The following is a 144,179-nucleotide window of genomic DNA, read 5'->3' on the forward strand; positions in this document are numbered from 1 at the left end:
GAAATAAGGGGTGAACACTGAGGCTTGGAGGGAGCATGTACTCGCAGTTACACCCAGTGAGTCCTGGTTCATAAAACAGAAAAATAAGCAATCTTAGAGATTTGAAAACAGTATTACCCAGGACAGAGACAGTAGATAGATTTGAGTGGTTTAAGCCTGGTTACTCACGGCAAGGTTGGCGTGTGGGTTTCCACTCAGCTCAATGAGGAACTGGTCTAATTATATGCTTGTGCCATGGTTGCTGTGGTGATTAGTATATTCGGCATGATGGAGAGTGATAGAGACAGATGTCCCCATGATCTCAGTAGGCACGCTCTACTTAGTATGTGCTATTTAAATATATTTTTATTTTGTTATTATTTTTAGTTTTATTTTGTATTTTTTCTTATGCTTTCATTGTAAAAGCAAAATTCCAAACTGTCTTGAGTAGGAGGCATTATCATTTCCTTTTCTTTTTGTTAGAGATAGGATCTCACTGTGTTCTCCAGGCTGGTCTAAAACATCCTAGAATGACACAATTGCCCTGTTCTAGTCTTCCAGGTAGCTGATGAGACAGGGGTGTGCAGTCATACAGAGGACCAGCACTGTGTTTATGTTTCGTTTTATATTAAATGTTTATAATATCTGCATATAGCTGACACTCTGGAGAACAGTCAACCAAGAGTGAATGAGCTCCTACTCTTACTTAGGAAACCACAGGAGTTGAGGATATCCAAATGAACAAAATGATGCCCTTAAAATCTGCAACTTGATTATCTTAAATTGGGCAAATCAAGTGAAACACACACTCATTCAATTCAGCACAATTTGAAATAAGTTAACTTGATAATGGAGGCATATAAAATCCACACTCTTTTGGAGAAGAGACACTTGGGTTAATTTTTATTTCCATTTGGTGAAAGTACCCAGGATTCTGTTGCAGCTAAAGTGAACACAAACAGAGCTGACGGATGTGAAAAAGACATCTAGCTTCACAGGAATAATAGAGAAAAGCAGAGAGGTAGAGAGCAGGGCAATGTCTGGAAACAGCAAGGTGTATAACATGACAGGACAGAGGGAAAGGAAGACCCTGGAAACGAAAATCCCAGCCTGTGGCAGTTCTGACAACAGTTGGAGTCTTCTGGGGCTGCAACACTTGCAGGTTTCCGTGAATAGATATTTGTGAATATGAGGGGGCTCTTCTGGGTCAAACAATTCTGTCTAGCTGCCTTTGGAGCTTTTGAATCTTTACAAAGAGTTTTTTTTAAATGAAAATCTATAACTTAAGGGCCTTGTGTTGTAATTTATTTTAAAACGCTGTGAAGAGAAGTCACGCCGTGCAACAGGGCTCACATGGGAGGTTTATTGCAAGAGGAGAGAGAAGGGGCAAGGAAGAGGCAGAGAGGGAAGCAGAGGCCAGTCCCTGGGGACAAGAGTGATAAGAGGGGGAAGAGGGAGAGGGACACAAGAGGTGAGCAAGGCCCGTCTTTTAAAGGGGAACATAGCAAATGTGCACAGGGCGTGCTCTTAGGGCTGCAGCTAAGGGCATATCCTGTCAGGTCACGCCAGTACAGATGCCTGAAGGCTAACTTTCCTCCCTTTGGTTTATTATAACAAGGTGAGGAGTTAGAGATGGGTAGCAGGTGAGGCAGGGATAAGGATGCCGTGTTCTCAAGACGGCTTCCTGCTGACCTGGGTGGCACTGATCATCGTTGGGGGACCTGAGAAAGTTGGGATGCTGGCCATGTCCTGAGGTAGCTGGCTGTTTCACTTCATTGTGCAGGCTCTGTGGAACCATCCGGTGCCTCTTGGGCCTGGCAAATGCTGTTTGAAGAGGATCCAAGTTGGCTCCCTGGAGCTCATAAGAACTTTAAGTTTACAAAAAGAAATAAGTTTTAGACACATTAGAAAGCAACTAAAGAAAATTTCAAAATCCTGCTCTAGTGGCTGTGATGCTATAGTGGTAGAGTATGGCGTTTAGTGCTCTGCCAGAGCTAGGCTAATAGCTTCATTATTTATTTAAATTCCCTAGAAGCTTGGTGTTGAACCCTTGGCAAAGACATAAGTGCTTAGGTGTTCTAAACCAAAGTTACCAATCCAAAATATTTGTGACTTGGTGCTTTCTAAGTCTGAAAGGAGATAAAATGAACAGAGATTTAATTAGGACTAAGAAGTGTACTCTTTAACCTTGGTAAAAGATGGCTGCCAACCACGTGGCTGCTTATGTCATGACGAGGTCACCAGCCAAGATGGAGAAGAGCCACATGATTGCTGTTTAAACAAAAAGAAACAGAGAACGGGTGTGTGCTGAGCAAGAGAAATCTGGCTTCTCCATCTAACCTGCACGGTACAGCAAACAGACAGGACATTTAGAGAGGGCGAGCAGACAAACAGAAGCAGGTTTTAGAGCAAAGAAAAAGAAAACCAGTGGAGAATTCTTTCTTGGTTTCCCAACTGTCTGGTTCAAGAAGTACTGAGGCCAAATTTGATTTAAAAAGAGTGGTCAGTGGATCTCCCAAAGACATCCCAATGGGAGCGAGGAGGTGTGGGACACAGCTCCCAAGGATGAGGCAGAGAAAGAATGAGTGGGCTCAACAAGTGGGTAGAGAAAAAAATCCAGAGGCCTGAATAGCCTGGCATCCTAGGGGATCCAGGGAGGATCAGATTGAATAGGCACAAGCTGTTCAGTACATTGTCACACAAGTACAGGGGGCAAGGTCTCCGAGTCCTAGAGATACATAGTCATCTAGTACCAGGTCTTCGAGGAAAGCCAGAAGGCAAGGAGAGGACTATGCTTGAGAAAGGAAGCCTCACATCCAGGGGAATGGGCAGAGGCAGGTAAGCCCTCCAGAGACCCAGTTCCCAATGTTGAGTGGAAAGCAAAGCCGCCAGAGTAGGAGAAAGCAGATTTGTTGCAGGTGGAGGATAGTGGATCAGAAAACAAATTTGGAGCAGGTGGGAGAGAGCAGATCAGAAGGCAATGGCTAAGGAGAATTGAGGCCAGATCTGACTGCAAAGGCAGATGAGTTTAGAAGCCCTTAAATCAAGCACTGAGTGCGAGAGTTGGAGGTATAGACGATGCCAATGTTCCCATAAGTGAAGCAAATAAATGAGACCCAAGGGTCTGTAATTCCTAATATCCCAAGAATTCAGAGAGGGTCCATTTCGAGAAGTCACAGGCTGCTCAGTGATTCATTAAACACAGAGCAAGGGCCAAGGGCTCCAAGCCCAAAAGAGCCTTGGTTGTCTCATACCAGGGCTTAATGAGGTCAAAAGGCAAGAAACCACGCTCAAGAGATGAGTCCTCACTCATGGGAAATGGCCAGAAGTGGAGAAGGGGGGTGCACCAATCATGCCAGTGTTGAATGGAGGGGCCCAATGACCCATGAGTTACAGAAGCGAGGCTGTCCTGTGTGTACTGGGTTCCAGGGTACTGGCATGCCTTAGACTGTGGGTGGGCAGGAGAAAGTGTCAGGATAGGCTTCCTAGTTAGGGAACCAATGCTCTAATTTCATTAAAAACACCACAAAGAAAAGTCACACCATGCAACAGGGCTCATGTAGGAGGATTATTGGGAGAGGAGAAAGAAGGGGTAAAGAAGGGGGCAGAGGCGGGCAGATGCCAGTCTCTGGGGACAAGAGTGATGGGAGAGATAGATAGGAAAAAGAGAGAGAGGGAGAGAGAGAGGAGGTACACAAGATTTGCCTTTTAAAAGGGAACAACATAGCGAATGTACACAGGGGTTGCTCTAAGTGGTTGCAGCTGAGGATGCGTCCTGCCACGACACCAAGCGTAGGTCAGTACAGATGCCTGAATATTAATACCTTGCTCTTTAGTGACTTTCAGTCAGCGCTCTTGAAGGTTGTTCCAAATAACCAAAAGATTGTGTAGGTTGGAAAACTCACTTTTCCAGGTTGAATTTTGAAATCCTGTCAAGTTTTGTTTTCATAGTGTAAGATGCCAGGAACTTAATCGTGGGAAGTTTTCACTGGTATGGAACCCACACTGATCAGAATTTGCCATGTTTTTGTACCAGAAGGACTATAACTGAACTTGGTCATAATGTATTCTGCCCTTCAGTTTGGGAGAATGAGAATGGTCAAAGTACACAGAAGACCCCTGTGTAAATTTCATATTTCCATATTTCATTTTTGTACTTGTCTTTATCACCATTTTACATTTTTATGGTTTTAACAAATGTTTTAGGACCATAAGTTTGTACTTTTTAATGCTTAGCATACAGTAAAAATTCAATGATAGTTACTTTACCTTTTGACTGTTATTTTCCACATGAACTAATTAATATAATATTGATGAAAATGACAAATTTGTCAGTAACGCAGAGAATAGGAACTCTCCCAAATGTCCACGCTCTGAGCATGTTCATATAGAAACCGGAAGAAATGATGAGTTTATCATTGAAAGGCTTGCTCACACTGCTTTCAAGGTTAATGATTACCCCAGCTAGTTGGAAGCCAGGTCTCCCAACCCCAGGAATGATCACTTTTCCAGAGATAATCTATAGCAGGTACCATGTCCTTTTTTTGTGGAGAAAAGGAAAATGGAAAGTAAACAAAGATTTTATTTCTGCCAGGGAACAATTTCTAAGTAAGAATATGACTATATGTTTAACAGCAGCTTAATTTCAGAAATATATATGGGATCAAAATTATACTTCAATTTTCATTTAGATTTACAACTTTGATTTCTCAGCCATGAAATTAGAATTCCTGATATCTATTTCTTAGGGTTGCTTTAAAGATGAAAGAATGAACAGGTTGGTAGCACCTTCTGATATACCTATCAGGCAATCCGTACACCTGTATGTCTACGCCAGTACCAATCACATCATGCCTCCTGGTTTCCAGAGGGTCCCCTTGTCTGAGAAATGAATCCCTAAACTTGCCTACATGAAGCCTTCTCAAACAACCCACTGGATAATGTAAGATTGCTGATGTTGAGTATTACATCAGGGCTTTGTAAGAAGAAGCCCTATTTTCTGTGACTCTATATTTGAAATAACCTTCCTGATTCCATCACATATGAAAGGGTTGTCTATATATCAGATCCAGGCACATACATTCAGGTTTTACATGACTCACCTGAAGAGAAGGGTTAAGAGATAGATATGTAACTTACTATTGCACCCAGAAAACTATTGCCTACCTTTCACCAAAAATGTTAGGCAAGCCAGTGATGTTATCTTTTTCTATTGGGATCGATAACATGACAGAATATATATCAGGAATCCCATTGATTATCTTGTCTACCATGTAGAAAAGGCCAATGAGATGGGGGAGTAGGAGACAGTAGAAGGAGGAAAGATAGATGAGCGGGAAGGAGCAAAAGGGAAAGAGAGAGAGAGAGAGAGAGAGAGAGAGAGAGAGAGAGAGAGAGAGAGAGAGATACAGAGACAGAATAACAGAGACAGAGAGAGAATCACATAGTATCAGTTCAAAGCAAATATTGAATGCAAATAATCCTCCGTATCACTTTTGTCTCTAAACTTCTTCACATAACTCTTCATTAGTCTTGAGATGCTGCGTTTTATTTGTAAAGAAAGGTGTTGTGCAAATGCATAATTTACTTCCTCAGAAAAGTTACTTTGGCTAAAAAATTTACCCTTTTTAAAGAGGTATTTAAATTTTAAAAATAGCTATGAATTTGTTCTTTTATAGATTCATAATTTCTCAAAACAACAGCACACTGGAAAGAGTTTATTAAAATAATATGTTGTTTTTATTTTTTGAAGTCTGTACTATTAATAGCTAGACTGGGGTTTACAAAGTGGGATGTGTCTTTCTTGTGTGAGGTGGAACATTAATATTGGAATGAGTGGCTAATTTTTGTGTTCAGGTCACCTCTGGAACAAGAGAGGCCACTTGGCTTAAGAATCACCCAGAAGTCAACACCACTACGAAAGTCATAACATAGAAATAGTGAGAATATTCCAAGGTGTTAATCAAGGCAAGTGCCTGACTAAGCTGCTGGATTACAAGCCTGACAGCCCCTCTACAGTCCCTCAAGTATTTGCAGTGTGGCTCTCTACACCTCACCACCTCCTGGTGACAAGGGCTTTGGGACAATTATGGTGAAGATATCAAAAGAAGTAAATATCTTTTTTAAAGAGGCATGGGAAGGGATTGGTTAGAATGATACAGGATATTAAACACCCATTTCTACAAATGCCTAAAACCCAGGATCTCTGTCTTATTGAAAGCTTCTAAGGGATGTGACCTCACCTAAGAGCAGGCTGGCAATCATGATTTTCAGCACTCCTTTGGGTGTTTACTGTGTTTTCATTCAGTGTTCGTGACTCATCTGAACAGGGGACCTAGAAACAGAAAGCAATCCTTGCCCCTATGGAATCTGTGTTCCAGAGAAGGCAACTGAGAACTGGAAATAAAGGAATCTATAATATGTTCAATAATCGGTGTGCTATGGGGGCAACCACACTGCACAGAAGAGACATTTTAGTGAACAGAGGTAGGGGAAGGACTCACAAAGAAAGGAAGGGGTTTGAAGGAGGGTTTGAAAAAGGTGTGGAGGAGCATGACTGGTCCCATGACTAGCAAGCAGCAAAAGAGTTAGCATGGTTGGCAAAGAATGAAGATAGGAAAGGTAACAGGAAATGGTGTCAGGAAAGTGGCAGGGCCCAGATCATGAATATTGGAGCAGATGCCCAAGTGGATAGGGGAAAGACTATGAGACCTCAACCCTGCACGAACTACAGGCAACTATAGAATTCTGAGAGCAGGAGAAATAGTGTGCCCTGGAGTAGAACACAGAAGTAGCTATCCAATACCAAGTGACCAGCCCGGAAAGCACACATACAAGCAACATTAAACAGTATGAGCAGATTTATTTAGGAATATATATGTTTATAGGTATATGCATGTAGCATCAATTAAAGAAGAAAGAGGCCATGAATTTGAAAAAGAGCAAAGAGAGGGTGGATATATGAAAGAATTTGGAGGGAGGAAAGAGAAGGGAGAAAGGATATAATTATATCATAATTGTAAATATAAAACAAAATAATTAAAAAAGAGAATGGGCTTTTATTTTGAGCATCAGGGAGCCTTTGAGGGAAGTCTGACAGCTCCTCACCTACTCAATAATATGCTTACCTAATTCATGTTTGGAACCTTGATGGAATATATATGTGTGTGTGTGTGTGTGTGTGTGTGTGTGTGTGTGTATGATACACACACACACACACACATAAACCCCACAAAATATGCGAATGGTCCCTCCACACAGGTTAGAAACTGAAACCACTATCGGCAAATGAGGCAACAAGATGGGTGGATGAACATCACATACGTTGCTTCCATCTGTGCTAGGTCCATTAACCCACTGGGATTCAACGAGAGCACCCTCCACAGATGAAGAGTTTCAGGATAAAAAGAGTTGAGCATTAGAGAGAATGCAAGTTGACCATGCAGGTGGCATGTGCGTAAACATATCCACATCTTCATCCCCCATTTTGTCACACAGTCTCATCCTTTCCGTTAGAGTTCAAGAAACCTATTGGTTACATCTTGGATTCTCATGGGGCCGAGGGCAGAGATGCAAGTCTTCAAGCCATGAGCTAAGCCTCCGGCTTTGCTGCAATATCATTAGCAAGGAGAGTTTGAACTTATTTAAGGAGCTCTACTGTAGGACAATATGACTCCAACAGCAATGTAGTCCTGCCTACTTGACCCTCGCTGAGATGGAAGCCCCTCATGTAATTTGAGGTTATGTCCATTAGTCCGAATGTGGGAAGGAAATCACAAAATTCACATTTCCTGAATCTTTTCCTCCACTCTTCTCTTCTTTTTACTTTCTCTTTCTCTCACCTGTGAGGTTGTCCTGGGAGACTCAACTCTTTTCAAACTTTCTAAATCATATAGTTCTGTTCTGGTTTGATATCTTACTCCACATCACCCAACCAGATCTTCAGCACCTAACAAAATGTGCCTTCAGGACCAAGTCGCTGTTGGTTATACCTGTGGAAGGACAGTTCCCCACGAGAAACAGAAATAGACATTTTTAACTTAGTTATCTTCACCTTATTTTCTCCAAACTTTTTACATAGCTGCAATGTTTAACTATTTTTAAATATATGACTTAAAAATCAGTGTGCACATTTAATTTAACAGTGTTTCGGGGCATTTAAAAAATAAGTAATTAAAAGAAAACACATGACACCCAGTTTCTGATCCCATATGCTCATGATCCAGCAAATCACTCAGAAATACAAGTTTTTCCACCACTTCTGTCTTTTTTATTTACACGGTGAATACCCCGAAGGCATAGATTCTGATCTATTCAGATGTAAACCAAGAGTCATACATGAAGAGCTTATGCAGGGTCCCCAATAGAAAGCACTGAGAACTTAAATCCTAAAAGAACAAAGGGCTGTTTCTTATTTCTGGGGCTATAATTTTAGTTATGCTTTCAAAAATATACTTTAATATTTATTGGGCATTGTTTATACAGTGTTCTACTTTTAGGTTGATTTATGTAATAAAACACATCTAGAGGTCTATAAAGTTTAGGAATACTCATGCAGTCCTAGGCATTTTATGTTTTGTTTTTACAGTTACTTTTAGTCCTTAAAAATCTCTGAACGTATTTTCCCCCAATACTAACATTAGCTAAGGGGCTGAAAGATGCCCAGCAAACTGTTCTCACAACACTACTCTTTTGGTCTTCCTTCTGGGCACTGCTTAGTCAAAGGATGCCTCTATTAGCAAGTCTAATTTCTTTCAACACCCGTGGGCACTGCCAAAGAACCCAAACAAAGTAGAAAGTAGAATTAGATGAGTAAATCATATAATTGTACTGGCACCCAGTCCATTTAATTTATCAAATATGGAATCCTTGGGTTGCAAGCACACACACACACAATAGATCTTTCTTTATGTATGGATCTCTTTCATACCAGCTCTAACCAATTCACTAAAATTTTACCTTTGAATTCCAGCCTCTGATCCCAGATTCTAAAGTGTGTGCCATGGAACGGGAACAAATGTGAGCCTGCATTATAAACACAAAACACCTATAGGATGGCAGTCTTCACTAATCATGAGGTTTGTGACTTTTGATTTCAAAAGATCCCAGCTTGCAGACTATATTGCCTTTTCAATGATCTTTTCTTTCAAAAGTTTGGAGAACTTTGCAGTTTGTAATTTATCTGTCTTCAAAATGGAGAATGTCATAACCGTGAATGTAACCATGCATTTATTTTGTTTATACGTGTGAAAGCTACCTCAAGAGGAAGTGTGCCATGTGAAAATCCCCACTGACTTGCTGTCTATTAAGACCATAAGAGCTGAGTACCAGTTACTTTTTTTTTATGCTTTTGCTGATCTCAAACACACACAGCATCTTCAGGAAACTTATTATTATTTGAAATTGAAAAATAGTTAAACAAGCAATCCTATAGTTATCAAAATGCGAAGGCATAGATATGTGCACTAGATACGCACATTTAATTTAGGGTGACCAGGATCAGCCTAGATGGTAAATAATGAGGTCTGAAGAGGTAGAAATTGCCATGGTTAAAAGAATAGAAGAACAGAAAGCAGTGTGTTTGATGGTCCTATGAGCAGAAATACCATGGTAAATTGGAGATAGAAACCAACAAGGGCAGCAAAACAAATGCAGTGTGATGCAAAGAGGGGCAGCATATGAGGTCGTCCTGGGTCTGATGATAGGGGAACGACCTCACACATTCCATAAACAATTTGCCACTCAGTGCAAGTAATATGGAAGATTCTGAAAGTTCGCTTGAGTTGATGACAGAGAGCAGTGTGAACTGCACTGTATGTGTGCAAGAAATGCTTGTTTGAGTCAGCTCTTGCTGGCGTAGGCAACCAATTCTTACACACTTGGGGACATGGAGAACTTAGAGGGAAATTATTGGAGGCTCAAATTTGGACTCAATGTATTTGCATGTGGGACATTGGCAACCGTCTCAATGAGCGTTTTGCTGTTTGAGTTCTGATGTTGCTGGGAAGACATTTTATCATCCCGTCACAGGAACAGATGGAAGTAACACAAAGACAAGCAGAAACATGTCGGACTGATCATCCTGGGGAATGAAATGGGCGCTGATGTTTGAAAAGTATTTACGGGTGGCTCCTCTACGTGAAGCAGATATGGAGCAGGACAGAAAGCTGGTGCAGTGTGCCCCAGGCTCACGTGCAGCCCATCGTCTCTCTTGACAGCTTCCAAGTAGCCCTAGCTTGAAAACAAATGTCCAACCCTTCAAACATCCCATTGCCCATTCACTCAGACAACCTACTGCTCAAGAAAATGGGTCTTATAAATCTTCCCATAGACTCTGGTGAACAAGTGAAGAACACATTCTTCAATTTTGATAACACTATCAGCATCATAAAGCGAACGTCACTTTATGTTCAGAGGCTGTGCTGTCCTCATGTGGTATTTATTTCCGATGTCCTCCAAGCCTCTCAAAGGCAATATGAATACCAAATGGAGAAGGCAAGCTGAAAATTAAACTCTATGTCCTCACGCATTTTTTTTTCTCCATGGTAACACTGAAGCAGACACAATGATTCTGTGAAAGTTTTATTTGTCATTTTATGAGATTAGAAAAAATTTCCATATGGAATGTTCTCTTTGGTTTTCAGTAAGAATTATATATAGTGCAGAAAGGTAAGAAACAGAAGGGGAAAGACTGTTTATTTTGGCTAATTCTGTTGCTAAGCAGACATATTATTTGTAGTCTGGTTCCAAATGGCTCATTTTGAATATAGAACAGATTTTTTTTCCTTGTTGTGTCAGATGACAAAGGTTGAGACACTTAGCCAATGGTTAGCCTCTCTGTGATGGCAAAGCCATATCATGTCATTTTTACACCCCAAAGATGATTCTGTTTAGATAGGGTGAAGTGTCAGGAACGAAGCCCTTCTGACAGCAGGGCGAAACTCTCACCTTTAAAGAATTCTCACCAGAGGTGTTCGTAATCTCCCACTATTTTCCCTTCTTCAGAAAACCTGTTTGAAGATAAAGCAGAGTGTAACCTGTGCCCTGTCAGCTTCCTGCCGAGTGTTAGCTAAAAAATCCCCATCAGTCACAGAGGACACCATTTAACAAGTTCCTGGTGGCCAGGAATGAGTTCCAGATCACTTTCCACACTATCTGGCGGTCTTCTGCCACAGCCTCCCCTAGTGATTCATTCAGTCCGCAGAAGGCAGAATCTCGCTTCATGTTTAATGTTTTCCCTGACAAGGTCCAGTATTATTGTGTACCTGAAACTTAGAAATAAGGCAAATGGCTTACCAGATTTTGATAACTTCAATAAAATACCATGAAATCACCCTTAATCTACCATCTGTAGCACACACAGGTTGTTAGAAGTGCTAAATTTACCTTTGGTATAGAATAAATAAAATTTTCTGAGTACTAGGTTATTTTACTTTGAACAAATTAAAAATTCTTCCCATTGTACATTATGCCCTATTGGAGTTCCCGTGCTTATCTGGGAGGTCTTTCCTCTCAGGGAGCTTGCATTCTTAGAATGAATGATTAGATGAGTTATCTCCTGGAATGTGTGATGTTGATCAGTTTTGTTTCTTACCTAACATTCCTTCCAACTTTCTAAAAAAAAACTTATTGAAATAAACCTAGCTTCAAGAAGGGCCACAAAGACGGTACAGAGGTCTTTCTGGTCTGCCTAAACTGACATCTTGCATCTTGCACAGTCAAATGACCATCGCGATGTGTAAGACTGGGATAACAATCGCAGATTTATGGGTGTTACAGTGCTCCCTCATATTTTTTGGTGTTGTATTGCCCTAGTGTGGATATCACACTGCAGGCAGTTGTCATATTTGCTTGCACTTCCTCAATATGAGACAATTTCTGTCTTTATTTGTAAGGAGTGACACTGACTTTGATCACATGTTTAGGATTAAACCGCTGGCTTCGGCCTCTGAAATCACTGTTCCTCCATTTCTATTATGCTACAGAACTCAAAACTGAATCAAAGGATATAGACTGCACTCAAGGGGAAGAGTATTGAGCTTCCCTTCCTAGAAGGGGGAGGAGGAAGGAACTGGATACAAAATATGTTGAGATGTTAAAAGCAGTATTTAATACAGACCTTTTCTGAGCCCATGTCTGTCTTCCGTGTCTCTTTAATATGAGTTCCTACAGTGAATATCACAATAGTTACTGCTCTGGAGTTGAACAGGTATTTGTGTGGATATGATGCTGTGTGTATGTTATTCTTTGACTTTTGGTACATTATTATTATGTATTTTAATGTTGAAATTCCTCCAACTGTGACCACTTCATGCTTTGCTAGATACTTTGCTATTGGTGGCTAAAAGTGCAGCCCTGTCATTGGCTGCTGCCTGGCAGGGAGATTTCCTTTCGGGCAGCTTTATATGAAGGTCTGTGATTAGCAAGCTTGGGAAAGAAAGCTGGGGGAAAGGCTTTGTTCTCGCTTTGGGAATTACTCGCACGTGTTTTGAAAGCATCAGTAGCATTTTGCTGAGCACAAGTGATAGCCGTGGCAGAGAATGCAGGCAGCGCTCATGTCCTTGACTTTGGTTATTCCTGAGTAATGACCATGCATTTCCTTTAGTGAGATACCACACACTCATCGGTTACTTCATCCCTCCCAACTCTATCTGAGCCCAGTAAAATGTCCTATAAACAAGCCTGATTAACAATTACATGTTGGGCTTCAGCTGTATACTCTGCTGCGTTCAGTTTGTCACGGGAAGAAATGAAGGATACGTCTCTACTATATGAATGAAAATAAATTCCTTTGCCTTTAAGAATTCCAAGTTTGGGCCGATGATACCCATGCATGTAGTTCGAGAATCTCTGGGAAATGAATTAGAGATAAAGACAAATAAACAAACAAACAACAACCTCAATCTACTATTTACAGTAGCAAAGGAAAGTAATACAGGAAACTCTCCTGAGCAGAGCAGAAAGAAATCAAGTCCAATTTCTTCTGGGGACAATTCCTCCCCACTGTGAAGCAGTTTCCTCTCAGTGACAGGAGCCCAGCTGTAGAAGGCTAGGGACATGGCTCAAGACAGAGAGGGACTTAAAAATGTGCTCTGTACCTCAGCAGTGGACATTTTTTAAAAATACATTTGAATTTTTGAGGTTATAATTACAATGCTTTCAGTTTTCTCACTCCAGACTGTTCCATGTATCCTGTCCCTGCACATATATAATGTGATATGTGTTTTATATGTGTTATATATATATATGTGTGTGTGTGTGTGTGTGTGTAAATGTGTGTGCAATTCTAAGTATACAATTTGTTCAGTCTATAAAGTATTATTTGTATATACACATTTTCAGGGTTGACCCTTACGTGTTGAATAAGCAACTAGTGGGCTCTCATCTCGGGTCGACTATGTCTTCTGCTCTCAGCATTCCTTAGCTGCCTACATTTCTTTGTCCAGGGTCGAGGCCCAGAGAGTATTCCCTTATCCACAGTAGCTTGTCACTGGTGTCATCCTTCTTCAGGTCATGTCGAGGCAGCCATGTTGGTGCCACTTCATGGGTGTAGCTTCTGAAATTTCTAGGAGATGCAATCTCACAGTAGACTCTCTGCTCCTCTGGCCCTTACAATCATTCCACTCTATCATCTGCAGTGATGACTGAGGCTTAGGGACAGAAATTATATCATAGATATACCAGCCAGGCCTGGGCTCCGCAACTCTGCATTCTGATCAGTTGTAGTTGTCTATAATGGTCTCCATCTACTACACAGAGAAGTTTCCTTGTTAAAGGACGAGGACTATACATACCTATAGGTTTAAGTACAAACACTTAGAATGTAGCTAGCGATTAAGCTTGTTTAGTAGTGGTAATTCTAAGTTCTCCTCTGAGATCCATGACTTCCTTAGCCCTGAGTGGTTGCTTAGGTCTCCAGTATCAGGCAGGGTTTCCCTCTTGCTGAGGAGATCTTAAGTCCAATCAGAGGGTTGTTGGTTATTACCAAGCTATGTGCCCAAACTGTACCCTTAGGGTTTACATGCCAGGCTGGTCATTGTTATGGTTCAAAGACATCATAGTTGGGTAGGACTCTCGGCTGATTCTCTCATTTGGCAGTCGGCATCGTACCTGTTGGCATCATGAAAGTTAGTCATCAAGGAGGAGGATTTCAGGTCTGATCAAGTGCAGGATGCCCCTGGACTGTGTGTCTAAAGTGCATGGTGTCTTCAGCCATAGAAAATTACTTTCCACTTCTCAGGGGCAACCAAGGGCATTACCAGTAGTCTGCATTCTTTGAGAGTCTCTTAATAGACTTGATCAACAGCTCAAAACAGGCCTTCTCATGCCTAGTGTTGGAGTTTTTGTTAGATTGTCTGTTGCTCTTGGAGACAGTATTGTCAGTTCAGAGAGGAAATTTTCATTTAAACTCTGTAAGTATATTTATATACCCAATTTATGTGTATTATATGTATTTTAGGTAGACACTTAATAATATCATTAGTTATACATTTTTCAGACCTGGGCACATTTGGTTATTTTCTTGTGCTGATGTGTTCTTATCTGTCAGTACATGTAGAATGAATTTCTGTCAACATACAGATGCTTCAGCAGTGTCTGGATTCAATATCTGGCTTCAATATGCAAACACAAAGCTTCTTGGATATTTGTGTTCTTAAAGATGATGTTAGGATTTATAACTCTCAGGGGGCATTCAAGTTACAAATTATTCAGGCACCAAGTATCTGCAGGCTCACTCAGAAGCATTAAAATTTACAATTTAAATTGAAAATATATATGCCATTTTTTTAGAGGAAGAATAAGGCAAAGACTTGGGAAGATCTTCTCTGCATTATTGTATGCATCTGGTAGAATCAACCTAGTGGAGAAGATCGGAGAGTGTACAGGAGTGTCCTTGCCAGAGAATTTGAGAACATATCTCTTCTATGTCTAATGACATATATTAAGTGTAATATAATATGGTGTAATGAATTTCATTTATCCACTGTAATGACTGGGTCAGAAAAGACCATATTTTATGACAGAGCTCCATAAAGATAAGTATCTGAGATAGGTGATTAAAAGGTATGATATCACAGAAAACTGCCTTCTGAACGTCATTGTTGGAAAAGAGGAGAAGAAACCACTCACATAAAAATCAAGCACTTTTCAAAAATTAAGTGTTTTTTCTTGGCTTTATGCACAGGCTTAATCTCTCTCATACCCCCTGTTCCACATGCAACACTCCCAGTATTGCTGCGATCAGGCTGTTCCACCTCATTGTTTGCTCATCTTCCTCTAACACTAACCTTGTCTCAAGTAATTTTGCCTGCCTATCTATCTATCTATCTATCTATCTATCTATCTATCTATCTATCTATCTATCTATCTATCATCTATTCACCATCTATCTAATATACCACCTATCTGTCTGTCTATCTATCTGTCTATCTATTATCTGTCTATCTATCTATCTATCTATCTATCTATCTATCTATCTATTATCTGTCTGTCTATCTATCTATCCATCCATCCATCCATCCATTATGTATCTACCTCCCTATCCATCAACCTGTCCTCTATAGACTAGTAGTTCTCTATACTTATCACCTAATAAACTATGTTCCTCATCACTGTTTTATTACTATTCATTCTTATTCAAAATGACAGCGAGTATAAATGTAATCTTTTACAATTATTATTACATTGCAATTTGCAGGTTTATATTCTTAGATTATGGAAATTTTGCCTTTGTTTTGAGATAGGGTCACATATAGTCTAGGATGACATCAAATGTGTTTTGAAGCTGAGGAAGACTCAAACTTCTGATGCCCCTGCCTCTGTCTGCCGGGCTCGGATCACAGGTGCTCACCATCTCACTGGCTTTGTGGGGTGCTGGGTACGGAACTCGGGGTTTCACTCATGCCATTAGAGCAGGTTGTCAGTAGCGCTGTAGCCCCAGCCCAGATTATGTCTCTTTTGTACATGAAAACCTAGATAATCTTCTTTTCTCATGATGTGGAATCCCTCTCTCTCCATTTTAGAACTAGAAATACCTTCTTGTCCCACTCCTTCTTTTTAAATTTCCCCCAATCAGGAAAAATAAAAGAAGCAAAACAAAAACAGGCCAATCTATAAACAAGAATGAGAGCCTCCTCTTTAAATTACAGTTGCTGGATTGGATTGGGAGGTCTGCCTTGAAAGGAGTCTACTTATCTAATGAAGTAGCATTCATAAATTATGGCTTAACATTACGCAGGAATCTGGCTAACTTTCATACTGACACACATCTTATTTCTCTTAACTGGAATTTCAAGGAAGCAGACATTTGCCTGGTTTTGATCACATAGCCTCAATTTCAAACAGTCCCATTTAGATTAGGGAGGTTTAAATTACAAATTTTATTTAATGTATGAGTGTCACAGTGATAAGAAGTCCATAAATATAAGAACTAAACACATTAGAATAAGATTATGCACATACACGGAAACCCCAGCAACAGCAACTCTTTACATTCAGATCTGCATGGGGGAGTTTCTCTGATAATGGGAATCATCACTCCATTCAAAACTAATATTTTTTTGACATAGCAAAAGAAACGTTAACCTCCAACTTACACTGTAAGTCAAATAACTCCTTTATTATTCTATCAAAAAAAATCTCAGTGCAATGTTGTTTGGTTAATAGTATGGCAATCCTAAAATAGGATTCTTTTTTTAAAAGAGAGTGAAAGAAATAAGATGTTTGTGACAGTTAAAAAGGAGAACAATTTTTGTTTTAAGATTTTACTCTTAAATTCTGAGAATATGGACACCTTTTGATAAACATTAAAAATGGTCTCGGACTCCAAATGATGACTTAGAAATTACCCTTATAAGTACAATTTAAACTCTTTAGGAATTAAAAATATAATAAAATCATAAAGGTTGGTTCTTTTTGGGAATCATCTCAATGTTCATAATATATTCTTTATTCAATGTGTGTTCATAAACTATAAGATAGTGCATGACAGTCAACTGCGGATGAAACACAAGCTCATAAAAGTGCCAACTTTATGCCCTTTAAAGTGCATCATCTATTGCCATCGAAGTGAGAGCACGTACTTCGGCAGCACAGTGTCCCCAAGAATGTTCCCCCTTTCCTGCGAACATTATACTGTGCAGACCTCATAATTCAAGCCTCTCATGGTTCTACCTGCTCTTTGCTTCTGACTTTTCTCCCCATCCATTCAGTATCGACACTTACTCCACACTAATGGCAATCTGCTCCATCATGTCCTCAGTCTGCAATGAGTTCCCAGTCACCAACAGGAATAGCAATAACTCCGTACAAGGTGGTGGAAAACGACCTTCAGAATTGTCTGCCCCTATTCTCCCCACATTCGCTCTCACCATTCACTACCAGTAAGGAGCACTTACTGTTTTGAGATCATGTTTTTTACTTAGTACTTTATTGCAATTTTTCTTTTCCTCGCATGTTGTGTTATCTTTAATCCCAGTCATTTCCCCATTTATCTTCATTTCCAGAGAATACTGTCATGTCACCTCATGTTTTTTCAGTGTTGAGTGTGGAAACCCAGACATAGGTATGCTAAGTATCACTCCATGCAATGCTGAGACAGTCCCCATCTTCCATTTCCTTCCAGATACTTTCAAAATTTCATTAAACCATTTTTGTTGTTGTTGTTGCAGTTTTCAACACTTCATTTTCATCTTTTGAAAGTAATCTAATGAGTTTTGGCTATCCTTTTTGTTCATTTGACATAATTTAATTCTTGAACTATCATTTACATACATAATAAACTTCAAATTTCAGGGTGAGTCTTCTTCAAAGATTCTTTGGAAAGAAAGGATTTCTGTCATTTCCGTTTCGTAGTTCATCATTTGTGCACTCAGGGAAGGAAGCGAGAATCTGGAGGAAGGAACTAATGTAGTAGCCATGGATTTATTTTCCATGCTACTTAACTGACTTGTTCCTCATGGCTCGCTTGCTTCTTCTGCTTCCTTATAATACCCAGGACCACCAACCCGGGGCTGTGCATCATGCACAGTGCACCAGACCTTCCCAAATCATCCATCAGTCATGAAAATTCCCCCACAGGCTTGCCCACAGGTCAATCTGATGGGGCACTTTGCCAGTTGAGGTTACCATTTGTATAAAAATAACATAAAACTGTCTGGTACAATTGACTCCTTGCCATCTTGACACACAAACGTATCACTAGTCAACTAGAACTTTTCCTTCCTGTTGATTCCCAATATTTTATATTAATATTAACATGATAATATAAAACATTTCAATCTTTGAATGTCTTAAAGTCTTTAAATTCATTTACTGTTTTAAGTGGAAATAAAATTACATGACTTCCCTCCTTACTTCCTTCAGCTTCTTTCCTTCTCCCAGTTATCCTCCCTTAAGTCTCTACCATAACTCTATCAAGTTGATAGCCTCCTTTTAATATATGTATATATGTGTGTGCCTATATATATAAATTAATAAATATATATGTCTATATAACTTAATAAACACACACACACACACATATATATATATATATTAGTAGATCTTGCTGAGTCAATTTTTGTTGCTTGTGTATATTATATGTAGCTCCATTCCACAGCATTCAATTCCCTCCTTTGGCCTCCAGAGATTGACCATTCATCACAGGACAACCAATAAGGGGAATTCACTCCTGAGAGAGGCTAATTGTCTTTCTCCCAGCAGTTAATAGTTGCCTATGTTTCTTTATCCGGATGTGGGAGTCCATGGGAGGGACAACCCCTTCCATGTCAGTGTGTTCATTACTATTCTATCTACACGATGCCATCTGTCGTTGATTTGTTGATGGTAAAGTCATGCGGGGTGGGCAGTTCTGAGAATGGAGGCTCCATTGTCCACTTGGCGTTATGACATTCATGGTATAATTTTGGCTAGTGGCTTTAGGTTCTTAAAAGAGAGGAAAGAGAAAGAAGAGGAAGGGAGGGGAGGCAGGAAGAAATACTAGCAAAATCAGCTGGAACTCATCTCCTCTAATATATTTGTTGATTAAATCTTTCTAATGATAAGCTAGATTAAAATTAAATTCCTTTGTATTTTAGTATTTAGTGAAACAGTGCAAAGTAAGTTCACTAAAATTAAAATGTACTAACTAAAACTTAAAAAAGCCTCTTTCTTATTTTGGATGCTATATTGTGCTCTCAAAATTAGAACAAAAAAGTCTTTTTACAGGCTTACACTTTCACATCAAAGTGTTATAGATATTGCAAATATTAACCGGAAAAGATTAAAGTGGGTGTAAACTTGAATAGACTTGATTTTATAATTTTTTTAAAAGAAATCTTTGTGGAGATGACAAAAATAAGACATTCAGGACAATGTAGAAACTTTACAAAAAAGTGTTGAATTTTAGATTTAGATTTGATAAATTTCTCCTCAAATTGTTTCTATGTGAAGAGGCTTCAGGCAAATCAGATTGAAGTAAACAGAAACAGATGTACTGCATCCAGGAATACTGGCATGTCCCACCCCAGGAGAAAGACTTTCCAGGCTTGTGACAGCTGCTCCAAATCTGGTTCTTGAGATGCTCGAACTGTGGACGTGGCCTGAAGAAGGCGGACTTGATTTTCTTTGTAGAGCACACAGGACCTTATTTGGGATCAGCCCTGAACAAGTAGTTAGCACTTGAGTCTTGGATGAGAAGCTTCTATTTGCAATTGGTATCTGCTAGGAAAAAAAACCAAAAAAACAAAAAACAAAACGGTTTTCTCTGGCGGGGTGTCACCGAGTATATTAACCACATTCCGGGACACACACTAAATCCAGCAGTAGCTGTAATGATATTTCATTTGTATCTTGAAAATAAAGCTTGCCTGAAGATCGAAGAGTAAAACAGCCCCCCGGGTCAGTGGTGACACACACCTTTAATTCCAGTAGCCACACTAGTTTGCCATAGAATCCTGGTGGGAGAAGTGCATTCCTTTAATCCCAGCACTAGACAGGATTATCAGACAGGAGGAGACAGCTCTCAGACACAGTCTCATTCTGAGATTCCTGGAGGCAGGATCGCCATTTTGGACTGAGGTATAGGTAAGAGCCAGTGGCTGGCTGTGGCTGTTTTGCTTTTTTGACCTTCAGGTTGAAGCCCAGTTTCTGTCTGTAGATTTTTATCCATAGTGCTACAAGTAGCTGGCCAACACAGAACAGACTCTGTCTTTTAAGTTGTTGTTGTTATTTTGTTTGTTTGTGTGTGTGTGTTCTTTTTTCTTTCTTTTGGTATTTTGTTGTTCTACATTTTTGTGTTTGTTTTTAGTTTGCTTTGATTTTCATTTTTTGTTTTTACTATTTTTTTAAGGAGAGAGAGAGAGAGAGAGAAAGTAGCAATGAAGATAATTTTATGGTTGGGGGTCACTACATGAGGAAATGTATTAAATAGTTGCAGCATTAGGAAGGTTGAGAACCACTAATGTATAGCCAACAGCACCTAGATCTATAAACTGTTTAGACAAAATCTCAGAAGCTGAGATTTTTGTAGATACTGTATCTATCACTCAATACAGGTAAACCAACATTAACACTGAATTTGAGCAAAGTCTACTGGGAGATGTATCTCCAAATTATGATACTTGGTTAGTTACTGACTAACAATTGTGGTGTGAAGTTCATCGTGATACTTTGGTTATGGAATGGCCTCAAAGGTTCAGGTATTACATATTTGGTTCCCCAAAGTGGTGATATTCGGAAGTAAATGAACCTTTGGTAGGACCTATCAGAAAGTATTAGGTCACTGGAGACATGCTCACAAAGGGCCTCTGGTCTTTATTGGTCCTTCACCTTGAGATGGACATCTCTGATGTACCATATGTTCCCTACTCATGAAATGCTGCCTAGTTAGAGGGCCTAACAGCCAAAAACAATTGATCATGAACTGGAGTCTCTGAAAACACAAGCCATTATAAATTTATATAAAAGTATTATCTTTATAAGTGGGGGAGTATTCAGGTGCTTACTATGGAATCAGAAAGCTGAAATAATAGGCAGCAGTTCACATCCAAATTGGAAAGATCTCCTTGTACACAGATAACAGGCAGGGCAAGGGTGTAGAAGGGAAATGCAATTACTGTTGACTAGATTTAATTGCTTCCAAAGAAGTCTGTCAGCAGGCATAAAATGCAGAGGCAGGCTTTACTTTGTTCATCATTATATGAAATGCTACTTCCAGTACCAAAATAGTTTTATTGTTTTGTGTTTTCTGTTCGAGGCCAGGAAACACTTCTGTCACAAATGTGCATTTGCTTCAGGGGTACATTGACGGAATCATTACTCAAACTCAGGACAGGTTTAACAATGCCAGTGGCTCTATTTACGTGAACATTGGAGAAATGTGCATAAATAAGGATTTTTCCTCAGTAAAAACATGTGTCACCTTTATCCAGCTGTGGGAACTCCTTTAGTCAATTACCTTGAAGATATCGGCCCATTTTGGGAGTGGTCTCATGTACTATAAATGTAGATGAAAAGTGTGCGTGGGCCTCTTGACTGTTGGATTTGATTTTAGTTTCCAGCGCACACAGAGGACTGTGGATCGCTATTCTCTCTGTGAATTTATCCCTAGGTAAATAAACGTTTGTTATACTCCATTTTGGGATATTTTGGAACTCTTTTGTACATTACCAAATTGGTGCTCATATGTTTGGGGCTAACCCACGTGGCCACTCACACACTTTGGATTCAGATCTGGGTACTTGGCTGCCTGCTAGATTAGATGAAGATCAGATGTTAAACAGTGACATCAATGTGAACCAGACGATGTTGGCACATGCCTTTAATTCCAGCACTTGGGAGGCAGAGGCAGGCGGATATCTCTGAGTTCGAGGTCATATCAATGTGATAAACAATACCAGTGGGGTCATACATTTGTTCCGGACACACAGCATGTTCTCAGGAAGTTATTTTAGTTGGATTGGTAGGACATCAAAATTCTAATTCTGTACATCTGTCATACTGAAGAGCATATTTGATCCTCCCTTCACTGTATTGCCAGTTGATACAGGGTTGGTAAAAGTTTGGGATGATGGTGTTAAAGCTGAGTTCAAGCTTGAATAAATTTTTTAGTATTGGTAGGATGTGCATAAACCAGTAAAAGACATGATGCAAAATAAAATTGCTTTTCTTGTTGCACATGGTTTCAATATTTCAACATGCTCAGCATATGACAGACAGTCAATAAATATGCAGAAAATGAAATACAAGATGCTATCATACAAATCCCCCCTTTAAAAAAGTTATCCATGTTCTGCTACAGCTGTACAGAACATCTGTGACAGGAAACACAGCTCCAGAAGGACATACGGAGCCAATTTCACTGGTAGTTGTTAAATCTTCTTGCTTAGATTATGATGATCTGAAGTCTGTCTTTCTGCACTTTCTGTCTTTCCTTTCCTTTCTGAATTAAGAGTCTCTTTCCTTTCTTGGTATTCTAACACTCTTCTTTAGATACTTATTTTGTTCCAGGCAAAGCATCTCATTAATTCCAACACTCATAATATGACTTGCTAGTTGGAAGAAAAGTATATTACAAATAATCTCAGGATAAAGCATGAACTTGCTTTGTGTTGGAATTAATAGTTAAGTCATCGTATTTGCTTTTTCTATTCTGGACAGTGCATTAACGTCTTGATTCATGAGCTGTAGTTATTACTGATAATAAATTTTCATACCCTGTTCTGTTTGCTGTTATCTTTTCTTTGTCTCATTTATCACTTTTTAATCTGCTTTGTGAACAGTCATATCTGCCACTAAAATTTCAAGAAACTATTAAACAGGACTGTTTTCTAAGAAAATACACCATGTCCTTCACTGGAAGAGCCACTTAAGTTTATAAAAACGGCTTACCATATTCCTTTTCTACCTCCCTTGTCCCTAATCCATCATTTCTTAGATTGTTAATCTAAACTTCTGTGCATAAACTGTGTCTTTTAATCAATCATTATTTGAAAGAATATTTTATAAATGTGCTATATATATATGCAAACATGACATATGAGATGTCGTGCTTTCAACAGGCAAATACATTTTCATTGCCAATTTTAAGTATGGGTAACTTCTAGCAATTTTCGTCAAAACACATCAAATTTTCATGGGATGAGATGTAATTAAAGAATAGTTTCACCTAGCTAGACAATCATAGAAAGGCTCATTAGTTTGTTAAGTATCTTAAAGGTGAAAGACACATTTTATTTTCCTCACAAACATGTAGATTGATACATCTCTTAAACGACTCCTGCACCTAGGGTTCAAGAGACATCATGGTAGATGGAACCATAAGTTTATAAGAGACAAAGGAAAGCTGCTGTAAGATGGTGTCTCTTAGATATGACAGGGAAAAGCTTCAGCCATGTTCTGTCCAACATGGCTGCCTAAAGAAGAGCTGAAGAAATACATAATCAAAATACATGATAACATGAAAGGAAAAAAAAAATCTCACAAGGCCTCACCCTGGACAAAGAACTTAGAAAACGCTGAGAGCCACAGAAATAATCTTCCACAGGCATGGGCCCCCAATTTGTTATCCAATTCCAAGTGGTCATCCCTGAAATCATATGTATTGTGTGTATAGACGTAAGCAGGTTATATTTATATTTTTAGGCTTGCACATATACACTGTGTGAATATATGTATGTGTATATGTGTGTATTTAAATTCTTAAACATTTTAAATGCCATTTATGTAGTCTTTGAAAGGTTTGAAGACTGCCTATTGATCTGAAATACATCTCTGTACATCTAGAAAACCTAACTAACATGACTAAAAGCTTGACTATTATAGATGAGTATCTATTAACCTATATTTCTTAATTATACATTACATTTTTAAATTATCTGCACAAACATTATACCTTAATCAAGAACAGAAATGAATATATAACAAAGTTGATCTTAAATTTGTGTCAATAAACCAAGATCCATATCAATGCAAAGTATTCATCTCTATAGCATATCCCCCTTTAAATGTAAACAAACATGTATAAATAATATTTGGGAATTTGGGCATAGTTCTTTCTAAACTGCTTTCTGCTGTTTATTGAGCAAAGTAATTTTTTGAGGGGTGTTCAAGGCAATCTTTTTGGGGGTCTTAATCCATCAAACCACAATAGTCTGGAAGTTTCCACAGGTTCTCATCCTCTGTGGAAACAAAAGAAGAACCTCTTTTCCAAAGCAATATCCTTAGACTCAAATTTTGAAGACACGGTAACTTTAAAGTATATATGTTGGTTACTTAGCTCCTTCACAGTCAAAGGATTTAAAGGAAAAACAATAATATACATAACCAAGACTCTCTGTATATATTTAATCTTTACATGGCTTATTTGTTTTTACTCTATTGCTTTTTAATATTTATTTTATTATCTTTAGTGTTTTAATCTATGACTGTATGTACTCTGTCTCTTTAAAAACTATTTTTCAAAATAAACCGTTTACTTCTTTTTATAACTCCCTACACCTTATTTTTTTTTTCTCCCAAGCTTACATAAATTTTTAAACACACTGTGTCTCATTTAGAGTTCTCTTATGTCTGAATCTGTATAGGAGTTAGCTCGATTTGGGGAATAACCAGGCTAGCTAAAAGATAAGACAATTATATTGCTATTTATTATAAGGGGAAAACTCACGAAACAGAAATGAGAAGTCCATGCTCAGCTGTGTGATGAGGGAACTACAGAGAGAGCACCTGGGCCATGTACCTGTTTTTCTCTAGGTACCAGAAAGTTACACCCTAACTTGGTCCCACCTCTTGAAGATAATTGGCTAACAAAGCTTCCCCATCAAATCTGTCCTATTGTGTTTCTATAATTTATTTTTTCTGTCCAGGGGTATTTCTTAAAATGCTGAAGTGCTTCTAAGGCTGCTTTGCCTTTTGGCTCTGCCCAGTCCAACATGGCAGAGCAGAGGTCTGTTTAGCACAAGCTGTGCTCACAGCCCTATTTTCAGGCACACAGCAGGTTTATGTTGACATTAAGCTAAAAACAGATCTGTCACATGAAACAATAACACCACCCTTCAGCATATACTCTAAGAACTCCATACCCTGCAAGATATACACCTGTGTTTCCATGCACGTTGGAGCTCTTTTCATAAAAGAAACGAAATGGAGCCAGTGTGTGTATCCACCAACTGGAGAATTTTGGACTCAGAAAGACAGTTGCCACAAATTCCCCCTTATATCTTGACCCTAGCAATAAAGGGGGTGTTTTGGTAGAGAAAAGAAGCCAGGAGGAGGGATGGGCAACTAAAACTGAGGACATATGAAAAAGTCACATGGAAAACCTAGTATTTCATAAATTTAATAAGTTATAATATTAAAACATCAGATTGGATAGATGTGCCCTTAGTGGATGAATAATGGTTCTCTATAAAGACATGGATTGCAGGCTACCTTCTTTGCAGAGGTCTTCTAAACAAGAAAAGCCATTCCCATTGGTCTTCATTGCCTACCAGTGCCTGATGATAAGATTGTACTGCCTGTACTGTTAAACATGCTGAACATTTTTTTTTTTTTTGGCATAAGACAGAGAAATCAAGCTAGAACTGAACCGCAAGCTTCCTCCTCTTTGCTAACCTTCATAGTACCAGAAGGTAAACTACTGGTAGAAAAAAAAAATCATTAACCATCTTATGTAAATCCTGCAAACTATGAGATTGGCTAGTCAAGCAGAAGTGACTTCCAGTGCAATAGTGGCTTGGTGTGTTGTGGGGTCAACCAGCTGCTTTCTGGCTGGTTTTGAGGTTCTCTCTAAGGTAGGACTTCTTGCTAGTTTTCCTGAGCTGTCCATTTGTCTTCGTACCTTGTGAGCAAGTGCTATGGAACAGTAGCACCGGATCCATTTTCTAGTTGGCCTCCAGTTTCTAGACATAGAACAAGATAATAAGTTCCTCTTTACTTGGAATTCTCAGTGATGAAGGTACAACAAATACAGAAAAATGATTATAATATCGTGTGATTAGTAGGAGATTTTGCATTCGTATTCTACAGTGCCAGTTCAGTTGGAATAATTATTCTTGAAGTAATATTTTGGGTTTCAAAAATAGATGAGGCTTGATTTGGGCCTTGAAGATTGAATAGGAGGTTTTTTACAAATAACAAGTACTTGCAACTTACATGTCAATGTAGTTCAGTCATGTTTAGTCTTCATAGGTCAATACAAAGGTTGAATTAAATCCATTCAAATGAACCATCAGAAAATGTCATTTTGAATTTCATGTATATCAAGATAGCTCCTGGTGAACAAAATAACTTTTTATAATTACTTTGAATCAGTAATAATATTTAGATTATTAAATTGAATGAAATTTTAGAGCTCAGTTTTCATTTCACATTTCAGTTTAACATTAGTTCTTGATATATATTCTATCATTATATTTAACAACTCTTTGTAATTGCTTAGGTTCTACATATTCAGCTCATTAATTTGAACAAAGCTTGAGACCAGTTTAATTGCAGCCTTTCAATTAAGCATGTGGTTGTTGGGCTCTTGGTATATCCTATCATTTGATCTACTAACAGTCTTTATAAACATCAACAAAAAATTAATGGAATTTAAGATGCTGGTAGCTAAAATCCTATGAATAGTTGCATATTCACTAAATTTGTTTCCATAAACAGTTCAGATGTATGAGATTTGAAACTAGACATTCAATGTATCAAAATTTGCTGTACTTAAACATTTAATATCTTACCATATCAAATGTATCAATATAAAAAACCAAGTTTTGCATCATTTCAATAATGCAAATCATAATATAGTTACTTCAGAGGGATTAAAATTTAGAACCTAGAACAAGAACAGAATTCTACATCTTTGGATTGACTCTCTTTACTGTACAATTGAATTCTGAATTCCTTTCTTTATCTTCCATTCTTTATTCTTACCTTTCTTTTTTCTTTTTTCTTCCTTCTCTTTCTCTGTGTCTATCTTTTTTTGTTCACCATTGAATTTCCTGGTAAATAATTGGTAGGGCTATGAATCAAGGCCAGTTCTTCTAAGTCCCATCCCCTGATATTTGTTTATCTGTTCATTATTAATCTACTGTGTTTGTTGAAATTATACTTCCCTCTTCTCAGTCAGGATCTTCATATTTCATTTTGAAATTGCATTCCTTCAATTTCTTTGGCTTGTCTGTGACTTCACAAATATTCACAGTTTCTATCATCTCATTCATTCATTTTCAAATATTCACCAAAAAATGAGCTTATTAATTTACATTCAGATGTTTTTGTTTGTTTAAAGTGACCACTGATTCCTGTATTTGTCAAGGACCCACCTCAAATTTATAAGTAGTTGATTGGTGTTACTTAAATCTTGACAAGTTAGGGACCCGAGCCTTCAACTGTGGCTGAACCAGAGGCCCTAATGAGACATCATAATGTTTGGTCCTGTTCATCTTACGGTCTGTTGCCATGTTCTATTGCCTCTTCCTCCACATTTCAAATTGAGTTTGAGCTGGGTGATGGTGGCGCATGCTTTTAATCTCAGTACTTGGGAGGCATAGGCAGGCAGATCTCTGTGAGTTGGAGGCCAGCCTGGTCTACAAGAGCTAGTTCCAGGACAGGTTACAAAGCTACAGAGAAACCCTGTCTCGAAAACAAAACAAACAAACAAATAAAAAACCAAATCAAATTGAGTTTTAGTCTGTTTCTTTTCTCCCCACAATGAATGACTTCTTCCATATGACCAATGAAAATGATTGTAACTCCTCCACTTTCATATCTTTTCATGTTGTGATTATGGGTGGAACAAGAGCATTTCTTATGATTTCTTACATGTCTTGAAGAAACAATCTGAGGCTAGCCATTAAGTGGCCTAGTTTGAGCTACTTGAGTGCCTCTGAATATATTATAGGGCTACATATGGATATGAGGGTAGAACTGTGTCATATTTGTGTTCTGGTCTGGAATCAGCTATACTTAGTATTTATCGTATTGATTGTATTGATTCTAACAAGGAACACAGACTCAAGTGGCTAGTGATTATTTCAACGTCGATGAACATTAAAAGGGAAAGTATAGGATTTTAACATGCTTTAGTATGAACATAGACTGTAAGTCAGGACAGACATCCCTCTGGGAAATATTGCTGAGAAAATCATTGGGGTCTTTAAACTGACTAGAAAATAGAAGAAGGAAGGAGAACACAAGAGTAAGAGAGGAGGGCTTCTGTATGAAGTCTCTGGAGGGAGGGACTTGGGACAGTAACTGAAGCAGAAGAAGGAGAGAAGGCATTGGCTGTACAGAGGGTGGGAGTAAACAAGAGATGGAGCCTGGGGGATGGGGAGAGATAAGGGCAAGACCATGTCAGGTCTCAAGCAACTATGATTCATGGCTTTTAGGGTTGTGAAATCCAAAGGAATGAAGATGATGATAGGAATTTGGGGATAGCACAAATTTGGGACGAGAAGATACAGAGGTGTCATAATATTTGAAGACATCTGTACCTTAAAATTTTCCTGTGTCCTTCCAATTCACTGGAGTTGGATCTTGTCTAGGGGTGGGATTACTCTAGAATCTGAGGTATTGTTTAGAGATTCTTCCCTCAGTATTTTTTTCCTATCTGATGATATATGTGGTGTATGTTACATGGGTGAGTGACTCCAGACAGTCGTTTTACATGCCACACTCTGCTGAAACATAATCTTCCCTGCTTTCAAGTCTTGAAGAGTACTAAAACTTTTATAACCATCTTCATGCATCCTTTTCTCTTTACTCTGCTGTGAAGGTAACGTCTTTCCCTCTTCAGATTGGAAAACGAGAACCAGCAGCTTGGGAAACCTCTGCTACTCCGAACAAGTCAAGTTCAACCCACAGCGCAACTGTGAGTGTGCTCCTCTCATCGGTACTCATGTAATTACTCTTTCTACATTTCTGTGATGATTTACAATCACAACTAGCCACACTGGATTATAAATCCTGAGTAGGTGATGGATGCAGCCTCCAGTGCGCATCCAATAGCATGAATGAGGGAGTAATCTCACCTTCCGGTTTGCTTTTAGTTTTCACGTTATTAAATGTGACAATAGTCTAAGTTTGGACTAGCGTCTCCTTGACAAGTTGTTCATGATTACCGTGCAAAAGCATTTGCGGAAATGAATTAAACTGAGAAAAATAAATCAAGACTGTTTTTAGAATGCCTGAAACTATGTAACTTTTATATATAATTTGATTAAGAGATCAAAAGAACAGAAAAACTATTTGAGTCATCTCCTTTTAAATTCCGCTCTTTGTAGACACACACACTGGTGACCTTTGTCCTTCTCTCAGAATCTCTCCCTCCAAAAGATGCCTGCTGTTGCAACCCTGGAGGGGACAAGACAGGAGGAAATGAGAGAAGGAGTTTCTGGGCCAAATAATAACCTCATCTCATCTGGTCGGGACCAAGTGTTCTATGCCACAGGTCTTAATTCTCAGAATCATATGCACTTCCCTTTGTTAGCATTTGGTGTGCTGTTTAAGTGCTGCGAAGCCGAGCAGTTTTACTCTCTCACACACATGTACTTCTCATTTCTGAAGCTCCCATGTTGAGATCCTGGGCCTAACGCTGATACTCACAATTTTGTGTTATCTTTACCCTTCAGTTTGCACTTGAATAAACAGCACATGCAGGCCCCCAGCAGTAGCTGTTTGGAACTGCTCTGCGGCTAGGAGGAGAGGAGATCTCAGGGATACGAAAGTATTCCTGGCATTTGGATTCAGTGGCTGCTATGCTCTTCTAGAAGGGACGTTTTAAAGATGAGTTGACATTGCTCCATCAGTAAACAGACCGCCGGATGTTTTCTTAAGCCTTCTGAGCAAAGTTCAACTGCCCTCTGGGAGATGACACATAGTTTTTTCGCATTTATAATTGTTGGAATGATACCAATCAAAAATATTTAGAGTTCAATAGACAAAAAAAAAAAAAGACCAAATATAACAATACCTTACTTGCCCTTCATTCGCTAGAAGCGTCTAGTTCTTTCTAAGTCCCTCAGCAATCATTCGCTACCATCTCTTAAGGGAAGCAGGAAGCCCCAGTGTCCTCCCTGTAGAATAAACAGAAAGGCTTTACCACCCTGCGGTTAAGCGACTTCCTGGAAGAGGGCTAGCTTCGTGGAGGATGTGTTAATGGTTTTGGAGTCTACCCACTGCTAATTTTATCTCTGCGAAAGGACATCGGCAACGCAAGGGAGCCTTCACAGATTTATATATCCTTTCAAATGCAGATTGTCTTACAGGGTTTGCTTTGAAATGGTGAAAGACACACAGTGTGACAAAACTTGGGGTAGTTAACATCCAATGTGAGAAAATTTATCTTAATTTTAATTACATGTGTCAATTTTTCTTATTTTTCTGTAGGCCAGGAAAGGCTGGAGTGGGCCACAGAACAAAAACAAGCAATGATTCCCAGCTAGGGCCCATGGCCAACTACCAGAGAGAGATAGCGCAGGAGCCTGACAGCTCCAGGTCCCTCCGTCCTGTTCACCTGTGCTGCTGCCACTGTTGTCACCGCTCCAGGTCGCCTCCAGCTTCCCTGCTTCAGCCCACCACCCTAGAAAGAGTGTGGCACACCTCAGGCCGCTCCTAAAAAGTAACAAAATGTACCATACAGAAACTTCCAGAAAGAAGAACATATATTGCACACGTAAAATGAATGTGGTGTGTCTGTATGTGTAAGCAAGACTAAGAAAGTGAGCATCCTGAGCCCTCCAGCCAGAATAAGAAACAGAATCGGACCACAGAGTCTGGCTCTGTGCCTTTCTCCCACCATAGGTGATAATCTCCAGTCTGAAGTCACCACGGCACTGACCATTACCGTGGTCTTCCTGATATTTCCTCTGATAACACATACGTCAAAAAAGAATATGATAATTGCTTATCATGTTTTTAAATTTTCTAAACATAGACTTAAAATGCGTTTTTTACGACATGCTTATTTTTCTAAGTCTGTATTTTTGAGACTCATTCACATTAGAGTTTACAGACAAGATTAGGACATTGCATGTTTATGATGGTCTATTTTAAAAATTTAGGCTGTATTTTGCTTATTTGTAGACAGTTTTATAAATGTATACCATGTATCTTGATCATATCACTCCATCTCTTTTCTCCGACTTTCTCCATAAGTCTTACAATTTTTTTATTGTGTTAATTATCATTTTAAAAGTCATCGCTCCTCTTGATGGCACCTGAGTTAGCATTTCTCCCAGTTTTAGCATTCTTTTCATAAAATCATATAGCTTTTTAAAGTATCTCATCAATCATTTGCTAATATTTACTAACATGAATAATGATGTTCTGAAAATCTATATTCTGTGTCATTCTGCATAAATATGTGCTAGGAGTAAAAGAAGTGATGTGGAGTTCGTAATTGTCTTCAGACCTTCCTAGGTGTGACTCACTGTTTTCCAAAATGACAGTATTTATACACTCACCAATTGCAAGTTCCTTAGTGAACTATGAATTCTCAATTAGAAATCTTTTTGAATTACAGTACTATCAGTGTTTTGTCTAATATCTAAAATTTTTGCAGCACTACTTAGTGTGAAATATCATTTCGCTGCAGTAAAGTTTAGGTTTAGTGTTTGTGTGTGTGTATGTGCGTGTGTTAATATGTTAAAACTCTGAACATTTTCATCCCAACCAAAGTTTCCCCTCCCTCCTGTCCTCCCATTTTCCCCACTCTACGTTTCCTCCTCTGTTTCTCATCAGAAAAGCCCCCCGTCCCTTCCTGAGCCAACCATGGTATATCAAGTTGCAGTGAGATGCTCCTCTCTCTCCTCTGCTATGAAGGCTGGATGAGACAATCCAGTAGAAGGAATAGATTCCAAAAGCAGGCAGCAGAGTTAGAGACAGCTCCTGTTCTCACTGCTAGGAGTTCCACAAAGAGACCAAGTTACACAATTATAACATATATACAGAGGGCCTAGGTCAGCCCATACAAGCTCCTTGGTTGTTGGTTCAGTCTTTGGGCCATCCCAAGAGCCCAGGTTAGCTGACTGATAGAATCATTTCCCCCTCTTTTCGGCAGGATTCCTAGAGCTCCTCCTGTTTGGTTGTGAGTCTCTGCATTTGTTTTCATGCTTTGGGAAGGCTCTCTGGTGATGATTAGATTATGCGAGGCTCTTGTCTATGTCTTTGAGTATTGTAGATTTTCAGTAGGAGTCATTTCGTTGCCTTTTTTTTTTTTTTGCTAGTCATGATTGATTCTACCCTAGGTGTCTGGGGTATTCCACCTCTGGATCCAGGCCCTTGAGAGTGAGCTCCCTCTCATGGTGTTGGTATTGAGCTAAGTCAGTCATTAGTTGGTTAGTCCTACAATTTCTGTGGCATCTTTACTCTAGCACACCTTGTAGACAGAACAAACTGTAGGTTTAAAGGTTTCTGGCTGGGTTAATATCCCAGTCCCTCTCCTGAACGTTTTGCCTGGTTACAGGAGATGGCTGGTCCAGGCTCCATATCCCATGTTCCTAGGAGTTTTAGCCAGGTTCACCTTCATAGATTCCTGGGGGTTTCCATTGCACTAGGTTTCTAACTCTTCCCAGAGATGCCCCCAGATTCCAGTTGTCTCTCCCAATACTCTCTCTCTCTCTCTCTCTCTTTCTTCTCCCTTGACCTGATCCCTTCTGTTCCCATCCCCACACCCTGTTCAGATCATCTTTCTCACTTTTCTCATATCGGTTTATATGAGCTGCACATCCCTGTCCAGGTCCACGTGGCTTCCAGATAAAGACTCTGTTATCTCTGTTACTCTGACATCATTGTCTAAGGCAGGATCTGTCCTTGAACAGGAAGTGCATCATTTCAGAGAGAACGAACAACCAATAAGTGTCAAGAATCTGCTGGGTCCACACCCTGACACTGGGGTGATGGACATAAACAGAAGTACCTGGCTTTGTTGCTGGGTACTGTTTAACTCAGTGTCTCATGCTTGCAGAGTAAGACCCCTTACTTCTCATTCATTCCTTAAAACCCCAAGTTTAGTTTCTGTTATATTTATATTGGTCACTTACATTTCCTTTCTAGAAAGTGTCTATAGCACCTTTTCTCTTTTCTTATTTTTCATTTTGAACTTGCAGAAATATTTTCAGTTTTCATGTTAGTCATAATTCTTCCTAAAACTATTGCTCTATATAGTTCCTAAAATTTTAAGGTTTAATTTATTTTATTTTTAATTTGTTTGCATTTGTTTCGTGCATTTAGAAAGCTCCATCTTCCTCTATGGATCACTTGATGAATACCTGACCTTTGGTTTTCATTTCTCTACAATGTACCTCTGCATCCTATCTTTTTCCTGAAATGTATGTGTGTGTATGTATGTACACATGTATGTTTATACATGTGCATGTGTGGGTGCATGTGCATGTTTTCCTAACTGTAGATAGCACTACTGCTTTTAACTTTAAAAATGACTTTCTGTGTGAATACAGCTCAACTAACCTTGTTTTGATTTCTTTTACACAGCATGTGTTTATGGATTTAAATATTTTATACTTTATTTGTGTGGTGGTTTGAATAAGGAACTTCCCAATCGGCTCATGTATGTGAACTCTTGGTCCAAGTTGGCGGTGCTCTTTGCGGGGAGTGGGTTAGAAGCTGCGGCCTTGCTGGAAGACATGAGTCCCAGGGCTCTGGGAGTTTGAAGAGTCTGGCAACTTCCGGTTGCTCTTCCTGCTTCACACTTGCATTTCACTGTGACTAATTCAGCGGCCTAGAAACTTCAGAAATTATCCCCTCTCTCTGTGTCTCCCCAGCACTGGGATTATATGTGCAAGCGAGCCATCATGCCCAGCTTTCCACGGTACTCAGAGTCAGACTCAGGCCTTTATGCCTGCGCAGAAAACACTTTACTGCCTAGGCCATCTCCTCAGCCCCAGACGTATATTTTTATAAACATATTCTTCTCAATTTCCGTAGTTTGCTGTTGTTTGAATATTGATAACATCCCTCAACTTGTATGCCAAGTATTTGGCTTCCAGGGTGTTGAGAGCTGCTGTGGACTCAGGAAAAGCAGAGCCTAATGTTAAACCTCAGGTCAGTGGAAATGTGTACTTGAGGGAGTGATTGGACCTCAGCATCTTTCTGCTAGCTCACGTTGTGTGCATCTTGCTCGGAGAGGTGCTCTCACCAATGTCTTTGGCCAACCTTGCCAGAGATCCACAGCACGGGGACAGTCAGATCGTAGAGTGAAGATTTTAGAACTGTAACCTGAATACATTGCTCATTTATTCTTTTATATATCAGTTTTCTCTGGTAATTTTTTTAATGAGACACAGCTGGGAATGCATTGGTCTTCCTACACCTGAGAACTGGGTCTTAGACGTCTTCTGGGAGACAGTAATTTTGTATGTTCTCCATGCCACTCCTTTCCATGTAGCTCATTCTATCTAACCATTGTCTTCTATGCCATTAACTCGGCATTAAATGTCTTCTTCTTCAACTTCCCATCACCAGTGTGTCCCTGAATCAAACTCGGGCTGATTTCTTCAGATTTATTTCCCATTTGACATTCAGCTCTCTCTTGAAATGACTGTCTAAGCATTTGGTGAAGCTATTTGTGGATTTTTTTTTTTTTTTAGATTTCCATTATTTATAAGAAATGCTTGATTGGCTATTTTGAAACTGTGTTCAATCTGTTATCTATTTTATCTGATTTTTAAGCCTGATAACAGCTCTGTTGGTGTTCCCGGATGACCTCATTGTGCTTTGACTCCGCAGTCATGCTCTTGCTGACTGGGTCTACTTGTGGCTTTTTACATGTTTTGTTATTCTTTATTTTTTTTTTAAAAAAAGTTAAATTTAAATGTTTGCACAATTGCATATGTAGAGCTTCTGGGAAATCAAGCATCAAGCACATTCCTTCAGAGAGTGTCAGTGTTGGCTTTCTGAGGCTTGTTGGTTGTCCCCTCCCCACCTGGAGAGTGTGAATTCCCGCATTAAAACCATGTGAGTATGGGCTGTGGTTGGAGTTTGCCAAGGGATACTTGTTTCACACTGATTTGTCTCTACCTAGAACTAGCGTGAAATCAGACGTGATTTTCTACTGTCTTTTCCTGTTATCTTTGAAATCATTCATTTGCCGAAGAAGGCGCCCCTTGTTTATGTCAGCATCTCCAGCTTGCTCTGCTTGGAATTTTTTTTTTTTGTACCAAAACAAAGCCTCAAAACATTGTGCTTTCAACTTCCTCTCATAATCTAGTTCAGTAGTTTACCTCCTGTGTCCTTTCCAAGAGTGAGCAGGGTAGCGGCTTTACTCAGAGGAAAAGTTCACGAGATCCTCCTTCGGTTCAGCTTCTGCCTTCTCACACCTACATACAGGAACCCTTGCCATTTTGCTATGCATTTAGGCTCTAGTTACGCAATAATTAACTTTTATCCCGACCTGGATTTGTCAGAAGCCTGTGCCTCACTCTTTCCAGCTGAGGCGAGAATCTATGAGCTGCTCTTCTGGCTTTGTTCCCTGTTGCTGAGATGAAACTCTTACACATAAGAAATTTAGAGTACAAAAGGTATATTTTTAGCTCACAAAGCCTTTAACTACAGTCTCCTATTGTGGGGAAGCCAAGATGGCCGGAGTCTGAAGCAGGTGGTCACATCCACAGTCGAAAACGGAGAGAATAAATGTGTATAGGCTTGTGCTCACCCATTTTCTGCAAACTGGAAATCCCCTAATGCAAACCAGGGAGCAGAGGAGTCTTTCCACCTTAATTCATTTAGTTAGGAAATTTCCTTCAGGCTTGCCCATGTGTTAACCTGACCTAGGCAATTTCTTATTCCAATTGTCTTTCCAGGTGACTCCTGACAGGGCCAAGTCAACAGTGAAAACATCACAACTGCATGCTTGAAATTTCTCTCTGGAGTTTCTATCGCATGACAAAATAAAAGCATGGAAAACACAGTCCCTAAATGATGTATTTTCACCACAGACTGACCTGACCACTGCATGTGCTTCTGATCTCAGGGTTTGTGAGTGAGTCTTTCTCTGTTCCTTTCCATCAGTCACTTTGGCTTCATGCTCATATTGGAACATGCTCGACTCCCTCCTGACTCAGCACCTTTGTGATGTCCGTCACCTCTGCCTGGGAGTTTTCCTTCACACCCTCTCAGTACTCAATGTCCCCAGGCTTTCTCTGCTGTCCTTACATCACTTCCTCAGAGATGCCCTTCTGACTCTCAAATTATTTAAATTAACAACCTTCCATCCCCTCATATCTTATCTTGCCTTTTAAAACACAATATTATGTCTATGTCTTTGTGTTTTGGGCTGAATCCCACACTAGAACATAAGGGCCAAGAGGGCAAATATTTTATTTGTACTTTTTTTTTTAAATCACTAACTCTATAGCTTTAAAGTGAAATCCAACAAAAATTAGACACCCAATTGTTATGTGTTGATATAATTAGTAACATAATATCCACGAAATTTTGATAAAACTTCTCCGTTTTCAGAATAGTGAGTTGCTAATTAGCGCAGTATATTTAGATGAGTTGCAGGGCTTTTCACATGAGTAGTTAATCAAGAAACTATGTGATTCGCAGAATTCTCTCTAATCTGGATTATGTCTTGCCAAGTAAGACACTCTAATGCCAATATGGTAGACACACTATTTCAATGATCGTTGGCCATGTGCTTAATAATATACTTACCAAATGAAGACACTGAGGTTTAAAAGCATCTAAACTCGATAGTTAAAGGGTGATGAGTGCCCAACTCCTACTAGAGAAAGACATCTTACTCGCTAGCCACCATAACTCCTGCTCCAGTGGGCTCAGTTATATGTGTGATGGACCTTCAGAAGGTGTTTGAGGACAGGTAGGTGGGGAAACTGTGATCGAAAGTCTGGGAATTGGATTAGAGTTATTCGCATGCTATTGTAAGGATCTCTTGAGTCCTAGGTCTTGATGACAGACAGTCAACCTTATCCCATTTCCAGGCTTTCAACTCAGCACAGACTCGCACTTCTAGGTGGTGCATTTGTTAGACAGCCATTGAGTTTGTGTACAATTACAAAATTGTGTAAGCATTTGGTGTCTTCCTGTTTATGAAGCATCCTAGCCTTGATTTGTAGATCCTTCTGGTCTCCAAGGGAGTTACTGCAATGAGTAGGGTAGACATATTTTCCCCCGCCTTGTCCTTCTACCAAGAAATCCTGCTTTTCCTGCTTTTCCTTGCGTTTCTGTCTGAGGATTCACCTTCTGTGCTCACTTCTGCTGTCTCATGGTAGGTATTTTCTTTCCCAGATACTTGCTTCTCTAGGCCTCTCAAATAACTGTAAATCTAAGGAGAGCAGTGCGTTCCATCTCTATGGATGTGTGACCACCGAGGGTACAGATGGCGTCGGCTCACTTAGGAGCACCTGTTACCAGGCCCTTGAGGGGCTCTTCTTATGCTCAGGGTAGGCTGTGCTCTTGAGGTTCCGTGGTGATGAATTGTCTATGTAGACAGAAACAGCTACTTTTGTGTATCAGTGGAGTATAGGAATCTTACATGGATGAGGGGACTTAAACGTCCAATGAGGTTTAATTATTTAATTGTATGTTCCTTTGTTTTTTGACTATTGATAGGATCAATGGATCAGAGATGATACGTGTGGCAAGGATGAGAAGGGCAGAGGCAGGGTGGTGACTAGTAACTCAGTCTCAGCTATGGGCATATTTACAGGGGTGTGGACTGTATGGCAGACTTAAAGTGAATCGTACCCTACTACCTTCAAGAGGCCCACCCCTCCAGGGACTGATGTTGTTAGGTAGTCTCAAGGACCCATTCTTTGATGTTTTAAAATAATGTCATTGCCAGGTAGCTCCTTTTCTCACTGGGTGAACAGGCTCCTTCTGGGCCGTTGTACAAGCTCTGATTTCATTAATTAGACAGATCCCTGGGTAGAGCTATGGTTATTAATTTTAGGTGGAGCCTCCTGAACAACAAAGACTGGGCACTTTGAATTTATAGCTTTCAAAATTCTTGACGCAGTATCTGATTTTCGTCCATGTCTTCTTCATTAATTTGCTTCCCATTTAAGCACAGAAACTCCGGGGGTTTCTCTCCTGAAGTGCACACCCTTGCTCAGGTGCCCTAAGCGCCCACTCTGCCTTCGAATCAGCAGCCTTCTCTTTCTTCCATTCACTGTAGCATTCTTCTCATATAATTTCTTTTATTCTCTTGTTTTCTTCATTTCCTGATTTGCACTTATATATTTTCTAGCTGCTTGTGACTTCAGGATTTGACAGTTTCTCAATCTCCATTTTCCTTCCTTCCCCCTTTCCTTTAGCGGAGAGATGGGTGTACTCACTCACACGCCTTTCTCTTTGCAAAAATATTGTTAAGACCTCCTTTGGTGATTTTGCTTACCAACCTTTTCATATATTTTTAGATTAGCTGAAAAAAGAATTTAAAATTAATTTCTGAAATTAGATAAACTTTTATTTCAACTTTTAGTTCAGAATAATGCAAAACTTTATAAATCCTAATTAATCCACTCTGTGTCATAAATTGAAAGTAAGGACCTGTGGTGATGGTGTCACAGCTGAACATTGGTAAATGCTGTTCAACCTGCGGTTTAAACAATACTGGCCTCCACCCAGCAAGGTTCCCGTTGACTCTGGAGAAAAGAAGAGAAACCCTTTTTAATCCCAGGCTTGGCTTGAACTTGAAATATAAATACGCTGCTCCTTATTCTTATTTTTGTATCACACAGTGCAACAGTAAAGCTTCAAGTTTTGAATTACTGTCTACTATAGGAACCAAGTAGCATCTGAAAGAAGAGAGGGAAATTAGCCAGTTTTGTTGGCAGCATTTTTAAGGCAATTGTGGAAGTGTGTGTGTGTTTGTGTGTGCTTGACATTTAAGCTACATTTTAATTTTTTAATTTACATTTATGTATCTGAATAAAGGCGTGTATGTGTGTAAAACTATATGCCACAGTGAATGTGTGGTTGAAACCTGTAGGAATCAGTTTTCTCCATTCAGCGTGTGGGTTCTAGGGAAAGGACTCGACTCTTCGGTCTTGGCAGGAAGTGCCTTTACCCACTGAATGATCTTGTTGAGTTACTGTCAGATTTTCTTTTCATCATGTATTGAACTTCTGTGTGCCTGATTTTTTTTTATATATACTTTGGGATCTGTATGTTTGGTGTTGTATAAAGTGAGTTAGAATTTTGTTCCAAATTGGTGTTTATTCTGTCTATGGCAGGATATATTTATTCTTCTAGGCTTTCCTATGTGTTTTTCTACTGTAATGACTGTGACAGTTTTGTGTGGCTTAATAGGTTTCACATGACACATACGTACAGGCATGTATCATGACTTGCTAGCATCCGTGTCCTTAACATTCTCCTTGCCCTTGCCCACCCCCAGTTCTTTTTTCTCTTCCTTCCTTCCTTCCTTCCTTCCTTCCTTCCTTCCTTCCTTCCTTCCTTCCTTCCTTCCTTCCTTTCTTTCTTTCTTTCTCTCTCTCTCTCTTTCTCTCTCTCTCTCTTTCTCTCTTCTTTCCTTTCTTCCTTTATCTTTTCTTTCATTTTGTTTGTTTTGTTTTTCAAGACAAAGTTTCTCTAGCCTTGGCTATTCTGGGACTCTCTCTGTAGACCAGGCTGTCTTCGAACTCAGAGATCCACCTCCCTCTGCCTTTCAAGTGCTAGAGCTAAAGGCATGTGCCACCAGCTTCTGATTACAAATTTCAGATTATTTTTATTTCTTCTTATCTTTATTTTTTTCCACATACGAGGAAAAAAAACATTCAATGCTCATCTGCCTGTGCCTGGCTTGCTTTACTTCAAATGGTAATCTTCAGTTGCACCCCCTTTTCTTCAAGTGACATGAGTTCATTCTTCTGAGCACTGTGCCATTCATGTGCCCACAGGTCAAGTCCTGTTTTTAATCTTTGTTAGAAATGACCCCAATTTTGTATTTGAAAGGCTGAAATAGGATAATCCCTTCCTGATAACACGTCATCCATACAAACGCACAGAGTTCTCTTTTCTTCAGGGCAGGATGCTCACAGACTCGTTTTTACCTTGGCCAGTCCCTTCTGCCACCAATGTCCTCTACTCCTACTTCACAGAAGACTGTCACTTTGGGGTTTCTTCTCCCTCTCACTGCCACCCCACTTTTGGACTTCTACGCCTGTAATTTCACATACAGCAAAGTCTTCTTCCAACCCTTCTGACCTTTCCCCTGTGTTTGGGGATTTTTATTATGTTTTTCATCTTATAGATAAAAGCAGAGCTCCTTCATATCCAAGGGTGGTTGGAGTATATTGAAGGAAGTAATTAGGAAAATTGTGTGGTGATGCTGGAGCAGTGGTTCAGCAGGCAAGAATCCTCACTGCTCTTGTAGGAGACTTGGGTTTGATTCCCAGCACACAGACAAACGGCTCACACCTGGCTGTAACTCCAGTTTCAGTGGATCTAATGTCCTTTTCTGACCTCTGAAGGCGTCAAGCAACCACATAGTGTGCACACATACACACAAGCAATTATACTTACATACATAAAAATATTAAGGAATCTTAAAAAAAATCCCTTATTGTTAATTTTGGTTAGGATGAAGGTGTGTGCCTTGTGATACACTTGGGCATCATCTTGCCTTGGAGACCCTGTCATGTGTCTTGTGATACACTTGGGCACCATCTTACCTCAGAGACCACCCTCCCCGGTCTCTATTCTTGCTCTCAGTTGCAGTGCAGGGTAATCTTTGCTGTTCAGCCTCTAAGGTGAAGTTTCAGAAGGGTAATAATGCAATGTGTGTTCCAGTAGGGTGGCATGATGAAAATCCACCCTTCACAGTTGTTGAAAATACATCTAAACACATCAAAGAAACCATCATAGACAGCACTGGGCAGGTCACAGATGAAAAAGTAGCCATAACACCTCTTGCTGAGTTTTCATTAGAAATTCATTGGCTCTGAATGAAGCTGGGAAACAGATCGAAATAGGTGGAAGGGGACTGGAGTGTCAAGTTAAGCCATTGATATTTTCCCCACTCTTTGTTAGTAACTTATCCCTGTGTGTGATTACAGAGGGACTTGTGGCTTTTGGAAGAATTCTACATTTGGAGCAATCTTCCAGACATTTGAGGAAATAATAGCTCGCCTTACACCTGCCCAGTCGCAGAGTTGCGTTCAGCACATTCTGCATGCCATTCTGCTCTCGAGCTGGAAATCATGGTTTTAAGATTTGATCCTTGATGTATGTGGGCATTTGAAATATTTCTGGACACATCTCACTGGTTTCTGGCAGATCTCGTTTAGAATGTTAAGCCCAAAATTCTGAAGGGAAAGTAATGACGGGAAAGTAATGCAAATGCCAAGTTTTAAGTCCTTCAGAGAGTCTTTCAAAATGACGTCCCATTATATGGAATTCGGTGTAGTTATTAAAACATACATTCAAGTATAAAAGGAGACACGACTAAAATAATCACCATTTAATAGGCTCTTTACACATTTTTATGTGAGCTTCAGAACTGGCCCTGGGGTATTATTTCATTCTTATAATAATGTTCTTGATTTTCATTATCTAATTGAAGGATACATATGAATTTAAAGCCAGAACTCTTAGTTCATGAACAAATGATTAAGTAATTTCTTTATTGAAATGAGCTGGTACAGGTTTGTTAGTTCAGTATCTTACAACTATCCCTCTTCATGGTCTTTACGATACATTTTTTAACTCCTCCTCATACCAAACAGATGAAGGAACAAATGAGCGTGTTGTGCAATGCCTTAGGAAAGGATTGGGGTTAATAGGCTCAAATACTGCTGTTCCCTTAACTCATTTGAGCCTCATTCAATGCCTAGACTTTTCCAGTGCTCAGAAATCTCCAAGCTCCAGTTTTCAGAGTTTGGTCATTAAACTACAAATCACCTCAACAAAGTAGGACCGTGCTTTTGGACACTGAAGCCCTGTAGCACGCAGTAATATTACCAGCTGTGAAACACTCAAAGTTATTCTTTTTTTAAAAAGAGAAACCTTGGTTTTAACAAATTTCAGCAGGGTTCCTCCTCTCTATGCTCAGATGCATCAGAGTCACAGACAGCCCTCCAGCAGTAAATATTTATCTAGTCCCTACTGTGCGCCAGGAACATGCTTTCCTCAAAGGAACATCAACACAGCCTACAAGGGTTCTGTTTTCATAGAAGTTCTAAAGTAACTGAAAGACAGGGATTAAAAGAAATAAAGATAAATATTTAGACAACAAATTATGGTCTTCTGAAGAAAAAAATCAAGATGTCCTAAGAATTAACAGTAAGAGGTATCAGTTTAATTAGAGGATGGATTTAGGGGCAGCATCTCCTGAGAACTGAGCTCTAAACAGAAACAAGAAGCAACATTAGCCAGGTAAAGAGGAATATAAGAACAAGTTTGGCAGAATACGCTTACAGTTCCAGAATTTGTGAGGTGAAATACAAAGATCAGGAGCCAGGCAGGGTTACATGAGGTTTGGTCTCAAAAATAAAAACGAAGTATATATTTTTTTTAAAGTGTGACATCCAGGGCTGGAGAGATGGCTCAGCAGGTTAAGGACACTGACTGCTCTTCCAGAGGACATGGGCTCAAATCCCAGTACCCACATGACAGCAAGTAACTGTCTGTAACTGCAAGATCCGACTCTCACACAGATGTGCCTGAAGGCAAAACACCAATGCACATAAAATAAAAAAGTAAATAATAGTAGTAATAAAAGGCTGGCATCTAAACAGAGTGAAGAGAAAATCCTAAGTTTGGAGAAAGAAGGAGGTTCCAGTGTCGGAAGACAGAAAATGTCAAGATGGTGAGGTCAAGATGATGAGGCTTACGTGGTTTGATCTATATGGTGAGGCCTACATGTTTTGAGGTCTATACAATGGGTCTGTTGGTGGATCTACATAGTGAAGTTTCAAGGAGCAACAGGCTAGGGTGACGTAGGAAACATAACCAAAGGCAAATTCCTGTACATTTTTAGGTTCTACAAATGGTTTTGCTTTGTTTTGACTTTTCTCCTAATAAGAGAAGGTTTTATGAGAAGCATGATATTTAAAATGCCATTTTCTTAAAGAAATTGTAATATGACCTTTAGTGTCCTGAAATATAGTTAGCCATGAGAACAGACTTCTTTGAAAAAGGATTATAGAAATCAAACTGGGGCTCCCATGTGTGCTAGATAAACACTCCATCATAGAACTGTATTCCTGGCCCCAAAACTGACCCTGTGAAATATTCCAGGAAGTTGTTTATTTAGAAGATCCTTTCAGCAATACGTTCAGAAATCTTCCTGTAACTTAGCTTCTCAGATCCTTAGATTGTGATGGAAAATAGCAAAAGAGACTTTATTGTAAGCTCCAGCAACTTCATTACTGGCAACAGAAATACTCAGAAATGGGACCACCAGCTTCTGTGACCTGATTCAAATGTTGGCAACCCCGAATTCTTTCATTTATCAATCTTTCTGGTTCCTGTATTTATTTTATTCTCTCTCAACAATATAACCCCTGAATTCCAGGAGTATCAGGTGCTGTGTCATGGTGACCAAGTTATCTCATCACAGGGTTTTGGACTGAAGTCTGTCTTGCGACATTTTCACACAAACCCTTTCTACTTACGGGATTCAGTCACTCAGACTGAGGCAATGGGATATAGTGGTCATTTAGGTCCAAGTTATTTACAGTGCTGACTATTTTGATTCTCAAATATAAATAGAAAATGAACATTATAAGAAGGAAAATGTTGGTATGACAGAAAAGTTCCCATGTAGACGGCCTTTCTCTCACTCTTCAGTTGCAGTGTTTCATATAATGTTGTCATGTTTTAGTTTCTGTTAAAATATTAAACAGAGATATAGCTCTGTTTATGTAATGCTTGTCTAGCACACATGAAGCTATGGGTTCTAGCCCAGGCCTTCACTAATAGGTAGGGTTGTAAATGCCTATAAGCCCAGACATTGGGGGGTGGAGAGAGGCAGGAGAACCACCAGTTAAACGTCATTCTCCAATACCTAGGCAGTCTGGGGCAAGCTTACACTACTTGAGACACTGTTTTTAATTTTTCTTTTGAAGTAAAAAAGAGAAATCCAATAAAGTTAATACAAAGAACCTTAGGGACTGAGGACAACTGAAAGATTCCTTTGTGCTTCTTCTTGGTGGTTGGGTATTAAAAGCAGAAAACTTTTGGAGCAATAAGATTGGTAACTCACTCCATCTGGCTATATTATACGAAAATTGTTCTGCCTGACTAATAAATCACAAAGTAAGTTTGGAGTTTCTTTTAAATTAGTGGTTCTTACCCTCTTCTTGTGCATTTCTAAACAATCTACCATTTGGTACATCAAGCATGTGTCTAGATTTGCTTAGACTTCAAACATTATTAAAGAAACTAGAAATATATATATATATATACATACATATATATATATACACATACTTATAAAAAGAAAATAAAATACACATGCCTTGTAGTGTTTATACCTACATCAAAAAAGTGTTGAAGATTACATAAAATAATTTTATAGTTAGTTTTTTTCAATCAAAGTCTCTGATACATGAATGTTAACAATATTTGAATTTATAAGAGATAATGAATCAAATTTATTAGCACATACTATAACTGAGAAGTATAAAAGGAGAGCATACCATCTGTGAAATGATAATATAGTCTCAGTGATAAAAATAGACTTAAACTGTGCAGCTTGGAGAAAACTATGGGTCAGTGAAAAGCTTTGACCCTTACAGCGTTGTCTAGCAAAGCATTTTTAGTCTTAAAGGCAATGATTAACACCTCTGGTCAGTTTTATTTTACTTCTTGCTGTATGACTGCTGTTTAAAAATAGTTGAGTTGCAATAAGTTTTGGAATTGTTAGGGAGAGGCATGTTGGGGGAAAGAAGGTTTTGGGGAACTTATTTTTATGGTGATTACAAGAAGTTCAAGGTGGAAACATCAATACGGGAGTCAAATGCACAGACAAATGCTTTGCAAGTGAATTGTATTGTTTGTATCTCATAAACAGGTTCTATTTTTCCCATATTCCAAAGGGGTAATAGGGAGAATCTCATGGACAATCCAGTCACAAGTATATCTCTGGTTTAACTTAGGGTACTTGTGTCCTTTCAAATTCTTCTCTTTTTCCAGAGAAAAAGCAGGACTATAATGACCATTGAATATAAAAAATAAACTACATAAGCCATCCTCACTTTTTCTCTTCTTTATTCTTCTCTTTTTCCAGAGAAAAAGCAGGACTATAATGACCATTGAATATAAAAAATAAACTACATAAGCCATCCTCACTTTTTCTCTTCTTTATTCTCTCCTTTTTTACCTCTCACATTTTTAATTCTTCTTTTTGCCCTTTAAAACTAAATATATAGGTATGAAAGTTTGGAGGTAGGCGAATTTAAGCTTACAAACTGTGCCTTTTGGCTTAACCATCATGGAAGCATTACAATACTAAATATCTATAAGTTTTTCAAAGCGTTTTGATGTGCTCTTATGAAAATCTAAATTTGTGTTTATTGTTAAGTACCAAGTTCTTTGGTTTTATTATAAAAGGAGTGATTAAGTGATTACACAGTTAAACAGCATGTTTCTGTGAAGTAAAAAAAAGCTTACATAGAATTTCTATTAAAATTACCTTCTTAATATGAACTTTAAATTATTTACTTTTTTTTTCTTTTTTCTTTTTTGAGACAGGATTTCTTCATGTAGCAGCCCTAGCTGTTCTGGAACTAGATTTGTAGACCAGGCTGACCTCAAACTTACAGAGATCTGGCTCCCTCCACCTCCCCAGTGCATGTAGATTAAGATTAAAGGCATGTAGTGCCATGCCCAGCTAATTTTGCAAGGAACAAAATACCCTGATGTCAAACAGGGCACTCTAACCAAGACATGTTAATTTGTGCCATAGGGATAAGTGAATAATATTACATTTTGAATAAGTCCTACAAAATAGTATTATGCCATGTCCACTTTTTGTTCATATATATATATATAAATATATGTAGGATATATATCCTATATATAAATATAGATTCATATATTTTCCATACAAAACAAGTATATTAACATACATATATATTCTCTTATTTAAATTATACTAAAACGGTGCTTAAATGTAAAAATATTCTAATAGAAACAGCATGACAATGGTGTTCTCAGTGTCACATACTACACATCAAATAGCTTTATAATAAACTAACATGTCGGGAAAATTCTGTTGAAGATAAAATTCCCCATAAATATCATACATAAATGTTGGCTCTTAGAAGCCAGGCACCTTCTAAAGAAGAGAGCCCTGCAATTCCCAGCCTTGTCTCATGTTTGCCTTTACTGAGCGCAGTTTTGAGTTTCATCTGCTATATAATGTTTTTACAAATAAGATGCATTGCTGAAAAAAAAATTATCTGACTGACGATTCACAGAAGAAGACAGAGCTCGGGTACTCTGCCTTTCTCTGTCTTCATGAACACCAGCGTGTGGACTCTAACATAGACAGTCAGCGGGCCCGTTACCTTTTAGCTGCTTTTTTTTTTTCTTGGCCTCCTCAAAGGCCAAAGAGAACAGGCATGCCCTTTTCCATTTATCACTAGAATTTTAAAAGCCCCCATGCCAGGGTTGCCGTGTTCTTCTCTGTCTGTGAACGCCCAGGCTTCTGGCTAGACATGCTGCTCTAGTCCAGTGTAACAGGCCCCTCCTAACATTAAAATGTCTCCACTAAGCACACCACAAACAAGTGGACTGACCTTCCTGTGAGCGACATGGTGTGGACCACATGGAGACCATTGCTGCTACACAAAGTTCCAGCAATTCGACTTTGCGGACCACAATTCTCCGGCACCTTCTTACTTTCATTTTTAATGATTCCCACTATGGGTTATGGGAGTTCCCTTAAGCCTCTTCCTTTGGGAGATTTTGTGGGGGCCTTGAAGGATGAAAATGTATAAAATGGCCACCTCTATAAACAAAATAATTCTTTGGGGGAAAAAATCCCCTTGCCTATGTGGAACCGTATATTGTGATGACTCTGCACACCCGGAATCCCCTTGTGGCCTCTGGTTACACCAAGAACAGGAAAATTAGAGATTTACTAACTGGACACGCCTGATCCCAAGGATGAAATGTATACAACCCAGATCTAGAACCTGAGGATGCTAAGGGCAAGAGTTGAGTTAAGTATAGAGAATTCAGAATGGTACGGTATCATGGGAAGAGAGTAAGACACCAGGACCTTCCCTTTTGGGAGCATATGAGGGGAACAGACCCATATAGTAAGACTAAGACACAGAAGAATTTGGGGACAGCTCAGTGCTTCTGTTGCATCATGCTGCTTGAAGAATGAAAATTGCTCTTAAATTGTGGTAGAGTTGTCTGATCCCCAAAAGTCCTTTTCCGAAGGTCATACATTTCAATAAGGGCCTCCACTCCCTCGGGAGTGAGGAAAGCCCTGCTTGTTAAAAGCAGTCATTCTCCTTATCAGGCAGGGAGAACTTGGGCCTTTCCATGGGTGTAAGAGGAACTTGGTGGAGTTACCCAACCTTTGAAAACAATAGGCATTTAGATACCTGATGAATTTATCAATTCTGTATCAGGAAAAGTGCATTGAGTTTGCCTTCAATCTAGCCTGTGCATAAACTATTGTACAATTAGAGACTATAAAAAGGTGCAGTCGTTTGTCAATAAGTGGACAGTCATTCCAATTCACCCTCAGATCCTGTCAGTCTCCTCCTCTTCTGCACCTCCTATTTGGGACCTGAACCCCAAGAGAGTGGGTCTCTGGAATGAACTGCTCTCAGAGTCTTCACTCACACTTGCTTTCAGTTTGAAAATGAAAGAAACCTCAGGAAAGAAAACAGTGGATTTTCCCTTTGCCATCTTCCCATACCTCCTCTGTCTCTTGATAAGTGTGCTAAAATCAAAAGCTAATTGAGGGAGAATGCGGTTGAATTCCTAAGCACTGATGTCCTTCCTCTCCAGGGTCAGCATGCATGTGCCCTCTTTTCTTCATCGTTTAATGTGGCCATCTTCTATCTTAACTCTTCCTCCTATTGGCTTGCCTTCAGGAGGGCTTTCCACTTGTCTTACTATATCCTGTTGTGCGCTGTTTGGTTACTATCTCTTGGATGCCTGCTCTTTTCTGAAGGGAAACAGAAGAGGAGTAAATCTAGGGTAGAAGGGAAGTATGGGGGTGTTGGGAGGAGTGAAGGAAAGGGAAACTGTGGTTGGAATATAGTGTATCAGAGAAGAATGCATTTCCAACATAAAAAAATTAGTTCTAATATCTGTGCATTACTGTCATCATTCTTTACCCTTCACTCTTTACACCTTCCTCCATTTCAAGTTCTTATGTTGTTTCCATCTTCACTTTCTACTGAGTTCCAATTTCTGAAAGCAGACTGTTAAGGACTGTCTCTGTGAAATTTAGATTTCTAAAAAAAGTTGCCCTTCAGATTGATCAGGACTCATTCAGCTATAATTAATACATAAAAACTATCAAATCTGTTTTGTTGTTGTCTTGTTTGTTTTTTTTGTTTTTTGAGACAAGGTTTCTCTGTGTAGCTTTGTAGCCTTCCTGGAACTCGCTCTGTAGACCACGCTGGCCTGAAACTCACAGAGATCAGCTGCCTCTGCCTCCCACATGCTGGAATTAAAGATGTGCACCACCACTGCCAAGCTTCAAATCTGTTTTAAAATTAAAGAAAACATCATGCATATTGATGTGGGATTCCTCTCTGTATGCTGTGAAAATGTTTTATTTTCATTGGTTAATAAAGAAGCTGGTTCAGCCAATGCTTTAACAGCGTAAAGCCAGGCAGAAAACCTGAATGGAGAGAGAGAGAGAGAGAAAGAGAGGAGTTGAGGAGACACCATGTAGCTGCTGAAGGAGAAAGGCAGATGCTGGAATGTATTGGTAGGCCACAGCCTTGTGGTGATACACAGATTAATAGAAATGGGTTAACTTAAGATGTAAGAGCTAGGTAGAGCTAGGTAGAAATACACCTAAGGCATTGGCCAAGCAGTGTTGTAATTAATGTAGTTTCTGTGTGATTATTCGGGTCTGGGTGGCCGGGAAATGAGCCAGCAGTCTCTTTCCACACCCCAGGGTATTTGATATCAACTGAACTTTTCTTTCTTTTAATTTTCAGTTAGGTTTGGCCAGAGACTGAGGAAGACTCTAGTACTGGGCAGAGTGTAACTGGGGTCCTCTGGAAAGAGCCCCAAGCCTTTCCCACCCTCTGCCTCCTATCTTCATTAATTCTCCCAGTTGAAGTCTGGTGAACTGGCATCCATGGCCATGCCTTGCTCTCTGACCTTTAATACCTCTGCAAGAGCCACTAACAGAATACTTAGCTGTTTCATATTTGCACGAAAACCAAGAAACAGTGCTATGAGAAACAGGTAGCCCTAACAGTTTGTAACTTGTCACTGTAAGGTGAAAAGAAGTGGAGTGTACAGTATCTACCCAGGACATCTTTGCCAGTTGGATAGAATCACAGTTACCGAGAGGGTATGTGGAGAACGGCAGGTCATTTTTCTAAAGAGAGACAATTCTGACCCAGGAATAATGTACATTCTGGGCATAAGTTATTGGGTCCTAAGTGGTACCTGGTGATGGAGAAACAAGCAGCGTAATTTAGGAAGAAGATAAGTCATCTCCAATTCTTGAGCCTTGTGTTCTGTCTTCACTGATTAGTTTGCTGTGATGTTAGCTAAGAACTTAACCTGTACAGATTTTATTGTTCTCATCATTAAAATGCATGGTTGTTTATTTGTCAGAAGTGGCATGTATGTAAGCGACTTGTGCCTTCAAAAGTGTGTTGTTGAGGTGCTAAGATTCTATAAAGTGTCAGGAGGAAGGAAGTGTACTCTTTGGTTAGGTGATCTCTATGAGCAATTGCGCTAGTGGAGTGATTGAAGATGGTTGTGCTCATAAAACAAGTGCCTCATAGGGTTCCATGCCTGATCAGGACAATGCCATCTGCACTAGTGGTGGTAAACTCCATGGGATGACTCCAGAAGAAGGAAGTGCACATATATTCCAACAGAAGATGATGAACCTTCCCAGAAGATTTAGGGATGCCTGTGGATTTTCATGATAGTGTAGAACACCGTCCTCCAAGCAAACCAACCACCATCTTCATCAGATCAGTGTGTCTGCTTGCAAGGCCCTATCAGGAATGCCACTGTGGATTGGTTGTTGGTATTCCCTCACAGGAAGTGCCTATAATCATTGAACCCTCACCTGCTTTTCCAATCCCTAAGACATTTGTTTTCAATTCTACCCTGATTGCACATGGGTATCAGATCTCCTGGGGTGACAGAAATCTTAGGCTTGGAGATGTTAGTTCAAAGGGGTTCTATCTATGAAGTTTTTGGGAAGCTATAATCCATGGTGGGTAAAGATTCTAATGTGGCTGTTTTGGGGTCACCAACACACATTTCAGGAATTCTTCACCCATTCACTTACAGGCTTACAGACTTCCTTACAGTAAGTCCAATAAACTCATTTGTTCCCTGACGTGAATGCTGAAGAGGCTGTACTTTGGTTTGTCAATGGAGCCTAAAGAGAAAGGAGTAGACTATGCTTATATTTCCCTCGGGAAAGAATTCCTGCAACACATGGCCACCCACAAAAACCCTTCCTAAGGAACTTTTCTTTTTTTCATTACTGCTAACCCCTTCTGTCAACACAATCATAGCAAATGTCTTTCTGGACTCTTCAGGCAGTGAACATGCGAAACGTTTCGTCAAGGAGCAAGATTCATCATGTAAATGGACAATTTTTCCTTTCTGGATGCTCTGCTTGTAGCCCGTTGGGGGCATCAATCTTCACAGCTTCCTCCATGTGGTCCACAGAAGGGGAAGAAACTGAAGAGACCAGAAGGACAAAGACACTCAGAGACATGAACATGTGAGACACAAAATTCACTTCCAGTTTTGGTTTATGTTTCACTTATTCTTGAGGCCAGTGTTTTTCCTGAACTTGAATTCTCTAAGGTGACCCAATATAATTGTTAATTGCTACAAGCATTCTTTCTTTCTTACAGTTATCCAAAGTTATCAAAAGTCATAAAAACTAAAGCAAGTTAGTCCTTAATTATAAGTTAAGTTTGTGTATTTATAATGATTTGCTCGTTTGTTGATGAATTTTTCTAGACTTAAAATATTAATTATAGATTATTTTAATGTCTCCCAAACTCTACAAAATGAAGAATTTTGCCTCCTTCATACACAAATTAAAGTGGTGTTGAGAAACCGGATCTAGAGCGCTTTGGCCTAGCACATGTTCAGGGGTGAAGGCCTCCTCTCAGGTTTGTGTTAGTTCCTCTCAAGCCTGAGCCCTAAGGCGCATGCTCTTGCCGCTATCTCATAAGATTAAATACAGTGTGAGTTCCAAGTGGGAAATATGAAGTCATAAAAGTATACAAAATTTTGGTTTCTCCAAGTCTTCCCAGATTTTCAGCAAAGGAAATCGGTGTGGCTTTGGAATGATGATGGGATGAAAGAGTGGTTGGGTTTTAAAGGAGCTGCTAACAAAGCGAATCTTCCTGTATGTGATTCTCTAACGCCGGGTGCTACAGCTTCTGAGGAGTCGACTGCAATGGGAAGGAAATTATGTAACGGCCCGTTTGCTCAGAAGTGAAATCTGTTCATCGTTTGGCTGGTATTTACCAGTGCCAGAGGTCAGAAGCTACCAATTCGAGAGATAGTGCATTCTTCCTCAGTGAATGTCTCCCGGTCTGCAGGGCCTCGCAATTCCTTTCAAGTCTATCTCTGTTGTCTTCACAGCGTTTTAATCACAAACATTCAGCCGGCCACAAACACATTCCTCTGCCATTCCTTCATTGGTGTCTTAAGAATGAACTAAACTGTGAACTCACTTTAAAACAAAGCTGAATAGCTGAAATGTCTGGCTGCTTCCTATCAGTCCCCCAAATATTGATTGGTTCAACAGCTGCAAGTCGTTTCTGTAAGGATTAAGTTGTGCCCAAGAAAGGGGGGGAATCAAAAACCAGTTGTCTATAACAAGGAAAGTATAATGTTGTCCATAGAAAGAAATAGATACACCCTTAGCTTTTCAAAGTTTGTTTATATGAAAATGGCTTTTTCTGTTATAGTCTATCAGATTTCCAGAAGATGAGAAGTATCAGATCATAGACATTGTACACTTTGTAAAGAAAACGGGAGGCAGGATTTGCAAAAACTGAAAGTATCAAATATAAGATGCTTGATCAAACATCACTAAATGTCAAGGCTGCTTTGCAAAGAACAGGAAACCCGCCCTGTAGGTCTTTGCTCATCCGCAGCCCTCTGCCATGAGTGATCTAATCTCTATCTTTTTGACTGACCAAGATTATGTAACAGTATGAAACCCTTATAGGACAACTGACAAGTACTCCCAGTCCACTGTGGTTTAAGAACAACTCTCCAACTATGTATTGTAGCTACTACGGCAATCGGTGAATGCTCCATCACCTCAACAAGCCCTTGTGAGCCTCAATCCAGGCAGTTGGGAATTCCCATATCTACCCTGGCTCTGTGCACCAAGCACTGAGCATATTTGGCCCACCTAGAGAGGGTCTGTTTCTCAGTAGCCAACTTGTTTATTAAATCATTCAATTAGTCACTCAGGAAGCAAGGCAAGAAGAAAGAGAGAAGTGATTTGAGAGCCAGCTGCCAGATGCGAATGCCAGCTTTCCTGCTTAACCGAGTGGCTTAACCACCTAGTGGTTTATAGATAGGAATGTTGGCGACTCTGTGGGGTTGTGAGAGGGAGGAAGGGCTTCCAAGGAGATAGAGAAAAGGGCAAGGAGTTGGTGGTAAGAAGCTAGAAGGTCAAGCTAAAAAGTTAGGGTTTCCTTTTTAATTCTGACAAGACATATTTCTTTTGTGACTTTTAGATTGTTGTCACGGTTTATCCTGGTTGTCAACATGACACATACCCGGGGTAATGCAATTACATTTAAGGAATTGCTTCCAGAAGAGTGGCCCATGGGCTTCTCTGTGGGGGCGTTTAAAAAATATTGTTTATTGATATAACAGAATCTATCCTTCTCTGGAAGGGGTCATCCCCAGACTGTAGGTCTGGGCAGTAAGAAAACTTGACTGCTGACCTGGAAGCAAGCTAGTAAACAGTGTCCTCCATCATTTCTGCTTTAGTTCCTGCCGCCATGTTCCTGCCTTAAGTTCCTACCCCAGCTTCTTTCAATGGGGGACTGGAAACTACCTGTAATCCGCAACAAATGCGGTCCTCCTCAAGTTGCTGTTGGGCCACAGCAGCAGAAAAGCAAATTAGAAGAGATCAGAGGTAAAGAAATTTTAGTTAAGAAATGATTTAAAATGCTGCAGCTCAGCACCAATAGCAAATGAATAAAGGAAAATTCTAATTCACAGTGAGACCTTTGATGATACATCCACTGTAGACTGTTTCCCCATCTCTTTACCAGTTGAGTATTGGTTATAGTCTTCAGTTTTATCTTAAGATTGTTTCTTTGTTGTACTGACTATGGTACCCACCAGTACTTGTTTTATACTTAATAAAGGTTTCTTGGGATAACTTTTAGTGGTCAAAGTCTCATTTGTGTAGAAGCTTTACTGTTTCGATCTATTGTGACTGGGTGACATTAGAGCCTCAGAGTCCTAGATAGAGGCTTCCCCAAGGGGACCTTAACAGTGTTCCTTACAGGACAACAGGTGATCTCTGCACAGGGGTTGCCAAAGATTTCTACCCTAGATCTCAAGGCTCCTTTGCAAAGTGGGTGTGCTAGGTAATATTGATTGGCAGAATCTCATGATGGGCCTCTGGGCATGAGCATGAGGGGTTCTCAATTATGTTAACTGAAGTTGTGCTGCCTGGGTGTCCATGGCAATAAGAATGTCATGCTAATGAAGTCATAAAGGGCTCAGAGATGATGAACCCCTCAGTGTAGGTCAGAGGGAACAGCATCTGCTTTTTTTTTGTGCATGTGGGCTACCCCATCTAGAGTGGAAGCCTATGGACTGTAAGGGGTTAGCACACTACCTTAGACTGGAGAACGAACTCTCATACCTCCAGGGTCTCTATGAAAAAGAAGCACATACAAGGAGATGTGAGGAGCATTGACTCCTCTGCTGGTCAGCCACTGGCTACTCATGCTACTTCAGAGTTCAGTGTTGCAACTTTAGGGGCATGGTGTGCTGTGTGTGCTTCTTATCTAGAAGTGCAGTGTGATGGAGAGGCTGGCCACTAGGTCATGCTTGCATTTTATCTTACAAGATTGGACTCCTATGAATGGCAGCATTCTCTTTGGTCTACCAGCTCACAAATAATGACATGGAGACTTTTTATTAATTATGAGAGCTTGCCCTTAGCTTAGGCTTATTCCCAACTAGGTCTTAAAACTAAAATTAACCCATTTGTATTAACCCATGGTCTGCTGCATGGCTCATTATCTCTCCTCAGTACCTTATGTCCAACATCCTATGCTTCTGACTGGTGAATCTCCCTGGCTGGTTTGTTTTTCAGAGTTTCTATCTCTGCCAAAAAGTCTTACCTCGCCTCTCCTCCCTAGCCTTTAGCTGCTCACCTCTTTAATGAACCAAATCAGAAGGTCCTTTAGGCAGGTGAGGAAAGACAGAAACACATCTTCCCACAGTGTGTAAAAAGATTAACCCAGTATTTCCTGACTATGGCTTTGAACTATGTGAATAGAGAATAGGACTTGAGAAGTGGTATGCATTTATTGCTGTCTATTCCTGTTTGTAGACGTAATACTTCAAACCCACGCTGCCTTGACTTCCCCACCATGCAAGGAAGACTTACACATTGTCAAATAAACCTTTTCTCCCCAATTTCCTTCCACTGGAATATTTTTTCATAGCCACAGACAAAGAAACCGAGATAGTAAGTGATGTAGTTTTGATTACATGTAATATTTTTGGTCCACAATATTTTTCTTATTTTCATGCAGTTTCAAATTTTTTTTCCTTATACTTCCTCCATCCTCTGATGGTTGAAAATGCAATCGTGTCATTTCCAAGTAAACACAAACTAGGAATTTTCCCCTTCAGCCCTCTGAGCTGAAGTGGTCGGCATGCCAGCGGGCTTATGTCACAGCAAGGCTTTAAATGGCTGGGCTTGGGGAATCAGAGGCCTTGCCCAAGTTCTTCTCGTGTTCACAATGTCGCCCACACAGTTTGTTTCACTCCTGTCTTTCTGCATGTCTTGGTGTCTGTCTCCATTGGTATCTGTGAAAGAGCTTTCTCTATTCCGACATGCTCCACACATACTGCCTCTTACTGGCTCCACAGAGAAGCCACCCCTCCCTTCCCGTGACATGTCTGTCCTTTCCAAAGGACTTAATGAATTTTTCAATTGTCTACAGCATTGCCAACAGCTGGAGGTGTGAGTCATCTCCAGCTTTTCTCCTAGGCACTTTGGTGCCAGGGTTCTACATTTGCTGATGGCTGTGCTTCAGCCTGAGGATCCCCACGAGGCATCTGAGTTCGTAGGTTCTCGCGGAAGCTAGGCCCACGCCATCATCTAGTCCTAGGCCACTGATATCTGGCATAAGAACAATATGAAGAAAGTGGCATGGTGCCCTCCTCAGGAGACCTTTCCCACCTACGTCCTCCCACTCCCTTCTCGGGCCCTCTCTCTCTCTCCTTAGTCCTGTAGTGTTTTAAGTTAACTTTCAAATAGAAAATGTCAGCTGTTTAAATAGAAATGTTCTTTTCATCTCTACTGTTTACATAAAATGTGATGTATTTTGACCTTTAAAAGGCTGACTCCAATAAGTCAAAAAAATCATTTTTTGATATTTTCCATACTCCTTTTAGTCTTTAACCTTGTTCTTTTAAAAGTTTCTTTGTTTTTACATGTATGTGCATGTACTACATGGAGGAGGAGGCCAGAGGGCGGGGTCACATCTCCTGAGATGGGCATGGCAGGCAGTTATAAGCTGCCATCTGGGTGCTTGGAATTGAACAAAGGTCCTCTGGAAGAGCAGTCAGAGAACTTGCAATCATGTTATCTCCAGCCCTTCTATCTTTCTCTGTGTGACTTCTCCCCCTACCCAATATGATTATAGTTCCCACTGGTTGACATTGATATAACCTTGTATTGATAAAATTTCTATAGTATTCAGATAAAATCTTTCCTGGTATCTATGGAGAGAGATGGATGCTTCATATCAGGCTTAATTTTTCTGAACTCTGTTTTATGGAAGTTCATGCTCATCTTTTTCTGAGATGGGACTTTTAAGATCTCTTTCCACCAACAATCACAAAAGAACAAACTCTGACTCACATCTGGTGTGGCCTATAGCACATTCTATAATGGACATGCAGATAGCAGAAAGAGGAGCCCTGATCCCTGGACCTGTAAAAATAAGCATGTACTATTTTGTAGTAAGACTTTGTACAACAGGGGGAGACTCCTAAGATGGAAACCAAGATAGAATAAAAACAAAAATTAATTAAATTTTTAAATTTAAATTAATGATGACAATTCCCTGTGTGTGTTGAAATTTACTTAGTTGCATAGTGATAAATCTATGATTCTGTAGTTTATATACAATGTTGCCTAGCAGTGGGTATATTACCAATATATCATGGGTAAATATACCTGTGTTCGCTATAAATTTTTTTAAAGCACAAAAAATCTAAGATCTATATCCCCCCCCCGCCCAATGGTGAAATTTCAAGATAACTCATTTAATTTCTTTCTCTGTATAAAGCTTTAGTTGTATGATATCTGTAGGGACAGAAAGCCCAGTGTCTTTTTAAAGATAAGTAAAATATAAGGCCCAGTATAAAAAATATAGCTTTAGAAATACTCAACAGATCTAGGTGAAGTATATTAAAAAGATGACAAATAAGAAACAGCTGTGTGCTGCTAAGGAACCAGAAATCAACTCCCAACACATTTCCACTGTAGCTTTAAGGGAGGTCAAGAACAGATTGTTGTAACTATCTGTTCTTTCTCAGCCTTGTCTTTCGTTCTGCCATCCTGCTCTCTCCTTTCCTTTCTCATTGTTGCCAATGTCTGAACCTGGCAAGCTGGTCCTGGTAAGAGACCTTTGTGTTAATATCACCAGTTTTCACCAAACTGATTGCCATAGAGCAATATAAACAATCCAATAAGAACATAAGCCTACACACAGGGTTTGGGAGATTTTCCTTTAAAACTTCTATAAGAACTTTTGATTTTTTTTTTCTTTGTAGTTAGTGTACCATTATTTTCCATACACTGCTACCTTGTATCTTTGGCCCTTTGTCATAGAAATGTGGGAAATAAACATAGCATGTCTTGACAATATGTGTGTATTATTTTTTAATCTAAAGTATACTTCTGTGTAAGCTTGCCCACAAATGTGTTTCCACTAAATCTGAGCTGCCTAGACTCAATGGTGAGAAACATGTCAAATACCATTTCCCTGGTCTTAATAACTTAGTTCATAGAAGAGCCCTTCAGATTTTAGTTGGATGCAGACCCAGTAACTTTCAAAGGAGTTGAGTGGCTGTTTGTTTTTGACCAGATGGATATCTTCTTGTGAAAAAAAAAGATGGCTTTAAATTAAGATGAAGATGCTTATTTATATAAAAATAAAACTATCATCATCCATGTGGACTATTATCTGCTAATGTTCATTGTATTGAGCATTTTAATGGCGGTACTCCGGTCAATCTTGATGATAAGATATAAGAGAGAATGTATGTTATATATTGTATGTATGTTGTCATGTGTATCATCTTCATTATATAGGTCCCCCTAGTGACCAGAAAGTGGTAGACTGAGGCTTCCAATTTAGATGGGTGGATGCAAAAGTTCGCTGACCTTGAATAGTACAGAATGTGATGGGCTAGAGTGTGATTTGTTAAAGTTATTTTGTACTGAAGCTCGTGACTGATGATGGTGTTTAAATATATATTTAGCTGCTTTGTTCGCAGGGAGACTTTTGCTAAGCATACCAAGACACATGGTGGACCAGCTTGTTTTACTTTACAACCAGAGCTCCAGTTTGAACATAGTTGAAGAGAACAAAGATATTGCCTGTCTTTTTTTACTGCTGTCTTCCCAGTGTTTAAAAAAGACCGACCATAGCAATTGCTCAATGAATATTTGTTGAATACTGAGCACACATATAAAACCACAGCTGTAAAAATGAGCACTGTATCAGATACCCAGATAGAGTGAAAATCAGACTGTGTGCTCATGGAAAATTGAATCTGTTTTCTCAACTCTTTTCAATTTTGTGCACGTGTGTGTGTGTGTGTGTGTGTGTGTGTGTGTGTGTATTTGTGTGCATACAAGCATGTGTAAACAATATTTCTGTCCTTTGGCGGGTTTAATGAAATTGTCATATATATAAAAGAACATTCAATGGTGAGAGTCGTAGTAGTACAAACTGTAATAGTATAAATTTAAATATACTCTCAGACATAAAAGAATAAGGTATAGAGAACATACAAATGTTTCTCACAAAAATGTATGTTTAGGGACTAATTGTTTCAGGACATCATAAGAAGGTGATTAAATATTTAGGCATCTAGTATAATAGCTTAGTTTGAGAGACATTTAAATTATGATAGCTTATTTGTAGTCTCTATGTTTTCTATAAAATAATCTTCTTTCCTTGTTCTCAATTCTTACATGATTTTTTTTGTTTTTATCTTCTTTTACCTGCTTGATCTCACAGCTAAACGTTGACTTGAACAATTACATTTGAAATCTCATTTTATTCTTGATGATTTTAAGAGTATGTACTAAAACACTAAAATAGCTAACATGGAGAGGAGAAAGATTGTGGAATGAAAGAAAATATTTTGGGGGATATTTACCTAACAGTAATATTAATACATAGGCTATTTAAGCCACTCAAAAACTTAACACACAACTCATGAAATATAAAATCAATGGTTGGATAAAGGAATTGAACAAATAATTCTCAAGAGAAAAAGTTCAAATGGCTCATAAATATACAAAATGTTCAATTTTCTTAAGCATAAAAATGCTTATTGAAACTGAATTAAATTTCATCTGACCCTATATCAGGATGGCCATTATCAAGAGGACAGATACTCACAAGGGTGTAGAGGGCAAGGCCTAGGGACTCTTAACACCGCTAGTGTGACTGTATGTTAGTGCAGACACCAAGGAGATCAATATGGAAATTCCCCAAAATTCTAAAAATAGAGGTTCTACATGTCCCAGCTGCGCCAGTCCTGCTTATTAACCCAAGTTAAAACAAATCAACACCGAACAGAGATTTCCATGCACCATGTTTATTGAACTATTGTTGAGCTATTTTATTATTATTGAATTATGTTTATTATTAACTATTCACAGCGGTTATAGAATCAGAATTTGTGTCTATCAGAAATGAATGGATGACAAAATTGACAATTTTGTAATTAGCCTCAAGGAAGTATGAGATCATAGCATGTGCAGGAAAATAGATGGAAATATAAATAATCATGGTAAGAAAAATTAGGTAGGACAAGAAAGACAACCATAGCATGCCATATGCAGAACTTGGACATTATATAGTATGTGTGTGTCTTAATTAGCATTTATCATCAACTTGAAAGATCCTAAAATGTCATAATAAAAAGTCTCAATTGAGTAGTTATCTTTAGCATGTAGGTCTGTGATGGGTTATCTTGATTGTTTTGATTAAGATAGTAATTGTCAGCCTACTGTGACAGTAGGCTTTATAGGAAAGCTACTTAAGCATGAGCCTATAAATAAGATACAGAGTAAGGCAGCATCAATGTTCCTCCATGGTTCCTGCCTCTAGGTTGCTGCCTTTATGTCTTGTCCTGACTTCCCTTAGTGATAGACTGTGACCTAGGGGTGTAAATTGAAGAATTCAGCTTGTTCTTCAGGATGTTTATGGTCATGGTATTTGTCATACCAACAGCGATTAGACTAGAACAACACATGTGTATGTCTAAGGTTGAAAGAGAGGCCAAATGGGTAGGAAAGGGACCAGAGGGGGAGGGGAGACAAGGGAGGGTAATGGGCTATATGACTATCAGCTAGGTGCTGTGAGAGATGTGTGTAGATATGTCATAATGAAACTGATTATTTTCCATGATAATCAAAATGAATAATATTAATTAAAATTACATTTGATGTTATACATTGTGAGCATCCTTATTAGATCCCCACCATTAACTGTGTGGTCATCGTACTATTGCTTCTCAGTTTTATCACTATTAATGAAGGCAACGGCCTAAGCTGTGCAAATTTAGCAACCTCTTTATATAATTTTTTCGATTTATTTATTTATTTTAACATAATGGTAAGATGTATAGTTAGCCAGAGTTTTACAGAGTTGCAAGAAGGGTTTTCTTCCTGTGGCAGTAGATTGGATTATCCAGTGCTTCATTCCTGCCAGAGACTGCTGTTTGAACATCTCTCTCAATGCATTATAGACTTTTTAGCGCCAGAGTCCTAAAGCATAAGTGGCTTCTCTGATATCAACTTCTCATGTCCAAGTCCTAGGCCAAACCATTTCATTAGGACTAGACTATTGTAGTACACGGTTGTCAGGAATGGTTATCCCATCAGTTACCCCTGCAGAAGGGTTATGAGGAAGTCCTGGGGTTAGATCTTAGCCATTTTTCTGACAAAACATCACAGTCTCTGTCACCAACCTCTCGAAGGTCTGATTCTCAGCTGGAATAGACATGGGGCAGTGGGGATCTTTCCTTCAACTTTACATAGCACCAAGTCCAACACTAAGAGTAGGGACGGTTTTCATACTTGTTATGTTCCTTAGGATTTCCCTTCCCTTCCTTGTATGGACCTGGACTGGTAACGTCAGTCTAGGCCAGTTTTCTTCCATACTTATTTTGCTAAAACTTTGTAGTATAAAGATAAATAGGAATGGACACTGAGTTTTTTCTGTAGTAATTGAAATGGTATGTTTTATACAAGTTGTTAAGGGATGGTGCACGTTAATTTTGATGTGCACATCTCATTCCTGGAGTAAATTCAGTGTAGCCCTGGGCTTTATGTGCCCTTGGTTCAGCAATGTTATTTTAGAACATTATGTCTATGTACAAACAGACTGAGCCACAATTTTCTCTTTTGTTTGTTCCTGGCTTACATTGGTCTCAAGCACATATAAACCTCAAGAAATCCACTGAGTAGACCACAATCTACCATCTAGATTGCTTTCCTTTCTGGTCTTCCTTCTCTTCTCAGGCAGTTCCAATGAAACCCCTTGCTGTCTTGTCTACTTTTGCCTTAGGCTTTTAGTATTATTATGCTGTGTTCTAACAAAGGCGGTTTTTTTTTCCCTCTTCTCCATGTAGATATCCAAACTAGCTTTCTCAAGCAACAGCTAAAGGGCCTTACTATATAACAGCTAAAAATGTATCTAATAGGAATGTTTTCAAGCTGGGTGTGGAATTGCGTGTTATCAGAGAAACTCTATTCTTTCATGACTTAAAGTTAATTCAAAGTTTTTTTACAGTTCAGCCTTTCTTTAAACACACTCTTCACTGTATTTTTACCATTTCTTTCACTTTGTTCATTTTCCTCCTAATCAGTCAAGTAGTCAACAAGCTTAGGTTCGGTAAGTGTCCAGCGGAGGCTGAATGATGTCCAATTGACCTGATGATTTCCACGTCCATCTCAAGTTATCTTGCTTCATGAGATCTTGCTTATCACAAAGCTACCACTTTTCAAAAGTCTCTGGTGATGAACGAAGGTAAAATGCAGTTAAAAAAACATTTTAAGATGTTAAACGCTAACATTTCTTTGAGTAACCCAGCAAGCTTTGCCACCGAATGATAGTTTATCACAGGGACATTGACATATGATTTGGAATGTAAATGGCAGGATGAGATTCCTATGGTTAATGCCCCTCTTTGCTGTCAACAATGTCAACTTCTTCCAACCAGGGCACACATTATTCTTCTATTTCCAGTCTGCTGTGTTCCTTCCATGTTTTCATGCCTGGCTACAGGCTACCCCTACAGTCATGAGTTCTGAACAATCTAATTTATTTTCAGGCTCTTCTTCCCTTCTCTCAAAATCACTAAGTGTTTCCAGGTTTTTGAAAACAACCCACAACAAAAACCCTTCCTTGCTCTATCTACTTCATCATCCCTACGAAATATTACTTTTTCCTGTATGTTCCCTGAATCATTTATTTCTTTTGAAATTCGATCTTACTTTTGGGGATTCACTCTATTAGTTGGGGATACAAAGTTAATCACATATCCTTTTAATATTTTAATTAAATGGTTTCAGCCATCCAATAACTTTTCCAACAATGTTCTCTTATACCTAGGATTCACATTCCAGAAAAAGCCTGAGAAAGAAATAAGTGCTAATAACCATTAACACTTACATAGTACTTAAAATATGCATTTTACATATATTTCATCATTGCTGTAATTCTGTTATATATTATTCCAACATGTGTATTGTACATTGGGAAATTTTGTTGCCCAGAGGTTAGAGAGCTTGTTTAAGGTCACCCAACTGTTCTTTGTGTCTCAAATGTATTCTTTTCAGCCACATTCACAGAAAGCTACAGATGAAAAAGGAAGAAAGTAGTTTTGTGAGCAATTCAATAAACCAGGGTAACACCAACAGGTTTGGAGTCAGGTGACGTAGTGGACAGAGTCTGAGACAAAGAGGCTCTTTTCTCACTTCTGAGAGGTCTCATCTGGCTTCAGTACAGAGAGGATTCATAGGAAGACAGTGTCCCACACACCCGAAGGGTGTTCTCTCTGGCAGCAGTGGGAGCCCATGTCCCTGGTACATTTCCCCATCTTCTTGCATCAGCTGTGTGGGCACAGAAAACATTTTGTGCTTGGAGAATATTGCTGAGGAAGATTTTGAGTGTTATGTACATATCACCAGGAGATTCTGTACAGATGTCAAAAAGGACCTTGGAAAGCCATGGGTAAGCTGTCAGAAATACTCCTCTGTCAGGCACTAGGTAAGAGGCACTGAAGGCAGCATTGTTGTCCTTGCTGAACTGCCAGCACTAACAACTTAGCTCTGTGGGTGATCTTCCCTAGGTCCCTCAATTACCTTTGAAGATAGTCCTTGCTATTTCTACCTTGGAAATTTAAGGAACCGGAAGTCAGATAAATAACTCACTGAAGTTCAGGTTTCCTAGAAGCCGCAGAATCAGAGTCCAAATCCGGCCATCTACTTCTGAGTCTAATATTCTTGTTTGCTCCACTGTTGAATGCTGCCTTCTCAGGCTCATTTCCCTTCAGACACTTCTGTGTCTTCAGTTTGACCCCAGCAGGCAAGGCATTCCTTTCTCCATACCTAGCATTTCTCATGACCTAAAAATTAGAATCCATTGATCCTCCCATAAAATGGATTCCCCAGGGAATGTTTTTCCTCATTCACCGTCAATCAGCTTCAGTCGGCCCTCCAATCTGGTGATTATCCATGTGGTTTTTTTTTTTCCTTCAGAAAGTGTGGGTTTCTGATGTAGTTATCACTTTTAGCATGAGGCTAAGTGTCTGTGCATGGCCCAGCTGTTGAGCTGTCATGTGGTACACAGATGACAGCTGTCCTCCTTTCCCACAGTTCACCTCACAGAAGTGGTTTTTTTTTTCAAATGTTCACAACAAAGTGAGTTTCCCAAGGCATTATGTTGTTCGTAAATCTTAGCATTTTCCTGCTTCAGAAATTCTCCAAGCTTTTACTTTTATTGGAAAATAAAAGGGAAATACAGAAATTGTTTCTCAAAAGCAGAAAGGAAGAGGGAGTGGTTCTGGAATATTGTGGAAATACAGTCCCATGGGGGCTTCCACCCTGAACTGGTCTCAGTACTTGTCCGTCCTGGTAGTCCTGGAAGTTTAAATTTTCTCATAGGTAATGCGCTCCTACACTCCATACAATTGTTAGAAACTTCCAAAGACACCCTAGATCATCACTGACAGGCAGGGTTAACTGTCATCTCATCTTAAACCTAGCTTGGGGTTTTACATTATTTGTATGTCAGCGAAGCTTGTTTTGTTCATTTGGACATCTCGGCTGCCATATGACTGCTCCCTGGGGTGGGTTAGTTCAATCATAAGAGCTTCTATTTTTTTTTTTTTTAGCTGCACTGAATGGCTTAGTTTAAGGAAGTAAGTTGGGGGTGGCATCTTCTTGTCTTGTACCAAATTTAAAAAGATAAGACCACATCAGAGTAGATAAGAATTTATGCATCTGTGCTACAGCATTGAAATTATTATTGTACTATTCATATGTTGTCAGACTGTATATATATATTACACATGTATATTTATATGTGTGTTATGTATATATAAACTTTGTAAATACATATATGTGTAAATATGAATACTTACACACAGTATATATATAAAACTTTAATCACAAGCCAGGAAAGGTTTATGTGTGTGGAGATGACTGTGGAGGCAGATAACAAAGCTTTGTCACTGAGTCATCTCTTTATAGTAATGCAAAATTTTGTGAGCTGCCTGAAGAAGCATGAAGTATATTAGGGCAAGAATATCTCTGCCTAATATTTTCATTTCAATAAATTTCAGAAATTCAGAAATGAACTCATGTCTTTCTAAGCTCTTTCATTTATTAATATTCATAGTTTTACATACTTTTTATTTGATCCAATGTGGAAAGCGAAGAATCAGTTCAAAAATATGTTCTCGGCTTTGTACTCAAATTCTAGTAGGATTTCTTTTTAAATAATGTTTCCTTCCTTTAGCAATCATGAGTAAACTATTGGTCCTTCACCTTGTGGATATTTAAAGGAAGTTCAGAATGGACAACAATGAAAAGTGAGGGATTTTTAAACATACTGTGTACTGCTTAGAGGTTTTTTTCATCTGAATCTATCTATACTGTATATCTCTTTTTCTGACCACATGAATTAATTCGCTAAGTGATATGACTCGGAGTAAAGCTGTGGCTTTGAGGCTGGATCCACGCCGTTCCTTAGCTTTCTGAGAGTCTAGCTTCATGGCAAAGGTACTGGTGGGAGCCATGTTTATTGCTACAACTCTATGATGTTTCAGGATCCCTGCCACCACCAAGAAGCATGCTGTAAGCTATTCATAAACTCCATTTAAGTGTTTGGTGGCAGAGCCTCTTAAAAGAGCAGCAAGGTTTTTGCAGCTGAAGCTGAGTCAGGAAGCCTCTCTTAAATGAGATGCAATTGCTTTTAGCAAACAGAGCCTACCTGAGAAAATGCTGCTACCAAGAAACTGTGCTTAACTCTGTTCTTTTGTGTCTAGAATTACTTCCCAAACTCTTTCAGGTTTTATGTGGATGTAGCTGCCCACATAGGGCTATTTATTGACTGAGATTTCTGTTCTGCCCATTCCCAAAGGTCTACATTAATTATAAAATGGTTGGCCTATTAGCTCAGGCTTCCTATTAACTAATTCTTAAATCTTAAATTAATCCATAATTCTTATCTGTGTTAGCCACGTGGCTTGGTATCTTATATCAGTGAGACATTCTCATCTTGCTTCATCTGCATCTGAGTGATGACTGCAGACTGAGCTTCTCCTCTTCCCAGAACTCTCCTGTTCTGGTCACCCCAGCTATATACTTCCTGCCTGACTACTGGCCAGTCAGTATTTTATTAAACCAATACAAGTGACAAATCTTTACAGGGTACAAGACCATTGTCCCAGAGCAGGTTGAAACAGTGCTGGGCTGTAGTATCTTATCAAAGTGGCTGTTGCTTCTCTAACAACCAAGTCACAGCAAAGTGTCTGGTGTCGGGGAGGCCACTAAATATGGAAACCTGTAGCAAAGTGTTAAAACATGTAAAGGGTAAAAATTTGCTCAAAAATATTTTCATATATACCTTAGAATCTGAGAGCTTGTGTCCATAGACGTGCCCTAGAAACATGACTATCCACCATGCATTTCACCCTCATCCCCAGACGGCCAAGCTGTGTATTTCTAGGTTCAGTTCAGATACTACTTCTTCCCCAAATTCTCCCCTCATCTACCCTACTCTCCTTAAAGTCTGGGTTGAATACTAGTGCTGTTTTAATGCTATTTCCCCTTGAAGCAAATGTCCTACCTTCACTAGAGTGAACAGAATTTATGTCTTAAAACCCTCTACTCTGTCACAAAGTTCCCACAAAGAAGTTCTTCATTATGAAGTTTGTCTCTGTGTAGATGGTGGAATGAGTCCTGTACATGCTAAGCAGGTGTTACACCATTCAATTATATCATAACAAATAGTTAGTGTAATACACAGGAAGGAGCTCTACCCCTAAACTACATCTTCCCAAAGTTAGTTTAATACACACACAGGAAGGAGCAATGGCAGAGCCACCTGAGAGTTACTGAGTATTTGCTATGTCCCCATCAATCTGAAAGGAATCCTTTGGTCCTCTGAAACGTAAGTAAGCACTGCTATTTCCTTTTCACAAGTTTTGACCCAAGCCTTCAAACAAGTGAATAATTAGTAAATACTCAAGCCCTGACAATTGGACTTTGAAGCTGGTGTTCTTAAAAGAAAGACTCTAAGTGAGAAAGAAGAGAAGAAAAATATTAATTTACCAAACAGTGGTGGGGAATCCCAAAACAGACTTAGATTATGTGTTTAAGTCTCATATTATGAGAGTATTTAAATAATCAAAGCCCCACTTAGATATGTTCTAACCCTCTCTAACCATCATAAAACACCCACCTGCGGTGTTCTAACCCTCTTTGGCCCATTACAAAGTCACCATCCATCGTTTCTCTCAAAAATCATCTAGTCAGTTTTACCCTAATTTGGCAGGGCAGAATACACATCCAGGAATATTGTGACCCAAATCCCTGTTATTAGCAACCCTCAATTTCTACATGGCACATTCTAAAGGTCACATGTGCCTCAGTTCTGTCATATTGTCCTGTTGCTTTGCTGATCAGGTGCTGCTGCCTTCTGGGGGAAAGAACAAACAAACCTGTCTTCCATATTCTCGAGCTTTTCTTTCCCCTTCAGCCTCCCTTTTCCAAGGTTGAGTAAGTCATCCTCTTTCCTCTCTCTGCTTCAGTCACTTGTTTTAATGCACAGAAACATCCTTGTTCCTCTTCGTTGCCCCTGCAGGTTGGATGCATGTGACACTAAGTTGTTCAACTGTTGTTCAATTGTTGATCTAATACTTGGCTTTCCATTGGAAACCTGCAACTGGAAGATTGCACAGGCAGAGTCAGTGACTTCCTTGTCATGTGCACGATAGGAAATCAAGGCAGTGGAGCAGAGGGAAGAGGGAATGTAACTGCCAGCTGGAATTTTAGAAAAGAATGATGCTCTTAGAACCTCGGGAGTCAAGGAGCACAAATGTCTAGTTTTGGCAATTTTGGCAATGACTTAAGGATGCATGCATTCCTCTGGCTTTTCTGCCCTGTGTCATGTTTTGGGGGAGCATGGACTTGATCTAGTACATGGTGGGAAGTAGCCTGTCGGTCTCTGCGCATGACACTTTGGGTTGGGGCGCATCTCAGTTCTATATTTGGTATTTTCTTCCTATCGTGATTCCTCTTGGTAAAACAATACCAAGCACACATTTTTCTGCAGTCCAACATTGCTGTGCTTACTATGTAGAACCAGAACAGCCTGGCTTTTCCAGCAGATGGGGCATAGGGAGTTGATGAGAATCTGTAGAACTTTACTAGTGACTTCCATTTATTTCAGCTAGTGTCTGTAAAATATTTGAAATCATTACAAATTTCAATTTTTCTTCTCCATCCTATAAAATACATATTTTTTCTGTCTCCAATAGCCTTTTATTTAGTATGACTTACTTAGCACAAAGAGCATATAAAACCAAGTACTAAATAATTCTAAGACACAGTGCAACTTAGTTGTTACCTGTAATTACTACTTGTATTAGTTAGGGTTTCTATTGCTGCAGTGGAACACCATGATTAAAGCAAGTTGGGGAAAGGACTTCTCTGGCCTACACTTCAGCATTGCTGCTCATTACTGAAGAAAGTCAGGACAGGAATTCAAACAGGGCAGGATCCTGGAAGCAGGAGCTGAAGCAAAGGCCATGGAGGGGTACTGCTTGCTGCTCAGGCTGGGGGCCACCGGCACAGGGGTGGCACCATGTACCATGGGCTGGGCCTTCCCTGATTGATCACTAACTGAGAAAATGTCTTACAGCTGGATCTCATGGAGGCATTTCCTCAACTGAGGCTCCTTCCTCTGATGACTCTGGCTTGTGTCGAGCTGACACACAAAACCAACCAGTACGCTATTCTAACTCTTGCCAATCACTGGAAAAGAGACAGCTTCATTACTAGCAGTTTTGTTACTTTATAATTTGGGAAAATCCATTATGGTTATTTTGGGGGAGGAGTTTACATCAGAGATCTCAAATTATGCATCCAAACCCATCTTCATGAGGTCCTTAGCTATTACACCTGTATTTCCTTTGGTTCTTTTGGATTCTTAACATTGTCTATTTTTTCTTTCTTTTTTCAAAGAATCACTTTACCTTTTGAAATTATAATATAATCACATAAATCTCATTCCCTTTCCTTCCTCCAAACCCCCTCATTACCTCCCCTTACTTTCTTTTAAACTTATGCCTTCCTTAAAACATTAAATATATTTAATTTATATATTTAATATATATGAAATAATCTTTATATTGTATTTATTATCACATTTTATATTAATTTTTAATATATTTATGTATTGTTAATTTATATTAATATATTTATATTAAATATGAAATATATTTAATTTGAAATATAATAAAATTTGACATATATTAAAGTAAAATATATATTAAATTAGAGGCTTCATATATGTATTACTAAGTACACAAATACAGCTTACTGAATTTGTATAATGTTATGTATATGTATATGTTTCCAGACCTGACCATTTAATTTGATATTGGGTAAATTATTGATGTGCCCTTCTCTGGGAAAAATTATTTTTTCAGTTCTCAGCATTTCTTAGTTCTGGGTACTTTTTCTTTTGTAGGCTTAAGACCTCTTGAGCTCTCTTCCTTACATGTTAGCATATTTATTCATGGCTTCCTTGTTTGGGTTATGTTTGAGCAGACGTGTTTGGTGAGAGTTCATGTGTGTAGCTTCTAAAATTTCTAGGAGACATAGTCTCACAGCGTATCTCCTATTCCTCTGACTCTTACAATGTTTCTGCACCCTCTTCTGCAACGTCCCCTGAGCCGTGGGTGAGGGAGTTGTACTGTAAATCTGTCTATTGGGACTGGCCTTCGTGACTCGGCATGATTGGTTAGGTTCTTCTGTAAAGGTCTCTGACAAAGACAAACCTCCTGGAGAGGGGGTGAGAACTACAGGTCTCTGTGGGTATAACTAGCTGGATTTAGAAGGTAGATAAGGATTATGCTGATTTCATAAAGAGCTGATAAAGCCATCTAATAAAGTCATAGATCATCCAGGATCATCCTTCGGGATCAATGACTTTATTAGCCTTAGGCAGTTGGCCGTGTTTCTAGTACCAGGCATGATCTCTCTTTTATGCATTGGATATTAAGCTCAATTTAGAGAGCTGTTGGTTATCACCAAGGTATGTGTGCCACTACTTTATGCTTTGGGTCATTGTGCAATGCACATCATTGTTTGGTTCACAAGCATTGTAGTTGGGTAGGACTCTAGGTTTCTTCCTCCCTTTGATAGCTTGCATGGTGCCTTCTGGTACCATGAAAACCAGTACTCATGGAGGAGGATTTTAGATCAGTTCTAGCTCTGGTCCCTGTGCTTGAAATAAATTTTGTGTTCAGAAATAGGGAACTGTCGGTGCACACAGAAGTGGACCCATAACATTTTGACTAATAGTCAGAGAGTTCAGGCCTATTCCTTCTTCTTCAAGATTATTTACAGGAGATTTGACTTAAGGTGTCGCAACGAACAAGATATCTTGACCTAGGGTGTTGTTATTTGGTGTTTTGGGTAATAAGATCGTAATCACTTTGTTCTTTGTGTCATGGCTTTTGCTATCTTCCCCTCTTTTGGATTGAGGTATTAAAAGATCATAAGAAATAAACATGGGTAGTTTCAGTATTCACTGGGTTGCCCTTCTGACTCTATCCTTTGTTTCTGTATCTCTTTTGTATCTCTGTTTACTCTGCCTAACATTTTTAACCCACTCACCTCTACCCTGGAATATACGAATACAAACCCATCGAGGCTGGAACCCATTGAGGCTGGACCCCGACGAGGAACTTACCTTCTACCTCTAATGGGGCAGCTAAGGACAATAGCAGCAGTCTCTAGGATAACCCTGACTAACAACTCAAAGGGGTTTCTCATGCCTGGTGTTGGGGTTTTTGTTAGATGGTCCATGACTTTTGTGGGAAGCATTGTCAGCCCCAGTAGGAGATTTTCATTTAAATTAAGGTTGCGTATTTATACTCTGACTTGGTTTTAGGTAGATAGTTAATAGTACAGTTCCCTAGAACTTTTTCAGACACACTTTCTCTTATTTTACTCCCTTCGTTCCTTCTGTTTAACTCCCCCCTTCCCTAATTAGAGCCTTCATTTTTCCATTTCCCTCTTTAGGTCTCTTCTACCTTGATACTCCCCGTTTTACTACGTCCCTCCATTATCATGGTCCTGTTTCTCTCTGTTGGCTTCTGCAATTACTCCAGATTATGTGTTACATCTAAAGATTTGGAGCTAGGAGCCTCAGATGAGAGAGAATACTGTGTTTGTCTTTCTGGGTCTGGATGGCTTCATTCATGATGATCTTTTCTAGGTCCGTCTATTTATCTGCATCTCAGTTTTCTCTGCAGCTGAATGCTGTTTCTTGGTGTTCATGTACCACCTTTGTTTTTTATCCATTCATCAGTTTAAGGGCATTTATGTTGTCTCCATTTCTTAGCCATTGCGACCAGAGCATCAGTGGATATGTTCTCTTAACATTTGCGTGTCTGGGTCTCCATGCTGCCTGTCTTAGAACACATCACTTAATTTAAATGTGCATGCAAATTATCATGAGATGTTAGCAGACAGATCCTCTGTTAGTTTGGGGAGATGGCCAGAGGATTCATTTATGAGTGTCGTGGCATGTGGTGGTGATTCAGCAGTCTCTGATTAGAGAACATGCATAATGAAGTCTCACTTGAGCCAGTGTGACCAAGACTAATGGTACTTCTCTAGCTAACTGGTAAGTCATTGAGAAAGTACATGGCGGCACTATCTTCATATAGAAAGGGAAAGGCACTTCACTATATTGTAGACCTATTTGATTTTTATTTCCACTGCAATACCACCCACATTCATGTTGCTGTTCTTATTCTTCTCAACTCGTGAAATTGCTTGTGCTCTCCTGGCGGGTAGCCTTGGCTGCACAGCCAATTTGAAATCAGTATGAGCTACAAGAACCTCTGTCTCTCCTCTCTCTGTCTCTCTCTCTCTCTCTCTGTCTCTCTCTCTCTCTCTCTCTCTCACACACACACACACACACACATACACACAGATTGCATATATAATCACACCTCTCATGTATCAAATATTTCAAATGTTTCTTGTTGACTTACAATATGAAATTTGAATAAATGTTTGAAATTAAAATATATTTGTTTCACCTTTCCTTTTCCTCCTTCCAACATACTCTCGCTTTGCTCTCTCTCTCTCTCTTAATTGTTATTACATATGTATTTATATATGAATACACATTCTTAAATATATAAACCCAATTGCAAAGATTCTGCTTAATGTCCGGATTTCCCTTTGCTTTCCTGAGTGTGATGCACCAGCGATTCTGAGGCAAAGTTTGCTAATTTGATTAGAGTCTCAAGGCATTCCTCTCTACCGACTCTTTTGCCTCAAATGCTTCTACTCTTTTTTATATCCGATATCTCTCTTCTGATCTCATACCAATGTCAGTGCCTCAGACAACCCCATCTGACTTTCCAGATTATTGGGGTATGATGTGATAAGCTATTTTAGTGCTCCCCATGGGGAGTATCATCCTAGACCTAATTATATAATTAAATGAGCAAATTAGTCTGTTATTCCTGCTATTTTAATATACAAGGACATGAATCCTCTCTGTCTCTTTATTTCTGAAGACAGTGTGACCAGCCCAATGTCTGGCACAATGCAAGTGGCAACATAAGAAAAGTATGATTTTTAAAAATAGAAAGGGACATAATATTCATCAACATTCTTCTGTTCAAAATAGGTGGTTTATCAATTTTCAAATAACCAGGCTATTACAAAAAACACATGTCCTTAAAATACAGCCTGGCACCTTAGTCGTACTTGAAAATGTAAGAGTCCCTCCAGTATGCCTATGTTAATCCTATGTTACACTTTTTTCTGTGGGAGTACATGAGATGATTAATAGAAAACTTAAATTATTTACATATAAAAACCCCAGCTGCTCATGAATCTGAAAGTGTTTTATGCACTGCCACATCCAACCTCCTACTGCTTCATAAATTGTTTCCGGTGACACACTGTCTTTGTGTATGGTGAAATATTATATTTACTTAAGAATTCTGTGTCAAAAAGAAAGATGAATATTTGAGAACATCCCAGGAACCTTTGTGATTTTATTATTTGTATCTTCTAAGGTGCCACTTCTTCATTTATATTCCCTTGATTAATTTCATGCCTATTCATTTGTGAAAATACAGGCTGAAACGGTTTCTTGAAGCTCTGCCATCGCTTTGGGGCATAGCAGGAAGGAACTCCAGGTGCCTGACAATGGTCCTGCAGTCTTCCTGGCCTTTGGGCGGTTTGGACCACAGGTGCTAAGGCCTATGAGGTCTCCATGATCTCTTTGGAAAGCATTAATTTATAATTATGTTTTGATTTTTCAAAACGGCTGGAGAATCACATTGGATTTTGACAGATCTCTGCCTCTATCTTGTGTATAGTCAACAGGAAGATAATTGAAATGGATGGGTGGAAGTGACACTGTTTGCGGCATCCTGCGTTTATCTCTGTGCTTCTTGACTCCAGTCTGATCACAAAAGATCAGAGACAATGTCCTCAGTTCCCAGAGACACACACATTCAGTTACTCCAAGGTAGTAATTCAGTTTTATTTTGAGCCCTGGGGGAAATAGGGAGAATTATTCTCCTCAGGTCCTCTGTGGGCTCTAGGCCAGCGGCAGCTGTCAGCTCAGCAGGGTTTCAGTATGCCCTTCAATGAAGAAGACTGACTCTAAGCCCTTGCCAAGGGTGAATGAAAGCCCCGCGCCTATGGGAAAACACTTAGGTTGTCTGTTCCCTTTGGTTTGCTGCTGCTTTCCAGGCCAAGTCTCACTAAGGGGATGTCAGGAAAAGGCTGCCTTGTCATCAGTGTTTGTGGGAATACCCATCTTATCAGCGCAGTTCTAAGGAGGCCACTGGTTTCTGAGCTGAGATGCTCTGTCACTGACGGGACCTGACTCTGCAGCGTGATACGGTTACTCTGAATCACACTTTCCTTCCATTCTTACCTTCTCACATGTACTTCTTGAGTGTACACTGTTTGCAACAGCTTCATACCATGGCTATAAAAAGTGTTCTTATTCTTGCCTCTTTTTGTTGTTGTTGTTCTTGGGTTAGTTTTTGCCTTCAATTCATATTAATAATTTGAGTGAAAATGCTACCATTGGTGTAGTTTATAAGTCACAGAAAAAGCAGTAAGGTAACGAGTCTATGAGTGCCATGGTTTGGATATAAAGACAACATCAACAGCTCATGTGTTAAAGGTTCGGGCCACCACATAACAGTGTTATTAAGCGGTGGCTGGATTTTGATAATTTTTCACCTCAACAATCAATCAATCGACTTATAAGCTCATAGGTAAATGGGCTATTAGGTGGAGAGCTCTGATTTGGGGTAAGCCACTGATGCCATGGTATTGAATGCTATGTCTTGCTCTGCTCCCTTTGCTGTCTGCCACTCTGCTTTGGGGCCAACCTGAGGCAGTCATCTCCTGGGTCTCAACTTTCCATTACCTTAATGTTCTGTCTTACTCCAGGCAGATAACAGTGGGGCCAGTGGATGGTGGAATGAAATCTCTGAAACTGTGATCTGGAATAAGCTGTTCTTTCATTAAGATGGCTGTGTCAGCTTTTTGTAACAGTGACAGTAGTGACCAGCACAGTGAGTGTCAAGAGGCTCACGTTGTACAGGCCTTATGAAGTTTTATTTTTGTTATCATTTTATGTATTCTATTCTGATTTTTCTTTTCTTTCTACATCAGAGACCACAGTTACATCTCTGAAAGACCTCTTACCCATGTGGCGTTGTTTTTGGAGAGGAGGAAGGTTTAAAAATATTCACATGAAAAAACTCAGGCCTTAGTTTGAATTCTCTTCTCTTAGTTTAAATTCTTAGTTTGAATTTCTTATCTTCCTATATTTCATTCATTATGTTTCTCTGTAAAGATTTTTAGATTTCTTTTCATTCACTCATAGGACTGTTCTGAGTCATGCCCTGTGTTACAAGTTGGTCTAGGTACAGGGACAATGATAAACAGCCATTATTTCCTCCTGGGCTTCACTCAGGTGAGAAGAGCCCACAATCAGCAGAGAGGCAATCAGAAAGATAAAGGCACTGACAGACGCTACCAGTGAGTGGCTCTCTTCTATCTGAAATAGATGTGATTTTTCCTATTCTAGAAACTCTTCATAGAATTAAGTTTAAGCTGAAGTCTGGATAATAGGACTAATTCAAACCTGTGAAGAAAGATGTTTCAGGCAGAGGAAAAGGGAAAGAAGAGGACATGAAAGAACACAGATTTGGAAACTAGCAGAAGTCAAGGGTAGCTGTGGGGTATCAGAGAATGTCTAGACAGAGTTTAGACTGAACCAGGCCATGTAGATGTAAGTTTCTGTCCCTCCTTGTCCAGCAGCCACTTAGTCCCAAAGAAACACACAGGGGCTTATATTAATTATAAACTGTTTGGCCCATTTCTCAGGCTTATTACTAACTAACTCTCACAATTTAAATTCACACATAATTTTTATCTATGTTTAACCACGTGGCTTGGTACCTTTTCTCAGTAAGGCATTATCATCTTGCTTCCTATGCATCTGGCTAGTGAGTGACTCTCTGTATTTCCTCTTCCCAGAATTTTCTTTGTCTTGTTGCCTTGCTTATACTTCCTGCCTGACTACTGACCAATCAGTGTCTTATTAAATCAATATGAGTGACAAATCTTTACGGTGTACATGAGCATTATCCCACAGCCAGACTGGGGAAGAGTCTCAAGAGAGCTTTGCAGGCCATAATAAACCATTGAACATTACGAGGCCCCAAGTAATGGATCTTTTTTTGTTTAAATGGATGAATCTAGGTGATGACATAAGGAGCTCATCTGATTGGCAATTTGTGAACAGACACACTGGCCTTCAATCTGAGATAAGAGCTGACAGAGACACTTAGAACAATCAGGTTCTTCATTTTCAAGAGTATATCATATGTTAAATTTATACTGTGTAGTATAGTCTAACATGGAGAATGTTTCCAGTGGATACACTGACACATGGTGTTGTAGCAAACTTTCTTGTCAGACTGTCTTTGAGCATCCAGCGGGCAAATAATGACAGGGGGACTTACTGTTAATTATGAAAGCTTGGCCTTTAGCTTCAGTTTGTTTCCAACTAGCTCTTAAAACAAATTTGCCTGTTTTTATTAATCTACATTTTGTCACATGGCTTTTACCTCTTTCACATTCTGCATGTCGGATTTACTCCACATCTCGCTGGCATCCCTCCTCTTCTTTACTCCCCAGAGTTCCTCTGCCTTCCAAGAAATCCTGCCTCTTTCTTCCTCCTAGGATATTGGCCTTTCAGCTCTTTATTAAACCAACCAGAAGGCACCTAGGCAGAACCATCTTCACACAGCGAAGTGTAAACAAGTACTCCACAACATCGTGTCAATCTTTTAATAACACATTCAAGACTTGTTTATCTAGGTCAGTCAAACAACGACAAATTTCTGGACAGACTGGACTGAACCAAACTTCCTGAAAACATCGTCTAAAACAGCCCCAGGAAAGTCCTTTTAGCTTCTCATTTCCATGGCTCTTCTCCCCATGGCTGCCTATCAGGCTTGGACATTGTACAATACTCCACATCTGCTAGCATTTTACTCCTTTTTCATTCTTAATATGTTTTCATCACCCTCCCCTGTTCCATGTTAAAATGTGATCATTTGACTCCTAAATCTTCCCCCGGCTTGGTTTCTCTGTGAGGCCCACCATTAAGCTATAAACATCTAATACTTTAGAAACGTTAAATACTAGTGAGATTTCTGTAAAATTCCAACAAAGCTCTTTAAAACCTATTTCAAACGAATAGTTTAATTTGTTTCCTTAGGCTTTTTAAATAGTAGGTTGAGCCAAAGGTAAAGTAATATCTTATTATTATCTGCATTATTGTGCTGTGGAGCATGTGGCTCAGTGGTGCAGAACTGGGAAGAGGCTCATGTAATGAAGCCAGGTGGTAGAAGAGCATATGTTCAGTGCGTTCATATGCAGAACACATCAAACGAGTGAGCTGTTCACAGACATCCATTACATCGTCAAAGCTGGGCATCGTCATTGTGCTTCTGGCAAGAGACGAAAGTGGACAATGGCCATTTACGTACAGCTAACATTAAGGGATTACTGCCTTAATTTTAGACCATAATCACCTGTAATTGGAAAACTCATAGTTCTATATGTCTTGTTCTTTTCTGCTGTCTGCTAAATATTTGTACTTTTCTGATTTGAGAGGTTGCTCCGTGGACTAGTATTTAGAAGTCAATAAAACTATACTATTATTGCCAGGTAACTGTTGAATAAATAGGATATTCAGAGTATATAGAATCTGGTACCTAAAAAATGCATAAAAGACATTATTGTTAAAAATATGTAAAATCCATGACTCTTTTCTCATATGTAATAGATTTAAATAAATTAACATGTATTTAATATACTCAATGCAAACTGTGATAATATATGCATATATAGCTATATAGTTTATATATGCATATATAGTTATATATGTATATATTATGTATATAATGTATGTATAATATGTATGGTGTGTATATTACGTATATAATATACATATATGTTAGTTATATACTTATACATACATATATTTATATATATGTACATATACTTATATATACACACAAACCAGACACACACACACACACACACACACACACACACACACACACGGAAATACTGGTGATATTTTCATGACATTTCTTAACTCCAAATTTCTATTTTTGATATTCTACCTGAATATGTCATTGATGATGTGTCTTCAACATCAATGTTTCATGTACTTTGCTGAGACCACATAGATCAATTGCAGAAAGATTACAAAGCATGAGAGGCCTCTGACAAACAAAACATTTGCTTTTCAAAATAAATCCAAAAAATAGCTAATGAATCAAGGTAGATTTGCCTAGCTATGCAATTTTAACTTGAAGTACCAGGTCAGTGCACCTTATTTTCTTTAGCATTAAAACCAAAGTTCTCTTGAAGAGACAGGTGCACAGTGCTTGACACAGTGCTTGACACAGAAGGCCGCGGGTTAAGAATTGCACCAACAGTCACAGCTCTGAGTATTTTTCATCGTATTTAGTTTTATTATTTTATATATCTAGAAGCTTTCCCTGCATATGTGCTTGTGTACCAACTGAAGTACTGGTGCCCACAGAGGCCAGAAGAAACAGTCTGATGCCTTTGACTGGAGTCACAGGGGATGTGTGCCACCATTGTGAGTGCTAGAAAGGGAACCTGCATCCTCTGGAAGAGCAGCCAGTGTTCTTAACTTCTGAGCAATCTCTTCAGCCCAGCTCCCTCAATTTTGAAAATAAAATCTGCATTATTAGCGAAAAATAAGTATTTATTCTCTATTTCTCATATGAACTTGATCTTAAAATATCCAAATGACATGTCTTTCTTTGTTGATAACTCAATCTAATAATACAATAAATGGGTTTTGAAAATAATATAAAAATATTCATTTTGCTGCTTTACTAGTAAGTTTATTATCTTTATGAAAGAAAATCGTCATAAAAAATTCCTTTTTCTCTCAACAGGTTGCTCCTGGGTTCTGAGGAAGGTTGTCTCCTTTTGAAAACAGTGACCCGACTTCTCTTCTTAGCACGTAACATTTGGTACTGCTCCATCTCTTCCATAAATTCTGTCTTGGGCTTCTTCTCATGAACTGGATTCCCAAGGATAGCAGCCTGGTCTTCTTATGCGTCTTCTCCATTCCCCGAGTTCTCTTGTTCATCATGCCCCGAGAGACCTGCTTCTTAGAGTCATCACCGTCATTGTCTGTAAGGTAGGACATGTAGTTTGCAACGTTCTGACCCACGCTGTGCTTCTGATGGTCATCTGCACTGAGCGCCTTTGTCAGAATTGTGACCAGGGAACCATTTGGTCCTATGAGGGATAGATGAGGCTCCACCCACATATTCCTTCCAGGCCCCAAACCTTTATTACCAGTTGTGGTTTGGGCAATACCTGCATTAAAACTCTTCCCAGCAGCCAACCAGCATCACACCAGATGCTGCAGCAGTATCTCAAGCTGAATTTGAGAGTGTATTCTGGTAGTTCTTGTGATATAAGAAACCCGACAGACTGTATCTTTGTTCATTAAATGAACTATCATTCTGTATTTGGGTTATATTGTTTTTACTTTTGTTTCAGGACATCACTTGTTTGTTGATTTAATATTCAGTTTTAGTTTCTTATCATCTCCTGAACTTCACTTGGTGTTCTTACCAGAGTCCTTATTTCTGACAACTTTTATGACTCGATCCTGCAGAATAGAGACCTGTAGCACTTCTGCCAAGGTGTCCAGGGGGCCCTTCCATTGAACAGTATGGAGAAAGTCAGGCAGAGTCGGATTTCAAGCATTTTCCTAGGTCTTAATTGTGTATAAAAGTCAAATAAGAGAGGTGAAAGGACATAGGCAATGTCATGCAGGAGGTGAGTGGCTTCTCACACTGTAGTCACAAGTACATTGAATCCAGTTTCCTCTTTTGATTTTATGTCTGTTTTAAAGACACCAAATGACTTGCTTTTCGGTGCTTGCTCTGTGATTCTAGAAGGACCCTTGAGATTCTACTGGGTAACGGGACCATTAGCTGTAAATCTTGAGTGCCTGTGTGTGAACTTCACTGTGGGATAAAGCTGGAAGTGAAGAGAGCAAGCTTCTTCCAACGGCTTAGAGTAAGGTTACAGCCGTCCATGTTTTCAGAAGGTCCAGTGGTCAGACTCCAGACGGTCTGAGACACGGAAGCACATCTTTGTGTTTTTTAATTAGTGCTTCTACAGGAGCAGTGAGTCTCTGACATATTTTTTCCCAGGCCTTTCTGAAGCTTTCTATGGCATAGTGCTCAGAAAGGAGAAAAACAAACAGAGACAGACCTTCTTTGTGTAAGGGTCCTCAGCCTGCCAAACTGGCGGGATGCAGAGGCAATTCCCTTCAAGTGTGCAGCCTCACTGTGCCTTCTGCACAGGGAAGTTGGGAAATATTTATTGTAGAATGGGGCCCTGGGAGATTATTCTTGGAAGGCACAAGCTCTGTGAACCTTTGTGTGGTGACCTAAAAATAATGTCTTATGGCTAGAATTTTGCAACTGAGATGTGATTGCTTCCACCTAACACACACACACACACACACACACACACACACACACACGCACACACCCCATGTGCGTGTGCACGCACACATATTACAGAAAAACAGAAGAAAATAAATATTTGTCTTTTGAAACCCAACCATATGAACTTCATTTTTCTTGCTTAAGATAATTTCTATTTCCAGAGCAATGAGCAAGGGAGGTGTGTAATTTAGAAAAACCTTTAATTCTATAGTGTGCTCTTTAAGGTTTTGGAAACCATTGAAATTTAAAGTAGTAATATTTGTTTACTCATCAAACAGAGTAATTTTGATACAGGAAGGTACAAAATGAAAAGAAATACAAGCATTCAATTTAAGGGGTTGCTGAAATTCAGCATTATCAAAAGATAGAGTAAATCTTGGGTGTTATTTATCTATCTCAAACGTTCAATTTAAAATTTCCATCTTCCTTACACTTAGTCATTCTCATAGTGTTCCTTGCCACTCTTTGTTTTCCTTAGGCTTGTGCCTTAAGTTAGTGACCTAAATTAGCCTGTGAGTACTTGGTTACTGAAGTAGGGCACACACAGCTATACTAATAGCAACTGTCAAGGTCCCCAGACACAAGCAAGGGTCAGCGTCCCCAGGCACAATGATGTCTGTTATCACTAGACTCTAGGGCAGTGTACCTCCTGCAGCTAATTCTTCTGACCATCTTGATTTGTACCTGGTCTATGGCTGAAAAGATTTTAAGTTTTTCCCAGTGCGTGCATCAGAGTTACCTCTGGCTTAACACTGGCTTCTGCCATGTAGAGACCCTACATTCATCTTGTTCCTTCAAAGTCAGTCTGCTTTATAAATTTGGTGTAAAACGATCTTGTCAAACTAATAAGGAAAGCTCAGCTTAAGTCACAGTTTCTTTTAAAGAACCCTGGGTGCTTCTCAAGGTTAAGTTTGGAGGCCACTCTGCCTAACCTCTAAATGATGCTGGTCACTATGTTCATCTATACCAGCTGACGACTTGGGTATGTGCCAGACATGGCCTCTTTTAGGAAGCCTTAATGTGAAGCAGATATAGCTCTTCTCTACCTTACTGGAAGTTTCTCACCTCTTCACTCAAAAAGGACATCAGAAGATATCAATTTCCCCCAGACTTCAATTTGTATCCTTCCCACACGTTTCCTTGCATGGCCAGTTTTGAGGATTGTTATATCTCCCCAGAGCACATCCCCTGCTTTCCATTCCACTGTGCTGCACACCACGACCAACCACTGAGTTTTCTTTTCTTACCTAAAAGAGGAAAGAAGTCTCTGCAGAGTCAGAGTATTCTGTGATCGTGACCATGGTCTGCTTTTCTTCTCAGGGACCAAACCATGCCATGTTCTTCTCTTCCTGATGTCTAAGCTCCCTGGCCAAGCTAATGAATTCTTCAGGGAAATGGGAGTGTAACTTCATATTTAGGAAGACAGACAGGAGCACTTGACTAATGTTGAAGGCATCATCTTGTTTACATTTAAGATACATGTCGTGCTGGTTGGAGAGATGGCTCAACTGTTAAGAGAACTGACTGCTCTTTCAGAGGACCCAGGTTCAATTCCTAGCACCCACATGATAGCTTATAACTGTTTGTAATTCCCGACACCCTTATACAGACATACATGCAAGCCAAACACTAATGAACATACAATGTAATACAATACAAATAAATAAACTATTTTTTGAAAGAAAAAAAAGCCTGTCATTTCCACTTGCCTTTTATCCAGAGACTAAACACTCTTCCCCAAATCGTCTTGTCAGGAGCGCTAAAGAAGTAAGTGAACAACATCAGACATACGTTAAGTGTCACCTCTGTGATCTAGTGAGACCACAAACCATCAATCACTTCCCGCAATCACAATAAGCAGCCCACGATGCTTCTCTGCTAGAAGCTGCTTTTGCTTGCAGAGGAATCCTCATCTTAGAACGGGAACTTCTGAAGCTTGAGAGTGCAGGAGGCTACCCTCCCCCAGATCCTTGTCCCTCTCAGGAGAGCCACTGTTTGTACACAGGAGGGTACCTGCCTTAGGCTCTTTAGTGAGGAGATGGATGAGGCAGAGAAAACAGGAAAGGCCAAGAATAGCAGAAGGAACACGGAAGCAGCATGCGTGGGGCAAACTGCAGGGAACAGACCCTCGTGCTCAGTCTTTCTCTTATCTTCTCATGTTGTGTTTCTGGTGAGTTTCATTCCTTAAGAAATTTGAAGGCTTAACTGATTCAGCGTTTTTTGTTTCTGTTTTTGTTTGTTTTCAGTTTGCAAGCATCAAGATACACAGAGGACAATATGGTCTAAGTTTCGTAACAGAGACAGACAAAAATAACCATGCCCTATAGTCGTTACTACACAGGATACTGAGACATAATCTATACGGTGTCTTCTGCCTAGAAACTCCTTTCCTTCTCCTCTTCCTGTGTTTTACTTTGTGTGCTTGCCTAAGCAGGGGTCCCATAACGAGGGCAGACTTTGTGACTCTTTGGCATCCCATGCATGTTCCTGCTTAGTACTTTCCATCATTTATAATTCTGTATTTATTTGTGCTATTTTTAGATGTTACCTATGTTGTACTATTTTAAATGCTAAATGCCATGGTTCATTCATCCCAGAATATAGACAAGGGACAATGAGACCCTTGTCTCTAATGACAGTGGGTCTAGGAGAAACAAAAGAAAGTGTTGAGAATTGGCAAAAGTCAGTATCCACACCCATTACTTCTCTGTTCAACTCACTATCCTTCTTTTTCCCCCTCACTCTCTTCCTTCCTCACCCCTACTTCTCTCCTTTCCCTTCCTCCCCCTTCCTTCCTGCTGTAATTGTGCATTCATTTGTGCTGTATGTATTAGAGAGAATGTGTATGGGAGTGTGTCTCAGTCAGTGTTCTACTGCTGTAAAGAGACACCGTGACCAAGGCAACTTTTATAAAGGGAAGCCTGTAATTGGAGCTTGCTTACAGCTTCAGTGGTTTAGTCCATCATCATCATGGTAGGGCACATGGCAGCATGCAGGCAGCTGTAGTGCTAGCGCGGTAGTTGAGAGATCTACATCATTACCTACATGTAACAAAAAGAGAATGAGACTCTGAGTCTGGCTTGGGACTTTGAAACCTCAAACCCCGGTGACGCACTTCCTCCAGCAAGGCCACACCTCCAAATCCTTCGGAAGCAGGGCCATTCCCTGGTGACTAAGCATTCAAATACATGAAGGCCAGGGCTGTTCTGTTTCAAACTACCACAAGCTGTTTGTGTGGACATGTGTGTGCCCCAGTGGATGTATGGAGGTCAGAGATCAACTGTCAAGAGTACATTCATAACTTCGACTTCATGATCTGGGGAGGAACTTAGTGGTCAGGCTTACCCAATAAGAACTTAGAGCCACGAAGCCATTATGATGACTTTCTATTTCTTTGCTTCCTCCTCCAAGCTTGCCCCACCCCACGCAGAGAAAGAGGGGGAGGGGACATTTCCTTCCACCCTCCAGTAGGTTGGAAAGAGACAAATAATGGCAGAAGCAGCAAAGAAGGTGTTAAACCACCAAAGAACTGTGCACAGAAAATGCACTGGGTCCTTCTTTTCAACTCTTGCCTCAAACAACTAAAATGCTAGGACGATAGTGAGGGCGGGGGCCGCCGGGAGTGAGCGTGGCTTGCCTCTTAAAGAGACCAAAACCATAACACTAGGACGATAGTGAAGGCGGGCCAACGCCAACTTTGAAGCATGCTCGAGTATGAGTCCCGTGTATGAGCTTGAACTCTGGATGCTCTGAGTCCAGGACTGTGAGTTTCCTAACCCACGGGTCTGGTGTTTGCCACTCAGAATCTGGGTTGCCTAAATATTGTGCTATTAATTTCAGACACTGAGCTCACTGACTGAACATTTTGGATTCTTTACTTAGGGCCCTTCAGAAACGCGTCTCTGGCTCCTGATTTTTCAGCACCCTGCTTTTATCACTTAGGCACACCTGTGCAACCAAATCTCCCTCTTCTTCCAGGACCAGTGGGTTGTTGAGCAGAGAGTGCCGGCTGCATGTGAAGAGAGAAGCCCGGATGTTTGAAAAGATCATTGCGCTTTCAGTTTGCATCCCTTAGGAAAAGCTGGTGTCACCCCAACTTTGAGAGTCCTTTTTGAGACCTTTGCAAAAGGAGGGCCCTTTGTGCTTGAATCATTGCATCACCACCATTTCTTCAGAATCTGGCCCATGGTGAATAGTTCCCTTAGTCCAGGCTAACACTTCAGTTCTTAGAATCTGATTTAACTTCCGTGTTGCTTACTGTGTGTTCCTTTTAGCCAGTTCCTGGGGCACCCTCAGCGCTTTCCTCACTAGAACGCCTCCCAGCCATTTACCATGTGTCCTAGACACATCTGTGTAGATACTCATCTCTTTATTTCTATACAAGTGTCCTCTCAGGGACATCGTCATGGTCTGTCTAGTCTCTGGGTCTCCATTCCTTTAACCCCTCCCTGTCTATTTGGGTCAACCCACCACATATTTTTACGCAAATGTGCCTTGTTTTTCATTGTTAACTTGAACCTACTTTTAATAGCTTCATCATGAATGAATGAGCTTATAAAAAGAGTAATGTGTCTTCCTTACAAACATTTTTATGTGAATTTTTCTTTTATAGGCCTTAAATGCCTTGATTCATCCAGGAAAACACAATAGAACACAGATGTGGGGGCTGAGTGAGCTTGCTCGGTAGTGTCCCATATAAAATGCTCTCAGGCATGTAAATATTCATAGCAAAAGATGGACAATTTCCCCCATCCCTTGGAGGCCCTTATTCTTTTTCCTCAGGCTTGTCAATAGCTGGTTTGTAAATGAAATCTGTGTGTATTTCCGTAAATATATCTCTGCCAAAATGTGTGAGTGAATGTTAAAGTTCACGAAAAATTCCTTTAATAACCATTTAAAACTTGTTAAATAGTCTTCTCTACTAACTTAGGACCTCTGGGTTCATATTCTTGCTCATAGGGATTTCTAGGTTTGTTTTATTTTCTCTGAGCTGTTGGAAATGCACTGTGATAATGAGATGGTGTAGCATGGCATGTTGAGGTACTACGAGGTGGGACCTTCATCAAGGATCCATTGTGTAGAATTCATTGAAAGAAAATTCCACTTTATATTACTGTTTTGCTTGTGAAGAGTGCCATATCCATTGGCTACTCTGACCACAATAATTAGCAATTGATTTTTTTCTCCATGCCCAAAGTGAATATGGGAGAATAACATACAATAGAGAATTAAGCTCTAGTTATACTGGAAAGAGCTGTGTGCAGAACTTAGTAGTAACAAGTGAAATATTTTCAGTCAATAGCAGCATTTTAATCCTGTCTTCTTTTACAAAGTTTCTCAAACTATGGAGTATTATTCTAGATAGTGTGTATATATATATACTAGGCAAATGTTGTATACTATAATAAAATATTTATATTATAACATATTGTGGTGTGATCTATTGTGACTATTATATTGTAGTATATACTTATTTGCAAATCATGTGAATGGATAGTACCACAAGATTATATTCAGTTATATATACTGTTTCAGAAAGTTCAGAAAAGGTCATAAAAAGATTTCATCTGAAGAGAGAGCCTACTCTGCATTCTGAAGAAAATGCCAGTTTGGGATTTCCATTTTTAAGACACCTCTCCTGGCCCCCTCAATAAAATACAGGTTATGTGAACCAGAGTTTTCAGTTAGAAGGTTTATCCTTTAGGACAGTAAAAATGCTGTACATTATTATAGTCTGTGATGTGTGTTTAAGGGGAATGAGGAATGACACATAATTTCATCTTATTTCCGGATTTAATATGATTATATGCCATTTTATGGAAAAGAAGTAAAATTATTATCTTACGTTTGATTTCTCACTCAGATGAGCTGTTAGTCACTCAAACTGATAAACATTTCTTGTGAAAACCATTGCCAGCCAGATAGTTCAGGGAAGAAACAAAACTGTCTTACTCACAAGTCCTATCACAAGCATGTGAATTTGTTAACTTGCAATCTACATTTCTGTTTTTCCTGATGTGTGTTTGGGGGGATGATGCAGAAAGGTAGTTAGCAGAACTCGTGTGTCTATATCACCAGTTTCATGTTCTGTTGAGTGTACACTTCATTGTTGCTGCCAACCACACCATTAAAGATGATACAGATGGTGTCAACTCTCATCCAACTTGAAGTTGGATTTGATAGGTTTTTTTTTACTGACCTGTAAATTTATGCCACCTGAAAATACCTGTAGTCCAGAGAATAGAAACTACAATCAATTTAGCTGAATAAACATATCTGTTCTTTTGAAGGGAAATAGATGGAAACATATAGGGGAGGGGCTGAGAAACGCTGTCTAAGATAGACATGAATTCAAATCTTGAATTGATGATGACATGTATATTTTAGAGGACATAGGCTTGCTCTCCCCTACTACGAGGAACTTCTCAGATTAGTTGCCATTCATTTAGTCAAGAATAAATATGGTCTTACTCAACCAGATCAAAGAATGTATTCTAACCAGAAAGAAATTATGCTCCGAGGTTGACTCAGTGGGCAAAGTGCTTGTGAGTCAACAAAGATTACCTAATTCCATAGCACCCCGAAAATCAGGGTAGTGTGGTATGGATCTGCAGTCCCAACACTAGGGATAAGGTGGAGACAGGCAAAATCTGAGGACTTGCTGGCCATCTAGCTGAAGCAATAAGCTCCAGGCCCAAGGATAGGGTTTGTCCTTTGAGAGTGACAAAGGAAGAAAGCTGATGTCGGCCTCTACCTATGAACACACAGGTGTACACACTTGCTCAACATATGGGTGCAGAGCACCAGATGCATGTACACATGTGATCCCTCACATATGCACACAAATAAAAGAAAAAAACAATGAGATCGCAGAGTAGGTCAAAGGACAAAGATAGTTTTCATCAAACCTAATGATCTGAATTCAGTCCCTGGAACCCAAATGATGTAAGCAGATTCCACTTCTACAATTGTCAAAATTGAAAACGGAATTGAAAGAAGTAGTACATCTGGACCGTATGAGAAACCTGTCCCTAAGTTTGTGAGGGAACTCTATTCTGATTTCCATAGTGACCGAGTCAGCTTGCACTCCCTCAAACATCAAATAAATAATCCCCTTTGTCCATAGCTACACCAGCATCTGTCTTCATTTATTTAGTTACTTACTGTGGTGGTTTGAAAGAATCTACCCCATAGGCTCATAGGCTTAGGAGGTGTGGCTTTGTTGGAGTAGGTGTGGAGTAGGTTGGAGGAAGTGGGTCTCCGTTCACTTCCCACTGCTTACCCATTGGGATGTAGAGGTCTCAGCTCCTTCTCCAGCAACTTGTCATCTTGTACACTGCTTTGTTTCCTGTATGATGTTAATGGACTAAAGCTCTGAACTGTAAGCCAGCACCAATTAAATTTTTTCCTTTATACGAGTTACCTTGGTCAATGGTGTCTCTTCACAGCAATAGAAACCCTAACTAAGACACTTACCTATTTTGCTTTATCCATTATAACTGGGATAAAATGAAATTTCAAAGTAATTTAATTAGATGTTTCCTAATGAAAGATTTCACTTGTAACCAGGCCCACTTTTTAAAACTGAGTTATTTGTTTTCATGCTGTTTACTGTTTAGAGTTCTTTGTATGTTCTGAATGCTAACCCTGTGCCAAGTGTATAGCTGGTCAATATTCTCTCCATTTTGTAGGCTGCCTCTTGATGAGATGGTGTCCATTGTTGTACAGGAGTCTCTCTCTCTCTCTCTCTCTCTCTCTCTCTCTCTCTCTCTCTCTCTCTCTCTCTCTGTCTCTCTCTCCCTCCCCCCCCACCCCCGAGACAGGGTTTCTCAGTAGCTAAGAAGTCAGTCAGTCCTGGAACTTGCTCTGTAGACCAGGCTGGCCTCAAATTCACAGAGATCTACTTGCCTCTGCTTCCCAAGTACTGGAATTAAAGGTGTGTGCCACCACCACCCAGCAAGAGTTTATTTCATGTGGTCTCATTTGTTAATTGTTGGTCTTAAACTTATGCCACTATGGTTCTGTTCAAAACATATTTTCCTGTGCGTAAAATTCAAGAATATTTCCTATTTTCCTTTTGATGGTCAGTTGTTCCCTGCATTTTGATGACTTGTGGGTCTGTAGTGGTGTCAGCCTACTGAAAGTTCCCTTGATGAAATGTGGTCGCCACGCTTACCTCTGTGTAGAAGTATTTAGAATGCAATTAGAAATTATATTGATTTAGGAAAGTGGCAGTGGGAGCTTCTCCTCTAGGTTACATGGCTTCAATAGCCAGGAGTAGTTGGCTAGGTTTGTAGTACAAGGTATGGTCTCCCTTCTATTGAGTGGGCATTCTAACCAATCAAATGGCTACCCCAAGGAATACATGCTGCTACTCACCTTCCCTGATCACTGTTGTGGTTCCTAGACATCACAGCTATAGTAGAACCATCGATTCATTTTTATCCCTTAAAACTGCATAACACCTTTCAGTACTATCAATTAAAGAACTCAACTGCTCTCTTTCATATTTAACCCTTCTTAACACCTGCATCCTGCTAATCTCCTCCCTAGAGCTGTGGGTTACCCGGAATGATATTCTCATATCTATAGATTCAGAGTCAGAACCTACAAATCAAGAGATAACATGTGGTGTTTGCCTTTCTGGATCTGGATTACCTCACTCAGTGTAACATTTGCTTGTTCCATCCATTTACCTGAAATTGTCATGATTTTCTTTTCTGCGAGGGATGAAAATAATAGAAAAGAAGATGGCAGTGCCTAAAAAGTGAAGCACGGAGCTACACATTAACCAGAAAGTGTACTCCAAGGGATAGACCCAAGGGAAATGAAACTATGCATCTTTATCAAAACATTTCAAGAATTTCCATAGCAGCATGACTCATGATAGCCCACAAATGGAAAAACTCAAATATCTGTCAACTAATAGTCTGATAAATGGCATATGAGGTACAACTTACAGGGTCCACTTAAATAAAATTTTCTAAGCAAAATTTCTTTATTTTTATTTAATTTTACATACAATGTATTTTGAACATATCTTTCCATCTCCCAGCTCCTCCCAACCCTCTTCCCCTCAACTTCATGTTCTTTGTGTCTAAAAAGAAAAACACAAAGACAAAAAATAGTAAAAACAAAACAAATCTATGGAGTCTACTTTATATTGTCCAACTATTCTTTGGCATGGACCCTGCCTGGAGTGTGGTTGATGTCCCCAGTGACACTCCTTTAGAAAGGACTTATCAATTCCCAACAGTTATCAATTGCAAAAGCCTTCCTTGTTAGGGGTGGGAATTGGTTTTCATTTACCGTTTTCTATGCTGGGATTTTGCCTGGTTCGAACCTGTGCATGTCCTGTGTGTGCTTTCACAATCGATGTGAGTTCATACATGTATCAGTCCTGTTGTGTCTGGATGACATTATTTTCTTGGAGTCATCCGTCACCCCTGGCTCTTACAATGCTCCTACTTCCTTTTCCATATATATCGATTAGACTTGAGGGGAGGAGTCTGATAAGGACATCTCATGGAGGGTGGAGTGCTCCAAAGTCTCAGACTCTGCACTCTGACTGTCTACGTGTCTCTGTGTTAATAATAACACTGCAAGACAAAGCTTTTCTGACAAGGATTGACAATGCATTGATTCATGTATGGGAACAGCAATATGCCACCAGAAGGCACTTCATAGCTATCTTCCCTTAACATCATAGTTGTAGCAGGTTCTCCCAAAAGACCAATGGCCTATCTAACCTCAGGTTCTTGTCTACTTTTACGGCAAAAGATGTTTATTATCTACATGGCCTCACATCTGATTTTTCAAAAGTGTGTTACTCCCATAACTGTTGCAAATATACCGCGCAGGCAGACTCCTGCTATAGGCCATATGATCTGTTGCTGTTGGATATTGATGGCTATTTTTCTTCTCCAGCAGTATGCAGGGTGCCTTTCAGTACGATGAATGCTAGTCAGTCGGTATGAATGCATGAACATTCTAGTTGTACTCTAGCTTGATTTTTATGTTTGATGTCATATGTAAGTTGTGTCGTAGGGAACAGGACTTTAACATCAGGTTGTAGAGGATAAGCAATAGTCTTGAGAAAAGGCTTGTAATGTTTTGGGGCCCCTTTGCTTGATTATATTCATAGAGACGTCCCTGTTTCAGAAAACATTAAGTATAAATATTGCATCAATGATAACTTACCTACTCCTAACACTTTAAAGAAAATTGACTCTTCCTTTCCCAGAAGCCATCAGCTATTCATAGCACCTCAGGTTGGGAGTGGGGACTTATGAATCCCTATCCAATCCATGCTAGAATGCTGAATGGCCTTATTTTAAACATGTCTGGGGCAGGCAGCCACATCTGCCGTGAGTTCCTTAGTGAAATAGTCCTTTCATGTTCATTCAACACTGCTTCATTGCAGTTCTACCTGATTTGTGGATCTTAGGATCTTCCACTCTCTCTTTTGCAACAGTTCCTGAGTCTTGGTTGAAAAGGTTTGATGTTGATGTTTCATTGTGGCTGAGTGGTCTATAGATAATTATTCTCTTTTAATCAGGTATTAGTTTTCACATTAATTAACATTCACTGCACAAAGAAACTTTCTTGTAAGGTCTGAGAAGGCATTACTGGAAGTATAGAGACATAAATATAAAGGGTAATTTTACATTATGTACATTTAATGAAATAATAGTAGTAAGTTTACAGCCAGAATCTGTGAACTCTATAATCATGGGTTATCGGCCATACTTATATGCATATGCTTCCTCCTACATAATTAGAAACTGTCCGGTTGCCCCAATAACATTCATTCTACTGTTTTTCCCATGGGCAAATCTTGATAGACCAGTCATTATTAGAGTTCCTAAGGTTCCTAACATAGTAAGGCTTGTGATGATCTTTTCCTTCCAGAATTCTACATAGCCCCCTCCACTACTGTGAGAGCTATACAGCAGACAGGAGATGTCCTAGTCAGCACTAACTTGATGGGTTTTTTTCTTGTCCTGTGACAAGGATGTGCATTGTTATTGGTTATAGGTTCTCATGATGACTCATCTTGTTTGCCAACTTTAAGGGATTTGAAATCACCTAAGAGATATACCACTGGAGTGGTTGCTAAGAATAGTTCCAGAAATACTTAACTCTAATGAAATGACAGACCTTAAATATGAATGGTGATGTCCTATAGGCTTGAATTCCAGACCGAATACAAAGCAGAAATCATTGAAGTGCTGGCACTTGTCTCTCTCTGTATACTGATGGAGAACACAGTGTGGCCAACTGCCTCATACTCTTTCTGCCATTCCTCCCCTGCTGTATCTGCACTGTATCCTCAAAGTGTGAGCCAAAAGAATTTCATATCTCTTTAAAGTTGCATTTGTCTAAAATTTTGTTAAAATAAAAGAAAAATAGTTAATATAGTTGGTCATCAGAATAGAAAACGTAGGATTTTTTTTTCTTTTTTGATAAAAAAACCACAACAATATAAAATATAGTGGAATAAAACAAAACCATCACATTGAAGCTGGACAAGACAAACAAACAGAAGGAAAAGAGCGCCAAGAGGAGGCACAAAAATCAGAGTTCATACTTTCTGGAAACCTATAAAAGTACTAAAATTAAAGCTATAATAAATACACAGAAGATACGGTGCAGACCCATGGAGGACCTGTGTTTGCTACTTCAATATCTGTGAGTTCATATGAGTTTTGCTCCATTGGTTAAGAGGATCTTATTCTACTGATGTCGTACAGCTTCTCTGGATCCCACACTCCTGCCTTACCTTATGCAGGGTTTATGAGCTCTTACCTGATGAGTCTAAGGGGAGGGATTTGATGGAGACCTCTCATCTAGAGTTATGTGTTTCAAGATCTCTCTATCTGAAAAATCTCTGTGTGTCTCTGTTTAGATTTGCTATGGGATGAAGTCTCTCTTATGTAGGCACTGATCTATAAATATAACAATATATCATTAGGGGGTCATTTTATTGCTACTTTTTTGTTTGTTTGTTTGTTTGTTTAGACCAGTAATAGTTGGTTTTACTTTAGGTCTCTGGGATATCTCTTATCTGGTTCTTGGTCACCCAAGCAGTGTCAGGTATGGGTTTTATCTCATGGAGCATATTTTAAATCAAATCAGACATTGGTTGTTCCCACAGGCTTTGTGTCATCACTAACCTAGCATATTTTACAGTCAGGACAAATTTTATAGCAAAGGTTTTATAGCTGGGTTGGTGTTCACATTTCTCCTTTGGTTGCCTGTGTAGTACTATCCCACACCAAAGACATTAGAACGTGTGGTTGAAGGTTCTATGTAGGCACTATCCTCTGTTCCATATTTAATGAACTACATGGATGTTGTCCTCAGCATTGGTCCTTTCTGTCAGTTTTTGGAGAGCAACATGTTGTCTTGTTAATAGCCTTGGTTGTTTGAGGAGTTTCATGGGACCTTTTTGGCCAACAACTCAATTAGATGTAACCCAGTCCTGGTACTGGAAGCTTTTTTGATGATAAGAGATGGCCAGTTGGGGCTTCATCTACCTCATTTGGAAGTAGATTGATAGGAATGATTCCATATATTTTAAGAAGTTCCCACTGAACTAGGTTTCTATACCATACCGCAAATACCCCTAATTTAGCTATTTCTTTCTGCATTCTCTCCTCTACCCCATAAACTGTCTCCTTACTTACCTGAACCACCTATTCCTGTCCCCAAATCTACTCTATTTCCTCCTCCCAGGAGTTCTTCGTTTTCTTCCTTTGTCTTTTTCTCTTTGCCTAACCTCTCTGGTTCTACAGACTGTAGTTTTGTTACCATTTATTTAACATAAGCAATGTTAAACACATAGGAAAATGCATATAATTGTCTTTCTGGTTCTTACTGTAGGCTGATTTTTCTTTGGGCTGCCAGCTCACAAATAATGATATAGAGACCTATTATTAATCATGAAAGTTCATCTTTAGCTTAGGCTTGTCCCACTAGCTTTTGTAACTTAAATTAACCCATTTATTTTAATCTACATTCTGTAGTGTAGCTTAGTACCTCCTCTCTCCATGCTGCCCATTCTCCTCCCTCCTAGTTTGACTGGTGACTCCGCGTTCTTCTTCTTCTTCTTCTTCTTCTTCTTCTTCTTCTTCTTCTTCTTCTTCTTCTTCTTCTTCCCAGAATTCTCTTTCTGCCATGAAGTCCTTCATATACTCTGTGCCTAGCTACTTACCATTCAGCTTTTTATTACCCCAATCACAGCAATACATTTTCACACAGTGTACAAATAGCCAACAATGCCTCACTTGGGATGATATTTTCTAGTTCCTCTCATTTGCCTGGAAGTTTCATTATGTTATTCATTCAAACAGCTCAGTAATATTCCATTGTGTAAATGCACAACATTTTCTTTATCTATTCTTCTGCCGAGGGACATTAAGATAGTTTCCGATTTCTGCTATTTGACACAAAGGAGCAAGTTGAGAACCCCCTGAATTCTATTCCCTCAAGACCCACTCTACCACCTACCACCTCACACTTCATTCTCCCTGTGGCTAGCCCTTTCCCATAACTCCTGCAGACTCCATCAGTCCAGGAACAGTCCACGTAGTCTGAATAACAGGTGAGTGACCTGCCTCCCAGTAAGCTGCCACACTCCCCAGACCCTTCCCCTTATCCACAGCTCCAAAAGCTTTACTGGAGATCAGGTTGATCCTAGGGACTGAGGTAAGACATTGCTCACTGCCTGCTAACACTCGTTAATACCTGCCCCAACAACCTCAGACTGCAGCCCCTACCCTAGGCTCCATAATCTGGCCTACATCTTTGGAAGAAGACTTCAGCTTTACTGGAAGCCAGGCTGGATCTAGGAATCCAAGGCCCCTAAAACCTCTCTGGAGACACCTTATTGGACTTACCAGTCACTAGAACCTTTGACCAAATAGGCTATAATACCAGAGGTGAAAGAGAAATCAAAGAACAAAACACTCATCCAACAAAAACAAATGCAAGAATCAGCACCTAGGCCTATAAGAATCACAAATCCAGTTGACTGCCTAAATGCCAGTTGAAGAACACAATATATAACAGAAAAGGCGACATGGAACCACAGAATCCAGCTATCCTATGATAGTAGGACCTGAACATTCCAATGCAGCTAAAGCATAAGAAAATGACTTTAAAAATAAGTTTATGAAGAAGATAGACATCCTTAAAGAGGAAATAAAAAATTCCCTTAAAGAAACTGTGAAAATGGCAAACAAATAATTGGATGAAATAAATAAATCCCTTAAAGAACACCAAAAAGCCAAGAATGAACCAGCAGATGAAGGAAATGGTTTGAGATGTGAAAATAGAGAATAAAGAAAACACAAGCTCAGAGAATTCTGAAAATGGAAAATCTGAATAAGCAAACAGAAACTACAGATACAAGCATCACCAACAGAATACAAAAGATGGAAGAGAAAATCTTAGATATTGAAGATAGAGAAAACAGATTCATCAGTCAAAGAAAAAATGTTGAAAGTTCCTAAACCCAAAACATCTAGGAAATCTGGGACACTGTGAATAGATCAAACCTAAGAATAATCAAAACAAAAGAAGTAGAATAATCCCAGCTCAAAGGCACAGAAAATATATTTAGCAAAATCATAAAAGAAAAATTCTCAACCTAAAGAAAGACATGTCTAGAAAAGTATAAAAAACTTTCAGAACACCAAGTAGACTAGCCCAGATAAAAAGTCCCCTTGCAACATAATATTCAAAATACTAAACATCTGAATAAAGAAAAAAAAATATTAAAAGCATCAAATAAAAACTCCAAATAACATATAAAGGCAGACCTATCAGAACTATATCTGTCTTCTTAATAAAGATCCTAAAAGCCAGAAGGACATGCACAGACATCTTGCAGACTCTAAGAGACCACAGATGCCAATCCAGACTATTATACCAAGGAAAACTTTCATTCACCATAGATGGATAAAACAAGATATTTCATGACAAAGTCAAATTGAAACAATACCCATGTACAAATCCAACCTTAAAGAAGGTACTAGAAGGAAAACTCCAACCAAAGGAAGTTCATTACACCCATGAAGGAATGGGCAATAGATAATCACATACCAGCAAAACCCAAAGAAAGGAAACACACACACACACACTACTGCCATTACCAAAACCAAAAATTATTAATCACTGGCATTTAATAACTTTCAATATAATGGACTCAATTTGCCAATAAAAAGACACAGGCTAACAAAATGGATACAAAAACAGGATTCATCCTCTACTGCTTACAAGAAACACATCTTAGTACCAAGGATAAACATTATCTCAGGGTGAAGGGTTGTAAAATATTATCTAATCAAAGAGACATAAGAAATGAGCTGGTATCGCTATCCTAGTATCTAAGATAATAGACTTCAAATCAAAATTAATTAAAAGAGATAGAGAAGGGGATTTCATATTCATAGAAGAAGAAACCCACCAAGAATCATTACTAAAGCTTAAATCACACACTTAACCCCACACATTAATAGTGGGGGATTTCAAGATCCCACTCTCATCAATGGACAGGTTGTCTGGACAGAAAGTAAACAGAGAAATAATGGAACTAACTTATGTTATGATTCAAATAGACCTAACAGATATCAACAGAACATTTCACCCAAACACCAAAGAATACCTCTTCTTCTCAGCACATCAGTGAAACTTTTGCTAAATAGATCATATACTTTGCCACTAAGCCATTCTCAAAAAATACAAAAAACAAAACAAAACAAAGCAAACTGGAATAACCTGTTATCAGATCACTATGGATTAAAGCTGGAGTTCAACAACAAAACAAACTACAGAAAACCTATTAACTCATGGAAACTAAACAACTCTTAATTGAACCACCACTGTTTCAAGAAGAAGTAAATAAAGAAGCTAGACTCCCTAGAAGTTAATGAAAATAAGTGCACGACATACCCAAACTTATGGGACACAATGGAAGCAATGCTAAGACGAAAGTTCATAACACTGTCTGCATAAAGAATTTGGAGAAATCTATTACTAACAACTTTACAGCACACCTGAAAGCTCTAGAAGAAAAAGAAGCAAACACACCCAAAAGGAGTAGATAGTAGTACGTAACCAAACTGAGGACCGAAATCAATAAAATAGAAACAAAGAGAACAATCTTAAAAAAAATCAATAAAACAAAGAGTTGGTTTTTTTGAGGAAATCAACAGGATAATCAAATCTTTATTCAAACTAACTAAAGGGCAGAGAAGGAATACTCAGGTTAAGAAAATTAGAAACAAAAAGGGGACCACAACAACAGACACTGAGAAATCCACAGAATCATTAGGTCATACTTCAAAAGCCTATTCTTCACAAAATTGGAAAATCTAAAATAAATGGACAAATTTCTTGATAGATACCACATATCAAAAGGAAATCAAGATTAGATATACTGGCACTCAATGCAGCCTATGCAAAGAGCAGAGCCAATTCTGCTCTTGGGCTGTCAGACCAGGGTTCCCTCACTCCTGCAGCCAGGGCCAGCTCCACTGTTTTGTCCAGGCAAGGTGCAGGGACTTCAATCCCAATAAAACAGGGAGTTCCCAACAGAAGAATCTCAAATGACCAAGAAACAGTTAAAGAAATACTCATCATTCTTATCCATTAGGGAAATACAAATCAAAATGACTGAGATTTCATCTTACATCTGTCAGAATGGCTAAGATCAAAAACACAAATGACTGCTCTTGCTGGAAAGGGTGTGGAACAAAGGAACCGTAATCCCACTGCTGGTGGGAGTGCAAACTTATTTACAACCACTTTGGAAATCAATATGGCAGTTTCTCAGAAAAATGGCAATAGATCTTCCATCTTCCTCAAGACTCAGCTGCACCACTCTTGTGCATATACCTAAAGGATACTCCATTGTACAATAAGGACACCTGCTCAACTATGTTTATAGATGTTTTATTTGCAATAGTCAAAACCTGAAAACAACCTAGATGCCCCTTGACTGAAGAACATGTAAAGAAAATGTGGTACATTTACATAATGGAGTATTACTCAGCTATTAAAAACAACGACATCATGGAATTTGAAGGCAGATGGATGTAACTATAAAAAAATATCATCCTGTCTGAGGTAACCCGGATCCAGAAAGACAAACATGGTATGAGCTAATGTATAAGTTGATACTAGCTATAAAGGATAACTACACTACAATTATCAGTACCAGAGAGACTAGGTAACTAGCAGGGTCCAAGGGGGTGGGGCACATGTATATCCTGGGAAGGGGAAATAAAAGAGATCTCATGAGTTAACTGGGAGTAGGTGGGGATGGGAATATGAGGGATCTATTTGGGGGATGGAGAGAGAGAGAGAGAGAGAGAGAGAGAGAGAGAGAGAGAGAGAGAGAGAGAACTTACAGAGATGACTGGAAAGGGGTGCCATATTTTAGGGCCAGATATAAAGCTGATGCAAGGGAAACTCCCAGAAATCTACATGGGTGACCCCGGCAAGGACTCTTAGAAACAGTGGGTCCATAGCTTGAAATGGTCATCTCCTGTGACCAAACAAGACTTCAAGTGGAGGGACTGTGACACCAACCAGAAACACAACCTTGGACCTACAATCTGTCCTACCTATTGGTTGTGCTGGGGTATTGGTGGCATAGAGATTGTAAGAGTGACCAACCAATGACTTGTCTAGCCTGAGACTTATGACAAATAGTGAGTCTACCCCTGACATTGCATGAAGTACTAGGAACCAGAGGTTGGAAGGTCCAGAGTCCTAGGGAAAAAAATAAAACATGATTAGAGAAAAAAGTCAACATCATGATGCCTAATGATACTATACTATACCCACAGATTGGTGAGTACCCTTATTGTCATCAGAGAGCCTTCATCCAGTAACTGATGGAAACAGATGCAGAGACCTACAGTCGAACATTAGACCAACCTCGAGAAATCCTGATGAAGAGGGGGAGGAAGGATTGTATGAGCCAGGGGATCAAGAACACCACAAGGAAAACCAGAGAAACAACTAATCTGGGCTCATAGGAGCTCATGGAGCCTGCACGGGACCAGCCTAGGCCCTCTACATATTTATAACAGCTGTGTAGCTTGGACTATATATGGAACTTCTAACAATGGGAACGGGAACTATCCCTAATGCTTTGACTGGCTTTTGGGAACTTACTCCTTACACTGGGTTGCCTTGCCCAGCCTTAATACAAGAAGGAGGTGTCTTAGTCTTACTGCAACTTGATATGCGATGCTTTGTTGATACCCATGGGAGGTCTGCCCATTTCTGAACAGGACAGAGGAGGCGTGGATTGGAGTGGTGGAGGACAGAGGAGACACGGGGAGAGGAAATGGGAGGAAAGGAGGGAGGACAAACTGTGGTCGGGATGTTAAATAAATAAATGAATTTAATTAAAATGATCTTATGAGAAACATATGCCCAGTAAAAATTATATATAGAAAGACACTTAGATAAACATAAATATGTATTGCATGCATGTATATTGCTGTAGTGGTTTATAATATTTGAAATAAAATACTTTATTAAAGTAAATAAATAAAAAGAGCAGCAAAGGGCATGGTTGAGCAATTGTCCTTGTGGTAGGACAAAGTGTCCTTTGGGTGCATGCCAAAGAATTGTATAGCTGGATCTTGATGCAGATGGAGCTCCGTCTTCCTGATGTGTCCCCACACTGATTTCATAGTGGCTGTGCAAGTCTGCACTCTCCCCAGCAATGTCTGAGTGTTCCTCTTGCTCTAAGTTCCCCAGAATGAGCTGCCACTTGTTTTGTTGATCGTAGTCTTTCTGACGGGTGTAAGATGGACTCTCAAAGAAGTTTTGATTTACCTTTCCCTGGTGGGTAAGGAGTTGACCATTTCTCAGCGATATGAGATTCTTCTGTTTTGAATTCCCTGTTTAGATCTGTAACCTATTTTTTAACTGGATTATTTGTCCTTTAAATATATAGTTTCTTGAGTTATTAACATATTAGGACATTAGACCTCTATCATATCTGGTGTTGCTAAAAAGTCTTTTCCCATTCTGTAGGCAGCTGCATTGTCAGAATGACAGTGTCCTTTGCCTAACAAATGCTTTTCTATTTCATGAGGTCCCATTTATTAATTTCTGATCTTAGTGTCTGTGCTGTGTTCTGTTCAGAATGTCTTCTCCTATGTTAGTGAGTTAAAAGGCTATTACCTACTATCTCTTCTGTACTGTCTCAAGTTTTAGGTTGAGGCCTTTGATCCATTTGGACTTAAGTTTTGTGCAAGGTATTAAGTATGGGTCTTTTGCATTCTTCTACATGCAGACATTCAATTTACCCAGAACAATCTGTTGAAGATACTTTTTGTCCCAAGGTGTATTTATAACTTCTTTATCAAAAATCAGGTGAATATTGCATGCAAATTTATATCCAGATTTTCAATTCCATTCTATTGATCAACATACCCGTTTTTATATCAATACTATATTATTTATATTAATATAGCTTTGTAGGACAACTTAAAATCTTTAATGGTGAGACCTCCAGCATTTCTTTTACTTTTCAGGATTATTTTAGCTATTATTGTGTTTCCGTAGGAAGCTGAAAATTTTCATTTGAAGATCTGTGCAAGAATCCATGAAAATAACTAATTTAAGAAACATTTATCTACAAATCTGGCCCTACAGAAGGTGCTTAAAGGAAAACTCCAGCCTCAGGAAGTTAACTGCAACCATGAAAGCATAGGGAATAAACAATTTCAGACCAGCAAAATCAGATGAAAGAAAATACACACACACACACATGTGCACACACACACACACACTTACCATGAGCAGCAGCAACAACAACAACAACAATAATAATAAAGTAACAGGAATCTGCTAGAGAGATGAATCAGTGGTTAAGAGCACTCTCTGTTCTTCCAAAGGACCTGGTTCAATTCCCAGCAATTCAAAACTGTCTATAACTCCAGTTCCAGGGCATCTAACACCCTCACACAGATATACACACAGGCAAACCCCCAATGTGTACATAAAAACAAGTAAATCTTAAAAATTAACAGTTATCAATATTAACTGGTTGCTGTGAAATACTATTTTTGCTGGGCAAAGATGTCTCACATATGCTATGAAATATTTCCTTAACTGTGTAAAGGTGTGTTATGTTTGTTTCTGCTGCCTTTGCTAATGTGTGTCAAGATGTGCTGCGCTCATTTATGCTGCATCTGTTTAATTATGTAAAGATGTATTGTTATTTTACCTTGCCTGACTAAGGCACCTGATCAGTCTAATAAAAAGCTCAATGGTCAATAGCTGAGCAGAAGAGAGTTAGGCAGGGCTGGAAGACAGAAAGAATAAATAGGAACGAGAAGAACTAGAGGAGACACTAAGGGAGAAAAGGAGGGAGGCACCGGGAACCAGTCAGTCAGGCAACCACCAGTTAACTTGATGGAGTAGGACATACAGAAGGAAAGAAATATAAAATGCCTTCCTTTTCCTACTTAACATGCTGACTTTTTCCCCAGCTATCTCAGGCCCTATGTTGAAATTCGTGCTCTTTACTGTACAACCAATGAACTCTCAAATCATGACAAGACAAGGAGACTTAATATAAGTTATGTATGTCTGGCCTTATTTTATGCTCATTTCTTGTTAGATCTTATAATTCAACCTGTTTCTCTTTAGGTAAATTTTGCCTACTGAATGAAAAATGGGTCAAGACAGAAATAAAGAAAAAAATTAAAATCTTTCTAGAATTGAATGAAAATGAATACACAACATGCCCAAACTTATAGGACATGATGAAAGCCCATCTAAGAGGCAATTTTATAGCACTAAGTGTTACATAAAAAACCTGCAGATATCTTATAATAGCAACTGATACTTATATACCATCTTATATTAGCGTGCTTGAAATCTCAAGAACAAAATGAAGAAATCAAACCTAAGATAAATAGGGCAAGAAATAATAAAACTGAGGGTTAAAATTAATTTTAAAAAAGAAACAAAGAGAACAATAAAAAGAATAAATGAAATTAATTTTTTTTGAGAAAATCAATAAGATTGGCAAATCCTGATCCAAATTAACTAAAAGGTGGGAAAAGTATATCCAAGCCAGGTGTGGTGGTACAACACTTTAATATCAGCTCTCAGGAGATAGAGACAGGCAGGTCTCCATGAGTTCTATGTTCACAAAGACAGAACTTCTATGGTTCACAAAGTGAGTTCCAGGATAGCCAGGACTGTTAAAGAAACCCAGTCTCAAAAGCAAAAAACAAAATAAAACAAAACAAAAAAACACACACAGAGAGCATATCCAACTTAGCAAAAGCATAAATAAAAAGAGAGCCACTACAATTGATACCTAGGAAATCTAGAGAATCTTATTATCCAGACAAAAACCGAGCAAAGAAAGGACATGTTTTCAAACCTGTACTCCACCAAATTGGAAAATCCAAAAGAAATGGATAATTTTCTTGATAGGGACCACTTGTCAAAGTTAAAACAAAAATGAATTAAGTAATTTAAACAGATATCTATCCCATAGTTTAATAGAAGCAGTCATTAAAAATCTCCCAACCAAAATATCCAGGGCAAGATGGTTTTAGTGCAGAATTCTACTAGACTATCCAAGAAGAGTTAACTCCAATACTTCTCAAACTATTCCACAAGATAGAAACAGAAGGGACATTGCCCAATTAATTCTATAAGGTCACAGTCACCTTGACACCAAAACCACATAAGTATCTAACAAAGAAAGAAAATTACAGGCCAATTTCCTTTATTAAGATAAATGCAAAAACACTCAATAAAATACTAGGAAACTCAATCAAAGAACACATCAAAAAAGATCATTCACCATCATCGAGTAGACTTCCTCCCAAAGGTGGTTCAGTATAGGAAAATCAATAAATGTAATCCACTATATAAGCAAAAACAAAGAAAAAACAAAATAAAACACATGATCAGCATGCTGTCCACTCTCTCCATACCTCTTCAATATAGTCCTTGGAGTATTAGCTAGAGCAATAAGACAAATGAAGGTGATTAAAGTGATATATATTGGAAAGGAAGAATTCAAAATATCTTTATTTGCAGATGATATGATAGCATACATAAGTGACCCTAAAAATTCCACCAGACCTCTGATAACTGATAACCACTTTCAACAATGTGGTTGGACACAAAATGAATTTATAAAAATCGGTATCCTTCAAATTTTCAAGTGACAAATGATGTAAACAAAAATCAGGGAAACACCACCTTTCATGATGGCCTCAAATAATTCCAACCAAGCAAGTAAAAGATTTATATGCTAAAACATCAAGTCTTTGAAGAAGCAAATTGAAGAAGATATCAGAAGATGTAAGGATCTCCCATGCTCATGTCAGTAGGATTAACCTAGAAGAAATAACTATCCTACAAAAAAGTAATCCACAGATTCATTATACATCTCCATCAAAATTTGGAAATAAAACATAGAACCTCTAATGGACAGGAGTCAGTGGTAGGTATTGACTCATCTGTGAATAATCACACTGTTTTATAAAGTTTTTTTCCTCTTAAATGGCTGCTATTTTGTCAAGTCTCTTTCTTATGTATTTTACAATTGAGGATACTTTAGTTTTGGCTATATTTGCCAATTTCCACACCCGTATGAGGTAGAGCAAAGACGGAAAGTCAAAAACACTTATGCTATGTTGAACATTGTTATGTCAACCCTGTCTGAATCACTAACCAAATAGCACCAAATTTTTTTTCATGCCTTTTGAGTCAAATTGGAGAAGGGAGAATTGAAATTATTGGATAGTCAAATTCAATAATCTATTGATAAACTTACAGATGTATAATCTTTAAAATATTAATTCTGATAATATCCTGCCATTTTCTTCCTTCTCAACAGTTAGCAGACTGTGGGAGATGATAAACAAAATGGTTTTTAACTCTTCATTTGATTCTCCTAAAATTGCTGAAATAGGCCGGTCAGTGGAGAGGTTGCACTCATGTATGAAACATTGTGTGTAACATACCAAATGCAAATATTTTTGAGTGGAACATGTGATAGTATCGTCCTTGTGCAAGTAAAATGTCTGAAACTCTGCTCACTCGTATGCTTCCCGCTCACTACTGAAAGAAGAATCTCGCTTATGTTGGAGCCTCCTGCTTGTGTGAGCCGCCAACAAGCCCCCTGCTGTGGAATGGAATCCCTCATGTGGCCATTCCTTTACTGGCTCATTTCACCAGCATATGGTATTAAGATATATTGCATTTGAGTCAGGCGGGCTGAGTCTGATAGTGTGCCGATTAGCAGAGAAAGGGTATCATCCAATTACAAGATTGTGGGCAGCAGTGCCAAGCTTAATAGAGACTTTACTTCTGAGGGCTGATTGATTTAATGCATTGCTAATTTGTAGCCGTGGCTCCACTCTGGTGTGTGGAGCCTCAAAGGATTGCCAGACATGTGTATTGCATGACATGACTCTGCCTTTTCCATATGAAAGGGAGAGCTTGTTTTACCTTGGAATTTGGCAGAGATGCATCCTCCTTGGCTGCAGAGCAGAGATAACATGGGCTGAGATGAAGGGTGGAAAGCGAAAGGCAGATCAGAGGAAGCAATCATCAGATGAGAAAACTGAGCAGGAAATGCTATTTAGATAAACGGCTAAGAGACCGCTCGTAGTGGTCTCCTCAAAAGAATTTTAAACTCTAAAACAGGTTGCAGGTTGAGATTTTTTTTTTTTAAAATGACTTTAAAAAATGCCTGGTCACACAAGTATACTCTACAACTTTATTTTAAAAAATCCAATGTAAGAAAGATGCCATCATTTAAAACCCCTCTTGTATACACACCAAAACATATGCTTATAGAAAAATATGACATGGAAGAAAGATATCCATAGCTTCTCCCTTTAGCTACAAAAAATCAATATAAAATACTAGCCAGTTTGAACTTTTGAACTCTGAGATTCTTTTCAAATTGTTTTTTTTTTTCTGATTGTTGGTAAGATACACTAAGTATAATTCAAGGTGTCACATTCACCAGGAGTATATGAATTTTAATAAGCAATGAAGAACTTTCAGGCTTCTGTGGCCCGACCCTAATGATGAACTGTCATAGAGCTCCATGGGCTTTTAGTAGTCATACACACGGGGGAGGGAGGCCTCACACAAGTCTTTAATCATCCTGCCCTCTTCTGAAGCAAGCTGTAATAAAGAGTTCTCAGGCTCAACTGTACATGAGACTCCAGGGAGCTTGAAACAATCCCGATGCCCAGGCCACACCGCAGACCAATTAAACCGGGATCTCTGGGGTGGAACCTGTACATCACTATTTTGTGAAAGGCCCCTGGGGATTCTACTGTGACATCAAGGATGAGTAGCCCTGTCTTATACCTTCAGTTAACGGAGCACAAAATTGTGGCTCTTAAACAGGGAAGCTCAGCTTAGGTCAGACAAGCAGCGCTGGAACCAAACAAGAGTTCTTGTCTCCCCATCCTCTGGCGTGCTATTTCCACAGAACTCTTGTCTGCCTGTTCTTCTCTCATTTTGATGCCTCAACACTGGCCTTTCTATCAGCTGCCTTTCAGATCTTCCATCCCACACTTCCATACAATACACAACAGTGTTGGAGAAGCCTTCTTCTGGTGAGATTTTCACAGACCATTTTCCTTTCTTGAAGAAAGTTTTCTGTGCTCTCAATTTAGATCCAGTTCTAATTCTTCCATCATATTATTGAGGAGGAAAAAGGAGAATAAAAGTTAAGGGGATAGCCTGGAAATATTTAATAAAGCAAAGAGTAAGGTGCAGGGCTAACACTGTGTAGCTCTCTTACAAGTTCTTGTCTACTCTTCCAAGCATTCAACTTTGATGGTGGCCATACTCAATAGCATCCCTTCCTTGGCACTGCTTAAGGGCAAGCTTGCACATCAGAGGGCCCTGGAGAATCTGTGAGCAGACCAAGCTACTGATGCCTTCACAACAACCATCATATTTATCATGTTGGGAGATCAGAAGGGAGCCCAGAATACTGTCCTATAGCATAGTTCAGGTTTAGATGCTGGTGCAACTCAAGATTAGAACAGAAGCCCTGTCCACAGGTGCTGTCATTTCTAATAACCCAAGCCAAACCTTGTACATTAAAGACTGATGAAGAAAATTAACAGTAGAAACAACAACTGATATTTACACGACATTGTTTAGCTCGAAATGTTCTCATCGAAGATGAGAGTCATGACTAGACAAACTTACTATGGTGATCTGAATAAGAATGGCCCCCATAGATTCATATATTTGAATTCTTAGTAAGTGACACTCTATGAAAGGATTATGAGGTATGGCCTTTTTGAGTTAGGTGTGACCTTGCTGGAGGAAGTGTGTCACTCAGGGTGGGCTTTGGTTTCAAAAGCTTATGCCTGGCCCAGCATTGCTATCTGCCTGGTTCCTGTGGGATTCTCGCTACCATATCTGACCACTATGTTCCACCATGCTCCTTGCTATGATAATGATTTAAAACCTCTGAAACTGTAAGAAAGCCCCAATTAAATGTTTTTCTTTACAAGAGTTGCCATGGTGTCTCTTAATAGCATTAGAACAGTGACCGCAACACCCATTATGTAAGAAGGGGGAAGGACTGCCCGACTATTAAACACATTCTAATACCATGGTGAGAGTTTTTATATAATACTTGTCCAATTCGGTGGTGATATACTAGATTTGATAGAGCTAAGCTATTGCACACCTACTTTGTTTATCAAAATTCTTCACAGACATCTTTACTGAAAGTGCTAAACACTTTTCCAAAGGATAGAGCTGTAGAGTTGGTGTATTTGTTGCTCTTACTGGAATTCAGTTTGTGTATACAGATTTGAATTTGATAATAGCTACAGCGAGGGGACCAGGGTGTTAGTCAGACAAACCATGAATGACTTGAGTCCTTTTCAAGTGACTCTGGTGGAGAAGTTATTTTTAATTCTCCAGAATTCAGGTGAGAAAAGTCTTCCTCCGACCAATCACGCTACCTTGTATAAAGAAAGTTTGAAAACACAGCAGGTTAGTTCTATAAACTTGAGTTAATATGTAACCAGCCTAAACTCACCACTCCTCCAAAATTTCTTTAACTCCTGAGTGTCAGAGTGTTATAGGTTCCCTGTTTTTGTCCAGAGTTCAAAGTAGTGGAGGAAATGGGAAGACAAAATTTACAGAGCAGAAAGAAGGTTGTTTATAATCTGTAGTGGATGTAGGAAATTTTCTGAGGCTAGCACTCTCATACCCATGGTCGAATCTCAGCTGAGCTTTTCCTTCCTAGGGACAATCATGGTTCCAAAAGACTGAGGAGAAATTTCTCAAGACAATGAGTTACTTGGTATTTCTCTTTGGGCGTACAAGGAAACAGCCAGAGAGCAGCTCACAACTGTTAGTAACTCTAACTCTAGGGGATAAGATTCACTCCTCTGACCGCCTCTGCACCTGACAGGCTCATGGCACACAATATAATTGTAGACAAAACACTCATACACAATAATAATTTTTAATGAAAAAGGAAACATTGAAGATTAGAATAAGAAATTGAGCATTTAGTGGGCATAGCCTTCTTTTCATGGACCCAAGTTTGGTCAATGTATCAATTCTCTGTTGGAAAGATGAGAAATGAGATAGGAGAGAGAGAGAGAGAGAGAGAGAGAGAGAGAAGAAAGAGAGGGAGGGAGAGATTTGAGTTACTGTTCTTTTTCAGAAGTATGTATCTAATTTGCTCTTGACATTATTTCCTGTATTCCAGACCTACTGATTCTAAAACAAACCATCCTAGAACCCTTACAAGTTCCTTGAATGCCTATTTTATTCTGAGAATTATTTTCCTGTTTCAGAAGAAATACTTAGACAATGTCTGCCACTTTGCCTTGGTGGGCATTGTGGAGACGGGATCCTAGGTTTCACCTGCATGTCCAAATGGTATCCACAATTTCTACTTACATTCAGAAGTCAGAGACAATATGATGATTTGATGAATCACAATGCTAGCTGTGGGAGAGCATAGATATTAAATGTGTTGGCTCTGGAACAACCTTGGCAGACTTCTCAGAAGACTATGTCTCTTCTGTCCTACTTATGTTTCCAAGGTATTTCCTTAGTTCAAATGAGGTTACCAGTCATAACATCACATGACAGTGACTTTGAATAACCAAATACTACCCTTTCTCTGGATATTGTCAGCTCTGTTGAATTCTTAAAAGAGGCCAAATATATTATAATAGGTAAAAGAAAGAAGTTATTGCCACTGTAGTAACTTGAGTCTTGTGTTGTCAACAGTCACATATTTGTGAGGGGGGCATGGCTCAAAAGACGAGAAAGAGGAGATCTCTTAAGATTGATTTTGCTTCTCATTACAACAATAATGAAAAACATTGGGGTAATTTTAAAAACAGAAGAGTTCAGTCAGTGAGAACTTTTCTACCATTAGAAAGATCAGCAACAAGCAACTATACAAATTTAATTCCCATATACATTCTGGACCATCCCAGTATGAGAATTCGTTTCCTACTCTTCATGTTTTCCCATGATAGCGCCTTTTCTATCCTGTCCTGTTCTTCTCATGACACTAGTGAACTATAATCCAATTGCGGAGAAATAAGTACATGTCTGCCTAGACCCTACTGTGGTGCTCTGCAGATGCCAGAGTTTCATTCATTGAAACATGGTCTCATACATATTTTATGAATGTCAGAGTTCCTCATGTTTGGAGACATCTTCAAATATTTCCCATCTTATACTCCAGTCATATCTCTAGATTTTGCAATGTAACTTTTTCCTTCCTTTGCATCTGGAAATACCTCCTTTTTTTTTTTTGCCACATTCAGCCAGTTTGTTCCAGGTCTCTACAGCAATGAATCCTTCTTAACTAAACTGTTCTCTTTTGTCAATTGCTTGTTAATATCTTTTTTACTTTCTAGAGAATGGATGCATACTTTAGAAATATTTTTTAGGGAAAGAGGAGAAGCAAAGGGATTTTTCCATTGTTGTGTTTTTATTTTTGTTTGGTTTAGTTTTAGGTTTTTTTTTTTTGCTTTTGTTTATTTGGTTGCTTACTTTGATTTGTTTCCTTATGAGGGTCATGGCAGGGGTGAGGGGAGGACAAAGGGGACTGGGAGGTGAACAGAATTGGGGTGCATATTGTAAAACTCCCAAAGAGTCAATAAAGAAGTTATTTTTTTAAAAAAAATAATTTGGTTTCCCTTGCAAGAAACCCAAAGTAACCGCCACTTTGCATTAACATACAATGTCAAGAATTTATTCTAACTCTCTGAATATTTTGACTAACAACTTTGACGCAGGCAAACATCTGTGGCTTACAAACCAAATTGGACTTGTCCTTTTGTAAGTCCAGAGCAATTTCATTTAAGGCCGGAATTGTTCCTTTGCATAGTTAGCTTAAATAGCGAGCCACCAAGCCTGAGTTTGAAAAGCTCCAAACCCTTGAACTACTGTGGCGTCCTGTGTTGGCGTTTTGAGAGAAAAAAAAAAAAGCCACACTACTTTTCATAAAACCCAAGAAGACAAAAGATTAGTCAAAACAGTTATGGTCTATATTTCTCTATTATGCATAGCTATTTAATGTTGGAAAGAAGATAGAAAATTAAAACATGGACACTCCTACTGCCTTAACCCCCACGGACTATGTCTGGCCCCAATAGAGCACAGGGCTGTTTTTAATTGAGAAGCCCAGTTTTGTTCACCAGCCATGCTGTCTGCGAGTCCAAGCCTTTCAACGTTTGGGGAAATGCATTCCGTCGCTCTTCACTGCATTGTAAGGTCTATGAATGCTCTCTGTTCCTGAGACTCCTTCAAGAATAATTAGTACCCTCATCAATTTCTCTGCCCTTGCTCAATTGACAAGTGCCACATGAGTGAAACGTTTTCCTTCTCTGCTCAACAGATTTGGTGCGGTTTTTCTGTGGGCTTCACAGTAGAACTGCTCCCAGGAGGGTCAGAAGTGACGGTCGGCTAATGCAAGCCTGTCGGACTGCTTGGCAGTGTAGCGTTACATCTTGGAACAGATCTTTCCTTTTAGTGATTAGCAGGTGTGGTGCACGAAGCCTTTGGGCTCAGCGCGGTCTAAACCAAGGGCCGGCTTCTACTTTCTTCACAGTCTCAGGGACAGTGTTAGGCTCTTAGAAAACAAACTTGGATCTGCCCATTTAGATCATCGTAGAGATGGTAGAGCTGGGAAAGCCTACTGCAATCCTTTGGATCAGGCACGGTTTCCTGCTTTTATTTTCCTAAAATTTTGAGTATAAAATTAATTACATTAAGATCTCGACCTATGTTATTATTCTTCTTATGTCATAATAGCATTATAAGTGATGATTATTGATTAACCAGATCAATTCCGAATCATTCTCTTGAGAGGGAGCTTTTTGCCTACATTTCTCTCCAAGTGCCTGGACTTGGGCATTGCTCTTCCAGGTAGTGGAGAATGTCTTACCAATACCAATTCACACTATTACTTATTACATGCAGCAAAAAGGAAGACGGTTGGTGAGGGTTCCCGGATTGCAAAGCTGTTTCATTCAGGCAGCGTGTGTGGAGTACTGACAGCACCCTTGGCATTTCCACTGTTCAGAGAAGTGAGGGACAGGCTAACGGCAGGTAAGATGAAGATAATTCAAGGAGCTAAGAAGGTCCGGAAGTGTAAAGCAGAAGGAATCGCATGCTGGAGCTGAAGGGGGCGGGGGACTGAGGAGCTGCAGAGGTGAGAATGCAGGAGGGTTGGCTTTTAAGGAAAAAAAAGAAAAAAGCATCTGAAGGCACAGAAACAAACCACATATTATATGCACCCAAGTGGTAAAGCTATGGCAGTTGTTCAAATCCTACATAACAAGCAGGGTGCTATTTACATGACTCTGGAGAGAGTCACTGACAAGTTACAAATAATAAAATTCATAGTAACAGAGAAAGTCTATAATTAGAGAACTGATATACAGTGAATGTTTTCTGTGCATGTCCTTAGAAAGAGCTAAATTAAACTTGATATTTAGTATAGTAAGCCTTACATATTAAATACATTGGGAAAAACATTCAGTTTTTATTATAAGGAGTTACTACATTGAGATAGATCACAATTAGTAGATTTTCCTGAAGCTTTTCAGTAACATTAACTTACTGTCCCCCAGACTACATGAGTAAATAAAAATTTAAATTTAAAAAGTAGTTACTTTTGCCATCCATTTCCCCAAATGATCGCCCTTGAATAATTATGATGCAAAATTTATTACCTGAGATGTGATCAAATCCAGACATCTAAGACAGGGGTTCTACAGAGAAGGTTCCTGACATAGTCCATTCTTTATTGTGACACTAAGAGCCATAGAAAAAGAAGGGCTTCATATTTGCAAGTTTATGGGATTCACTGGAACTGAGGATGACCTTGCAATCCCCAAAGTCAGCTTTCAGAGGAATCTTGCCAAAAAAATAACCGTTTGAATGCAAAATTGTCATTATATAAGGTCTGGATTTAAACTTGGGATTTATGATTGCTGTGGTGATCCTGATCCACAAGGCAGTAAGAATTGGTCTGTGACAGAGTTTGACATTCATGGGAGATACTTTAAAAGCAAAACTTGGCTTTTGCTTTGGTCATTGGTTTCTTCTTTATCAAAAACAGAAGAAAGCATTTATCGGTGTATCAATCAAGGATTCTGAGATTCAGAATGTAAAGTTATTAAGGGGAACCAGGGGAGCCATTGGAAGCGGTCTATCTAACATGACTTCAATGATATTTTTAAATTTACTGTAAAGCTAAAGACATTTGTTTTTATCTGCTCTACCTTAGAGTTACTCCTGAATAGATTCACGATCATATAGTAAATTTAAAACTTACACTCCAAAATTTAATTAAAGCATTGTAATCAATTCCACCTTGACAAGACTGGCAAATAAATCAGGGCACTTGTTTCATTCTTCTAATGTGAAATATAAATTAACAAGGTGTTCGAAGTATAGATTTCATGGTATGTTTTGGCTGTACCCTCAGTGATGTTTTCAAAACATACAAAATGAAATTATAGCTTTTGATGGAAGAAGATTGGCAGCTCATGGAAGCACTTCCACATGTGATTGCTTTTTCCATGATTGTGATGGTGATGTCTTCATTCCACAAATACTTCTTTAGTTCTTGTTATACAGCTGGGAAACACAAAGACATTGGGCGATCAATTAATATTTGCCATTCTCCATCTTCTCCCAGTTATCTCCAGTTATTTCTTCTATATCCTTATCTAGTTTGTCCCAGGGATCCACATACTCTCTCTTGGCCCCTCAGATTCTGTTTTATTTTTAGGGAAACTTATTTTTATTTGTTTGAAAGCCACGGGAATTTGCAAATTGACAAAGAAGTGGAAACACTTCTGTAACTTTAGTGAGTATAGTCAAATAGTATTAGCATTACTTCATTAAATGAAAAAAAAGCATGGTGGAAGATGTCTACAGTGACATATGTTTTTATTTTTTTACATTTTTATTAGTGTTCTTTTTATTGTTTTTATTGAGTTATACATTTTTCCCACTCCCCATTTCTTTCTCCCATTTCCCTTTCTGCCCTCCCCCTGATTCCCTACTCCATGCTCTCAATTTACTCAGGAGAGCTTGTCCTTTCTTCATCCTAAGTGCATCCATGTATGTCTCTGTAGGTTCCTATATTTTCACAATGGAATACTACTCAATGGTTAAAAAAATAATGACATCTTGAAATTCACAAGCAAATGGATCAAACTAGAAAAAAATCATAGTAAAAGAAGTAGCCCAGGCCCAGAAAGACAAATATAGTATGCACCCACTTATAAATGGTTATTAGACATAAAGTAAAGACTAAGAAGCCTACAATCCACAACCCAGAAACCCTTTAGATTCTTTAATGACAGTCAGAATTCAAAAGAAGGTTACGGTTAATGCCAATAATCAATATGGCCCCTCTCCTTTTAAGGCTGGGTCTTCCTTTAGTAAGTTATTGATTTTCTTTGAATGATAAGTATTCCTAAAATTGTTTTTAAGTCAGGAGCAAGATTGTATCAGATTTGAGGAGGTCATGAAGGTAAAGAGAAGTAGGCTTTATGAAAAGCTTCATGATAAGACAGTGTCCATCTTGACTGCAGGAAAGAAATTGCAACAGAAGGAGAAGAAGACGGAGGACCAAAAGGATATACATCTACTCAACTTGGTATTCAATCATCTTTCAAGAGTTCGCAAACTCTGTAGAAAAATGGGGTGTGTAGGTATGTGTGGGTGTGTATGGATCCAATTATTTCAGAATATTTGACAACTGCATTCAATGCAGACAGGAAGACCAATCTAAATTTAATGAACACAAAGAAAAGAACGACTGCATTACCACAATTCTCCCTTGGGATAAGTGAGACATTGAGTTCCTCTTTTGTGATAAAAATAGAAAAATGCTATGAAAAAAGAACAGAGGACAAAGAACAATGAGAAAGTCTAGTTAAAATGATCCTCACATTTTGCCTGTGAGAACTACAGTGGTTTAATGATCTTCCTATCATGATAACGAGCAAAGAACATAGCCTTGGAAGGAAATAACACACTTTGCACTTGTCTGTGCCATGATAAGTTTGTAGACTGTAAAACATTTGTCCAAACATATCTGCTAGCTTAACATCTAGGTCTAGACAGGGGGAGTAACAGTATTGGCTTAGGGAGGTCATCTGGGAATGATCTAAAAACCACATAAAGCTGGGTGTGTGGAGGTGTCTGCTAGGGAAGGGAGGTGTGGGCACCATGCAATTCAAAAGGAAACTAGTTGGAGAGTTTCCCAGGGACTGGGGCAGGAAGGTTGAGGTTCGAGTGCAGAGGGTACTTTTCTGGAATCTGGAGATCTAAGATTCTGCAGCTGAATAATTTTTCCCTCTCCCCCTGGCCTATAGTTCAGAAGCTTAAAGCTAGCAAGATGAGGAAACATTAAAAGAACAGAGCAAAGGCAAATACCGACAGGATTGGTACCAAGAAGTCTGAAGATGAAGGTGTCTAAACTCCATGAGTATGGGAAAATCTGATGCTTATAGGCATATATTATTTTTTTTAAGATAACTCATTCCATCTTACTGTGACACTTGACATCTGAGCTGTTTCAGGATTTTTCACTCCCTTTTGTTGGCCTTATGGATTGATATTTGGGGTAGGCATTTGAGACTAAATGTTCTCTTCTGTGCAGAACACTTTGAAAAAAAAATCACCTAGTGACCCAGAAGGACTTATAGAAGTCAGTCTGGCTAACAGCCAAAGAAAATAACAGAGGGCAGAAGTCCACATGTCTACCAGCTAACTAGTAAGTAACGTATGGTTATAGAGTTTCCCAACTGGCAGTGTAGCTGCACACTGGAAAAATGAAGGAAAGGTTTAAAGGAGAGGAAGGAGAACCAGGCTTTGAAAGGTGGGATGGGCAGATGTGCCAGGACAGGGGAGGAAAATGGCATGTCCAGTACAGGAGATGTCATAAAGGTGGCACTGGTGTGGTATGTGTGAGTGCTCACAAGACAGACAAACTCTCAATCAAGAGTAGTCTTCCTTGCTCCACTCCCTTTTTTTTTCTTTTTCTTTCTTTCTTTTTTTTTTTAAGAAAAGCAGAAGAATTGTGTTGTAAGAAGCTGCTTGTTTATTTTCTGGCTGCCTAGACTCCCAAAATTATCACACAGAAACTATATTATTTAAATCACTGCTTGACCAATCACTTAAGCATATTGCAAGCTAGCTCTTATGTCTTTGGTTAACCCATTTCTATTAATTTGTGTATCGCCACGTGGCTGTGGCTTACCGGGTAAAGTTCTGCCTGGAATCTGGTGTCACTGACTCCACCATCTTTCTCCCAGTATTCAGTTTAGTTTACCCCCTAGCTCTATTCTGTCCTGTCACAGGCGAAAGCAGTTTCTTTATTCATTAACCAATAAAAGCAACTCATATACAGATGGACCTCCCATACCAGCAGAGTGGATCTGGAGAATAGATGAGGGTAGGGGACTGTGAGGAATGGAGGGAGGGGAAAGTATGGTCAAGATGCAATGTATGAGAGAAGCCTAAAAAGAAAAAAGAGAAGTGGTAAGCCTAGAGGGCTGGGAGTGAAGGAGAACTGAAAAGCTTGGAAGATGGGGTGAAGTTCATCCTACGTCTTGATTACTTATCTGACTTTCATTGAGAGGTAAAGTCCATTTTAGCTACCAACACACACATCCCTGATCCCCAGGACAGATGGAGCTAGCAGAGATAATGGTGGATGAGGGAGTGTCTCTTCCTACACACCAGCTATGGAACAGCAGACTGACCGCTGGCTGTTAAAGGCCCATTCACACCAATGGGAATGTTCCATCGCGCTGGCCAACCACAGCTGGTTCCTGCAACTGTGCCTCTGTCCCTGCTGGGGAGAACTGCACTGCATATTCTTTCTCTCCGTTTCATCATCATAAAGTTAAAAGCAAAGCAAGACCTTCTGTCTTCAAATTACTGGTTGATAAAGGATCGTCTTCTCACCAGAAGTCTGAGTGTCACTTGGAGCCTTGTTAGAAATATATTTTTGAACCCCACTCCAGACTCACTTAATCAAAACCTCTGCAGATGGACTCAGCAATTTTTGTTACTGAGTACTACTGCTGAGTACTATTACTCAGTACTCAGTAGTACTACTACTGATATATATATATATATATATATATATATATATATATATATATATATATTTGTGCAAAGAACCAAACAGGTAACTCCCATGAGTGCTTAAAGAGACTCTTAAAGAGTTAGAAGAAGTGGTGATGACTCTTTAGGGTGCCACAAAAAAACCATGTTGTAGTCTCCCAGATTCTTCTGTGAGCCTAACACACATCCCCATGTACTCACATCACTGATTATATCCATGTTATATAATATGACCACACCAAGCACATTAATGCATCTTTGTCTTCATGCTATTTCTATAATTTTCTGAAAAGTGCAAGTTCATGATGTTGCTTTCACATGCCTCTGCTTGTCTTTCCCAGTTCAGCCTCAAGCTCTCTGTAAATCCTTAAATCCTATCGATCTTTATCTGTCCTGTCATTGCAAAAATCATCATGTTGAATTTGATGTTTTATTGTGAGCCTGACTAACCTTGATGACAGAATTGTCACTGCCAACTCTGAGCACCTAGCAGCTTATTAAGACACAGTAATGTTTAAGAAAACAAATTGACGTGATATTTAATAATCATATATTATAGTACCTATAGGTTTACATGTGCTATATCCACTTTATAAAAATAAAGTGGCATCACTTCTTCATGCTACATGTTTCATGAGCTGGTTGGTTTTCACAAAGGCTCAACACCACAGGCCATATGCAAGTGAACTCTAAGTGCGGTTGTCCCTTCTCAGCAGCGGCTGACGCAGTGGCAGATATGGGCCACCCACAGTATGTTGAAGCAACAGTTTGCAACCAGCAATGATTTGGTTAACCTTTGGTTAAGCGTAGGAATGTAAAGCATGAGAAGGTCTGGAACTTGGCACAACCCCTTGACACCACGCTGTCTGTCATTAATGATAATCCCCATTAGATGTTCAGCTTTGAAAATGGAATTAGACTTCAGTTTTCAACCCTAACCCTGCTGTACTGTAAACTGAACCCTGCTGTGTTTGGAGACTTCCTGATTTACTGCGCTGCCTTTTAACCATTTGCAGGCACTTGGGGGTTGGGAGGAAGGCGGAGAACTGCAGGGATCAAGTGAGTACAAACAAGGCCTCTCAAGTACCACCGAGGGAAGAGACTTTCTACTTAGCTAAGCCACAGGTCAGAAGAGCATCGTTCCCACAGTTGATTTCATCTTCCCCAGCTAGGTATAAGAATTTCCTCGCTGGGACATCATGCAAGAAATATTTGGTATCCCTTTTCACTTCCTTTTGAAAACAATGGCAGTAATGTTAAATTCCCCTGATCCCTCCTAAGTCTCAAGATTTTCGTTACTTGTTAGTCATGATGTGTTGGAAGGCTTTACATCTCATTTAATATACAGAGCTGTGTTCTTCTCAGGGCACCCATAGGTGTTAATGCTTCCTAAACAACCTAATTGCCTCCTGCTTCTAGAGCTATGTTTTTACATATAAAAGTATACTTTGGACACCAGTTAAATTATACATAACAGATTCTTCCTGCTAAGAATCAACTTGTTCACTTTGGAAGTATATTTTGAGTTACTGACTGTATTAGTCAGGGTTCTCTAGAGTAGCAGAACTTATAGAATGAATCTCTCTGTATATATTGCAAGGGGATTTATTAGTGTCATCTACTGGCTGTGGTCCAGCTAATCCAATCCAATAATGGCTGCTAGTGATGGAAGGTCTAAGAATCCCACAGTAATTTACTCCACAAAAGAGAAAGTCGCAGCTGATCTTCAGTATATGGGATCCAAAGAAATAGACTTAATGCCAGTGAAGGAATGCACTTGCTAGGGAGGCTTTTGCAGGTAAAGAGAAAACTTTCTACATTCATATCCTTATATAGGGTTCCAGCAGTAGGCAAGGCCCAGATTAAAGACAATTCTTTCCACTTCAAAAGATCTGGATTAAGATATCCAGAATAGAAGTGCATCTTCCAGCTTCAAAATAAGCAAAATAATCTCTCACATGTGTGCCCTATCTTTGGGTTTAAGTTAATCTCAGATATATTCAATCTGACAACCAAGAATAGCCATCATTCTGATGAAATGGAATATCCCAGATGTTCTTTAGGCCATAGATGTTTTAACATGGTAATTTTTGTCCTTTCCCACAAAGGTGAGTGCATCAAACCAGTGACATACAAAGACTTCTAAAACTGTTACTCTTAGAAAGTCCTGTTTCAAGGAAAACAATATGATACAGACACCAGTACCTTAGTAAAGACAGCAGTATTACTTTGTGAATCTGGAATTGAGGTCAGAATTAAGTCAGCATCACATCAATTAACCACGTCACTGGAAAGTTTTGTTTTATTTAGCAAACACACATAGTAGATTATGCTTTATGAGCAACTTTATATGTATTCATTTAATTTGGGGGGAAAATAGAGTAGGAGGTTGGCACCACTGCTAGTCCCATCTTAAAAAAAAGATTTTGGAGATGGTTTAGAGAATTGTCCACAGTCTCACAGATAATGAACGATGGAGCTGAAATTCAATTTTCGGCACTGCAACTATAATCCGTGCTTGTAGTCGTTTCGTGTTGACTCCCCATGACAAGGTTTAGAGGAGAATTGGCTCAAATAATGTCAAGCCTGGGGGGCCCTAAGCCATGAAAATCTTGAGTCTAGATAATTAAACCCCGCTGTTCCAAGCCTTAGTGTTTCCTGTTTCGAGAACAAGGAGCTTAGCTGTCCACAGGCACAGCACAGATAAATGTCCCAGTTTGAGAAAAGAGATGAAGAATTGGCCTTTTCTGTCCTGTGGGAGACCAGAAGTCTACTCTTGGAAGAGATTGAGATGGTTGTGCTGGGACCCGTCGTTAACTGTCCTTAGCATCACTAGGGGGAGTTGCGGGAAACCGCTACATTTGTCAACCCCGACACGTGCAGACTTCCTGCCATGTCTCTTCCTTCTTTACCTGCACTCGCCATTCTGCTGCCACCCACCACTGATCTTCTCCAGCGGACCAATTAGTAGGCTTTCAGCCTCTAAGACTGCTCCCAAAATAATATTTTTTTGCTTTGTGATTTCTCATACTTCAGGCATTTTGTTACAGTAGTGGAAAACCCATTGATGAAAATACTTACAGTGGGTCTTAGTTTTATCATGTTTCAAAATAAAGATAATTTTCCCCTTTCAATCAGGCATTTTTATTTCCATTTCTTTCCCAGTTGCCTTAACTAAAAGACTCAAGGAGAATTTTTAGTAGAAATGACAATGGAATATTTATTTCATTTTTCAGTCTTAGAGGAAGCATTTAACCTATGGGCATTGAGTGTGGCCACTCCTGCAAGTCACAGATGTGCTTTTCATTTGAGTCAGGACTCTTTCGTGCACCCGTGTGACTCTGCTGGAGAAAACAACATCTGATGCTTATTCCCACCATCCTCCGGCCCTCAACCTTTGGTATCCTTTCACCATAAGAGAATTCTCAGGCTGAATCCAAGCCGAGTCCTCTGAGGCATCATAGTGAATTTGGAATGGGGTGATAGTGGTTCCCAAAAATCCCAGGATGAGATACAGCCACCAGAGTCCACAGATAGGTCTGAATTTTGACAGTGCCTCACCTTCCTGACAAGGAGCGTCTCATGCTGAGAAAGAAGAGTTGAGAGAAGGTAGTGAGTAAGATGTTATCAGCTTTCTCTTTTCCCATTGAGGGTGAGTTCTTTCTCTTAAACAAATATTTCTCCATTCGCCATTTTTCTGAGAATTCAAGAGCTCTTGACTGTGACTGTCATTTTCACCACCTGGTTAGTGGCATCGTTAGGGAGTGAGTCACCTGAGCTCACACCTCTTCTCTGGGTATCCTGTCATTAGTATACTCCGAATGACTCGACAACTTTATTTCCCACTAGAATAAAATGTGCCATTCTCAGCATGTTTCTCGAATCCCAGTGTAATTTGGCTTCTTCGATAATTGCCGCATTCTTGACTTGTTCTTTCTGTCAAACTGATCTTCTGGTTTCACCTCACAGCTCATAGCCAGTTCTCCCATTACTTCACTATAAAACGAAGACTCCTATTATATTCTATGCTCATTTTCAGTTCACCATTCTGTCTCCATTTTATAAAATGTGCTAAAAACTTAACTATGCCACTGACTTTCTCTTATTTTAATTTTAACCAAATTTAATAGATTTAACGCTTCCCTATGCTTAGAAAAGATTTCAACAGAGTAGGCAGTCCAGAAATTGTTCTTGCTCCATGATCAACTGGTTGAGATAAATCACTGTGGGAAGCAGGGTCGAAAACAACAATTCTGACATTTGTTGGACATTTTAATCACATATGTGTGGCATATGTTTGTCCTAGCAAAAATGTTAGTCAAGATTGTCATTGTCTTCCTATAGGGAAGTTGAAGTTTTTAAATTTCAGGTCCACAACTCCCATCCTATAGATACAAAATTCCTGTTTCAGATCTAGTGAGTTCAAAGTCTACATTCAGTTCAAAACTCAGCTTGTTCTATACTGAAAGGAGACCAGAAAATCAGGAGCCTTTACTGCTGAGAGGACCAAATATTTTCCCTTAAAATGGAGTAAGAGCAAGTAAAATAAGAATAAAATAGATAAAGGAAACCCTTTCTGAAATTTTTGCTTAGAAGTCTAAAATTTAAACTTGAGGCCTTGGTCATGAATATTGGTCATACAATAGATGGTAATAAAGTAAGTCTATTCATCACAAACTCTCTCTGTGCTAGCCTAGCCCTGTGGCCATCTCATTACAGTGACTATGTTGTTTCGAAAAATAACTCATTCTACTGAAGATGAAAGATAACCAACTGCCTGCTTGTGGAGCAAAGAGGGAAGTTTTTGTTATATGTGGGACAAGTCTAATGTTGGTTGCGTGGAGGAATAAAAGGTCTGGAAAGGAATTAACTTGTGGGTGTAATTTTAGAGATGGTATTGAGTTCTTTTCTTTGGGTCGCCAAGTCACCTGTGTTGGTCATTCATCAAGGGCTGCTTTACCATACCTCCAAAAGTCCCATTTATTCTCAGTACATTTGCTTCACAACCTCCTTTTATGTTACATCTGGTTTCTCCATACTGACAGAGAGTTATCAACAAAGGTAACTTCTTGTGGATGCTGGCTAAGATGGAGAAAAAAATCTCTATCAAGGATGTAGGGAGGAAGAAACAAATTATACAATGTAGTGCTTTATACACAATGTGTGCACATAACATTTCATAGGGAAATAATGGGTGTCGTTTTGGCCATCTATGAAACAGGCAAACTACATGTCGTCCTGAATACTTTTAAAACCATGAAGGTTTCTAAGAAAATAATTACTATTCTGTGTGTTCCTCTTTCATGCCGCTTTTTTCCTGAGCTACTCGACATATGGCATACAGCCCCCCTGGTAGTTTTCACTAAATTACATAAAACCCCTTGCAGAAGAGTGTTGAGAGTTTGATATGATGAAATGCATCACGAGGGTAGGATTTCTCCATTATTTACTTTAGTCACACCATTTAGTGATGAGGGGCTCTCTTGGGTGATGAAAGATTCAGTGAAAATTGTGTATTCATGAGAGAGGGCTCATAAGCTAATAGGTTATTTACCCAATGTCCTTTGTTCTTGCAGGTTTCTATCTGCATTTCACTTTGATTTTCTCAACATTCTCATGAAGCAAATGTTTTTAATTTTAATACTGCATATGAAGACAATGGCAGAGAGACTGACTTGGTCTTATACTGAATATTTAGGATGAAAACACACACACAGATAGCCAGTTTTCTATTAAGAGAAAATACTTGGTAATTCTATAAAACTTTGAAGAAGGGCATATTTCAATACTGACTCTACATCAGGAAGGAGGTATCATAGGCACATTTGGTCAGTGGTCAGTTTTTAATCTAATCTTAAAATAGCTCAGGGCTTGTATTATTTTCTCTATGTGTGATTTGGTCAGGACAGTGGCATATTTCCAATGAAAATAGATGAACATAATAATAAGTGTTTGTTGATAGTTACCACTTTCACAGAAACAGAACAAGGCAAGAAAATACTCAAGGATCAAGAGTATAAGTTCAAGAGCCCCAAACTTGAAACTTAATGCAAACTTTGTTTGGAAATTAATCATGGTGAATATTTTTAGTTTAGTTTATTGTCTTCTATAATACCAAGTGAGTTATTTGGGAAAATATATCTGCATTGTATATATTATTGAATTAAAATAAAAAGCATAAATATACAATGCATATAGCTAGACACAGAGAAAACTTGACAAGATCATTATGGAGCATTACTCCCCAAAAATAAAGATTAAATTACATTTTTGTTCATAATGTATAAGTCTCGAGTTTTAGTCTGATTTTTCCTAAAAGATCGAAACCCTCGTTCTTGAGATTGTTGCCTCTGACAACATTGCCCAGAGCACTTGCTGAAGATAAACATAATGGAATCAACACAGTAATGTGATATTTCCTGATGGAATACCAGGCTTGCCCCTTGTGGGAGACAATCCCATAATCAACTGGCAGGGCTGTGAGGGTCTTTCTTACATGCTAGATTGATGTGATAATCCATACCATGTTTTGACATATTTTGTGTATTACAACTTCTATGCTTTTGCTTCTATGGCAACTGATAGCTTTGTCAACTGGTTTCGGAGTGCTGGGGAAAGAAATACATTGGCAGAATACTTCAGTTTTCATTTTTTCCATACGATAGGAAAAGCAAGATATTTAACCACGCTGGCTACGATGATGTGACAAGAGATTGTTTAATTATTTTTGACAAAGGGTTACATAACCAAGAAAAAATCTTTTCAAGCTTCTTACATTTACATAAAGACAAATCCAAATGCAAAAACGTACCTTCCTTATTTTACTAAAGTACATTTTCAGACATGGAGGTATGCTTGTGAGACATTCTTACTGTTCAAGCTGCAGCGCGAGAAAGAAGCAGTGCTGTTCACATGCCAACAGTTGTAGTCCACAGTCGCCGTGTTTGGATAATAAACAATTAATTATATTTTAAACCAATCTTGAGTCTCTTGTTTTTTGTGAGAAATTTGGAATTTATATTTATTTGCTTAAAATATGCATGTGCTTTGGCTAATACTTTTTGATTTTCTTAAGTGGCTTGTAGCTTTTATTGAAACACGTGAGTGGTTGGTTAGCTATGAAAGACTTATGATAATCTACATTCAGGCATGTCATATTTGTATGCATTGTAAAGTAATAGCATTTACTTTTGAATCATTAGAAAAGGCATTATGTATATTTTATGATACATGGAAATTAACTCATACTCAAAATTTAAACAAAGATTTTTTTTCTTGGAAGAGAATGTTACTCCATTTACTTATCATTACCTATGCTGCTATTGCACAACAATACCAGGCAGTACTGGTTAGTTCAGACAATGACCATATGGCCCTCAAACATGAAAATATTTGCTCTCTGATCCATTACAGGAAAAGTTTACCAATGCTTGAAATATTTCTATCTATAAATCCCAGATGACTACTCAACTGTGCTGTGGCATAATGCTCTTGCACACTGTAACATTTTTTCACTCATGTTGATTTAATAAAACACTGATTGACCAGTAGCTAAGCAGAAAGTATAGGCAGGGCAACAAGACTAGGAGAATTCTGGGAAGAGGAAAGGAAAAGACATAGTTGCAAACTATATGCAGAGGAAACAAGATGAGAATGCCTTACTGAGAGAAGGTACCAAGTTATGTGGCAATACATAGATAAGAATTATGAATTAATTTATGTTGTAAGAGCTAGTTAATAATAAGCCTGAGCTAATAGGCCAAACAGTTATAATTGATATAAGCCTCTGTGTGTTTATTTGGGACTGAATGCCTACGGGACTGGGCAGAACAGAAACTTCTGTCTGCAATACTATACTCATGCTCAAATACAACACATCATTAAGTTATGTGTTTTGAAAGTGCTGTCTCCAAACACTTTGCTATATACAAACTATCATTTCATATTTTGAACATTTTTAAAAACACTTAAGCACTGATATCCAAAGCCTATACATATGAAAACATAAGACATTATATATAAAATACCCAGAAAATCTTTCATCATAAATTGGGCATCTTTGTTTGCCTTTCTAGCTCTTCACCACTACACCCAAGCATCAATGCAGTTATTACTGGGATACTTATCAGATACATAGTTGATACTAATAATCATTTTGGTCTCTGGATTATTGTTGAAAAATGATGGATTCTAGATTTAATTTAATTTTAATAATTTGTATCATCTTAACTGAAAATCTAATTATATGTTATTTGACTATCAGGCGCCTAATTGACATCCAATCCCTGTGGTATGATAAGACATATCTGATACATTATATGAGGATTTGTGTTTTCCAGAGAAGGAGAGCTCATCTAGCAACAGTTTCCAGACTGTGTAGAGTTCTCTGGAGACAGTAGCCTGTGGGAGATGTGTAAGGGAGCAGCCAAAGTGCTTAAGCTTCATGACTTTTGCCATGTCGTTGCTGAAGAAGTTTGACTTCCATTTACTAATGGTACAGGTTCTACCTGAGAGGCATTTTTAAAAATGTTTTTACAGTTGTGAATTGTAATGTTTAATTATGGTAGGCATTTAGCACTAGTGGAACTACATTTCCCAGAATTCACTTCTCTGTCATTTTCTATGTTAGCATTAGCCTCTGGGGCATTGAATTGAATGTGGTAGGCAAGAGTGCAGGGACCCTCTGTAGCCCCCTCCCCTTGAGCTGGAGTGCACAGCTTGTCAGCCAGCCCTGGGGTCCGGGAGACAATCAGTCCAATCAGACAGAGCAGGGAGTTAAGCAGGAACTCGTTTATGCAATTTATAAAGGAAAGGTCCACGAATCCCAGAAGATGAAGGGAAATTGATCAATCACATCAGCAGTCACATCTGCACTCTGGCATCAGGCACTTTATGTCATCTTATTCCATCTCTAACTCCAGTCAACCTCTTGTAAATAAGTCAGATCTCCTCCTCCCACTTGCTCCCCTTCAGCACCATCTTGGCTTGGATTATTCTTCGCGGGCTTTGCAATGTCACCATTTTTGAATTTCGCGCCTTTTTCTAACTGTCATGCTTTTGGTGCCAATTGTGCCTTTTTTCTGTCACCTTTTTTGCGCTAAGCTGGCCACTCCAGCGTCCTATACTCTCATGCTCGATTCAGCCCACACAAGAGGAGCAGGAACTGTTAGCTCTGGAATTTGATAGATTTTTTTTTCATGCCATTAAAGGACTGGACAGTTTGTTTGGTTCCACACTCTTTCAGTTGCTCTCTGTCCTACTATGTTGAAGAATAATAGCATTTTTGGATCGCTTCCATCATCATAGTTAGAGACACACAGACATACATTCCAAAATAACCTCATAGATTTATTTTGTTCTTGATTTTTTTTTTTTTGGCCACATTTCCCCCACTTCATGCTATGTTTTCTTCCCTGATGAAGCTCCAGCAGCTGCTAATCTAAACTAACTTGAGGCTGCTAGTAGTCTCCTTCGGTGTCTTCAGAGCTTCTACCATGGGAAAAGGCATGGTACACAAAGAGGTTCTGTCCTTTGATAGAATCGTTATAGACATACAAAGTGGACAGAAAGTAGCCATCAGTCATCCACGTTGGCTTATACGCAAGAACACTGCAATCCAATGGAAGCAGTATTAGCAGCAGTAATAAATATTTATTGAGCACTTATTCTCCAAATACTTTCAACCAGGGAAGCTTCCTAATCTTCATTCGAACCATGAGTTTGTGTGACTGCTCTTTCTCGTGTTAAAGGAAGAAAATATTGACACAGAGAAAATGTGCACTTAAGCCACAAAGTCATAGTTTTATAAATGATAGAGTTAGATTTTTGAATCAAAGCAGTTTGACTCCATCCCATCCTTTATTAATCACACTTTACCTTTGATAGTACTTTTCGTAGGAAGGTAATAAGAAATGTTTTTTTTCTATGTTTCTACTTCCCCAGACAATTGTCTAAGCAATGCAAAAATATTTGCTGGGTCCGCATTAAATGACTTGTGGTTTCTTCTTTCTTTCTTTCTTTCTTTCTTTCTTTCTTTCTTTCTTTCTTTCTTTCTTCCTTTCTTTCTTTCTTCTTTCTTTAATTCTTTCCTTCTCTTTTTACCAAATGGAGCAAGCATGCACCCACATTTGAGAATGAAAATTATGTTCTTTATAAGACTACATTTATATTTAATCTCTTGCTCTCTTTCTCTAGATGTACTTAATTTTATCATAAATAGTATATTAAAGACCATTTGATGAAAATGTGAGAATTTAGAGCAAATGTATTGGATAGCAAGAAATAGCAAAAATTGTGGCTTCTAAAATATTTAGTATAGAATTCCTACTCTCAAGTGTCATACCATGACAAGAAAATTATGTCACACATACTTTTGCAAGACATTTTTCTAATTCACAAATGAATACACAGATGAAACATGTACTAGAGCTGACCACACACTCTCCTGCATCAATCACAGTATTTGAATCCATGGAAATATTTGTAAATAACACATGGCAAATGCAGAGGTACATTATTAAGGTTTATTTTGGGATGAAGCCCATTAAACCTTCCAGGGTCTAGAAAGATTCACTATGGCAGGTAAAAGCTGGCTAATTGGATCTGAGGGTAAATGAAATAAATCGACTCATATATGTTACAGCTACCTGTTCTTTATTCCTTTGCATGAAGAAGTAGTGAGAGAAAGGAGGAAAAGGAAGAAGGAGAAGAAGGAAGGAAGGAAGAAAGGAAGGAAGGAAGGAGGAAGAGGAGAAGGAGGAGAAGGAGGAGAGGTGAATTCCATGAGGTTTTTAGTTTTTGCTGACACAGTTGGAAAATTCCATAGGCAAAGACAATGACAATATGCACATCAAAATCACAAAAAGGGCAGGTAGAACCTGATAAAGCACTCTGGAACAAGTGTCACCTCCCAGGAAAGAGCCAGCATCCAAGGGGATATATCTGACATGCTAAACCATTAGATTAAGTTACTAAACATCCCTGAACCTGTACTTTACCCACACCCAGACTTGTCTGACTGTTAAGGGTGGGACATACTACCTTCCTGCTCAGTGTCTGTTCTCTATAGAAATTTCTATGTGGTCTGTTGCTGTGGAACTCCTTCAGCCAATGGTCTTTGAGATGCTGGACCACTTTGGGCATGGTCTAGCGTATATATAAACATATGTAGAAATGTGTGCACTCCTCTTGGCTGCTACATTTGGTTCCTGTTCCCCACTTGTGCAGAAGACTGTTGATCTGTGAGCCTACTCCTAAATAAAGAACCTTTTATTATACTCCATTCTGAGCTAGTGTGGGATTACTTATTACTTTATTAATCCACTACAGTCTATTAGCAAGTAATTTTGAGGGGTTGACTTTATGTCAATTTGACTGTTAGAACAAAGAGTGAATGTTAGGGCTCTAAGACTTCATGGTGTGGGGGGATGGAAAGGTCATTCTTTTGCCCCTGCAGAAGTTACACTATTGAAGTGTTTTGGGAATTAATCCCATTTTGAAGGGAGAATCATAGCCTCACGAGGTTTCCACAGGTATGACGGTGACTTTTTCAAAAGACAAGCGTTCCTTCAGCACTGCAAAATGGGCTATTCCATGTGAACATGTATGTATGCACTTCCCATGGATCCACCTACTGGTCTGTCAGCTATGCATTTATTATTTAGTCTTGTGGGCTTCAACAGTACATGGCAAAAACAACCCAAGTGACTCATGTAGTCAAACTGTGGGGGCATAGACCTGAGAGAAAGGTGTGTTACCTGATAGGTCAGCCATGCTGAGGTGGATAGCACACATTCAAGGATATATGAGCAAAACAACTGGACTCGATACGTTTATAAACCAAATAAGGACACAGAGTTGGGTGGGTGGGAAAGGGGGAGGATAGGGAGAAGTTAAAGAAAAGGTTATAAATACAATCAAATCAATCATTTGAAATTTGTAATGAATTAATTAAAATGCTTTTCTTAAAAAAAAGTTCTCAGCTTAGGTAAACCCGAGATGGGAATCTCAGAGAAACCCTATATCTCATAGTAGTCAGCCTGATTTGTAGCATAGGAAAATAACAAGGGTACTTATAATGGACATGGAAGAATCTTCACACGGGGTTTACTTATTTGTGGCAAGAGTAACCCACTGGGCAAGAAAATGTTTTTGCCTCGATTGCTAATGGTATGGTGTCCTAAACGAACAAGCAGGACACATAAAAGGATGACTACCACACCCTGCCAAGATAAGGTGTTACTGTCCTTCACAAATCCTGATTCTAAGAAAAGTCTGCCAAATATTCTAGACCTATAGGCTGAAGATGGATGAGCCAAAGTTGCAGAAGAACCTTGGGTGACTGTCTAGGCAGCCAGCTGTTTCTGTCATTTCTCACATTTTTTTTTTAGAAGTTACTTGTTTGTACTTCTTGTTTACTCGGCTAATATTATTTCCGTATCAGGTATCTGAGAGAGTTGAATACTTGAGAGGTATAGCTGTTTTCCTTGCTTACTGGACTCAGAAAAGGAACTCACTAGAAAGCTGTAAATTGTATAAAGTTGAGAGACATCCAAAGATAGTTTTGGATGGTAATGCAAGTTAGGATAGAAAGTAAATTAGGTCCAAGACTTTAGACTCACTGAGATAGGATAGATAATGAAGTATTTTCTCTAAATTTGTCAAATACAAATGGGCTAGATATTGTTGATACATTTATTGCTTGTATATATTATATATAGTTATTATATTTATTGTATACAGTTTTTCTTATATTAGTTATAGCCTTATTTTTATTTTAGACAAAAAGGGGAATGTTATGATATTTTGTTTGTAATCTAACAAATAAAGCTTGCCTGAAGATCAGAGTGCAGAACTAAGCCACTAGTTAGCTATACATGCTAGGGAGTGGTGGCACACATCTTTTATCCCTGCATTCAGGAGACAGAGGCAGAGGAATCTCTGTGAATTCAAGGCCACCCTGGGCTAAATGAGTTTGAATCTTACTAAAAGAGAACCAGACCTCAAACAAAGGTGATCCCTTTTGGACCACAGGCCTTTAACACCAACACTAGGAAGGTGGAGACAGGAGTGATATGGCTGGGCAGAGGGAGAACTATAAGTCAGGAGGAGACAGGAGCTCAAATACAGTCTGAGAATTCAATCTGAGATGTAGTTTGAGGATTTATTCTGAGATCTAGTCTGAGGATTTAGTCTGAGAGAAAGTCTGAGGTTTTGCAGAGACAGCAGCAGTCTGAAGATCATCCCTTTGGTCTGAGCATTGTTAGAGGTAAAAGGTCTCTCTGGTGGCGGGCGGCACTGCTTCTCTGATTTCTCAGTTTTTATCCCCTAATATCTGAGTCTGAGTTTTTACGATTAATAACAATTAGAATTCATGCAACAAGGAAATTAAAGTTGAGTCTTGTCAAGTAAAAGACTGATGTAGCCAGTGTGCATCACTCCCAGGGCATTAACTAAGGTGCTAGCCAAAGACAGGCTTCCAACACTGTGACAAAATTCCTGCACAGAAAACAATGACAAAAAGGAGACCTAAACAGGGCAGGTTTAGCAAGCAGGCTTTCTGCCCATCTTTTCTCTTCCATCTGGTCTTCCAGTCAGCGGGAGGTAGCAGCACTAAGAATGCTAGCGTTATTCATACCCATCACATTTCGTATTACAACATCCCTGGAATACCTTGTCCTCGCAGCACACCCAGAAATGGGATTTACTCATTTCCTATGTAAGGTGCAACACAAACAAGTTGCCATTTTCTTATAAATAACTAGATGAAATCTCAACATCAGTATAGATAACTGGTCAAAATCATGTTAGGATTTCACATTCCGCTGAATTGATTTTGTGATGTGTGACATTTTCATCCCCTAAAATGTCACCATACATTGTAGAATTGTAAATTCACATGCTTTGACATTAATTATTTTATTTCTTCTTTTATAAATATTGAAAATATATTTTTCATACAATATGTTCTAATTATGGTACCCCTTTGGCAACTTTTTCAAGATCCTCCCCACTTTCCAGCTAACCCAAATTCACACTATTTCTTTCTTTCTCTCATTAGAATTCAATTAGGTATCTAAAATAATAATAATAATAATAATATAGTATCAGATACAATCAGGCACATCGGAATATGACAAACAAGCAAATAAATGAAAAAGAGTCAAAGAAAAACCACAAGAAACACATATAGATGAAGAAGCATACTCATTTGCACACACAGAAATCCCATAAAAACACCAAACCTGAAATAATAATTTATACACAAGGGTTTAAAAAAGCAAATAAAAATGAAGTTCAAAAAAGCATTATAAAAGAAAGAACCTCCATAAATGTCACTGAGTCCATTTTCTATTGTCAGTCTGTTGGTTGGGTGTGGGGTCTGTGCTTAAGAGTGCTCAGTATATTCAGCAAGATTCCATTGGAGAAAACTAATTTTTCATTTGTGAGTGGTTATCAATTAAAGGTAGCTTCTGGGTTAGGAATGGGGGCTTGAGTCCACTTCCCTTCTCAGTGCGGGGACCCCATCTGACTCAGATCTCAGTCCCTGTGAGTTCAAATATGTATCAGTCCTGCTATGTTTAGAGGGCCTTGTTTCCTTGGTTTCCTCCATGCCCACTGGCTCTTATGACCTTTCTGTCACCTCTTCTACAGGGTTCCCTAATCACTGAAAGGAGGAATTTGGTGCAGATATCCCAGCATTGACTGAATGGTGCAAGGTCTTCCACTCTCTTCAGATTGCCAGTTGTGGGTCTCTCTGTTTGCTCCTATTGACTGCAGGAAGAAGTTTCTCTCACAATAACCGAGTAAGGCGCTGCTCTCTGAGCACAGCAGAAAATCATTAAGAGTCATTTCATTGCTATGATCCTTTAGTCGTTTTTTCCCTACATCCCTGGGCATTCTAGGCTCATGTTGTCAGCCTCTGAGCAGTGTCCGTGATGGGTCCCACTCCTGAAGTGGACCTTAAACCCATTCAGATTCAGATATTGGTTGGTTGTTCCCACAAGCTTTGTGCCACTATTGTCCTAGCACATGTCGCAGGTACGTCACCATTGTAGATAAAAACGTTTGTATTTGTATTGTGTGTGTGTGTGTGTGTGTGTGTGTGTGTGTGTGTGTGTGTGTGTAACTCAGCAGGAGAAGGGTCTTTAGTCTTTTTCTGATTGATTTTCTTCCTGTGTTAATCATTATGTTGTCATCTATAGTCTCCAAAATATCTGCCACAATAAGGGGTTTGGGATTTGGAGTCTGGCTTATCCTATTTTATTTCAGCTTATAGGAATCATTAGAAATAATAAAACAAGACAAAAATTATTCATAATACAATGACCAACAGAATATTGGTTTTGTAGGAGATATCGTATTTTTTGGCTTGTAGTTTTTTCACAACTATATTTTGGGACGTTTTTAAGAGTTTGGTCAAGTATTCAATAAGAAAAATTCTTATATTGGGACATACTGAGCACTATAAACTGTGTGGGAATTGGAATTATACTGGCATTGTAAAAACAAATGATTTTGCAATCAGTATAACTACCAGTGTTGTTTTATCTGATATTTTTAGAATTTACTGAATATAATCTTTCTCCCCAAATCCCCATTTTATTTGGAAGATGGCATTAAATGAAAAGTGAAGCTGGTACGTGTGAAAAGGGCAGTGTATATCTATTTGTACCCCAAAGTATAACTACAAAATCAGCCATGAAAAAATGACATGATTTCATGTCTCTGTTAAATATGAAGAGTAAGAAAGGAGAACACTTACGTGTCAAAATAGCTCATCACTATCTGAGTAGAGATTGAAGGTTTCTGCTAGCTGCTTTTCATATGTGGCATGTGCAGTATGGCATGCCTCCGGCTTCTCATAACTGATTGTGGTCATATGACTACTTCCCGTCAGTAAAATGTGAGCAGCAGGCACACAGGTCATTTTTCCGGTTAAGGCAAATAAAGACTCCCTGGGTGAGAGTGATACATTCCTGACTTCTAGCACTCCAGACACAGAAGTGGGAGGATTGTGTCATGTTCGGTACAATCTAAGACTCTACGTCGAGTTCCAGGACATCTGGGGCTATACAATGAGACCCTGCTTCGAAACAAGAAGCAGGGGATTCTATGTGTAGTTACCCAGTCTCTTCATTGCCTTGCCTTTATTACCAAGAAATCCACAAGCTTCTGAATGTGAAGCAGCAAGCTGGAAGCCTCTCTTGTAATTAGGATCCTTGAGTGAGAGTCGAGTCGAATGGGTTCCCTCTCCTCACTAATCCACTACTCCCACTTAATGTACCTTGGGTATGCATTAAATGGACTCTTCTCTTGTCTAAAATGGTTCAGAATTTGGGGTTGTTTACTGCTTGCATATGTTTTCTGAGTTTGAATTTTCAGCGGAACACTGGCAGTTAAGACTTATGCTCTGCAATCCCTCTCTCAATTGTATATCGTCTAGTACTATAACGGAGAACTTTCATAACTGTCTAGTTACCACAGCAGACCTCTAAAACTCGTGTGAGAACAGGGATCTCATCTGCTGTCATTACACTCATTCTTGCTGCATGCATTTGCTTGCCTCTAGGGTTCTGGACTCTGCTAAGTGACCATAGCAGGACATCTCAGTTCTTTTTTATATATTGCTACAGTCTAGAATAGCACTGGGCCACACAATGGCTATTCAATAAGTATTTATAAAATAAAATTGTTTGCTAACCAAACCAGCTATGCCAGTTGACTAACACAAGCTATTGAGGACTTAGGTGCATGAGGAATCAAGCCACGAGGAAATCCCTCTGACCTCCTGAATCTTGGATTATGTTCCAAGTTCATCTTAGGGTCATACTGCCTTTCTATTATCAATCTTTATTTTCAGAACTTTGCAGTTTATGTAGGGGAAAAATCCATTCCATGTGTCAGAGTTTAAATTAAATCATTTCAACCTTCAAAACACTGGCTTCTGGGCCTGGAGCATTACGCATATTCTTATTTCAGTTCTAAGCACTTTAGGAGCCTGGTATATATAATAGGTTCATGATGTCCATCTCTCAGGCTTCTTTACCTCTAAATAAATCAAAGTAATGAAAAACCATTATTTACTGTGTTTTAATAAGGCTTATGGCCTTTAAACCAGGATGGACAGACAGGCCCCAATTTATTTCTGCTTTTCTTTGAGAAAACTGTGATCCTTAATCTTAATTAGCAAGTAGGAGTATGTTTCTTTTTTCTGTAATTCTAACAGAGCTGAAACTGTCTGAGATTGTTGGTAGGTAACCTTTATGCTCAGCCTTGCGCACTGTGATAAGCCTCCACTAAGTAGCTGTCCTCCCCAGGGCCGAGTTACTGAAAACAATTAGAGCAGCACAAATGATGCTGATAGTAAAATACACTAATGCCTACACCAGACCAGAGAATGGACTAGATTAATTTAAGTGGTTGCCTTCCTTAATACTTACCATGGCAGTTCAAAGACAAAGTCAGTTCTGAGGGCTGACACGGCATGAAAGATGTGACTGCCATTGGAGCTCCCCGAAAGGTTATTGCATATGTAACTGAGGAAAGGAAATATCTCACAAAAATACATAAATCTGCATGCCAAGACTGCTGACTACACCCAGAAGATGCTCCAGGATTAGCATGGTTCTCCCAGTAGACACTAGTCATTGCCTCGATGCATGAAGGTGTCTGAATATTTATGACAAAAATAATACCTTTAATCAAAGTATTTTTTTGAGTTTTGGACTGATTTTTTTTATAACACGTGTAATACAAAGGCTAGATAGATGTTAAGACATTAATCACTATACAAGATAAAAAAGCCAGACTTTCTTAAAACATTAACGTTCAACTAAGTAATGCCACAGAGAGCTTTTGATTGACAGCTAAGGCTGTGTTTGCTGAAAGTATATCCTGATAGGCAAGACACAGAGTACACAGAAAATTCTGAAAAGAAACTTTAGGTTCAGCCCTTGCTGCCCAGTAATGAATTGTACATTAAATCTTTTTTATTGTATGCCCTTAAAGCTTTTATTGTGCATTAAGTCTTTTCATTATTAATTAGCTAATAGCTAATAAGCTAGTATAAGATTAATATTTTAATAAAAATATAGGTAGAAAATTATTGTATCATGACCATGACTTATTTTAGGACGATCAAGAAAAACCATTGGATGAGCCTCTCCCGCGTGTATACCATAAAATTTACATGCAATCCTATTACTGAGAAATCGCTTCTTTGAATTTTATTATCTGTATAAAATAACTAAATGACTAACTTTTTCAAGGAAAAAAATGGGCTTCCTTCTGAGTATTAGTGACTCAAAAAATAATTCAGTTTCTTTTTGGTGATCAATATTTACTGATATTTACGTCCTTTAGAAAATAAAGAAAACATCTCATACAGTGTCATTACTAGGAAAGTGATATGTGATCTGTGACTCTTCGATCAATAAGGAAAATAAACACCCTACATGGCCTCGTTGCTTGGACTTTAATTTGAGAGTGGACTCATTCTCCCAGTGGAAATAATTTTCTAGCACTCAGTTTTCAAAGAGATAAAATTGTCTTTCATTTATCAAAAAGTTTCCCCAAATACAGTTTGGTTTCCATAACTAGTGTAATAATTATTGGTCTGTTGAAGTTTCACACTATCAGTAAATGAACTACATTTCCCAAGGCTGACTAATCGCTTGATAAAGATGCTAGTGACGTGTGCTCTCTCTCTTTCTTTCTCTCCTCTCTTTTCCTTTTCTTTCTCTCTTTTCCCTTTTCTTTCTCTTTCTCCAACCACACTTTGTCTCTCTCCTTCCTTGTACTTTGGTTTTTGGTTTAATCTATGAAATTCTTGTTGAACGCATGCAATGTTTATTTATGAGCACGTATAAGCTCAGGGTTTTCCTAAAATCAGGCTTACTGTCTTCCATACCGAGCCTACAATTAGAATGATAATTGTAATTCAATCTATTCCAACAACAGGAAGAGTGACAACAATAAGATATAATTGTATTATAGCAACCAATATGAGCCTTTGCTTCATGTGAATTATTGAACCACTATTCAAATCATTCCAAACATATGTTGTTCCTTCTCTTTAAAATTCAATACAAATGAAAGACACTGGTCTTGAATTCTGAAATAAAATGGAAGATAGACAGATACTTCTGGAGAAGTAGTTCTTAACTCCGATGCTGAAATGGGAAGTAGGGTTTTTTTTTTTAAATAACATCTAAAAGTATACACTTAAAAAGTGTGTTCTACTGGTCACATAGTCAGATGTTAGGCACTTTTTCTTGTTTAGTTTTTTTTTTCCTGTCTATGATTTTGTCCTGCAGAACATCTTGACTCTTCCATTTGAGGACATGAAATTAGGATTCTCTGAGCTTTCATGGTGCTGGAGTGTACTATGCAAGTCACTGACAAGAAAAGTCCATAGTAATACCCAACAGTGAACCCCAAATCCCATTCAAAAAGTGAAACCTGTGCTCACTGGTACAATAGCATCATGGAGGGTATAGAAATGACCAGCCACTTTCTGATGAGACAAAAGGTATGTTCACAAAAAGGAAATTCATTCTTCAAAGACTTAAAGTTCTTGTCAAATAGGTCTTTCACTTACTTGGTCAGAGATACCCCAAGATATTTTATGCTATTTGTGGCTATCATGAAAGGTGATGCTTCTCTGATTTCCCTCTCTGCTTCTTTATCCTTTGTGTATAGGAGGGCAACTGATTTTTTGGAGTTAATCTTGTATCCTGCCACATTACTGAAGGTGTTTATTAGCTGTAGGAGTTCTTTGGTAGAGATTTTAGGGTTGCTTATGTACACTATCATATCATCAGCAAATAACGAAAGTTTAACTTCATCCTTTTCAATTCGAATCCCCTTGATCTCCTTATGTTGTCTTATTGCTATTGCTAGAACTTCAAGCACTATATTGAATAGGTATGGAGAGAATGGACAGCCTTGTCGTGTTCCTAATTTTAGTGGAAAGGCTTTGAGTTTCTCTCCATTCAATTTGATGTTAGCTGTCGGCTTGCTGTATATTGCTTTTATTATATTTAGGTATGATCTTTGTATCCCCAGTCTCTCCAACACCTTTATCATAAATGGGTGTTGAATCTTGTCAAATGCTTTTTCAGCATCCAATGAAATGATCATATGGTTTTTTCTTTCAGTTTATTTATATGATGGATTACATTGATAGATTTGCGTATATTGAACCAGCCCTGCGTCTCTAGGATGAAGCCTACTTGATCAAAATGGATAATTTTTCTAATGTGTTCTTGGATTCGGTTTGCCAGTATTTTATCGAGAATTTTCGCGTCGATGTTCATGAGTGAGATTGGCCTGTAATTCTCTTTCTTGGTTGTGTCTTTGTGTGGTTTTGGTATCAGGGTAACTGTAGCTTCATAAAAGGAGTTTGGCAATTACTCTTCTGTTTCTATATTGTGGAATACATTAAGGAGTATAGGTATTAGCTCTTCCTGGAAGTTCTGGTAGAATTCTGCATTGAAACCATCTGGTCCTGAGCTTTTTTTGGTAGGGAGATTTTTGATAACAGCTTCTAATTCTTCACGACTAACAGGTCTATTTAGATTGTTCACCTGTTCTTGGTTCAACTTTGGTATATGGTACTTATCTAAAAAAATGTCCATTTCTTTTACATTTTCCAACTTTGTGGCATATAAACTTTCGTAGTAAGATCTAATGATTCTCTGAATTTCCTCTGTGTCTGTGGTTATGTCCCCCTTTTCATTTCTGAAATTCATGTCTGGTAGTGGAAATCTGGTCAAAAGCCCTCATGGCTAGGGACATTATTCTCCCTGGTTGCCACCCTATTGGTGTTGTTTCACTAATGGTATTGTCAAATTACTCTTTAAATGTTCATGTTCATACCCATAGATTTCTGTTATTTTCAATCTTGGCTTGTAAAGTTCTTTCTGCAATGGAAAGTAGCCTATGAAGTGACTCAAAACTGTTCAAAGTATTGGGAGTAAGTGATTGATGACTCTTTGACCCTACGTGCAACATCTATGTCACCTTGTCTTCTCAAGACTCAGGGAATACCAGGGAAGAGGATGTGGACAGAATTTAAGAACTGGAGGACTGAAAGGAATTCTGGGATGTATTGTCTTCTAGACAAGATAATATGATCATAGTCATAAACTCATTACTGCAGGGTTTTTCTGTACAAGATCAAGTCAACAAAATCATATGGCAGCACTTTAACAGGCAGCACCAATTTTCCTCAGTGAGGAAGAGGAGGGAAAAATGTGAACATGGAAAGGGACAGGTCACAGGGGAGTGGGAAGGGACAATTGGGGCGCATAAGCTCAAGATCCACTGTATACATTATGAAATTTTCAAAGAATAAATAAAAGATACATTAGATAAAAGACAATAGAGGTTCTGGAAAAAACAAAAATGGAGACATGGTATCTCAAAGAACAGAGGGAGGTACTGGTACTCTATTTTCCCCAAACATTACATCACATTCTGTGTGAATAGTAAATCAGCTCACAGAAGGGCAGGGGGAGTTGTAGTCTCAATCTGTTTTTATATTATTTATGTGATTAGAATGTGGTAGGTGATAAGGTTATAACATTAACCCAATTATTCCTGAGAGCGTACTTTGGGTCACTTCCAAGATAAGTAGCCAAATATGCTTCTCAATATTTGTGTATCTTATTTTTTAAAAAGTAATGTTCTGTTTTGTTGCTTGAAATTTAAAAAGTAAATAAAGCTTCTGAGTCAGTAGGTTGATGAGAAAACTGTGTGTGTCCATGCTCATTCTACACAGTGGCTGAGCTAGGATTTTCTTCTCCTATTTAAGCTTTCTAACACTGTAAGGTATTTCACATTATTTTGTATTACAGGTGTTTGGAGGAGGCAAGTTCCTTGACTATTTGACACAATGCTTGGTTCCATAGTTTGATATTTTCCTGATTTTAGAGTTATTCCTGCTTTACAATTTTTTTAATATTTTTTATATAATAGGCTACCTATTTTATATGATAGAAAATTGTCATTTCCTCTGCTGTTAACCTTAACAAAACCAGTCACAATACAACATGCTATCCTTGAAGGCTGTGCTGTTTTTCGTGGCATTGATTATTAGGCCTTTAATATATTTTTAATCTTTGATTGAAGGGTAAATTGAGTAAATGTAAATATAATAGAATAATTGATGAATAAATATCCACATAAATAGGAATGCTTTTTAAATCTGAAAATTTTAAAAGAACTCATAATTTACTGTAATTTTACAGTTTGATTTTATGATAATGTGACCAGGATGAGCTCCTTTCATCGTTAATATAATTAAGATGAAGCTTGAGAGAGTGCGTCTCCATGCATTGCTAGTGTCTCCTATAGAGCAACAACTCAGTCGAAGCTCTTGCTCACCAAATACATCTAACAAAACACCTCAAGCCTACTTGGTCTATGTCCTTCATGAATTTTCTCAATAGCTTACCTGCCAAGAATTTTCTAGCCTTCTTTTGAATACCTCCCACAATGATCATCTCATGAAATTTAAAATTTTTCAGTACTCTTTAAGAAATGGGTTGAGATGGAGTCTCCTTGTCTAGTCCAGATTGACCTCGAGCTTTATGCCTTTGCCTGCCAACTTCTGGGGTTCCAGACATGTGCCATGTCGTTTCTTAGTGCTCAGCATTGAAGATGGAACTTGGCTCATGCTAGGCAAGCGCTCTACCACTGAGCTATACTCCCTGCCATCACTGCACTTCTCAGCATTGCTAATAATCAGCTAAGTCTTCCTCAAACAGTTGCAAACAGTGTACAATTTTCAGATATAGAACGTATTTAATTTCTACTTTGTATGACAATAATTAAAATTACCCATGTGGGACATAACTAAAATATTTCCCATGTAGTAGTCATTCAAATTTGATAGCCATATAAAAATAACTGTCTTTACCTGTCTCTGAGATTTCCCTACTTCTTTTAGGAGCACCTGGAACAACAGTCCTTTGACTTTCTTTACCTAAAACCAAGAAGACACACAGGACTAAATCACAACATTCTAGCATAATTTAGAATATATTTTATGAGTAAATAATGTATCAATTCTAAATACCCCCCTCTTTGCCAATTCTAATACAGGCTATTCAGTATATTTCTGTCATTGAGTCTCAGTTCACATGAGTTTATTTTGTCACGTATTAATGTCACCTTATAACCCCATGAATTTTCGACTTACACTATGTTTCAATTCACAGTGTAAGGTCCTGTGTTGTTTGAAAGTTGATTAGTTAATTTTTCTTCTTTTAACATTATTTCCTTTCTATGTGACTTAAAATTTTATTTTTAGTGTTTTGTCCTTTTGCAATTCTAAAATCAGTTTTAAATTGTCATAATATTTTAATTTCTTTTTGTTTATGTTCTTTTGGGAGACTTTCATTCAAATCCATGATTATTTCATTGACATTTTGATCTTTGAGGACCTCATTTGAGCCCAGTGGCGTTATTTATTTTGTACTTTCTTGAGAGCAAATTCCAACAAGAAACAACTTGCTGGGGAAAGGTTTGTGGGTATTGTAGTCCATTATGGCGGTGAGAGCATGGCTGCGAACATGTTAGCTGCTTGGTTATAGAAAATGTAATGAATGCTAGCATTCAGATTCTCTCCCTCCCTCTCTCTCCCTCCCTCTCTCTCTCTCTCCCTTTCCCCTCTCTCTGTCTCTCTGTCCCTCCCTCTCCCCCTCATCTTTATATCCAGAGCCCCATCCTATAGAAAGATGGCACTCTAACTCAGGGCAAGTATTTCTACTTTCTACCTCCCTTGAACACTGTCAGACATAGCTAGAGATGTATCTTTTAGGTGATTCTAAATATACTGAAGTTGCCATTCAACCATGACATTGGAAAACAAAACAACTACATTGTTTTGTTATTTGTTCTTAATTTGACTTTGAATATTTGCTGTCATTTTTATAGTAGTTAAGAAAGGTTTATACCCACATTTTACAGTTTAAATATATGATGTTACATTTAAAAACTCACACAGCTACAGAAGGATTTAATATATATTTCATATGAGCAAGCTTATTTCATGCTCATATTTTATTTATATGGATAAATAAATTGTAATAAATGTAGAGAGTGAGAGAATAGATTGAAGAGAGATAGATGCATAGATAGGTAGAAAACAGGTGGATAGATAGATGATAGAATGATTGATAGATAGATAGATAGATAGATAGAATGATAGATGATAGATAGGTAGATAGATGATAGGTAGATGATAAATAGATGCTCAAAAGATCTTAGGGGAAATCTAGTTGTTAATTGACACCGTGACTTGCATATTCCTAGTGTTTATAGAGTTTTTAGGAAACAGACATAAAATAACTTGAACTTCTTCTACTAACTATATAGAAAAGGATGTGAAATGTTGGCCAGAAACACTGAAGAGAGCTGTAGCTGAGAGTTCATGAATCTAGGAAGGACTGAGAGGAATCTGATAAGTTATACTTCACAGCTTTCTTATCTGTATAATGTTTCTGAAGTTATTTCTTTTACCATGAATCTGTAATTCTATTAGTAAGATATAATTATTTTATCTTATCCCTTCATTTAGCTTGTCTTATCCCTTCATTTTTCATTGTGTGGGACTCATGGTAGAAAAGTCTGACAGACAGTCGCTATGTTAGATAGCCTCTGGACTTCCTGTAACTTGAAAATTGGTCAAACATGAATTCTTTAACACCATCAGTCATTAGTGAAAGATTGGCATCTGAGTACTGCCTCTCAGAACCCTCAGGGAGGACTTACAACTTGTACCCTGGTACCCTGGTGCCCTGATACACACACACACACACACACACACACACACACACACACACACACACACACACCGAGGGGGGGGGCAGGAAGAAACAGAGAGATATATAGAAAGAGGAACAGAGACACAGCGACAGAGAGACAGAAAGACTCAGAGAGAGTCCAACTCTTTTCTTCTTTTGTTTATAATTGCTCTCCTCCTATTTTCCTCCACTCATCTCTATTTCTACCCCATTGTCCTTCCTTCCCTTTCTCTCTTTGTCTCCTTCCTTCTCTTCTCCATACCTTTTCTGCTAGACAAGTTTAAAATATGACGATGTTGTCATGTTTATTTCCTCTCCACTATAATGTCACGCTCCTTTCTCACAATTACTTAGGACTATGGGGCTATAAAGTCTAGCTCAGTCATTTCCTAGTTTGTCTGAATGTCCCCTTTGCTCTGTGAGGTTGTGGAAGCATTCTTGCTTTCTTCTCCCTTCTTGACATCCACATGCTTTGAGAGGTGGCCTAGGAAAGAGTGTTGAGAAGTTGTTTCTATGAGACCCTGAGACTCGAAGACTACTTTCATGTCATACCGCTTCAGTATATTGCTATGTTAACTGTTTAAATTAAGAGCAAAATCTAAGGCCGGGCGGTGGTGGCGCATGCCTTTAATCCCAGCACTTGGGAGGCAGAGGCAGGCGGATCTCTGTGAGTTCGAGGCCAGCCTGGTCTGCAAGAGCTAGTTCCAGGACAGGCACCAAAAACTACAGAGAAACCCTGTCTCAAAAATCAAAAAAAAAATTAAGAGCAAAATCTAAACAGACTTTTGCCAAATCAGCAGAGAGAAATAGAATTACTCACTGGGTACTAGTTATTGCCTTTCTGTTTATTACAGTGGTTAAATGTGATTTTTCCCTTCAGCTATTTGCTTCTAAATATATATCTGCGAGATGCCAAGAAGTAGAGAAAGTTAGAAGTGATTTTTGGATGGCTGCAGATTTCAGTGCTATAGCATTGTTTCCTAGCCTTGTGGGACCACGCTGACTGCCCTGGAAGAGCATCCAGGAGCATCGCGTCTCCTAGGCTTCTCTTTCAAACTCCTGGAATGAAGTCAGATCATTGCTTTCAGTTCTTATTGCTTAGGTCCATTTTTAGGCCCTATGCAAGATGTCAGTTGACAACCAAATGGCCTTGTCCTATTGTGACTCCGTACCTTTGGGGTTCCTCCTGCTCCTCCTGCAGATTCCAGGGAGATTAATCATTGGGCTTTCCCACTGTGTTTGTGTTTTGGAAAGAAGAGAGAGTCATATCATTGTAGTCAGCTTGTTTTCCCTAAAACAAGAGTCCACACTGTGAAAATGTGGTTTTGCTTTGTATTTGTTGATATATTTCTCACTCTATTTGTTTTCAAAGAAATAGTACTAAAATCGATTTATAAAATCTTCGAGCTTAAATTAGTCTAAGTAAAGAGCAATGGTATTTCTTTTTGAGACAGGTTATCCTTATACAATTCAAGCGGGCCTCAGATATACCATCATCCTTTTTACCTAAGTGAAATTATTACATAATTGTTCTCATAGCTGATACATTTCATTTTAATAAACTAAGCTTTTGAGGCAAAAGAGGAAATTATATGATTTCAGAATAAAGTCTTCAGTCTGAAATAATGCTTATAAACAAAATTGGTACTGGTTCATCAACCTTCATTAATTCATACCTTATAAACATGCATTTAATTAAAATTAAAATTAACTGTTATTTGGTAGAAGGAATCAATTTTTGACTACAAACAAAATCATGAATTACAATTGTTAACCTGGTTGCATATGCGATCCAACATATGTACAAATAAAGCCTACAGTTTTCTGCCAAACTTAAAACACTGTAAAACTGTATAATTGTATCCAGAACTTATAAAACACCTTTTGAATATTTTATATGACTTTCTTCATTTACCCCGATATAATTCTAAAATATGTGAATTACTATTGTTAGCTCAGTTTTATAGTCAAAGAGCCTGAGATTTTAAAACAGTTCATTAACAAGTTCAAGGTCATCCATTGATACAGTGAAGAATTAATCACTAACATGGAAGTCAATGTATTGTGAGAGGTGGCGAACAGAACCTTGGTGGTAAATAGCTTTTTCATATTCCCATCCACACATGATAGGAGAATGCAAATCCATTTCTAATAATTCTATGTGAAGAAAAAAGTCAGCTGCAATTCAAGTGTATCTGATATGAAAGGATTTTAAGACTTTTATTTTCTCTCAAGACAAGTATTCACAGTAGGATTCAAGAAGAATCATAAGGATGTTACAGGTCAGTGGTTGACTGAGGAGAATTGCAGAAGGGCTTGTGTTGGGACTGGTTCTGATTAGCAGTTCATTGTAAAGAACCTAAACACAGACAGGTGCTTAAGATTAAGAAAAAAAAAGTCATTTTACTCAATGGAACCTTCTAGAAACTGTCCTGAATAAATTGTTGCATTGCTAACAATTTTCCCTGGCATTTATTCCAGGATATTGCCAAAACTTCGCCATTTGGTGCATGGCCAGAAATTTCCCAGTTTTCTCTGATCTAAAAACATATTGTTATATCTTCTTGTGAGTCATCATCTTTCCCAGACATCAGATAGCTGAGTCAGTTAAAATGAAGTTAATTTTTTTTCTTTGCTAATTAAATCATTGGTTATGGAGGAGTTTATAGATTCTGAGTGAGGCGAGGGTTCAGATGCCATGGCCCAGATGCTGTAGTGCTTGCCTGAAGAGAAATTAAATATGATTCTAGTTCTGAAAATGTCATTTCCAAATTATGTAGATGCCAACCCTTACTAATGCAATCTCCCGCATTTCCTAGAGAGTCACTTAATGTGCCCACAGAGGAACTTGAGACTGAGCAGCATGGAGATATCACCCCGAGAGAGCGGCTACTCCCTTCACAAGTGTTTACAACCTCTTTAAAATTAGCCAGCGTCTCAGCTCCTAAGGCGTGCAGTTGTGGCAGTTGAACAATTCTGTAGCGAAATTATATAAATTTAAAATACTTCTGTGTTCTATAGCTTTTTGACTTTCCTCCTAAAGTCCTCCCAGGTGGCTTTCTGTATTTTGTTAGAAGTGTAGATCATGGATCAGAAATGTCTACAGATTCACTATGTACCTTCTTCGAAACAAAATACAATGCTGAGAAGCTAATTGTCACTTTAGCAACTTTAATAGTGGGAACCATTTCTTATAACAATGCTTGCGAAGTAAGTTTTGCAGAACTTTTCTTTTTCAGTTACCCTAATAATAATCTTAGAAGGTAGAAATCATCTTGTGAGCACAGTTTTCATAATTTACACAAGGTCACACAGCTTCAAGGGGGATAGATAGATTCAACCCTCTCTTTGCATGTTGAAAGGCCATCTTGGGGGCTGAGGAGATGGTTCTGAGAAAGTGCTGGGTAAGCATGAGGGAGGAAGGAAAGCCCATAAATTTCTGTAATCCCAGCACACTGACAATGGGATGGGTCACAGAGCAGCGAGAATCATGCAGAAGCACTTAGTCTAGCTAGCAAAGAGCACAGTGAGGGGAAGGAAACAAGAGAGATCCTGCTTGAAGGATGTAGAAGGAGAGAACAGACTTCCACAAAAGCCCTACGACCTCCACGTATGTGCTAAGGAGTGCCTGTGCCCTCGCCCTAAAATAAATAAACACATTTTTTGAAAATGACGGCAAGATTGAAAACATAGAAGTTAAGGAAGATGGGCAGAGGGGAAAAAAGAGAGGGTTTGCTTTTGTAAGTGTTGATGATTAGGTCTCGGTTGATGAAATTGTTCAGAAAAAGCAGCTGTCTGTGTGCATAATTGTGAAGTTAAAAGGCACTTTCTAAATAAGAGATGCAGTCTGTTGGATCACAGAGCAGTTGTGGAGGTAGGTCTGGCAACCTTATGGGTTATGGGAGACACTTTAGAGGTATTGAAGGTAATCTTGGTCATGCTGCAATCTTTGGATGAAGAAGAGGCTATGATGGTCTAGACGTCAGCAGCCGAGGTAGTTGTCGCGGTGGTGACGTGGATATAATGGTTTGGAGGTGGCGGCGGCAGCTCTGATGGTGGTCCTGGTTACAGTAGTAGAGAAGACTATGGTGGTAGTGCACCAGGATCTGGAAGCCAAGGTAGTGAATAGGATGATGGAGGAGGAGGCTACGGTGGTGACAATGAAGGAGGGAGTTTTGGTAGAAGTAGCTATGGTCGTGGTGGGAACTACAATGTCTTTAAAGGTTATAATGGACCACAGTAATCAGACTATGGACCCATGAAAGGGGCAGCTTTGGTGGAAGAAGACCAGGCAGTCTTTCCAGTGGTGGTTGTGGATCTGGTGGTGGAAGTGCTGGAGATGGTAGCAGTCTTTAAAAACAGCGGGACAGGGCTGCAGTTCCCAGCAGGATAGAGCAAGGCCTTGCCAGGAAAGCTGCAGGTTACTCAGAGACAGTCGTCCCAAAATTCATTAGAGGAAGAGGAAAAATCAGTCACAGAAGGAGCAATGATCCGAAGTGAGATGTGAAACTGCAGCTTAAACAGAAAACCCTTCTCAGGACTGTCATGGTCAACAGTTTGCAAATAGTGCAGTAATTGATTAATGTGGTGTAGCGCCTACTAGATGTACAGTCTCTTCTCCGTTGTACCTCTTTCTTTTACTTTTCATTACCTCAGCTATATTGCCTTGTAAAATGTGGTGATGGTACCAGGAATAAAGAAAAAATTAAGGGTCTTTTTTAACTTCCCCAAAACAAAACTAAATACATTGTGGAAATTTTTGTCATTTATTCTGAGTATAACTGTTCAAATAGGTACAAGAATATCAATAGATTGTGTTTATTCGTAACAAGAACTGACAAGGACTTCGGACAATGTGTACGAACAGCTAGGTGATTGACCTGATTGAAGAAAGAAGGGCATGGAGCAGAACTCATTATTAGAACTGTTTTCATTGCTACATGCTATTCCTAAATTGCAAAATTAGAACCATATGCACTTGTGATATTCTTATAATATGTCATTATGGATGCAGTATGTTGATCTCATATATGTATACAGTGTGGAATGGCTACTTCTACCAAGTAACATGTTATTACCTCACATTCCTGCGTTTTTTATTGCTATTTTTTGTTTATTTGCTTGTATTTTTGTGGACGAAGCATTCAAAGTCTACTCTCAGCCATCTTAAAGTACATCACA

Source organism: Myodes glareolus, chromosome 19 (assembly GCF_982192425.1).
Source record: "Myodes glareolus chromosome 19, mMyoGla1.1, whole genome shotgun sequence".
Classification (NCBI taxonomy): domain Eukaryota; kingdom Metazoa; phylum Chordata; class Mammalia; order Rodentia; family Cricetidae; genus Myodes; species Myodes glareolus.